This window comes from Lepidochelys olivacea (genome assembly GCF_965140295.1).
Source record: "Lepidochelys olivacea isolate rLepOli2 genome assembly, chromosome: 12".
NCBI lineage: Eukaryota > Metazoa > Chordata > Testudines > Cheloniidae > Lepidochelys > Lepidochelys olivacea.
Genome location: NC_140422.1, coordinates 38366310 through 38508559, shown reverse-complemented (window position 1 = coordinate 38508559; position 142250 = coordinate 38366310). Strand labels below are relative to the sequence as shown.

Here is a 142250-nt window from a genome sequence, read left to right as displayed (position 1 = left end):
GTTGACAAGAATGTCTGAGGAGTGGAGGGGGAATAAACTCTTCCTCAGTGCTTGCAGCAGGGGGAAAGGTTAGTGGAAGAAGAAGAAACAGCAGGAGGGAGAGAACTGATCACTAATTCAAACTGCAGATGGAGTTTACACAAGATTTCAGTGAGTTTTAACCTCAGGTGAAGCTTGGTGCGGACAGCACTGGGGCACAATATCTTGCAGCATCTTAAATCTCTTTAAAAGGTTCTTTAACTTTATTAATAGATTTACCTGCAAAACCTCATTCTGGACTGGGTATGCTAAGGGAAGATACACGGTATGGCTCATACAACAGCCTGAATCCCTGCATTACCTGGGAGACTTAACTCCTAGTTAACGATGGTAAGTCAGGAAAGGAACCCTACCAAAAGGCCAGCCTTGTATCCTACACTCATCCCCTTCAGCCTGGGACAGAGCTGACCCCTCACAAGCGAGCTAACACCTCAGACAACTTGTAGCAGACTTTTCACAGTCAAGCCCAGGAATAAAAAACAACCCAGTATATAGACTCTGGGAGGAAATCTGCTCATTAAAGTTTTTTTGTTTTTTTTTTAAAAAAACAGCTTTAAATTTGGCTGCTTTCCCTTCTTCTGTCTGCTCGTGAATCATCATTATTCACTCCATGATATTCATGCCTGATGCTGAGTGTCTGGATTCCAGGCATAACTGGCAATTCGCTCACTGAGCCAGGCCGAATGGAACCTTTCTAGCCCCTCTGTAGCGATGTTGGCAGGAGGAAGGGGAGCAAGGGGGGAATAAATTAGCATGTTACTCAGAGCAGCAGCAAATAGTTAAGGTGCTTGTGTGTCAGCTTCATAACTCCAGTCCCAAACCCACAAGGTGGTTCCAGGGGGCTAACAATGGAGCACTTGGGCCTGTTGTTGCATTTTAAACTCCACTGGCCAGACTCCCCGCTGTCTCCCTGGTGGATAGCCCAACAGCAGAAGGCTGGCTGGTGCTGGCAACCTGGCCCACGGTCTGTCTGAGGACACTTTCCAAGTGTGTGAGAGACGCACAGTAAATTGCTGCTTGATCGGAAAATACTTATGCAGTCTCCATCCTGTATCACATGGGCACCACCCTCTCCTGTCACATGCCTCCTGTTATAATTGTTTGCATTGGGTAGCATACAGGGGTTGCAACCAGGGCTCCATTACACTAGGTGCTGTACAGCCTTAGTCCTACCATCAGGCCTACAGCAGCAAATTCCTTCTACTTACAAAATATCAAGGGTGGGTTTTGTTTTTCAAACTCCTGCCCTTCGTCTCCTGCCGCTTCTCTGTTTGACTGTAAACTTGGGCGGGGGACTGAGTTTTCATAGGATTTGTCTAGCGTCAAGCGCCTTAGTTTCACCAGCCAATGCAGCGGCTCCTCCCCCATGAGTGGTTTTGTGATGTTATGGTACTCCTGGAGTACAGTGCTACACTGAGATATGTTGAAATCAACAGGAAGGGCTCCTTTTTAATGTCAGCCACAGCTGCGGGGGGGGGGGGGAAGAGATTTGTCCTAGCTACGCTCTCACCTGCTGAGCCTCTCCCCCCCGCCCTCCCCAGGGGCCTCAGTCAGGCCTGGCATTGGCCTGCTGCAACTGGAGAGAAGGGGCATGCTGATCTGGTTCTAATGCAGACGGCTCGGTTTCTCTGCAGGTGCATGGGAACAGATGCACGGCTGGACTGGTACAAGCCCAGAACCGGGGCCTTTTCCTCACACCCCTGCAAGTCAACACTTTGGCGGCACCACCTTGGGCTGAGAGGTTGGTGCGCACAACCAGACCCGTTGGGCCCTCTACAAATAATTGGCCAAGAGGGGGCACTTGAGACAGCCCTATATCTTCCTCCGCCAGAGTTGGAGGAGACGATCAATGCAATTGCTTCTGGCTGCCCATTGGCAATAAAGTTCACTCCGTCACTTGTTGGTGCTTAGCCGGTTAGTGATATAAATGCCCATCAATCAAGCTTTATCTAATCCTCTCTGCCTGCACCTGGTTAGTAGCACCCTGTCTGCAGCATCTGGGAGAGGATTTTATAACTAGCCTGGTCAAGCCCCTGGGAATAAATAAATTGCAGATCCTGACCCAGGCTAATCAAGGCCCAAAGCAGCGACCTGGCCTTCTGCCAAGACAGCCTGGGCCTGGTGCTTGTAATAGAATGAAAATGGAAATCAAACCCTGGGAGTTCAGGTTCAAAGCCGAGCCGAGGGGCGGAAGCCAGACAGAGACTGTGCAAGCTGCCCCTCAAGACAAACTGCAGGGAATGAAGCCCTATCAGTTCTGGCAGTTCAGACACCGGCGACTGATTGCCCCAGAACCCAACATCTCTGGGGCAATGAGCCAAGCCCAAGGCAGCTTTGCACCTGAGGATCTTGTTTCCTGTGTACTGCACCTTTCAATTGCTAAAACCCCTGCTGGCTGCAGACTAGAGGCAGCTGCAGCATGTAACCATTACAGAGCGGGACGGCTACCTGGGGGGACTTCACTTTTGCTCTTTCCTGCTGGGTGTTGCTGAGACTGAAAGGACCCGGCTGCTCCTTGTGAACACCGTGTTGCCAACGCCACGCATTTGGAAAATCATGAGTCAGGCCCCAAAAGCTTTAAAAAGAAAAAATAATTGTGGATTCTTTTCCTTTCCTTTCGGGCTTCTGAGCCTTCAGGGTGCCTGTGGATTATGTTTTGAAGCTTTTCTCTGCAACCAGCAGGGGTAGAAATCTTTTCTTAAATGAAAGCCAAGATTTTCAGATATAGTCACATGACTCCAGGAGCTGGGGATTTAGGAAAAACCCCAGCTGTCACAAAACACAGCTGGCACCACTATGTACCACCTATAAAATGCCAGGTGGGTACACCTTCTCCACTACATATAGAGCAGTATGGGTCCAGCATCACTCTTATGAAACAGGCCCTATACACCTTGATATGATTTAAACAGTGGGCTGCTCAATAACTAAATAAATAACCCCCTGCATCACTTCTATATTTATCGCAATCATTCTTAATACCAATATTAATAGTAGCATTTATTAGTGAATAGAATCCTAGAAACATTGGGCTGGAAGACCCTTGAGAAGTTATCTAGTCCAGCCCCCTAGGCTGAGGCAGGATCAAGTAACCCTAGATCACCCTTGACAGCGGTTTGTTGAACCTGTTCTTAAAAATCTCCAAGGACAGAGATTCCACAGCCTCCCTGGGAAGCTTATTCCAGAGTTTAACTCCCCTTAGTGTTAGCAAGTTTTCCCTAATATCCAACCTAAATTTCCTTTGCTGCAGATTAAGCCCCTCATGTCTTGCCCTACCTTCAGTGGACATGGAGAACAACTGATCTCTGTCCTCTTAAACAGGCCTTCACAGATTTGAAGACTTATCAGGTCCTTTCTTGGTCTTCTTTTTTCAAGACTAAACATAAAAGGTTTTGAAAAACTTTTTATTGTGTTCGTTCCGCTCCTCTGGACTCTGTCCACATATTTCTTAAAGCGTGGCAACCAGAACCAGACACAGGACTCCAGCTGAGGCCTCACCAGTGCCGAGCAGAGCAGGACTATTACGTCCTGTGTCTTACATACAACACTCCTGTTAATACACCCCAGAACATTAGCCGGTTTTGCAACCACATCACACTGATGACTCATATTTGATTTGTTATCCAGGCTAACCCGCAGATTCTTTTCAGCGGTACTACCGCCTGGGCAGTTATTCCCCATTCTGTAGGGGTGGATTTGATTTTAACTTCCTTAGTGCAGTACTTTGCACTTATCTTGATAATAATAAATAGAATATCCCTGCCGTAGTATTCTAAAGGCTGGTTTAAAAATTCAGTATCCCGTTGAGCATGCTGTATTAAGTTCTATAGGCTTTTTCTTATGGAAGTCACCCACCGCCTAAACAGGCCAGACCAGACCAGACACTCCTATCCGACCACGAAAAAAGGGAATCTGTGAACAAGGTTCCTCCCCTGACAGCTGAAAGGAGTTAGCCAGGAAGCATGGGATGAGAACAGCATAGTTTACGTAGTCAAAGCTCAGTGCAAACATTAACTAGTTAATCCTAATTAATCATCCCAGCAACCTGATGTGTTGCCCCAGTAAATCAATGAGCCACAATACAAGTGAAGGGCGCTGGCTTAATCTCTGGCCACCAGAACAACTGCTGATGGGCACAGAGCCGGTGGCAGGCGGGGATAACAGCAGAGCAGGCTGCCGGCTTAGGGAAACCCTTGTTCTCGCTGTAGAAGAGGCGTATCTAGAAATGACAGGCCAGCAGCCGCGGGCACACGTGCAGTGCAAATCTTTCACTGAGACAGACAGAAAGGGTGGCCTTTTGGCGAGGATTTGGACAGCTGCTGTGATCCTGCTCCCGGTTGATGATGTGCTACCTCCCCCACCCACCAAGGGAGCAGCATCCTTCTGCCGGTCTGTTTTTGCTGTGACGTGTGGGTTGGGGAGGCCACGTTGCACTCGATAAACAGAGAGCCCAGCTATTACAGTAGGCAACAATCATATCGGCTGCATGTTTTATGAAGCACCGAATTTCCTCTCCCACTTTGGGACGGGAAGAGATGCGTGGATTTGAATGGTTTCCCAGCCCTGGTCAAGCTGAGGCCAAAATGGGCAGGCTGCATTACTGCTCCCCATCTCTTCCTGCAAAGGACATGCGACTGGCCATACTGGGTCAGACCAGTGGTCTATCCAGCCCAGAATCCTTTCTTCTGACAGTGGCCAATGCCAGGTGCTTCAGAGGGAAAGAACAGAACAGGGCAATTATCGCGTGATCCGTCCCCTGTCGTCCAGTTCCAGCTTCTGGCAGTCAGAGGTTTAGGGACACCCAGAGCATGGGGCTCTGCTCAATCATTTCCCCTCTTCCACGTGCCATCATCCTCATCTTTAGGGAGTTGGACGCTTCTCCTCCTGGCCATGCAATCTCCCAAGAGGGGTTAGTTGTTGGAGAGCTAGACAGGGCTTTAGGTAAGATAGACATGCACGTATACTGTGGTTTTAAAATACTTTTTCTCTAACGGCTTTATTCTTATTGTTCAAACAAGTGACACTTTGCTTTAACAGCAGGCCGGCTGGCAGTGGTATTCCCCACTGGTCCCAGACCCGCAAAGGGGAGAACCCAGGCAGATGTCAAACCCAGTTGGAGCAGCTGGGTAAGGTTGACACACAGGGTGCTGTAGCCCAGGGCCCAGCCTATGAGTGGGAGAGTCATGGGATGTCCCCCCAAGCGGGGGGAAGACCTGAGCCCTGACACTCAAGGTCCGTCTACACTGCAATAAAAGGCCCGGGACATGGGCTGCCGAGTTGGGCTCACAGGTTCAGGCTGTGCCCTGTGGAGCTAAAAATTGCAGTGTAGACGTTCGGGCCCAGGTTGAGGGTGACCAGACAGCAGCTGTGAATAATCGGGATGGGGGGTGAGGGGTAATAGGCGCCTATATCAGAAAAAGGCCCCCAAAACGGGTCTGTTGCTTTAAAAACGGGACATCTGGTCACCTGACTCAGGCTGAGTTCCAGGCTGGGAGAGTGCGTGAGGAAGGAGGGTCTCAGAGCCCATGAGTCTGAGTCAACTGACCTGGGCTCTGTGACTCGGGGCCACAGGTTTGGTTTTGCTGTGTGGACGTACCCAGAAGGAGTGGAGGTGCCCTGTAACCGTGGCACCGGCTAGCCAGAAGATACAGCAGTTGGTTCTGGATGTCACAGACCAGTTTAACAGCCTCCCTCGGGCGACTACAGCTCTGTCTTCAGGCTCTTCCTCAACCCAGGAACTTCCCAAGAGTCCAGGAACAGGGTTTGCCTCTCCCCAGCACAGGATCCTGCTGCCCCTGCCTGGCTGCTCTTCAGACGCTCTGCCAATTAACCTACTGAGATTCGGCACCTGATGAGCAGGGAAGAGGCAGGCAAAGCAAGTTTGTCTTCATTAAGGGCTGGGGGGGGTGTCTGGTGCTGTACGGGCTGTTTGGGAGCAGGCCTTGACTGTCTCCAAATGATTATAGAAGGGTGCCTGTAATTTTTGCCACTTCTTTCTAACTGGCGCCAGAATCTGAGGAAGGTATTAAAGGAGCAATGGGAAATTAATGGAGGCCTGCACGACCCTGTTGGCACAGCCCCTGCTGCGCTCCACGGTGCCTCGAAGAGAGAGACCGATACATCGTTATAAGTAATCCAGACACTGGGCCAGCCTAGCAATCTGGCTGTAAGCACACAGCCCTGCCGTGGTGTCTTGCAGCCGCACCCGGAATAATGCAATAATTCCGGGCTTGGCTCCAGGCGTGCCAATGATAGAAACGATCGGGGGCTGATCTGGAAGTTTGGCTACACAGAGCTTGGCAGAGGCGCTGTCTATCCTGAGGTAATGCGTCACATTAGCAATGGGTTGCTTAGCTTGTTAGCCATCACTTAGCACCAAATGTAGACAAAGTCCCCTGGGGTTAACCGGGACCAGCTAACAGGTGTTTAAACGGGACTTCCGCTGTCAACAGTTGGTACAATGTCCCAGTGCGAGGCACAATCGTGTTGGTTAAAAGGCGTTGGCTAACAAGCTTTGAAACGCAGCTGATTTCCAAGGCTAGACATGGCCCAGGAGTGATCGCTGAGCAACACATCAAGAATTAGAGCCTGAAGAAATATGGCCTGGGGCAGGTCTACGCTGCGGAATTACTTTGGTATAACGAGGTCGCTCAGGGGTGTGAAAACCCCACGCCCCGAGTGACACCGATACAGCGACCCAACCCCCTCTGTGGACAGAGCTGTGACAGCTTCTCCTGCCGCTGCACCTACCTGCTCTGGCGGGGGCAGAGGAACTATCCCGACGGGAGCGCTCGCTCCTCTCGGCGCAGAGCTGCTTCACTGAAGTGCTACAGCAGTGCAGCCCTTTGCATCCGAAGGTTGGAAAGATCCACGTCCGCATTGCGGTCGGCCCCCTCTCTGTGAAGAGTCTTCCCAGGGGAAGTGAGAATAAAAGCAGGCCAATTTCAGCTGGGGCAGACGGGGACCTCCTTGGTCAGCGTGGGGCCTGTGATCCATCACACCGTGCCGAGAAGTGTCTGCAGCACGTAGCTACTTTAGGAGCTATCTGAAGCCAGTGTGCTTCCATGGGGCTAAAAGAGAACAGTTTAGCTGCTTCACATCTTTCACAATCTGCTTTTTATTTTATTGATGCTTCCCATGAGTATTTTGGGAGGGGCGTGTGGGTGGACAGCAAGTGAACGGTCTCTTCTGGGCAGACAGGGCTTGTCCGTATGAACGCTTAGGTCGCAGCAAGCTGGGGTGTAAGCCTGCCACTCACAAGCCTGCCGCATGCTAGTGGTCCGTGTGGACCCTGCTGTCGTACACTAAAAGTTCCCTACTGCACTTTGAGCTACCCCACTTTGAAACAGGAATTGCAACATCCTGGGATGTCATGAACAGGTGTCTTGGGGTCACAACCCCTCTTCTCCTGTATGGCTAACTGGGATGAGGATCTGAGTGAGTCCCCAGCCAAATGGGCCCGGTAAGGAGGAGGTGGAGAACCACTGCTTCAGTGGGATGAGGTGGCACCTGGAGATGCCCCTTGCAAAGGCATGACGCAGATGACACACTAAAAACATAAGAATGGCCAGACTGGGTCAGACCAAAGGTCCATCCAGCCCAGTGTCCTGTCTGCCAACAGTGACCAATGCCAAGTGCCCCAGAGGAAGTGAACCTAACAGGTAATGATCTAGTGATCTCTCTCCTTCCTCCACCTCCACCCTCTGACTCCACTACAGCTTAAATTGTGGCGAACTCTACTAACTTCCTTAAATCCAGGTTCTTATTTCTTCGGGAGCCACTATCAACCACGTGCAAACGGAGCCCAGAGAACTCTCAGGCAAAGAACTCGCCTTTTCCCTCACTTGCAGCAAAGAGACCGAATCGAATTAAAGCCCTGGAGAGCTGGCGTTGTCAGGAGCAATAGCTCCTCTAAGGTTAATAACGATGCCAACCTAGCCAAACAAATCAAGCAGAATTGCTTTTGCTTTCAACAGGTCTTTGATTAAAAGTGTACATGCCCTGGTACAAAAAGTCATTTGAAAATGCCATCAGCCTCCACCTTACTTGTTGGCGGGTTTAAAATCACAGCCGCAGTCATGCATGACACAAGGCGGCAGCTGTCGCTGGTGACGTTGACCTCTCCAGAGAAGACAAAAGCGAGCTACGTTTCAGTTCTGTCAAGGCCATCCAGCAGCACTGTGATTAAGCTAGCGTAGAGGGGGAGAGAGAAGTGGGTAAGTGAACGCGGAACTTTCTGGAGGTTTATCTGACGAAGCAATCGTGCCCTCAAGATGAGATTCTCCTCAAATTCTCCAGCTCCTGGAAACTGACAAGAGCTATTTCCGTAGCAGAACCGGGTGACAATTCCATCATCAAACCCATCTGCCACCCCCCAGTCTCGATTCATCACCAGCCGTACAACGATGGGGAACATTCCTAGGGTGGACTTTCCTCTTCCCAACTACAGCACATCCGTCCTCCTGTAAAGTGGCTTCCAAAGGCCTGGGAATGCTGTAATCAGCTGGTCTTGTTGGATGGATCAGAGGGGCTTGTTTGGTGATAGCCGCTGGGTAGAGGTTGCTTCTTGAACCTTAATGGGCCACTGACACTTTAAAGCCCCTGCAGTTTGGAGACTGCGCTGCTTCAACATTTGCCATTGTCCCGTCTTTCCCCAGTTAGCAAAGATCATTCGCTAAAACAAGATCTTTGTTTGGTGCAATAAACTCAGGTGAAGCAGCATGAACGGATGGCCTTTATATTATTTTTTTTAAAACATGGCCTCTATTTTTGCACACACGTATGTAAACATGCACACACACGCTTTTCTGCACAAACAGCCATTTGCCCCCAACGCACAGAACTGGCCCATGTAGCCAGATTTTGATAACTCTTTGCAGCTAAATACCTGCATATTTAAATGACGTGTGCAATCACAGTACTTGTGCATCCAAACAACCCGTAACACAGCTCACTGGCTAGTGGCGTATGCAAAAGAAGCACGCACACACACTTGAATTTTTGCATGCACAAATTTGCACCCGGCTATAAAAAAATCAAGATTACTCGCTTTATTTGCCAACCTCATGAAAATACCATTTGGGTGTGCCGTTTCCACCATGAGCTGGGAGTGCTCAGAACTGCACACATCTATGGATGGGCATGCAATTGCAATGTAAAATTAGAGACCGGGTTGGGGGCCTTTTGAAAATGTGCCCTGACGGATCTTTTATGCATTTATCCCTAATAATAAGAAGAACACGAATGAAAGCAGGAAAACAAAATGAGTTAACATGACAGTGAGGCTGAATTGTCTTTAAGTAGAATGCTTTTTAAGCTTTCCCATGAGGCATCAGTGGGTGTCAAAGATTTTGCATTTGGAGGCTGCACAGCAGAAACCATCAGTAAATGGAAAATTGAGCTAGTCGCTATGGCGTAAAGCTTCCCCACCGATCTGAATACCGGGGCGCGGATGTGTGGGAGGAAGGCCTGCAATGTGGAGTACGAGGAGAGAGAGAGAGGAGACGGGGCACGGCTGGGTTGGGAATCGAATGGATAAAAAAACATTCCAAATACAGACACAGAAGAAATGCAGGGCGAGGATTTCTTGGTGCTTGCAGTGCTACAGAAAAGTAATTATAATCAAGTTTGGAGTTGTGAAATAATCCCCTCTTCCCCTTAGTTACACTCCCTTTTTTAAGGGAAAGGTAACAAACCCTCCATATATGTCTCCATCTGTCTTCAGTGCACTAACCACCATCTGTGCCCCAAATCATTGAGCATTGCCCTACATTCTCTGTCCCACTCTCTCTCCGGGGGCTTGGCTTCCAGGGGCTGCCTCAGTGGGAGCGATCTATGGTGGGGAGAGGCTGCCTTTGCTGGTCGTGGCCTCAGCAAGCACATGCTTCTTGCAGCCTGATCTACAGGAGGGAAATAGATTTGATATATTTAGATTTCATAGAGTTTAGGGCGAGAAAGGACGAACTGGTGTGACCTCCTCTATAGAACAAGCCATCACATCTCGCCCAGTTACTGCTTTATTGAGTCCAATGACTTCAGCTAGGCTAAAGCATTTTGGTCCTCAGCAGACAAAACCGTTCTGTGCCACAGGCAAAGAACAGGAGAGACCCCTGGAAACCCCTGCCATTGATAGAGTAGGTCAGACATGCCTACATGATCCCAGGAGCTGATCCACACTTCATGCTGCGGAGAAAGGTAAACCCCCCCACCCACATGATCCCTGCTAATCTAACCTGGGGGAAAATTCTTTCCTGACCCCAAATCTGGTGATCAGTTAGCATGCCAGCAAGACATATCACTGGCTTGTTAGGAAGAAGATTTTCTGTTCCACCCCTGAGACTGGTTCGCCTCATTCAATGTCCTGTCTACAGCTGTGTAGAATCTCAGATGCATCAGAGGAAGGTGAAAACAAAAAGCGCCCTAGAATACATCAGGCCAATTGTGCCTTGGGGGTGCGACAGAACCTACCTGAGCATGAGATTTGATTACAGTCATTGTTTTAATGCAGAGTTGCAAGAGTTATGAAGCACACTGAGAGCATTGCAGGCAATTCTGCTCTCCCCATGGTTCAGGAAGGAAGGGAAATCCACTTGATCTCCTACAGCAGATGGATGCTCTAAGGAAGCTGTTGCCATACAAACGAAAATTCTCACTTAAAAGACATTTTTGCTCAGCCTCTGGCTCTGCAAAGTAAGAGCCAGGCAGCAGTTCAGAGATTGCTTTTTGCAAAAGGCAGACACTTGGAGTGGCTCAAACTTTGCTCTAAATCCAGAATTTGGGGGCACAGAGCTCTCCATGAGGATGAGCCCTCAGCTTTGGAATTCACTCCCCATGGACCTAATTGGCCCAGACATATTGGCTTCCAGGGCATGCTGAAAAAATCCATCTCTTTGAGCAGCCTCCAGGAGCCAGGGGGATTTTGACTGGCTTCATCTTGATTTGCTGCTTAGTGGTTGCACATGTTGGAGGTTCAGAGGGGAAAGTGCTGTTCTTTTATATTGGAACGGTTTTTAAGTGATGGCAAAGGTGCCTGGGCCCTGGGATCTTTTGTGGGTGTTTATATAAATCTAACTGATACAAATGCACGTGGAAATGAAGTCCAGTGAAATTAAATGCACTCCCTCCCTCTCCTACCGCTGGGCATTGACGTTAGGAGGGTCCGATGCTCAGAGCAGGACTTATCCGTTCAGCTCGCTGCTCAGCAGTCGGGCCTTGGGCATAAATACACAGGACCCTCCGTGTGCCCCTCTCCACCTTCTAATCACACAGGATGAGCCCTGGGGTCCGACAGTCACCCCAAGTGAGGACTCCAGCAGCGCGGGCTGCCTCTTCTGCCTTAGGCTCAGCATCACCACTTGAGGAGCAGCCACCCATTTCAAGCACGCCCAGGCTCTACCCACCCCCCACCCGCGCGTCGTTAGGTGAAGTACAGCAGGCAAGAGAGGGCACGGATAATAAGGCCAGCTAGCACAGCGTGGACCAGCTCTGCTGATGCATCTCAATCAGCCGGCAGCACCTCTTTTGCTATTACAGTCCCGCATTTCTTCCTACAACGCCCCTCAGTCCGCACTGGCTGTTCCCCCTGTCCCTTCTGCCACACGCTGCCGCTCACGTGGGTTTCGACGTGTGCCCGAAGTGCCGCATCTCCCGCCTTAACTAGCTGCCAAGCGACAGACTTAGGCCTGGGCCAGATCCTGATTTCACCTCTCACCTCCCCCTGCGTTCACAGTGTCTGGAGAAAGGGTTTGGGGTTGGGCCCATCTCTAGAGTCAGTATGCTTTCAACTGCTTAGGGTATCCAGGGGGGGTGGGCCAGGCTAGTGGTGAGGGCAGGGGACAGGGAGTCAGGACAGCTGGGTTCTGAAGTTCCAAGTCTACCACTGAGTGAGTCCCTGAGCCTCTCTGGGCCTCAGTTTCCCCATCCATATGTCAGGCAGGCACTCAGGCTCAGCTGGCAGATGCTGTGAGACCTCAATCAGATTATTTCTGGTGGAGGAGGTAGGTGTGTATGTGTGTGGGGTGTGTGTGTGTGTGTGATTTAAAGGAAGCTTTGGCTCCAGGAGCAAGAGTTCAAAATGACATTCACATCAGCAGCCCTGCAAGTTAGGTATTTAGGCAGGTCAGCATTAATATGACTGTTTTACAGATGGGAAACTGAGGCACGGAGAGGCTACACCCTCACAAGGAGACAGTGTCAGAGGTAGGACTAGCACCCAGGTCTCCCAACTCCCATTAGGCCATGCTGCCTCCCATAAAGAGGGCAGGGCAAGTGCTTAACAGGTCACGCCCTTTCCTCTCAAGGGTTTTATCACACTATGGGGTCAAGCCATTTTGCTCTCATCCAGTACATAGCAGCAGTGTTGAGCTTGCTTCCTGCAGTGTTCAGACAAAGCCAGGCAAACGGCCATGGGGCAGTGTGGGGCTGGGCTGGGCTGGAGTGGGGCGGGATACCACCACATGTTTTCTGTAACCCCGCCCGGCCCATCTTATAGACCAGTGAAGGGGAGAAGCACCATGTGAACGTCACTCGGACACCACAGGGCCAGGTCAGCATAAGACCCTAGTTTCATAATCCCTGTCTCCTCCTCCATTTTGGGGAGAGGGGCTTGAAACGGTAACAGCTCAGCTCCCCCAGCTTTTGATCTTTGGAAGAGGCTCCCCAGGACAGCAGGAAGCACGGACCCCACGTCACCCTGGACCCCACTTCAGATATGAACCAGCAACCTCCCCCGTCCACTCTGGGCCGTGCAGAGTAACTGACTTACCTCTCCTGGCCGCTTCCACGGAGCTTCTCTTCCTCTGGCTTTGGCACAGCATCCTCTCCACACCACTTCCAGGCCACTGTGTCCCTTGAGCAGAGCTCCAGCATTGGGAAGGAGCAATACCGCTTACACCTAAGAGCCAGACAGGCTGGTGCATTTGCCCCTTCAGCTTCCAGAGCCAGGAGGGGCAATGACAGGCTGTGACTTTCTTGTTCCCCGGGATTAAACTCTTTGTTGCCAGGCTGCCTAGGGGCCAGCAGAAGATACATTTCAGAAGCCCAAGGAGAATTCAGCTCTGTGCACTAAAGCAGCTTGCCCCGGTTGGCAGGCTTGTCGGGGATAACTGATTGCATGTGTGTAGCAGGGCAGCAATCAGGTGAACCAAGCCCCCGGGACAAGCCAGATTTGCTTAGATGCTGGCCAGCTGAGGGTATGTTGCTTTCCTTGTTTCGTAGCTGCCTGTTAAATAAGCTCTGCCCTTAGGGGGCGCTGTGAATCACGGTACCCGATCACCATTGCTCACAAGCCCCAGGGCTGCTACTCCCAACACCACGCTGTCAAGACCACTTCTGCTGGAACCATGACACCCACCCCGATCCTGCCCCAATGGGGCCCTAGCAACACTAGGAACAGCTGCTCAGCACGTCCAGGGGTAGCTCAGCACCACGCAGGATCAAGCGTATTTCTGGGATGGGCCCTTGCGGCAGGCCAGGAACCCAGGAGCATTTTAATAGCAGCTCTTCCAGACGAGGCCGAACCCGCTGGAGCTGCGCCAAGTGATCGCAGCTTCCGCTTGACCCTTGCTCCAGTGCTCGTCTGCTGCAATTCCCTGCCTCCCCCGGCCCTGTCATGAGTCACAATCCTCCAGGTGAATGCACCTGACCGGGAGGAAGGGAAGAGAAAAGCAGCCCTGTGCAGTAGAAAGGTGTCACGCCCTTGGGAGGCCAGCCCTGGGCTAGCTGGGGGTGCAGCCTCCTCCCAGGAATGAGATCGCTCTGGAGGGGCCCACGCACACTCTGTCAGCCAGACCTGATCAGCAATTCCCTGGTTTGGGGGCAGCCTAGGACCCCTTTGCTTGCACTGGGGAGCAGCTGCTCACTCCCATAGCTCCTGGCTAGTGTCACGGGCCAGGAACTGCTCCCCAGCCTGGGGAAGGGTTCCCCATCCAGCCCTCAGCCACTCAGCACGCTGCACCTTCCGTCGGCCAGCCTGGGCTCCTCGCGGCACGTAGCCGGCAAGGGCGCACCGCAACGAAAAGGGAGTGAAGGCCCAGCAATGTGGTCACCGAGTGCCCTCCCGCCATGGATGGGGCAAGGGGCTGCAGGGCAGCCGTATCTGGGCAGGTGCCTCTCATGGCAAGGCCTGGATTCAGGGCAGATCCTCTCCAACGTGTCGGTGGGTGGGAGGCCTTGGAGCTGGGGGGCCGAGTTTTGGCCCCAGTATTGAGCAGATGCTTGGCTGTGGGCACGCGATGAGATGGCGCCTGGCTTTGCCCTACCGCACAACACAAGGCTCAGGGAAGCAGGTGGAAGGGTTTGCGGAGTGTCAAGCCTCAGGGTGGCTCAGAGAAGGGTTTTAACCCCGTTCTTGTTCTGCTGGCGTACTCCTGCCTGCTCTGCTAGTCCAGGAAAGGGGACTGTGAAATTCCAATTGCCAGGCTTAATCAGAGCCCAGCTGCAAACCCCCTCGGGGAGCGGCAGCCTGTGGCCTGGCTACCGGCCCGGCGGCACTCAATGCAGCTCTCCTGAAACGGGAGTTATTCCAGAGCTGTTCATTAGCCAGGCAATTAATGTGCAATCAGAGCATCCCAGAGATGGCTGGTGCATCAGTCGCAACAATGTCACTGAAAATAATTGAGGTCAGCAGGGCTCCCGCGGCCTCCCCTTGTTCACTGGAAAGGAAGGGCCTGCGGGCTTTTCACCACCCAGGGTCTTGTTGGGGAGTGTCTGTGCGTGGACGCCCGCCTGGCTAAGGCCGGGTCTAGGAGGCCTGCCTGCCTGTAGCAGAACAGCTGGGGTCGCTCTGTGTAGTGCGTGGGCAGTGCTTTGCATGCTCCAAGAGGCTCCGTGCGCATGAACAAATGAAATAACAAACCGTGGACGTGCTGCTGTTTGGAAAAGAAACCGCCCTGCCAGATTCCAGAGCGAGAAGCAGAACGGGCTGAGGGGGTGTTTAGTTAAACAGCTCCCGGAAGTGACTCGAAAACGAGACCCCCCCACCATTATAGTTCTACAGGGTGGTCCAAACCCCACCGGAAGGATCCCCTTACTGCAAGGAGTGTCACCCTCTTTTCAGCTCACGCCCCCACCCTGGGCAGAACGTCCTCCTTCAGCCGACCCCTTCCCACAAGCCTTGGTGGGTGCAAAGGACAGTGGGCTTGGGTCACAGGACAAGGTTGTAGCCATTTTGTGGATTGTGAATCAAAAAAGATCAGGAGGGGTGAGAGGCTGGTGAAGTTTGCTGGAGCGGGGGGACTTGTGCTGCCGTGGTGTGGGTGGCTGTAGAGTGCTTTGAAAACTGGGGAGAATGCTCAATTGAGCTCAGTAGGTTTCAGAGTAATCACTATAGACCCCCTGCTGGGCTCATCTTTCTTGGCTTCAAAAGGCTCTGACAGGCGCATCCAGTCCCAGAGTGGCTGTCCCTGAATGTTGACCTGGCTGCATTTCCCCCTGGCCTGGTCCAATTCAGCCTCCAGCACCCCACCGTGCAGTACCAACCAGCCAGCCTGCTATGTCGCTCCATAAACAGAGAACAGCCCCAGAGCCCCACTCTGCCAGATTTGTAGCTTAAAGACAGCTTTAAGAAAGAACAAAGGTCAAGTCCCCATGAGAGCGCACGGTGTGGCTCTCCCCTCTGTCACAGGCCGAGAACTCAGTGGCCACGACCTCTGCCCACAGGCCGCTCCAGAGGCTCACGTTTCCCGCTCTGGCCGGCCCAGATTCAATCCCCGCTGGTGGCTAAGAGGGCGGCCATCACATGGCAAGGAGCACGCGTTGTCCTGGGACGCGCCTTGGATCTGCTGTTTCCTCCAGTGGCTCCCACGTCTGAGCTGCTCACGAAGGGACAGCCTGGAACCCCGGCAGGGGGCAGCCAGAGCCAGAGGTGGCCCAGGGGTCGCGGTGGGAGGTGCACCACGGGCTGTGCCGGCCGAGCACAAGCCGAGCCGTGTGAAGTCTCTGGCGTGCCAGGCTGTTCCCGTGAGCTGCCGGTGCCCAGCTGGCAGAGAAGCTGCGGAGCTGACGGTGTTTTGTCAGCCTGCCAAAGTTCTCTCCTCTCCTTCAGCTGCTGCCAGCTGGTTGGTGGTTCATTGGTCGTGCGAGCGAGCGGATTTAGCACAAAACCGGCTCCCAGCCGATCTGCTGCCAGCACCACGGCTATTTTGAAACAGTAGGTTACGGATGAGTCTTGCGCACCTTCCCCCGTGTCTGATGGGGAGGCCGAGGCGGGCAGGACGCACGTACCCGTGCGAGAGCATTCCCGCCTCTCTTCTATTCCGGTGCTTATACTGTGCCCATCACCATGGTATCTGAGCACCTTCCAGGCAGTGCAAACCCCTCGAGGTAACCTGTCTGCAGCTCAGGGCCTCCCTGAGGCGGTGGCTGCAGGTTAAGTGGAGGATTAGGCATTGCCATGAATGAACGGAGCGTCTGGAGTGACACGGGCTGGGATCAGCTGACCCGGGCGACCCGCTGCTCCTCCAGCTCAGGGCATGGGCAGCTCAACACCCAAGTGACGTGGGCACTGGATTCCCACGGAAAGTCAAAGCGCTGAACTCCCTTTTGAAAGGGTCCCCCCCGTGCCCGGGTTCTAGCTCTTCGGTACCAGCAGGAGGGAGGGGTGGAGGAATCGACACTTTCCAAGCCCCACAGAGCTCTGCCATGGTTTCTTGTTGCGCCACCCCTTGCCCTGTCCGCTCTGCCAGGGAAGCCAGCCTGGAGGCCCTGTGCTCTGCTTCCCATGCAACCCTCTCTGCACCTTTTCCCGCTTGAAGACTCATGAAAGTGAGGGACGTGCAGCATGCTCGAGGGTCTGTGCCTGCTGTCCACCATGAGGCTCTGCCCAGCACCCCCCGCTACTCCCATCCTGCCTCTCTCGCTGCTTCCCCCCCATCTCTGCCAATGCACCTCTGCACCATTGGCTGTCTGAGCCCTAGGCCAACCCATTCCCTGCTCCCTGACCCTGAGCCAAATCAAGGAGTCTGCACTCTTCTGTGCTCCCAGGGTTTGCTGGCTCTAACTGGGAGCACCCCAGCTCGTGGGAGCTGTGACTGCCAAGCAAAGAGGGGCTAGTCGGGAGGAAAGGGGATGCCAGGATCTCCCCGGGATTCCCGACTCATCGCAGCTGGGTTACGATAATCAAACAACAGCAATCAGCCGAAGGCCAGACCCGGCCGCGTTGGCGGGAGGGAACCCAGAGCAGGGCAAAGGGAAAGTCACTGTGCCCAGGACAGCAGTCCCCGTGTAGCGGAAGCGGGAGGCGGGGAGGAGGCAAGTGCAGGCTCAGAACACGACTAGCTCTTGGGGGAATTCACGGCCGATGTTTCCCTGCCATGTTTCCCTGCCGAGGCGCTGAGCTCCCGGAGGGAGGAACGTGGGAGGAATGAGAATGAAGCTCAGCAGGGGCCAGGAAGCAGGCGGGGAGCACCGAGGGCAGTGGTGGGGCTGAAAGCGGCTGGATTTATTTGGCGAATTGATTTAAGGGAGCCCAAGTAACCGTGTCAGCCAGCGACTGTGTCAGCCCCACCTTGGCTCACCTGCCTCTGCTCCACCAGAGCTTTCCTCCTCCTCCAGGCAGCCTTCTTCCCCCGGCCAGCCCTCCTGAGCGCCCACCTTTCCCATCACGGCGCGGCTTCTCCACCTGGCTGGGCTCCACCCCAGCCCTCGCTCCCTCTTGGCGCGGCCCCCCCTGGGCCTCCCCCAGTCCCGCTCCGTCTTCACAATGACGTCTTGCACCGCCTTCTCCACCTGGCTGCACAGCGCCTCGGCCAGCTCGACCCGATCGGCTGCTGCCACCGCCCGTACAGCCTTTGCTAGGATACGCCGCAGAGCCACTTCCACCTGGCCATGCACAGCCCTTGCCAGCTGGCTTAGTATGGGGAGCCTCTGGGCCTGCTTCGCCCTCTCCAGACCCTGCAGGGCCAGCACCAGGATACGGTGAACAGCCGCAGCCACTTGCTCATACACCTGCTTCAGGAAGGGCCCGGACACCACCTGGGCTTGGGCCGGCTTGCGGGCATCCTTCGGCTGGTCCTCTCCCTGGACCTGCAAAGCCTTCAGCTGGGCTTCTGCAGCGCTGGCTTGGATCTGTGCAGACCGGGCCTGGAGCCAGGCCACGTGCATGAGGATCTGCGGAAGATGGAAGAGGGTCTGCGTGGTGTTGGCTGGGACCTGCAGAAACCTGGCGGGGGCCCACGCCGTGGCCTTCACCTGGGTGTCAGTCACCACCTCTTCCCACGCTGCCTGCACCTCGTCCCAGCCAGCCCTCACCTCGTCCCAAGCAGCCTTCAGCTCGGATTGTCGCTGCACCTCGGCCTGAATATGATCCAGGCGATCTCCGATGCTCTGGTCCCCAGGGGCTCTGATCTGGCCTAAGGGAACCTTTCTCCACCCCTAGCAGAGAGAATAGAATGAAAATGGAGGGGGTGAGGCTCCTTAACTTCCTTCCTCTGGCTTAGCAGCGTCTGTTCGAGTCTGGGGGCAACCCCCACCCCCGCCTTTCCGGGAGAAGGAGGAGAATGAACCAGGCGGGGTTTTATTGCCCGTGCCTGGGAATTACACAGAGGGGGTTGGTCTGCATCGGGAGGGTCACTGTGTTACGCACAATCGGAGGGGTGCAGTTAGCCGACAGCGCAGACAAGAGCCACTGTGGGGTCGGCTCTGCTGGCAGGAAGGTGGACACGCCGACAATCCTGAGCGCTAGTCCTTGGCCACGCTGACAGGTGAGCCACTGCCAGCAAACTCGGCCCAATGCTCCCTTGGAATGCAATTGAGACTTGCATGGCAGTAAACCCGTAAGGTGGGGGGGGGGGGGTCTGTCCATCCCGCGTCTGAGAGCCAGGCAGTGAGGAGACCCCAGGGCTCTTCAGAAATTCCAGTCTCAGTGCATCTGGTTCTAAAAAGCAACTAAACTGGCATTAAAAACAGACAGCCTCGGCTCAGCCCCAGCCCCCGCCCCCGGCGGTAGCCATGGTGGCGGAAGGTGCCCCAGAGTGGGGCAAGGGGAAAGCTGCTGCACCCAGGACAACAGTCCCCCTACAGCAAAGTGAGGGCCAGGAGATGCTGCAGAGCAGGGGAGGCATCGAGAGCTGGATTTTTACAAACAGTGGCTTGTGAAGCTTGAAATAAGAGTTGCTTCTTGAGCTCAGCTAGTGAGGTGCTGAGCACAGAAGAAAGGAGGAGAGAGAGTCAATTAACAAGCACTAGACTCGAAAGAAAATGGAAGGGAGCCAGCCTGGACAGTCGGTGGCGATGCCTATCTGAACAGCTTGTTTATTTGTAAGGAGTCCAACCGGCAGGTCATATTATCTCCTGGTCCCTGGTAGCCCTTCCTGTGCACCTGGCTGCTCCTTCTCTAATAGTGTCTAGCATTACAATGCTCCCACTGCCCCTTCTTTTCCTTCCTGGGCAACTAGCTGGTCTTCCAGCCCAGCTTCCTGGTCTTCCAGCCAATCTTCTTGGTCCTCGGGGCCCAGGGAAGCTTTGCCTCCCCACAGCCATGCCCCAAACCTCCAGCTGCTCCTGTGGGGCCTGCAGCTGGTCCCACAGGGGACGTTTCACAGGCGTGGTCTGGTCCTGCTGTGGCTCGCCTGCGCCATCGTGTAGCGGCCTCACCCCCTTGCCCTGGAGCTTGTCTGTGGATTTGGCCACTTGGCTGGGCCCAAAGCCACCCCGGTTTTGCTTCTCCCTCGCCACATCCCGTGTGGCCTTCATCCCCAGGTCCTGTGAGGGACTCACCTCATTCAGGACAGCCACCAGCTCGGCCTGCGCGGCTGCCAGCTCAACTTGAGCCTGCTCGTGGCTGGCTTTCAGCCTGGCCCTGGCCACGTGGATCTGGCCCTGAACGCAGCCCAGCCTCGCCGTGATGCTCTGCTCCATGGGGGCGCTGTTTCACCCCTAGGAAACAGAACAGAGACTGAGCGGGATCATCCACTCTGCCCTACGGGTACATGGCCCATCTCCCCTTGCCTGCTCCTGAACGCCGAAGGATCGGTCAAACCCACCAGCTCTCTAAGGGCCTAAGAGCCCTAGGGTGAATGTTCATGGGCTGATGAGATGGAGCTGCCTTCAGCCCTAACTGAAAACCATTCATTGGCTGTTGGGTTGGACTCCAGCCAGGCAGGTCCCCGCTGGCAGTGGGAGATTCCCTGCCACGGACAGGGTGGGGACAGGGGAACCCAGTGCCGGCGGCAGGGTGTTCCAAGTCTCTACACACCCTCATGGACAGAGATTAGCACCCGGTGGGAGTGCGCACGGGGACCTAGCGCCGTGGGAAGCGCCTGGGTTGGGCTGCTCCCATCTCTGCGACGGGAGGCCTGGGCAGTGGAGCGGGGGCGGTTCTGCTGCAGAGCGAGGGTTTGGGGAGGGTGGTGTGGCCAGCCTGCAAGAAGCTGGCGGGCTGGGGTCAGAGAACCTGCCGTACACAAGCCTTCCTCCTCCACAGAGGGATCCCAGTCGGCCCCGAGGACACCCCCATTGCTTTGCAGCCATTCCTGGCTCCGGGTGCAGGTGCTGGCAGTGTGGTTGCCTCTCGGTGACCGGATGATGCGTTTTAGGTGGGTTCTGGGGCAGACGCTCCCGGGGCAGGAAGATTGGCGCCTGGTTGCATTTCGCCAGCCTCTGCCCTTCGAGCCAGCGGGGCTTTGCGCTCCTGCCTCGCCATCTCCCGGGGGCAATGAGGACGGGACTGACTAGCCCCAAACCAGCCACCCCCAGCTCTAGCCAGGCGCGACCAGCCAGAGCCACGTCTTCCTTGGGGGCTCCTTCTCCCCTCTGCTTCGCTCCCCTCCCGCTTCCAGGCTGGAGGGGAGTTTGTGGCTTGGGATATGGGAGCAGCTGGGTCTTACCAGCACATGCCCCCCCCGCCGGGGGGGCAGTGACAGCAGCTAGTCGTGGGGCAATCCAGTCCCTATAACATCTGCCCTTTCCCAGTCTTTGGGAGCGGCTTCCTTCCCCTCCCAGTCCAGCCAGTGTCTCCCAATGGCCCGCTCTTCTAGAACCAGATCCCTGTGACATCAGCGCCAGGCTGCCTAGGGGCCTTGTCACCTGGGCCAGCAGGGGCCAAGGGTCCCGCCGGAACAGCGATGGGCAGTAACTGCCCTCCGCCCAGTGCTCTCCTAGTGGTTAGCGTGGGGGACCGGCTCAGGAAGCCTGGGGTCTACTCCAGCTCCGTCAATGACCTGCATGGGCATATTCCCCCCCCGGCCTCTGGCCTCAGCTCATCCCCCTGCTAACTGGAGCCAGCGAGGCACCGCAATGGGATGTGGGGGGCAGCCCGTGTGTTTGGCGTCGGGAAAGTGGTGCTATTCAGGCCTTGCCTTCTGTCCCCGTTAGGCGGCAGTGGATGCCATGACCCCCGCGCTTCCCCGCGGGCCACGGGCACAGACCACGGGTGCCACCTAGGCCGCTGAGCGCTCAGAGTGCACGCAGGTCGATTCAGCAGCGACGCTGCCTCCGATTCACTGCTGCCACGGCTCCGTAATCCAGTACGTCAGGGCCCTTCCGCCATTCGGCAAACTCCCCTTTCGCTGCCCGGGGCCGATCAGCAGCTTGCTCCAGCCCCCTCCCTCCATCCCAGCGTCTCTCCTCTGAACCTCGCCCTCGTCCCTTCCCGGTCCCCGCGCCCTTCACTTTCCTCGCCATTTCGCCAGCCCCTCCCACCGAAACCCACCCCCCAAAGCTCACGGGGGGACCACGCGCTTGGCTGCCATCCCATGGTTCACGCTGCTGGTGTGCACGCCCCCTTTCCCCACCCTGGGGGCTGGGATCGGCCGCTCTTGAAGGCAGGGGCTGTCTAATGCATGGCACAAACACAGTGTCTCACACAGCGGGGTGTGTGTGTGTGTGTGTGTGTGTCCGTAGGCACCATTGTAATAAAGAGGTGTAATATTTTCTTAAATCCATGCAACAAGATGGCCGGTGCGCTCACCAGCTCTTGGCCACTTACCTTGGCTGCCAAGCCGGCCCCGTCCCTGTTCCACCCTCGGCTGCTCTGCCTGCGAGCGGATGCGTGGTGCTGTCCGGTCGAGTCGCAGCCTGGGGGATTTTGCTCCCCTGCCCTGTCGTGCGACCCTTGTGGTGCACTGGCAGCTCCACGGGGATGGGAGACGCGTACGCTGCCCTGCTAGCGTACCTGAGCCCTCACCACGGGCAGGCGGGCCGGCCCTGCCACCCGGGGCCTGGACCTGGGCTGCTGGCCCACCCAGCCACGGACAGGACACGCACGGGTGGTGTCCGGCCATGCCTTGCTACTTCATATTGCCATTAAATCAAATTACTTGTCCCCCACCCCACCCCCGGCAAAGACCCAACCGCCCCCCCATGGACGTTATCACAGCATAAGGGAGAGGGTTTTAGCACCACGCCTGTCCCTCGGCTGTTGTACCCACACCACGGAGTGGAACAATATGGTGGCAGGTTTTGCTTTTGGCCCTGTGGTGGGGAACGGCCTGGTCTGGCTTTGGGCCCATCTGCTGCCTCAGTTTCCCCCCAGTCAATTCACTGGCTCCCCTCCCACCGCGGCCCTCCAGCTCTCAGCATCGTTAGGACAAGGAGCCCTTTGGCAAAGGCCTTGGCGTTGGTAGAGTCCGAAAGGCCAGTCTTCTTCTCCCTGGGTCTCACCGGGCACAGCCCTCCCCGCAATGGTTGTCCTTATTTCATGGCCTCTTCACCCCTTCTCCTGGGTTTGGCTTCCAGCCCTTCTGGACCCCAACCAGGCCCTTCCCTGGTGACAGGGTGACTGCCCCACCTCACAAGGGTGCAGCCGTGAGGGGAACCTGCACCCATCATCTCCTACCTGCGTCCAGCCCTGGGACCAGCTGGCCTGTGACTCAACCAGCCCTGACTTCCCTTCCTAGGGGCTCATCCTATGGCCTGTCCTGTCCTGGCCAGGCCATGCCGCTGGCTGTTTCCTGGCTGGTCCCCTACTTTTTAACAGACCCCCCCCCCCATGCCCACATCTAGTCTCCCTCCCCCTGGCTGCCCCCGTCTCCACCAACAGGCCTGGATCCTGATCTCCTGTGCCCTCAGCCATGACCCTGGTACTCATTCCTTCCACCTGGGGCTGGGGCTAAAATCCCAGTGAGAGCCCCTAACCAGCAGCACCTCTTGGGAGCAGTTACCGCTTCGCGGGCAGCACCTCCTGGGGCAGGCGGTGGTGGGCAAAAGCGAGTCCACGCAGAGGTGGGCTGCCCCAGAGCAGGGCAGTGGACCTTTGCACCTCCCTCTGGGGCTGAGCCCCTCTTATCTCCCCTGCCTCTTCCCCGCTCCTTGATTAGTGCTCCATTACCATCCAAATGCAAACCCCTCTCTGGCGGCCGTGCGGGCGGATGGGCACAAACCCAGAGCACCTGCACAAGTTGCCCTGCAGGGGCTCAGAATTCCTCTCCCTCCCCCCTGCCTTTGCCACTCAGCCCTCCCTGCGCCTGTGTGTGTGAAGGGGAAGTGTATTGTGGTGCCCTGCTCTTTACCACAAAAGCCTATTCACGGGGGGAGCGAGTGCTGGCTAATCAGCCCTGGGGTGATTCCCCGTGTGGAACAGCTGCTCTCCAGAGGCCTGTTGCAATGGCCCTTGTGAGCAGGCCCATGCAGTGGGCTGAGGACTCGGCTGGATCCTTTGGGTTAGATGGTCAAGAGCACGCAGCTCCCAGTTCAGCACCTGCTAGCTGGAAAACCAGCTCTTCCTGCTCTCCAAGATCCCAGCCCACGGCTCCCTCTAGCAGTCCCAGGTCTGCAGCACCCTGGGTCTAATCCAGTGGTTTTCCAACTTTTTGTATTGGTGACCCCTTTCACACAGCAAGGCCCTGAGCGCGACCTCCCATGTAACAGCTCACGACCCCTGAGGGGGGCAATCCCGTTTGAGAACCCCGCTAATCCGTCAGGACCGCTGCTGGGCAAGCGTCACCTCTTTGCAGCCCTGCCAGAGAGCTGCACTCATGCAGTGGCCCCAGCAAGATTCAAACCTGCGACCCCTGAATTCTGAGACCACTGCTCTAACCCCTGTGCTATGGCGCCAGGCCCCCCTCAGCCCAGGGAGGAGGTTGGTTACGGCTGAGGCACCAATATAGTCCTCCCTGCTTTGGCGCTGAGCTGCACTCTGAGCAGGTGTGCTAGGTTTGCACGACCCCAGTCTCCAGCCATTGTCTCTGTTCAGCTCCCTTGCACCAGCCGATTCTCTGTCCCTCCCCAGCAGCCTGCTTCCCCGCAGCCTCACCAGCTAGAAGAGCCACCTGTTTCTCTCTCAGCCACCTCTCCTCCAGCCGTCTGAGCTGCGCCCTGAGCAGCATTTGCCCTCTCCTGTCGCTCGCCCTTCGTGGGAAGCTGTGCCCAAAAGACTCCCTTTGGTCAGCGAGCAAGGCGGGAGCACGTATGTGCAGGTCACCCCTGCCCCATTCCTTGCAGGGCCTTGCATCTGCCCTGGCACCCGGGCTTGCAGCACAGACTCCAAGACAGCCCAGGGCCGAGCCCGCCTCCTGGCAGGGGACAGTATCTCAAGAGGCAATGGGCTGCGAGGGTGGCCAGCCGCCCCTTCCCCTGGCTGCTGCAGCAGAGCGCCGAGGTCTAGCTAAGGCCACTTATGCTGCCCTACCTATGCACGCGAGCCATAGTGGGCCTGACCCCCACCTGAGGCACCATCCTGCAGGCCCTGCGCCCGCTGGATGGGGGGATAAGGAAACGCGCCCCAGCTACGACCACGCCAGCATGCCCCCAGCCCTCCTGCGGGCATGACTTAACTGCCACCCTGTGGCCAGAAGTGTGAACTGCTACTGGGCACAATGGCTTGAGCGGGCACAGCCCTGGCCATGGTCATAGCAGAGCGAGCTTGTGGAAGGGACGTTCCAGCAAGGGCAGCTTCTGGCCCAGTCCTGGCAGGCTGTGCAGGGGCATGAGCTGGTTTGGAAGGGGCGGCGTCCAGCCCAGCAATCCCTCACCCCATAAAACAGGCCCTGAAGGCGGACAGTGCTGCACAAACAAATCAGGCTGTAGCTGCAAAAATGAAAAAAGCGCATTCTCGCTGGCAATGCAGCTAACCCCTAGAGTCAGCTGGAGGAGGAAGGGAGATCCCATCTGGACTCAGAGGAGGATGCTTTGCCTGCCCGGCTTTGGGGTTCTGCTGGCACATTTTGAGGATTCTAAGGTCCTCCCCATTTAGCATCTGGGCCAGCCACCCTACCCTAGTCAGTTTCATCCTGCCTGTTTCACATCAGTATCGCTGTCTGGTTCCCCCAACCCCGCCTCATCCAGTGCCTTGGCGTTCCAGCACTGGAGGGGAGTGCGTACAATTGCCCCTGCCAGCAGCTCTACCCGTTACTGCTAAGCCGGCAGAAGGATCCCAGCAATGGTGATCAAATGCCTTTCAAAGGGATCTAAACCATCGGGCCTCCTCCTTTAACTGCTGGAAGGCTGGGGATGTAGGTGCTTTCTGTCCTCCCATCCCTGCTGATGTTGCAGCCCCTTCCCTCCCCAGTGGCAGCCACTCACCGGGGCTCTGAAGCTCCCCCTCCTCCATCCTGGTTCGAGAGCTGTGGGGTAACCAGCACCGCTCACATGGTGAAGAGTTAGTGTCACGTGATCAATGCTCCCCACCTATATATGTGCAAAGAGCAGGCATGTTAGACAGCCCCCGTCTGGGTTTGAGGGCAGCCTTGCTCCAGGTATGGACACCACCCGGGGCACTTCTACAGGCAGGTGTGACAGCTGCCTGCTTGGCCAACACACTGGGGACCGAACCAGGGGCTACTCCAGCTAAAAACACAAGAGCCAAGCCCTGCTTTGACCTCTGTCGCTCTGGCTCAGACACCAAACGATTCGGGCAACGCACATGGCCCAGGAGGTGATCCATGAGCACGCTGTCCGAGCCCCTCTGGACACACACAGGTGGACACGGGTTCATTAGACATATTTATTTATGTACACGCTTATACACACAAGTTCCCATGTGTAGGCTTCATTCTCAACTTCAGTGCTGTCTTGTTTCTTGTTCCAGTCCCCGTCGGTTTGACATACGCCCCCCGGGGCCCAGGCTCGATGGGGGATGAGAGAGGGGCGCACACATGATGCAGGGAGCTCTGGAGAAAAGACCCAGAGGGTGGATCCAAAGAGGAATTGTGCCTGGCCGGAGGGGTCTGTGAGCCACCATCCTTGGATGGCCTTGTCCGGGCTCCCGGAAAGGAGAATCCAGGCACCACTGCTTGGGCCGTGCTGTGCAGGTGGCATTGGCCAGGGCAGCCCCTTACAGAAGGGAGGGAGTTTGCAGGCAGGTGGGGAGGGGGATATTTGCCCAGACTCCTGTTCTCTCCTGCTAGCTCTGAGAGACCGGCCTAGCGCTCTCACCAGCCTGCCCTCACCCCAGCAGGCGCTAAGAGCCGTCAATACCTCCAGCCCCATCCTAGGCCTCAGTTCTGCCCGGGCAAAACTTCCACCAACTCCACTGGGGCCCCAAGGGCAGCTGGGGCAGGATTCCACTGCCAACGGGGACGTGCCCTAGGACTGCCCCCATGCCCAGGGGCACAGCCCGGGGACCAAGGCTGCACACAGAGTGGGTGAGCAACTGGGCACCGGTAGAGGCATTCAGGTGGATGTGGAAGAAGTTGGCACCTGGGGATGCCCAGTGCTGTTCTAAAGGTGCCAGGCAGCCTCCCTGAGCTGCCCATGCTGGCGCAAGGCTCTCAGCCAGCGGCCAAGGGATTGGCAAAGGGGAGAATGAGGCTGGTGCTCCCCATAAGGATTTCTGGGCCCGAGGGACACAAGCTGGCATAGGGTTTTCTGCTCAAACCCCCTTGCCCTGTGCTGCCAACACCCCCTGCTATTCCAACAGGCTATTTACGAGCCGGACTGGCCAGGAGGTCTCAGCACAGGGCTGGGAGTCAGGGGAGCTGGGCTGCCTCCCGGCTGTAACACCAGCTCCCTGCGTGACCTTGGGAGAGGATCTGTGCCTCAGTTTCCCCATCTCCAAACCGAAGTGCCAAACCGCCTGTTGGATGCTGATTGTGAGAGGCTGGAGCAAAGCCTGGGACCGGGGGAGGGGAGGGGAGAGGAGAGAATTGAATTTCTGCAAATTTGCCCCCAAACCTAGAAAATCGCATCGGCCAGGGCTGGGGAGCAGGGAGGCAGCCCATGCTGCAGAACCAGCACCGAGCCAGAACGAGACCCCTGCTGTGGGCGGGTGTGTGGGGGAGAAGGTGGGCGAGGGGGGGCTGCCTTTAGACATATACAACCCAGAGCACAAAAATACGGTAGCAGGGAACACTCCCTCCCTCCAGCTTCTGTAACATACGGGGGGCAGTGGGTAGCCATGGGCAAGGGTCCAGCGCAGGCCGGGTGTGTCCCTCTCTCAGCCTCAGGGGACACTTTCAGAAGAGCCGTTTGACTTGTACCCATTGTGCAATCACCCCCCCCTCCCCATTCCAGCCTCCTGCAGGGCCCTGGCTTGGGGCGAGTCCTGCTTTCGAACCCATCGCTGGGCCGCAGCCAGCGGCCGCGGGGCGTGAGCGGCGGGTGACGGCCGCGGGGCGTCCTGCCAGGCTGCCGAGCTGGGCTGGGGCAGGGCTCACTTGACGTGCTCGGCAGCGTGGGAGGAGCAGTAATACTTCTTGTGGGCGATGAAGGTGGACAGGCTGCTGAACTTGATGTTGCAAAGGCGACAGTATCTGTGGTTGCCGTTGGGGCTGGGGCTGGGCAGGGTCTTGCTGGGCGCGGTCTGCACGCTCTTGTCCGTGGAGCCGGGCGGGGCGGCGGGCGTGGGCCCAGGCTCTCTCAGAGCCGCGGGCGCCGGTGACATGGTCAAAGGGGCGGCGGGCGAGAGGGGCAGGCTGGGCCGGGGGGAGCCGGTGGGCCGGGGGCTGCCGTTGGAGGCTGAGGAAGCGGTGGGCTCCTTGCCGTTTAAGCTGTCCTTGCGGAGCCTGGTGAGGGGCTGGGGCGGGGAGGCCGTGGGCAGAGGCGGCAGGCTGCTCTCTGGAGCGCAGCCGGCCTGTGTCCTGGCGGCAGCTTGGGCCACGGCCTCTGGCAGTCCGGGGCCTGCCCCTGGCTTGGCTCCAAAGAGCCCGTGGGCATTACGGAAGTGCTCGATCAGGTCTCCCTTGACGGCCCCATTGAGTGGGCAGTAGGGGCAGACGGCCAACGGGACCTTGGCCCCCGAGAGGTGGAGGGCTTTGGCGGTGCCGTAGCGCTGCACGGAGTCCACGCCGGAGGCACAGGGGTACGTGGCCGGCAGGGCCAGCGGTTTGGCCACCAGGACCCCGGGGCTCACCGACGACACCGCCTTCTCCACCTTGACCCGCACCCCATCGGGCTCCTCGCCCGGCATGTCCGGATTCTCAGGGGCTCCACTGCCCCGGCCTTTCAAGGGGGGTGGCACGGCCCCCTTGATCTTGTGCAGCTGCTCCAGGGTGCCGGCCTGGAGGGGCACGGCGGGGCAGTAGTATTTCTTGTGGGCCAGGTAGCTGTCCAGGCTGTTGAAGCTGATGCGGCAGGCTGTGCACTCGTGGTAGTCCGCCAGGGGCAGGAGCGAGGCGGGCAGCACCTCGCCGTGCAGCCGTGGCTTCTTGCTCAAGTCAATGGGGCCGTCGGCATCGGGGCTGGAGCTGGGGGAGGGGGCAGCGCCCTGGACCTTAGCCACAGAGATGAGAGCTGACAGCATGGGCGGGACCTCGGGCCGGGTGCCCCCCGCCAGCTGCTCAGCCAGGGGGTGGGCCGGTCCCAGGGCAGGGCTGGCAGCGCCGTGGATTTCGTAGAGCTTGCGGCGCTTGCGGGTGCGGACGGGCTGGTGCAGGAAGGGCACCTTGGGGGCGCTGGGCCGGCGCAGGGGGGGGTCGTGGCGCGAGGCGCAGTAGAAGCGTTTGTGCACCGTGTAGGTCTCGTGGCGGCTGAAGCGGATGTTGCACGCCTCGCACACCGTCTTGCTGGGGTCGTCGTCCGCGTCGTCCACCGAGCTGCTGGGGCTCTGGCTGTCCTCGCTGGCCCGGCCCGCCCCATCCGCCTCGGGGGAGCCCTCCTCCACCTTGATCTCCGGCTTGGCCTCCGCGGCAGGGGCAGGCGGGCTGGCGTCCCTCTCGGCTTCCCCTTCCTGCGGGGCCAGCCCCGGGCCTTCAACGGCAGCGGGGGGCTGGGCTGAGAGCAGAGCCCCGGGCGTGGCCGGGCCCTGGGGCGTGGCGGGCGTGGCTTTGGCCTTGCGGGCGCCGGGCGGGCTGCCCTCGGCCACACGGCGGCTGGAACAGTAGAGCCGCTTATGCACGTAGTAGTTGTTGATGTTGTTGAAGGTGATCTCGCACTCGAAGCAGGTGGCGCCCTTGGGCAGCGGGGTGCTGGGGTACAGGGCCGGGGGCGCCGTGCCGTGGCCCTGCTTGAGCCGGCTGTGCACCAGTTCCGACATCTTGGCCAGGATCTCGGAGGCCTGGGGCACGACGGCGGCCTCGGGGCCGAACATGTACTGGGGCAGGAAGACGTTGCCGCCGGCTGCGCCCACCCCTGGCTCGCTGGGCACCGGGCTAGACCCTGGCGTGGGGCTGGCGATCTCCGACTTCACCTTCACCGAGGGCAGGCTGTGCGGGGACGAGGCCCTAGAGGAGGCTTCTGGCTCCGACCTGGGACTGGCAGCCGGCTCCGCCAGGGGGTTGCCTTTGGCCGCCTCCACCTCCCCTCCGGGGCCGTCCGTGGGCTCCTCCTTGATCCTGAGGGGTGGTGCCGCCTCGCCCGAGGAAGACGAGGCTGAGGGGCAGCCTTCTGTGTGCAGGGGCCTGGCCTCGCCGTTCTCCAGCTCGTCCGCCGGGCACGGCTTTGCCGCCGGGGCGTTGGCAGGGGACTCCGGCTGTGCCAGGGCCGGTGTGGGCTCTGCCCCTCCCAGGACAGCGGGCAGGGGGCCATGCAGGACCATGTGCTGCCGGAGGCTGGCCAGGCTGTCGGCCACGGAGCCGCAGAGGCTGCACTTCAGGATGGGGGTCCCGCTCGGCTGGCTTGGACCTGTCGGCGGGGAGGGAATGGGGGGCATCAGTGTGGTCACAGGGCCTGGCCAGGCAGAACAGGCCCCATGCCCTGCCCAAGCCCCCTCAGAGGGCAGGAACCACAGGCCCAGCCCACACAGCAGCATTTCTTAGGGCCAGGAGAGTCTCCTCCCTCACCCCTTTCCCTCCCACCCTGCCGGATCCCATCTGGAGCGAGTGCCCGGTGCTCAGTGACCCAGCCCTACGTGCTGGGGGCCTGGAGCGGACAGCTCTGCCTGGCAAGGGGCACAAGCAGGGGGCCTGTGGGACGCGCCTGTCTGGATGGCAAACGTCTGCCCTGCCCCAGGGCCAACTCTGCCTCAGGGCGCCAGAGTTCCCATGGACCTGGGGGGGTGGGGCAGGGGCAAATGACCCCCTGTGCCAGCAGTAGGTGACTCGAGCCCTGTGAGTCTGTGTCAGCCCTGCGGTTAAATGCGCCTGGCAGCTGAGACACCAGTCCCAGATCTCCTGTCCCCTGGAAGCCTCTGTAGGGAATCACAAGGGCAGGGCAGGGGCCATTTCCCAGGGCCACCTGTGTGGATCGTTTGCTTCGCTAGTCAGTTTCAATTTCAGAGAGGTTCTGCACAAACAACCCCCACCATCTGGGGTGATCACAGATGCACTTTCGATCCAGTTTGGGGCCAGCCCTTTGTCCCCACTGGCATGGAGCAAACGAGGCAATTCCAGCCTGGGAACCCCAGCCCAAGCCAGAAGCTCCAGCGGCCCTGGGTACAACTGACACAACCAGACAGCAGCCTTACTCCCAGAGAGTTGGGGAAGAGCTGGAGAAGAGGCTGGCTAGGGACCAGGCAGTTTAACAGCAGCACTGATGCCCATCAATGCCTCTGGGCTCCCCATCCCTGGCAGACCAAGGCCAGCTCTGCCACCCTTGGGCATGCCAGGGCCCGGCACAAGAGGGGCGACACAGCCCGGGGGGACTCACCTGGTGTCAGCGGCTTGGCAGCTGGGAGCCCGGGCCCAGGGGAGTACACCTCGCCCTTGGAGCCTGGCTGGCAGATCATGTGGTTGGTTACCAAGTGGCTGTACAGGATGTCCCGGGTGGTGGAGATAAAGCCGCAGCTGTGGCAGATGCCTGCAGTCACCGGAATGACAGCGAGAGGAAGAGCTGTGAAGGCCATCGCTGCCAGCGAGCTTCACAGCAGCCGCGAGCGTGCCCGGGGGTCTGGCCGTGCTGCAGCTAGGGGGCGTGATGGCAGCGCGCCTTGGGGCGAGCTCGCTCCGAAGGCACAGCCTAAGCGAGCCGCTCGAGCACGTACCCGGGCTCCCTGCTAGCTGGGGTCTGTCTGCAGGGTCGACATTCCCACTGGCACTCAGCATGGCTCGAGCCCCGGGGCAGGGGAACCGTACTGTCCGTCTTTCCAGCTGGGGAGAGTCCCGGTCTGAACGGGAGACACCCTGCTCCCACCAAGCTGGGCTCCCTCCCCAGCCCGTCGGTAAGCAGAGCCTCAGCGTGCCGCTCCCTGCTGCATGGTGACGGAGCCGCGGCGAGCCGGCCACTGGGGACACCGCGCCCTGGAGCCCGGCCGAGGGACCCACCGTTCAGAGTGTCCGTGTGCACCTTCAGGTGACGCTCGCAGTTGGCTTTCGTGGTGAAGGCGGAGAGGCAGATCAGGCACACGAACGGCCTCTCCCCTGAAAGGCAGAGGGACGGGCGTGAGACCAGGCGCTGCCCCCCTGCCCCCATCGGAGCCGGAGCCTGAGCACGGAGAACCCAGCCCAGCGGGGAGCTGCAATGCAGTGCAGCCTGCTCAGCCAGGGAGAGAATGGGAGCAGGGGGACTGCGGGCGTGCGGGTCTCAGGGCTTTGAGGGGGACGACTGGGAGGTCCCAGTCTTAAAGATGGACACACAGCCGTGCAGTGGTGGGGCATCTCCAGAGAGCTGACTGACAGCTCCCCAGTGGGGCCGCCCCACCCTGCCCCTGGAGGATGTGATGGGTTCGCTGCTTATTTGGCTGCATGTGGGAGCCAAGCCCTGGAAGCTGTCACTGGGGGCGCAGAGGGGTCACGGGCTGGCTGCCCTCACCCCTGGCCAGAGGCTGCCGTCACACAGCCGGGGGATGGGAAAGGACAATTCTGGCTTGCAGAGAATTTCCAAATCTCAGCATAATCCTCTGAGAACGGGGATGACGGGGCTCCACCCAGCTCCACGGGGCTTCGGCACGCTTGGCATGCGACGCTAGCATGGCACCTCTTCCCCCCAGAGGGAGGGCTCTGCCCACCCCTCACGCCCAGCCAGGGCTGGGAACGGCTAGAGCCACCGCCAGCCGACGGCTGGGAGGATGAGTGACAGCACGGGCTGCGATGGGTTGACATGGGTCTCTCTCTCTCCCTGCTAGGGAGCAAAGCAGGAGGCGGAACAGGAGAATTCACGGCCCGCAGACCTGCGCTTTGATCCTGCCCGCAACGATCCGGAGGCTAAAGGCTTTCCATAGCCTCACAGGCCCCCGGCCTGGATTGAAGCTCCCATCTCCCTTGCCAGGGGGTGCCCTTACCGCTGTGACTACGCATGTGGATCTCCAGGGAGCTGGCGCTGGGGCAGCTCTTCTTGCACTGCGGGAAGGGGCAGACGCGCTCGTTGGGGTACGCCTCCTTGGGCTTCTCGTCCACCGAGGGCGAGCTGGAGTTCTGGCGGCTGGCGCAGTAGTACATGAGGTGGGCCTGCAGGTTCCGCTCACTCCGGTACCAGATGCCGCAGTCCTTGCAGGGGAAGACGTCCTCTGCCAGGGGAAACTGCGTTACCACAAACCAGGGGAGCAGGGCAGGGGTGATCACTAGGCCCCTTCCCCGAGCCCAGGGCAGATCCTGGCCATGGTGGGCCCAGCAGGGTCATGGAGCAGCCTGCCTAGGGAACAGCCCAGCGTCAGGGCTGGCTGTGCGTCTCCCTGGGACACGCTCCTTCCGACGGGAGTTAGTGGAAAGGGTTAAATAAATGCTACTTCACACGAGCAGGTACTTCTCTAGCCTCCCCCAGCCTCAGAGCCCTGCCCAGACCCTATTCAACCCCCGACCCTGGGAGGTAGGTGCCACCCAGTTTTAGAGATAGGGAAACTGAGGCCCAGTTAGAGTCATAGACTTTAAGGTCAGAAGAGACCATTATGATCGTCCAGTCTGACCTGCACAACGCAGGCCACAGAATCTCACCCACCGACTCCTGTAACAAACCCCTGACCTAGGTCTGAGCTATCAAAGTCCTCAAATCGTGGTTTAAAGACTTCAAGATGCAGAGAATCCTCCAGCAAGTGACCCGTGCCCCATGCTGCAGAGGAAGGCGAAAACCCCCCAGGGCCTCTGCCAATCTGCCCCGGAGGAAAATTCCTTCCGGACCCCAAATATGGCAATCAGCTAAACCCTGAGCATGTGTTAGGGGAAGCATTGCCCAGGGCAGAGCTAGGAACAGCACCCAGAGCAGACCCTGCTCATGGCATGAAGCTGGGGGATGATCTGTTTCCCCATATTGCTGGCCTTCTCCCTCCACAACCCCTTTCCAGGGGTGGTGAATTCTGTGATGCAGACAGGCGTCTGCTGGGAGCCAGGCCGAGGACCGATCGTTTCCCGCAGGGTTGCCTGGTGGCAGCTGCTGACTTACTGTTAACAACAGCTGTGGCCAAGATGGCTGCCATGCCTGCCTGCTGGGGCAGAAGCTGTATGTCCGAATGCAGCGTGGCTGGGTAGGTGGAGTCCCCGGGTTCTGATTTCACTGTGTGGTTCGGCAGGCCCTGCGGCTCGGCCATAACGAAGGTGCTCAGCAGCTCCTTCTCCTCAATGGCCTGGGTGGTTTTGCACCAGATCAATTCACCTAGAAGGCAAAGCTTTGGTTACAGGGGCACCGAGCATCATCGCCCCGCCCCAGTGCCCTCTGCCTCAGTGCCGGGAAGGGATGTGCGCTCTTGAGACGAGCACAGAGAAAACCTCTCCACCTAGGGGCAGATCAATGGTGCAATGACTGTGAGAGCCTGGCCAATGTAGCACACAATGCATGCCCCAGAGGAAAGGGTAAATCCAGCACATATAGCACCTTACTGTGTAGCACTGTGCAAGGAGAGGACACTTCTTCCTGACTCCACCTGATGATCTACTTATGCCCTGAAGCATGAGGATGGATGCCCCCAACAAGCTTCTTTTGGCGAGTGTGACTGCAGGGGCTGCCTGACCCCAACAGGGTGGGCACCCCCAAAGCTGCTCCAGCTCTGTGTGCTCGGAGCTCCAATGCCAGCGAGCCCATGAAGCAGGAGCCGGGGGCTGCAAAGCCCTCTGGATAACGACGTGCAAATGAGGGACGCCAGATTGTTTTAAAGGCGCAAAACAGCTGCCTCCCCAGCACAAGGCACGGGCTCTGGGAAAACAGTTCTACCCTCTGATCCCGTCCGCACAAGACAAATTGCCGAGCGCTGAGAGGTGAGTTCACCGACGCCAAGGGTTTTGGCGGCCTTTGTACAGTAGCTCGTAATACCCACAATTGCCTGGAGGTGGCAATGTCAGCACGTGCTGAGGCTGAGCTGATGTCAGTGGCCTATTCACACTTCAGGCGGAACTTCTCCCTGCCCAGCCTCTAATGGCCTGACGGCCGGGCTAGAGCCTGCAGACCAAGGGGTGGCATTAATGCAAGGGAGCCATCAGGAAGGGCTCTCTCCAGGGGAACAGTTGCCCGGACGCCAGGACTTCTAGCCGTGGAGTGGAGAATACAGACAGTGGGGGAGACTGATGTAGGGCATGGGGGAGAGATGGGACGGTGACTAGATGGGAGCTAATAGCTCTGTCCCCTCCCTAACTTGTACAGACGAGCCGCCTCTCATCCCAGGAGCCTTCCGTCCCAGCTGCGCTCAGGCCGCGCGTCAGCGAGCTCCTTGGCTCTGTAAAAGAGGACGGTGGCCATGTGGCTGGCACCACACACAGCCGCCCTGGGCACAGCTGAGCCGTGCTCCCTGCCCACGCTGGACGCTGCGTTGGGGCCGCTCAGAGCCCGGGCTGGGCTACCGGTGGCACAGCCTAGTGAGCAGGGCTGCGATAGCACGGATCAGTAGTTCCACTCTCAGCCAGCTTTCTGCCGCTGACGCCCTCCTGCACAGAGCCCGAACCTGCGCAGGCAGAGAGTGGACTGGAGCAGGGAACCAGCCAGTGACCAGAACCAGAGCGTGAAACTGACGGGGGCTCATTTGCCTGCCTGAGCCAAGCCATGGGCAGGACGTGATTAGCAGTAGCCCCAATTACTTTCTGCAGCCTGGCCTGAAGGACTGTGTTTGTGGGGGGGAATAAATCTGATTTTCAGGGTGATGTTGGCCCTTTAAACGCAAAAGGTCCGCAGTGGACAGGATGTGGTAGGTGCAAGAAGAGGCCAGGTGGCTTGCTACCCAGTGAATATAATACCAACCCTTCCTGTAGATCACCGAGTTGGCGTCGGCTTCTCCGGACACCAGGGGCAGCCTGGACAGCCAGCAGCGCTCGTCTTCCAGCATCAGTGTCACGAGTGGACTCTGTCAACAGTGGAAACACAGGAGAGAAGATGCGAATGAATGCAGGGCTGTCGCTGATCCATCCCAGCATGGAGCAAAACAAGCCCTGACCCAGCTACCTCTGTGGGGTACCCACTCGCCTGGGCCCCAGTGGTAAGAGCCAAGCCACGGGGGTCTTGGGAGTGGGGGACACAAGGAAGGAGGGAAGGGCCCCAGGAGCGGAGCATAGGTCTCGCGTTGAGATTGGCAGGATCTGGGCACTGCAAGGCTGTACGTGGGAACTGCTGTCACAAGTCCTCCTGGGGTGCCTAGGTGTGGGAAGAGGCACTCAGGGGCTCTGTGGAGATCGATGTGGGGGAGAAAGAGCTACTGGCCAGGCCAGCATAGGGAGCTGGAGAGCTCTGCATGCAGAGACCTGCCAGCATCACTGTAACACTGCCAGGGAAGCTCAGCCCCAGGCAGCTGGGGGTGCGGAGCAGCAGGACAAGGCCACGCCTTGGGGGTGGGTAAAGAGGAGACAGGCTGGGGGAGGAGACGGTCGGGAGGGGGCACTGACTTGCCCAGATGACCCACTCAAAATTGGACTTGTTTGCGTCAAACATTTCAGCGTCTACAAGAGTATTTACGGTAGGGTATGGGCGTGCTTGGATACACGCACGCATGTACATGCAAGACACCCCCGCGTGCCCCGTGTACGCACCACTTGCCGCAGAACTCAGCCCTAGGATGAGCTGTCGCATGCACGCTGCCCCCCACCGAGCTCCTCTTGTCTGGGGGCCGAATGGCACCGATCCCCGAGAGTCACTCCTGACCCAGGCCCCTCCGTTCTCCAGACCTTTGGGATCCCCACCCCGCCCTGCCCCGAGTAGCTGGGTCTGAAGCCATTCTGGGCACGAAGATGCAGCCAGGCACCAGCCCAGGTCACCACTCAGCAACGGCGCAGCATTTGCATCGGCCAGTCGCTGCCGCAGCATCACACAGGGACAGATGTGCGGGGCCTGAGAGCCCTTGGGGTCCTCTCGTGTTGCAGGAGCCTCAGAGCATTGGATCAGGACAGCCCCAGCACTGAAGGGTGGAGCCCCCGCCCCGAGTCCCCCACCTGCGCCCTCGTTCCACTCGGTCAGCAGGCTCCTCTCGGCCCCGCTCTCCTGGCTCAGCTCCCAGCAGCGCCCTCCCCACAGAGCGGCAGGGGAACCCCTCCCCTTTGATCGACCTCAGCTCCGTTCCCCAGAGCCAGCCCTGCTGATTGTCCCACGAGGCGAGCCCGGGGCCTCAAAGCTCTTCACGTATGTCCGTGCATGACCCAGCTGTGCTGCACATGGATACACATCAACCCCTCCCCCTGGCCCATTGCCATTACGGCATCAGCAATACGGCGGTGTGCCGGCCAGGCCGCTGGCCAGCCGCCCCTCGGGCCCCACATGCTGCTGGCGGGCTCTGCATTCGCACTGACAAGCATGTTATTTCCTCTCCTGCTTAACTCGGGGTCTAACAATCCCGCATGCCCCCTGCGCAGGAAACACTCGCATCACCCCTGGCCTCGGCGGAGCGCCAGTGACGGGGGCAGGGAGGAAGGGGAATGGAGAAGGGAGGGATTGTCTTCGCTTGTCCTGGTGTTAGCAGGATGCTAGCAGGGGTGGGCAGCACAGAGAACTCCGCATCCCTGTGGAGACAGCGACGGGCACCGGGTTCACATGCCACGCAGTGCCGTGGCCTTGTAAATCTGATGGGGGAGAGATAACGTTTGCACAGACCACGTGGTGGCAACAGCAGACCATGAAGCACCGGGGCCGATGCCTCCCCTCTGCTGTGACAGGGGGGCAGCCATCTGCCTTGTAGAACCCGCCCCCTGCCATCATGGGCATGGGGGAGACGTGGTTGGGTCACGCTGACCCCTCGCTGATTAAACATGCCCAAGACACCACCTCTGTGCACAGAAACAAGGCCCAGCAGGACATGTGGGACCCCCTACCCCCAGAGCTAGTTGGCAGTGTTCCAAGGAGCGCCCTCCCACCCATGACAGTGGGGTTAAAGCAGGGTCAGGCATGGGCAGAGGGACACAGGGATGCCCCATCTCCAGTGACCCACAAGTTTCCAGTCCAGCTTTATTCACCCCACCAGTTACACACCAGCTTCTCCCAGGTGACCGGTTCGTGGCATCGTCCCGGACCCGGTTGGCTGGCTCCCACGCTGGGCCACCGGCGGCGTGAGCACCAGGACAGTGCAGGAGGGGAAGAGCACAAACACACACCGCAAGAGTCGTGTCCCTTGGGGAAGGGCGGGGGGCTCACAAAGAGAAGGGGAGCTCCTCTGGAAGGGGAAAGAAAGAGGCCCGAGCACCTGGGGTGCACCCCCTCTGGAGAAGCGTCAGGGCTTCAGCAGTATCCGCCTCCCACTCCCCGCTCGGGACTGGCCTCAGACCAGCTCTGCCTTCATGCGTCTCTAATGAATATTAATAAGCAGAGGAGGGGGAAAAAAATAAATCTGCCTGATCCTTCGATGGCTGCTGCGGTAACGATATGAAATCTAATTATTCGTCCCAATATTTCTAAACCCTTACACTCCGACTGACAGGCTGGGTCGGTTTGGGCCTTATCACCGCAAGGAGCAGAGTGCTCCCAGCGTGATAAAAACACACACACACAGACACGCACACACGGTTTTTGCTGATGGTGCAGAAAGGATCCTAATTTTTTGCATATATTTTTCCAAAAAAAAAAAAAGAAGTAATGCCTGGAGCAATCCAAGGTCAGAGAGGCGGGTCGGGGTATGGAAATGGGGGGGGGGTCACCGCCAGTATTGGGCAACGCATTCATAGAATCTGAGGGTTAGAAAGGACCTCAGGAGGTCACTAGTCCAACCCCCTGCTCAAAGCAGGACTAATCCCCAATTTTTGCCCCAGATCCCTACACGGCCCCCTCAAGGATTGAACTCACAACCCTGGGTTTAGCGGGCCAATGCTCAAACCACTGAGCTATCCCTCTGACCCCACTTAGGCCCCCACAGCCTGGCTCAGCGACCCTCCGATCCCAAACCGGCCCCCACGGCCCAGCCCAGGAACCCTCTGACCCAAACCAGCACCCTCGGCCTGGCCCAGCGACCATCCAACCCCAAACCAGCCCCTGTGGCCTGGCCCAGCAACCCTTCAACCGCAAACTGATCCCTGAAGCCCAGCCCAGCAACCCCAAATTGGCCCCCAGGACCCAGCCCAGCCCCCCTCTGGTCCCCGTGACCTGGGCCACCCTCCTCCCCAAACTGGCTCCGTGACCCTCTGACCCCAAACCGTCCCCTACAGCCCGGCCCAGTGACCCCAAACCAACCCCTGTGGCCCAGCCCAGTAAGCCTCCGACCCCGGCTCCCAAGTAACCCTACAATAACGAACTACTCCCCATACTCCCACACAAAGTGACCCCCGCTGCCGAGGGACCAAGCACCAGCCATGCACATACAGAACCGAGGGGAACGGGCTAGTTCAAGGAGCAGCCCCTGCCTGTGAGAAGTCCGCCCCCATATTTACACTGGTTTGGTCGAACTGCAGCCAAATTCAATGGCTCATCCCCTTCCTGCACCCCCATCCCCACAAATTCAGCAGGGCTCAGCCCAGGCCCGGTCTCCCTTTATGTCCTGGCACAATGCTGGGGAGGGATCGGGGAGGAGCGAGGCCCCAAGTCCCCTCTGACAGATAAGTGCTGGCCACCTGGCATGGCTCCCCCTTCACATGCCCCCGTCTAGGGTGACCAGATAGCAAGGGTGAATAATTGGGACAGGGGGTGGGGGTAATAGGCACCTAGATAAGAAAAAGCCCCAAATATTGGGACTGTCCCTATAAAATCAGGACATCTGGTCACCCTACCCCCGTCACAGCGCCATGCTGTGTCTCGGTCCCCCCCCCAGCTGCCCAGTGGCTCTCACAACCCTCCTTGTTTTTCTCTTAACAATGAGATCAGTGTCTAGATTCTGAACCGGCCCCGATAACCATCAGAAACCCTATCTGCGCTGCATCCGCTCGCAGAGCTTTATCTGGGGCAGCACCGACCCCTTGCTCCGCCACTCAGACACCAGAAGGCACCCCGGGGGCAGGGACCGGCCCCGCCAGTTAGCCATTAACTTTGGGTGGAGGCTGCCCAGGGCTTTGGGGCACGGAGGCAGCTGGGTGGGGGAGGAAGAGGAGAATAAAGATGCAGGCGAGGCCGGCCCAGGCCCTGTTACAGCAAGCAGCCCGGTGAGCCCTCAAAGCTGGGCTGGGCAGCTCTGTGGTTCACGGGCACTGGTCCAGGCAATAGTCACGACACCCCTGTGCCCAACAGGGCCAGCAACATTCTCGGGGGTCCCTGGGAGTCCGTGCCCCCATTGCCTGGTGGGGGAGCAGAGTCCAGGCTTAGATCCAACCCCCTGCTAGACTCAGACGGCTGGGTGGCACCGTGATGCAGACCTCTTGCCTGAATAGAGGTGGCCCATGAGCTGGCCCTGCAGGGCTGCTGCACAGGGGTCATAAGCAGTGTGGGACACCTGGATTCCTTGTGCCTCCAGGCAGAGGAATAACTCGAGCAGTGGAGACATGCCAGGGCTTTTATCTATGGGGGTAGCGGGCCACCCCTCCCTAGCTGGGTTCCTCTCCAGGGGGGCTGTGAGCCAGGCTGGTTACTTGGCAGTGACAAGGCACAGGACTTCACTTTGCCCTGCTAAGGGAGAGCCCCGTCCCGTTAGCGCCGGAGGTGAGGCAGTCTCACCTAGTGGATTGAGCACTGGCCTGGGACTCCGGGGAACTGGGTTCTAGTCCCAGCACTGCCACTGGCCGATTCTGGAGAAGTCACTGCCCTGTTCTGTGCCTCAGTTTCCCCATTTTACAGCTGTCGCTGACCTCCTTTGTACAGCGGCTGGAGATCGACAGGCAAAAAGCCCCGTGTCCGTAGCACAGCTCGGTGTTCGTATTATTAGGTGGAAAGTTGGGCTGGCCCGGGCTGCACTTTGCACAGCTTGAGCGGACGGCCCTGGCCAGCGACGGTGCCGGTGGAGACGGCTTGTGGTGCACCTCCAGCAGCAAGGAGAGGGGATCAGGGAGTCCTTCTTAAGAGCGCTTGCTGTTTGGATGTCAGTTCAAGGATCAGCACAGGCTGCCCCAGAAACGTGGCTGGCCTGGAGTTCCCAAGGCCCATCGGTCAAAGAAACCTGTGGAAGTGCACTCCAGCAAAGGCGCCCCTTGGTGATGTCATCCCAGCAGCCTTCCCGCAGGTCGGGCACCACAATCAGAGCCCGACGGACAAGCCAGGCCCCGCGGCTTGTCCCTGGGCAGGATGGCAGCCTGTAACCAGATGCTCCGGGGAGGCCATGCCTTGTTCTTCCTCCCCCCTCCTCAAAAACAACAAAGGAAAAGTGACTGAAGGGCGATAGTTGCTATCAGGGATGGAGCTGCGATTCCTTCCTCAGTTCTCTGGGCAGAGATAGGAAGGGAGGCGAGCGGCAGAGAAAAGCAGGGCTGGAAATCATCAACACGGCTCGATAAGGGAGCTGCTGAAATGGGAGCAAAAATATTTAGACAATAAATGAAGTATCCGAAAAGCCGTGCATATCTTTAAGGAATCAATCATCCTGTACCGGGTGTCTGGACATACGGCGCCAAAGGAGAGATAGCCGCTGAAATGGAGAGATAAGGGTTAATCAAGGATTTAATTCAGCAAAGATAAACAGGGCCTGAGCTAAAAAAGAGAGAGAGAGAGAGAGAAAGACACAGCCAAGACGCTTTGTCCCAATATTTCTTGCAAGAACCTTAAAGTTCTGGACGATCCCGCTGCCCCCTCCCAGCTTCTGAAGATATAGTCGGGCTACAAGTTCAGCTGGGGCCTGGCCAAGCCCCCGCAGCGTCGGGCCAGGGCTGGGAGGGAAATCCATCGAAGGCACAGCTGTCGCCTCAGCCCATCCTGCTGGAGATGGCGCTGTCTCTGTAAGCTGGGAATCCGCCTCCCCGCGGAGGAGTGGCTGAGCTGCCAGTGAGCCAGGCTGGGCACAGACGGCACTGCCAGGCAGCTCGCTGGGCAGGTTTCACCCGGGCTTGGGAGCAGGCTCCCAATCCCGCAGCAAGGGCATCTCGTCACAGCAGCTTGTCTGGATCAGAGGAGGCTGGGGTGGGGGAAAGCCAAGCCATCCCTGCTAGCTTATCCACTACTGTGCACCCCACTTCCAAGCTGGCTTGTCCCCTGGTCCTCCCAGTCCATGGAGAAAGGCTGATACTTCTTAGGCTGCCAGCCCCCAGAGCCTGTAAGCTCCTGGCAGATGGTGGGCACCATGCAGGCAAAATAATGAGTGGCTGAATGGAGCACACTCGGGACAGGGGCCTGGAGGCACTGGCTTTATGCCAGGTCTGCCAATCTGCTCCCATTTGTGTCTCCCAACCACCAGCCTTCCCCGGCCTAATGGTCAAAGCTGCAGATCCATCTTCCAGAGAGGAGAGGGGAACACGGCCCCCCTGGAGTCACCAGTGCTGCCCCCGACTGGTTGATGCAGCCGCCTGTGACTCACTGGGATGTTCCTACCCGCCCCCCATCGGCGGTTCTGTGCTGCTCCTCGCCATGCGCCCAGTGCAGGGCTCGGCTCTCCCGGGGCGACCAGAATCAACCCCCCACAGCAGAAAGGCACCTCTAGTACTGCGCGAGCTGGGCAGGTGGCTCTGCCAGTCCACTAAAGTGGGCAGAGTCTGGCCGGGCACACGGGTACCACGGGGACCGCGACAGCCACAGGCTCCCCAGCTCAGCCTCGTAACTAACAGCCAGGGAGCCTGGCTTGGTTAATTAAAGCACGTAACTGCTACAGAGACTCTCTCGCCCTCCCCCGCATCTCACACACCATGTGTATTTATGATACCTTACACACTCGTTGCACCGTCCATCCATGGAGCTATACATAAAGCTTCAGACATTGCACCCTGATGTGGGCAGGTCAAGGGCATCATCTCAATATTAGTCCTGGGGAAACTGAGGCAGAGAAGTGACATAACCGAGGTCACCCTCTGAGTCAGTGGCAGGGTCAGGATTAGAATTTGCAGCCCACACCCACAGAGTGCGTGAAGCTGCTCTGCATCCCTGCACTCTATCAAGTAGGACACCAAGCCCGAGCCCAAAGGCCCGTGTCCCTTCAGCCCCCTGGGAACTGAGACACCACGACTGCCCTCCTGAAAGGCATCACTGTCGGGAGTCTGGCTCCTTTATTTTCCAGTGGCAACTGGGTTCCAAACTCTGTGTTTGTACTAGTTCTGTGCAGAAACACTGTTTGGAGTTTAGACTGATCTTTGTGTAGCGCCCGCGGTCTTTATTAGGATCATCCCTCTCCCCAGTAACCTTTCAACGCTGGCTCTCTTGGCTCCATCAGATGGGAAGAGAAGCCCTGCGCTGTCAGAGATGTGCACCACGACAATGCACACACAATAATAGACGGTGGATGTGCAACTTCAACCGGCAGCTATGCATGCATTTGCTTGAAAATATGGACCACGAGATTCCATATACGAGACAAGAAGAGTATGTTACCAAAGCATCCCAGGTTCTCCTACAGTCATCCCTGCTGCTCCCAGCCTCCCCTGGGCCAGAATGGGGCAATCTCTTTGTTGACTTTGGCCCTCCATTTTTTGTGTGAATTGCCTGGCTCAGCTCCCATGAGCTTCACTGGCAGCTACTGGACACATGTCCAATGGAAAAACCACATCGTCTCACAAACTTCACTGCGAGGCTCCAGCAGTCGCTATTTGAAATGGGAACAGTTCCGCCCGGCCGTAGGTCACACGGCACTGTTTCAGTTTCCTGATTGGATGAACGGAACTTCGAGTACCTCGCAATTGCGTATTTGCAGGGCTGGGGTGGCCGATGCGCCCAAGTGTGCAGAGAGGCCCGACACGGTGAATGGGCCGTGTGCTGCTGAGAGCCCTGCTGCGGGGACGCACCGTGGCACCCTCACTGGGAGCTGTGTGCCGATCACCGAGCCCTTTGGGAATTCTGGGTGGGTGCCCTGTTGTGCAGCTTTGCCCGGGGCATTTTAAAAGAGCAGGAGGGGAAAAGCTGCAGAGGAAGCTCCCACCCACCGGTCCCCTGGCTCCCTCCGGGCACACACCAATGCCAGATACGTTTCCCGGTGTGTCCCTCCGGCTGGTCCCCCCTCTCCCTGCATCTGTGGCAGCCTGGTGTGAGAAGGCAGCACACACGCCTACCAGTGGTGACTCTCGGAGAGCGAGAGCACCAGGGGCCGAGACAGCCACAGCCCTTGAAAAGGCGAATGAGCGCTGGGGAGCCACTTCTGCAACATTCCCCCAGGTCTAGACAGGCGTAGGTTCCTGGGGGCAGGGATCTGTAGGTTTACCAGCCTACGAAGCGCCAAGGGCACCTGCAGAATCTGGACCTGTGCTGAAGAATGGGAGGCAACAACGGATAGTGGTCATCTGCAGGAGCCGGCGAATCCCAGGGCGCTGCTCTGATCCTGGGGCCTTTCCTTCCCCGATGTCCCCAAGACCCTAAAGGAAGCCTTTGGCATATTCTGCAAGTGCGGACAGAGCTTCCAAGCAGACTACTAAAAGTTTGTGCCGTGGCTGGAAGATCTACCATCCTATGGAATTGGCCAGGATGATCACAACGTCACTCGTCCGACCAAGAGTACTGCAGAGCAAAGGGCAGAGAGAAGAAATGCTCCCTCACAGTACGTCTGTGATGAGGGTTAGTACAATGGGTGGAGGGGACGGGCGGGGATGACGCACAGTGAGAGACAACAGGGCGGAGCAAGCTTGGCTTGGGTCTCTGTACAACTGACAGTGGTGGATTCAGAAATTAAGCCCAGTAGGTAGGAAGCTCCAGCGGGGATTTCAAAAGAGATCACAGGTCTGTTAATCAACGCACTTCTAAAGCCTGGTGCTGCTGTGATATAGCCCTGCATTAATGAGATGAACAGAACAGGAGAGATGGCAGCTCACGTCCCACACATGGACGGCCACATTTCGGCACCAGGGAACTGGGGCCTCGGCTTTGTGTTATAATTACACCAAGGTGTTTGGAAGGGACTGGGGAAAAAGGGATTCAGGCAGGCACAAGCCTCGGAGACAGCCGGTGCGGTGGGAAAAGCAAACTTTAGGCCTTGTGCCAAACTGCAGCTTGGGGTCGGAACCAGGAGGGCTTTGTGGTAACGGTTTATCAGCAAGAACAAACGCACCCCATCCATCATCTTGACCGGACCTGTGCACTGGGCCAGGCCTTTTCTCAAGGGGTGTGCGTGCATGAGAAGTTAACCCCTTTAGGTCACTCACAGAGGGACAGAGCAATTCTCAAGAGCCTGCCAAAGTGAGTGACAAGTAATCTCATTGCCACGGCCACATTGCTGGCCAGCCCCAGCTAGCACTAAACCTTGCAAGAAAGGCTTCCAAAGAGGCGACCGATGCCCCACAAGAAGACATCTTCCAGGCACTGTCCATCACCACAGAAGACTGAAGCGCAAATCAGCCACGTTGCTTCTCCAAGGGATGGGTGTGCGCGTGTGAGCGGAGGGAGATACCAGCGGAGTCAGTCACTGAGGAACATCACATCCCCAGTGCATAAATTGTGGTAGGGAGGGAAATTCCTGCCAGAGTCTAGATCTGGAGCCAACTAACTCCTCCTGCCTGTAACTCTCACTCTTTTCCCTTCCGACCCCTCCTCTTTGGAAGAGATTTACGTCCCAATTACATCCCATTTCCACCACCATTTTAAATAAGCAAACAGGAGAGAATTCGCTGGCACCCCTTAGCTGACGGCGTATTGACAGTTACAATGGCCTCTCCCTAGAGAGGGTCTAGCGGACTGCATGCAGAATGGGGAGCTGCCAGGAGCTCTTGGGCAGAGCTGGCTTTTCCTAGATTTCTTGGTGGGGAAAAGTGTTTGATTAAAAAAAAAAAAAATTAAAACAATGATTGAAAGTTCCCATTGGCTGAAACCCGGAATTACAGCATGTGAGATTGACGACAGCCATGCAGAGACTGTTCATGGGTAAGACAATGTTTCATGGGATTTTTTGTTTAGGGAAGGGGGGAAAAGGAAACCCCTGGAGTGCTGTAGGGCCGCGAGGGGTGGTTCTTCCATGGAGGGGACAGAGCTAGTCCTTCTTGGTAGGGACAGAGGCCCTGGAAGACCTTGCCCAAACTGGCTGCATGGGACCCAAACAATGGGAGCACAGAGTGGTTCTTACCGTCTCGCTCTGCCCCAGAGAAGCCGGCTCGCTGTGGATATTCCCTGCGTACGGCCCCCAGGACAATCCCTCTGGCAGGCTCCGCCTAGCACGCACTCTGCTCTCCCCCTCCAGCACGACCAGCTCCAGCTCATCTAGGGAGAGAGAGGACAAGAGGAGGGTGAACGAGGGGCCTGGATTCACCCTGCTGCCCCACGACAGCCGGCAGCATTCAAAGGGCATGGCAGTAACCCGTCAAAGCCAAGCCCAACCTAAGAGCGCTGCACGCCTTCCAGACTACAAATGGTCCCAGTTAAACAGGAACAAAGTCAGACCTTTGCTCGCCGATTTAAAAACACACAAGTAACTGACTTCTCATGGGATCTGCAGCCCATCAGGAAGCAGGTGAGCGTCAGAGCCTGTTTGCAGGAGATTTCCAGGTCAGTTTGGTGGAGTCAAGAGATTCTCTGCTGGTTCAGAGAAGGATCAACTTTTGGGTGCTTTGCTGCACGGACCCAGCCGCACTTCCTGTTTACCAGGCACTGCGTACTCTTTCAATCTGAGCGACATATCAATTCCCTCGGGAAAGGTCTAGGGACTAACTAGGTGTGGCTGAGGGAGGCAACGAGTGTCACGTGGATACGCAGCTGCTACAAATAGAAATGCACAAAACCCAACAGTGCTTGCGTTCTGCACAGCTGGGGGCAGACGGGGACAGAAATATCCTCTGGGTCCAAGGCAAACTGCCCTTTGCAATTCAGCAGCTGGAGCGGAGGGGACTGGGTTGGTCACAGGGACCAGGATGACTTTGAAAGAGGGAGAGATCGCACACACATGGGGAGGGTGGAGCTGAAATCAAGGGATTCAAGCGAAGGCTGAACGCACACAGGAAAGCACGACGAGATGAGCAGGGGTGGACGCAGATAAGTGGCAGCACTGGAGGATAGGAGCTGGGGGTGTAGTGGTGGGCAACAGCGGAAGGTGCGTCGATGCAGAAGTCAAAACTCTTTAAGTAGTTTCGTTGTCTCGTCAGCAGCCGCACCAGGTGTGCACAGCTCAGCCCGGTGCTGCTGCCAGGGCACAAAGCATCAGGCAAGGTCAGGTCCGAAAGGCCTGGTCGACAGTGCGACTTTTGAGCCAGTTGGCGCTAGCCAGGGTGGCCCCTAGTGCAGACGGGCGATTGGCATTTTTAACCACTGTGGTGTGCAGACGTGAGCAGGACGACGTCACCCGGCGGTAAGGACACCTGAGGCCAGTCTACGGCAGTGCCCCCGTCTTTGCTAGCACAATAATGGCAGAGCTGTAATAATTCTCGGTCTAGTACCAGCCCAAGGCAAACAGTGCTATGTAGCCAGGCCTCTTCCCGAGTGCTTCCACGGCTGCTCCAGCCAGTGATGGGCAGGAAGAAGAGAACCAGAAACATCTTTCCACTCAGGGCGACAGCAGGGAACTGCTTTAAATTCAGGAGGCAGCCCAGGTTCTAGGGAGGGATTATATGTGTAAATGCAGGGACTCATGCTTACATGCAGCGGATCAGACTGATCAGTACATATTTGGGGTTGGGGTCCTGCAGGGGTCAGTCCTGGATGTGGTACTATTCAGTATTTTCATTCATGACTTCGATAACAGAGTGGAGAATACAACTTATAAAATCTGCAGCTGACACCAAGGTGGGAGGGGTTGCTAGCACTTTGGAGGACAGGATTAGAGTTCAAAATGACCTGGACAAATAAGAAAATTGGTCCAAAATCAACCGGATGAAACGTACTACAGAAAAGTGCAAAGTACTTCACTTAGGAAGGAAAAAATCAAACGCACACCAACAAAATGGGGGCTAACTGGCCAGGCAGGAATACTGCTGGAAAGGATCTGGGGGTTACAGTGAATTACAAATTGAATACCAGTCAACAAGGTGATGCCGTTGTGAAAAAAGGCTACTATCATTCTGGGGTGTATTACCAGGCATGTTGTATGTAAGTCATGGGAGGTGATGGTCCTACTCTACTTGGCACTGGGGAGGCCTCAGCTGGAGTCCTGTGTCCAGTTCTGGGTGCCTGACTTGAGCAAAGATGTGGACAAATTGGAGAGTCCAGAGGAGAGCAACAAAAATAATAAAAGATTTGGAAACCCTGAGCACCTCTGAAGAAAGGTTTAAAAAACTGGGCAAGTTTAGTCTCGGGAAAAGAAGACGGAGTGGGGACCTGAGAACAGTCTCCAAATACCGTAAGGGCTGTTATGCAGTGGACAGGGACCAGTTGTTCCCCGGGTCCACGGAAGGCAGGGCAAGAAGTAATGGGCTTAATTTGCAGTAAGGGAGATTTAGGTTACATATCAGGAAAACCTTTCTAACTCTAAGGGGAGTTAAGCTCTGGAACAGGCTTCCAAGGGAGGCTGGGGAATCCCCATCATTGGAGGTTTTTAAGAACTGGTTGGACAGACACCTGCCAGGGATGGTCTAAGTTTACTTGGTCCTGCCTCAACGCAGGGGGCTGGACTTGATGACCTCTCTAGGCCCCTTCCAGCCTGACATTTTTTCTGTCTCTATGAAATCATTTCCACCTGGGGCACGGTTCTTGGTGGGACTCGGTCTCTCCTATCGGCCTGTTTTTTGACAGCATCCTTCAAATCTAACTCCACAGAGCACATTGATTTGCACTAAGTCGATGCCTCTCACCATGAAAGAGGCTGTGCCCAGGTGCTCATGTCTCTGCATCCATGGCAGAGCATGGAGTGAAAAGCCTCTTCCATCACGCACCGGCATTCCATCACAAGGAAGGCTGTAGCAGCCACTTCACTTCCGGGAACCCTAAGTCGAGGCAGCTTCAGGGCTTAATGGCCTTGATGATCTGATAAGCTTCTAGGTTTAATGCGTTAGATAACATTTAAATACACTATGAAGGCTGCTCTAAAATGTTTTAACTGCGCTTTTGTCTTTCCAAGTGCAGATAAGATGGCAGCGAACCAACACTCAAATGTGTGCTAAATGGCGGCCCCATCACCCCACTCAGCAGGGTTAAAGCGAAGACGCCAGTGGAAAGGAGACAGCTATTGCATCCCCAGAAAACCTGCAGAGAGAACCAGAGAGAGATTCATAGAGTCCAAGGCCAGACGGGACCATTGTGATCATCTAGTCTGACTTCCTGCCAAGCACAGGCCACAGAACCTTCCCAAAATAATTCCCAGAGCCGAGCTTTTAGAAAAACAGCCGATCTGGTTTTAAAAATGGCCAGCGATGGAGAATCCACCACGACTCTTGGTAAGTTGTTCCAAAGACTTTACTGTTACTTTCACTGTTAAAAATGTACACCTTATTTCCAGTCTAAATTTGTCTGGCTTCAACTTCCAACAGTTGGAGCCTGTTAGACCTTTCTCTGCTAGACTGAAGAGCCTATTATCATATATTTGTTCCCTACGTAGGTACTTACAGACGGTCATCAAGTCACCCCTTCACCTTCTCTTTGTTAAGCTAACTCCTGTAATCATTCTTGTGGCTCTTCTCTGAACCCTCTCCAATTTAACAATGTCCTTCTTGAACGGTGAGCACCAGAACTGGACAGAGTGTTCCAGCAGCCGTTGCACCAGCGCCCAATAGAACGGTAACATAACCTCTCTGCTCCTTCTCGAGATTCCCCTGTTTATACCTTCAAGGATCGCATTCGCTCTTTTGGCCACAGCACCACACATTCAGCAGATTATTCACTATGACTTCCAACTCTTTTTCGGAGTCACTGCTTCCCAGGATAAAGTCCCCAACCCCGTAAGTATGGCCAACACCCTTTGTTCCTAGATGTGGACATTGACATTTACCTGTATTAAAACACCTATTGTTTGCCTGAGCCCAGCTTAGCAAGCGATCCAAATCGCTCTTCATCAGTGGCCTGTCCTCTTCGTTATTTACCACTGCAAACTTTATCAGTGATGATTTTTTGTTTTCTTCCAGGTCACTGATAAAAATGTTAAGTAGCCAAGCACCAATCCCTGCAGGACTCCACTAGCAACACACCCATTCTCGATATTTCCTTGTTTATAATTACACTTCGCAGTTTTTAGTCTATTTAATCTATGCCATGTTAATTTCAGATCGTTCCTGTTTTTTCAAAATGTCCTGGGTACCAAGTCGAATGCCTTACAGAACTCTAAGTACATTACATCACCACTATGTCTTTATCAATCATACTTGTAATCTCTTCAAAAAAAAGATATCCAGTTGGACAGGATCTATTTTCCCCAAACCCATGTTGATTGGCATTCCTTCCTTTAATTCTTTATGGGAATTGAGTCCCATATCAGCTGCTCCATTATCTTGCACGGATCAATGTCAGGCTGACAGGCCTATAATTATCCGGGGCATCCTGTTTACTCTTTTTAAACATTGGCACAACTTTTGCTTTCTTCAGAAACGTCCCCGGTGTCCCAAGGCTTATTGAAAAGACTGCTGTACATGCAGGCTGCCCTCTCGTGAAGCTGACCTGGCTGCAGCCCAGCCTGGCCTGTCCGTGACATGGGCTGGTGACTGTCAGTGAAATCAAATCGCTCATTTCACTCTGAACACCCATGCACATTATCCAGGAGGTGGTGGGAGGAAAGGCAGTGATTCCGGCCTCTGAACACTTACTATGTCAGGAGAGGTACAGAACAGCTCTGCTATATTGTCCGTGGGATCAGGACGGCCTGAAGAAGATACCCAAAGTTGAGTGCCCACCAAAGAGAATAGAACAATAAGGTCATCTTCCTGGGAGGGTAGCATCACGGTGTGCACAATGCAGAGAAACTCGTATTCCTCGCTGCTACCAGGAATCTTCCCACGATTTATCATTTATTTAGACTGATCCCAGCCCCCTCTTCATGGCTGGGCCCTCAGCTGGGTTTGAAACCTCTGATCTTCAGAGATGAAAATCTAAGCCTGTATTGTTTGAGCTAAGGGAGAAACTCCAGTCACTGCTGGCAGCAATGTACTCTTCACCTCCTGCTTTCCTAAAACGGGCTTTACACTCAGTAAAGAGGGACTTTCCAATTGCAATAAACCCGAGGGGGGGGGAGGGGGGGAATCACAGAGACTCCATAGACCACGTTGGCCGGATTTTCAAAGTTAGGGACTCGCAATTATACATACATTTAGGCATACCTAATTTGCATATGCAAATACAGCACTAACACACACTCAGAGCCACTTGTAAACCCACGTCAGGTGTTTGTATGCCCAACTCCCACAACCTGGCCTTGGTGTTCTGGCCCTGGATCGGCCTAATGCAGAGTTGAACGTTGAAACATTCTGGACCGAGATTTGTCTGTGCTCCCTCTCAGCTATTAAAAGACACTCAGTGTTGGGGAGGTCTCCGTTACCTTCCAGCTCCTCTTCCTGCCTGGCTCTGCCTCTCCCTCTCCAATCTATCATGTCTTTTGATGGCATCATCCGCCCCACTGGAAATTCAGCCCAGCCATGGGATCTGGCAGGCCAAGGGGAGGAGGCAGTGCTTGTCTGAAGGCAAGTTGCTTTAGAATTAGAAACACCATGAGGTAAAAATAATATGCCGGCTGGACAGCTCAGAGCCTGATGAGGGGTTTATTACCCAGCGGGCCTCTCTGCACTCAGGGTGTTGGCAGCTCAATGTCTGTATCCTCAGTGCTGGGGTTATTTCAGGAGAATTATGGCAGCACGGGGCATCACCCATGAGGGAATGCCTGGCTAGGAGGGGCTGATTAACCTCAGCTGGTCCTCGGTCCACACCAGACTCAGCTGCCTCCTTCTAGGTTTCATCTCTGTGATCTACAAACCTTGCAAAAGAGCAGAGGTGCTGTTTCCGCCTGGGGCCTACCCGGGCTCTAACCATTGTGGTGTCCGAGAACCTCGCACACAGTGCTGCTGGGAGGGCGGTATCGCCATCCCCACTGTATGGGAAGGTGGTTCAGCACCTCCCATGGTGCAGGGTCTTTGGGCTCCCACTCCTCCAGGCCTCAAGGGCAGCAGCAGCCACCAGGCAGCTCCCATGCCGTCACCACTGGTGTGTCCTTTCAATGTGATTGCTCGGTGAGGTCCCTGGTGCCTAGGCTGGCCCTTTGGCTTGTGCTCCCATGGATCAAATCAGTCCAAAGCTGCCTTCCTGGCCAGCCACTGGAGCCTGTGACAAGAAAACCACCCCCAGTTCTATTTCGCAGCCCCCAGTCCATGTGGGGCTACCTCCCTAAATCACCCCACCCCTGCTCCCTTCTGCTCTGACCGCTGACTAGGAGTGAGCTTTAGCAGAAGGAAGCCCCTCTTCAGATGCTTTATGGCTGGGTGTGACTTTGCTTTCTGGGGGTGGGGTTAAATATAGCCTCCAGCATGGGGGTGACTGGCTGATTGGCTCCTCTTTTGGGGTGGGGCTGGGGGGTCAGAAGCATCTTTCCTGTAGTTGTCAGAGAATCTTCTAGGTCTGCTCTCTCCACTTTTCTCCCCGAGGGTGGCTCTGATCCGAGAGATCTCTCTCCCTCTGAAGCATGGGATCAGCCCAGAAGGCGCGAGCCGAACACCCTCTACCCGCAAGCCGTTGGCAGAAGAGGTGATGTCAGCAGAGATGCCAGACAGGTCCTAAGCCAGACCCTCGCTTGTTTCCTCCATAGTTCAGTGCAGGACGGTCCATTGCTTCAGCTCACACAACGTGGCTGGCAGTGGTGGGTATAGGACCCAGGAGTCCTGACTCTGTTCTGTGCACGACTAGCTAATGCTTCTTTCAAACATTATCCTCCTAGAAACCAAAGGGACACAGGCTACATTTGTATCTTAGGCTTTATCCTGACTTTGGAAATTAACACAGTGATGGTGCTGCCCGTCCCATGTCCCTGCACACTGGGCCTCCTTAGGTACCATTACAAACCAGCCTCACTCTGGGACAAGAGGATTGGGGGGGACAGAACAAGGCCACATCTCTCTGGTAAGAAGAGGCAGAAGGACAAGGGGGGAGAGCAGAGGAAGCAGATTTCCTGGCCTCTCCTCCCCCGGGAGCCACCGGCCACAGGGGACCCCTTGCTTTTAATGAGCCTTTGAAAAGCTCAATTGGATTTGCTGCTTTGACACAAACCCTGCTTTATTTCCCTGCTCTTGAAGGTGAGAAGGGCGGAGGCGGCAGCTACCCGCCCATCTAATCCCTGGCTCCCAGAGGAGCATGAAGGACTCTGAAGGGCAGATGCTATGTACAGTGGGAGCTACTCCTCCCACATACCCTTCTCCCCCTCTACAGTACTGGGATACTGAGAAAAGGGAACAAAACCCAGCAGGAACAAGGAGGGAAAAGCAACCGAATCCACTGTCCCTTCCAATCAGAGATGGGCCAAGGAGCGGGGCGAGGGAGGAGGGGGGGGGCGGGGGAGACTCTGAACCCATTTGGATCAGGCTAAGGGCTGGGGCTTGGGTTCCAGCCAGAATCATACCTAGGGGTTGGCAGGACTGAAACCCCTGTGCTGCAGACCCCAAATGGTGGAAATCTTGGGGGTGGAGGGGAATCGGATGGTCTCACAAGATTTCTGCCATCTGGAAACACAGCAAACCCGGTCTGGCAGAGCCAGGACCCTTCCCTTCGCTGATCCAATCCCGGCCAGAAAGCAGGGGCAGGGTTCGCATCCAGAGAAGCAAACGTGAACGTGCTCCCCCTTGAAGAAAAGACTTGGAGCGTGTGGGGGGCGTGTGGGGGGAGGGGGAGGGACACAGCACTGGCTCCGGCCCATCAGGGCAGATCTTCTACAAGTTTCCCAGCAGAGGAAAATGCACAGGGTGAAAGGTGCAGTATACCTGCCTATGACGCTGTCCTAAAGGCAGAGCTTCTGCTCCTCACACCGTACCCTTGATTCACTGGAGATGAACCACCAGCCGCGCACTGGTCCCCTCATGCTCTGGGCAGGCCAGAAAGAGCCCCTCTTACATCAATGGAGTGAGCTTGGGTGCCAAGGTCAGATTAAGCAAAGAAATTCTGCACCTGTCGAACCAGCTCAGAGGTATGCAGCAGAGAAACACCCCAGGGCTGGCAATGGAAGAGCCCCACCGACAGGCTGGCAGTTAGGGCATTTGCAGGGGATGTGGGAGAGACCCAGCTCCAATCCCTGCTCTGCCTGATTCAGCAGCACTCTCAGTTTCAAGCTGTTCTGCTTTGTATAAATAATTAAACTTTCCTTGGGCCAGAGAGCACAAGACTATGCCGCGGTTCTGGGGTCTCTCTTGTTTTGACCTGGACGTGAGAAAGCTTCCCACCAAAAGTTTGGTCTCAACAGAGACATTCCTGGGAAACGTTTCAGTTTTGATGGCTCAGTATTTTCAGCCCCGGGGGTGGATGGGGAAGGGTTGTCGACTAATTCCTGACCAGTTTGACTTTTGGGTACCACTGTGGAGAGGGCAAAATGCAGCCAGCAGCGGGGGGGAGAAGAGGTCATGCTGAGATAACTGAAAAGCCACGGGTGAGGAATAAAGGGGTGGTTGGGGGGGTTAGACACCCTATCAGCTCCCAAACGAAACCCGCTGCCAGGACACTGCCTATAAAACTGGACAGAACAGGGCCTGATTGGGGATTACTCAATGGCCACCTTCCCTAGGGTCTCCTCCATTAAACCTTATGGACTCTGATGAGAAAACAGCAGCCAAGCATATGTCTCTTTCCTCCGATCAGTCCCATCCCCTTTCTCCCTCACGTCCTCTCTGAGAGCGTCCAAGCCCACCCTGCCGGCCTCCCTGCCCCCAGCCCCACTTCCCTTTGGTGGCAAGATTTGCATTTCTCAGGGGCATGTGGGCACAGAGTGATGCTGCACCAGCAGCTTCTGTTACTGCCCTGGAGCAACAGAGCTGGGCTCAGAGTTCCCATTTCCCAGCGTACAAAGTGAACCTCCCCCGCCCCCCCAGGAAGGGCCTGCCCCAGTGCATGCAGGGGACTTGCCCGCTCTGCCCCGGCACGAGACCTGCCGCTACGCAGGGAATTCTCTGAGCCAGCCGCAAGCCCCGAGTTAAGAGGATCATTGCAGAGACGTGCAGCGTTTGAGCTACGGGGCAGGGTGCTGAACGGAGGCACCAGCCCAAGAGGGCCCAGGCCCTGCTGTGGGGCTCCAGAAGGGCTGGCTGTGCTCCAGAGAGCACCCCTAGCTCTGGGAAAGGGACAGCGTCACTCTCGTGTGACTATTCCCGGGGCAACAAGAGCGCAACCTTGCCTGGCTCTGGAGGGGCAGAGGCCCTGTTCCAAGGGTGAGGTCTGCAGCTCAGAGAGCAGGTGGCTGACCTGGCGGTCCCTCCAAACTAGGCACTGCCTGAGACGGCAGCTGGAAAGCACGGCACTGAAGGCGATGGAGAACATACACTGAGCCTCCCGGCAGATTTCGCTCGGCTCTTCCACTGAAGGCATCACCAAGGGCTGAGCCCAGTGCCGGGTATCTGGACTTTCCGCCTACTTCAGCCCTTGGACTTTGTTACCCAAAGAACGACTCACATTTGTATGGCATCTTCCCCCTGAAATGATTCCCAACACGTTACAGAAGCTGGCCCACAGCTCGTACACAGCACCTGGCACTGCCGTGAATCCCTACTCGTACAGAAAGGGCTGGCATGCCCACTGAGCCCTGTGTTTCCCAGGCTTGTAGGAATTTGTCCAAAAGACAAGGGTTAATAGCCTGATACTGCCAAAATCCAAACCCCAGGGCCAGGCCTGAAGCTGTTAAAAATCCCAACAAGTGGAGCTGCTGTATACAGGGTCAGGACACCCGACAGGACCGTGAGCCCATTTCTCCAGTCAACCTCCCAGGGGCCAGCCAGAGAGCAGCTACCCTGCTCATTAGAGATACCCCCGGGTTTAAACCCTGGAGTCTTTAACTCAGGCCATGCTCCTGCCATGCCCTCCGCCCCTGAGCTCCGGAGAGAGTCCTTGGGCTTCCAGCAGGAGCGAAGGAACAACACGCTGTGGAGGGAGGCTGGGACGGGGCCTCCTGTGGGAGGGACCCCTGCTGAGGAGCTCTGGGGTGCAGGGATCTGGCTGCCAGTACGGCCCCGATGGTTTGCCCAAGGAGCTTGCCTTTTGCTGGCCCAGCTGCAGACAGGAATCCCTGCAGCGATAAGGTGGCGCTGTATTTTTCAGGCCGGGATGGGGGGAGTTGGTTCCTTGCGTACTTTTCTCATTCGAGCAGCTTCCTCCTGTAGGAAACTTCAGGGGAAATCGGTGACACCTAGACAGCTTGGACGGGCCCGGGGGTTATGCAGCATTCCTGGCCAGTTTGGAAAAGGAGCTGATTTGGTGCCCAACAGCCACCTCCCTTCCTTGGCCCCCACCCCCACCAGCCTCTCTCCTTCTTTTCCCCCAGCCTGTCCCCACGTCTCACGGGCTAATCAGTGGTGTTTGGGTCAGGAGACCATGTCTCTGAGATAAGAGCGCCGGCCTGACACTTTCCATGTCAGAGCACTCCATCTTCTGTGTATCAATCCCCAGCAGAGAAAACACACAGCCACTGATAAAAGGCAACCGTTCCAGACACAAGGGACGAAAATAGTGCAGCCTGCACCAGCCGGCCGCGCACCGTCTGCCCTTGCCAATGGCAACTGGGGGTGCAGGGGCGCGAGCGGATGACCCTGCACGCAGCTCGCCAATTAGCGGGCAAGCAGGCAGGCCAGACGTGCTGACGGCCGCAGCAAAGTGGTGTGAGATGCACGCAGGAACGCTGGAGTTCATGCCACAGCCAGGTCAATATTTCCCTCTACCAGGGACCATTATCCCCAACTGCCCATGGCCTGTGGGTCCCATGTGTCCTGCTCCTTCCCTGCAGGGTGGTGGTTGGTTGCCACAGAGCGATGGCCACGCGGGCATATGGCCGAGACCAGCGATGTGCTCTGGGCCACTGACCGCCAATGCAGAGCTGCGCATTAGGAGCTCTGCCTGCCCCTCCGTTTGCACAGGCAAGGCGCATTCCCGGCTTGGGCAGCGGGGCGGGGGGGCGTTAACGACACTGCTAACTCATGCGCCAGGTTCACGCACCCAGGACGAAGGGTGCCTGAAATTCACAGCAAATCCCAGAAGCAAAACCGAGACGACGACGACGACCACTGAGGAATGAAGACTCGCCACCCAAGTGTCTCAGCGGGCTTCTCTTCACGGCACTGTTAGCTCGAGCGAGAACTCAAGGGCTGTCCCTCACCTAGCTCAGGTCAAGCCATACTGTAAGCTTGCCCACAGCGAGCCGGGGTGGAGACTAGAAATCCAGGCCCGCTCACTCCCGGCTGACAGAGCCGAAAGGCCGGGCGCGATGGGCCGGCATCGGAAGTGCCAGGGCAAGGCACAGCTGTCCAGATCCCGCAGCAGCTCACTGGAGCGTCGTGGAAATGCAGGAGGCGCGAGAAAGGTGGGAGGCAGCATGAAGAGAGGAGAAAGGAAGGAAGGAAGGAGAGACGACGACAGACTTGGGAGCAGCCTGAAACAAAGTTCGCCTGCCCTCTCCCCGGAGTCCGAAACCAAGCAGTTCCCAGCCTCCGCCTCCAAGCCACGTGTCAAGCAGGCCTCCTTAACGGTACCTGCAAAGATGCTCAGCCCCCATGCTCTCACGTGACGCAGCCACGGAGGCCTGCAGAAGACCTGGCTTGGGAAAGTTAATTGTGGATTAAAAGTCACCTTTAAGATTTTTGGCTGGAGGCAGCTACAGAGAAGAACCATGTAAATCAGAGATGGAACGAGCTGCTTGAATCTCCACCATGCCCCCGCCAGGCCAGGCCTACTTCTGAGCACGCATTCCCTGAGTGGTTGGCCCTCTCTGTTTATTTGTATTATGGTAGTGCCCTAAGAGAGAGCAGGGCCCCTGAATGCTGGGGGTTGTAGGAGACATGGTAGGAGACAGTCCCTGCCCCAAAGAGCTGCCAGTACAAACAGACAGGAGGTGGGAAGGGAAACAGAGGCAAAACGATTTGCCCAAGGTCACTGCCAGAGCCAGGATGAGAACCCAACTCTCCTGATCCCCAGCTCAGCTCTGCTCCACTTGGTAGCAGTGCCTAGTTTACGAGTGGTCTAAGGAATGGGGCTTCCATCACTTCCCTTGGGTAAAATCTAAGCAGAGACAAGGCGTGGAAGGCTGGTCCAGTGGTTACCTGGAAAACCCATCTTCAAGTCTTTGCTCTCCCATGTGACTCTAGGGCAGGGTCACTTCATCCCTCAGTTCCCCATCTGTACAAGGGGGATAACTGCCCTGACTCCCCTTGGCTGCGGTGAGAATAAATCCACGAAATATAGTGAGGCTCAGATCCCACGGTGATGGGCGCCGGATGAGTACAAAAGATAGCAGCCAGGCCTTTTCTTGGCAGTGAAGACAAAGCCTCAGACTCACCCCCGATCCCCTAGCCCCACCCCAATCCACCACTCAATAATTCCTCCCCACCCTGCTAATATTTGAAGAATGGTCTTAGCCTCTCCCCCATTTTAGCCATCTTGGAGCCAGGCTGTACAGATTTCACTGCAGTCCCTCCCTCCAGCTGCAGGGTCATTTTATCGCACTTCTCTGAGCTCTGGCCAGTTTGTCAGAATCCTCATGGCAGCGCAGCAGCTGGAAACATATGAAATATTCCAGGTGCAGTCGTGCCGGAGCAGCACCCGAGGGATTAGCGCCTCCGAAGTCATTAGCAGCTCTGATCACTTTGTTCTAGTCTGTAGTTATTGCAAATTCAGGGTTGGATCAGTGGGAGGAATCTCAGGCTGCAGCCACAAAGTTCCGGGGATTTGAAGCAGAACTGTGCCACAACTTGTCCCTCGCCAACAAAAGCCCTGGCAGTGCCAGGAACCCAGCACAACAGTGCCCAGCATGCCCCAGCTTCTCCCACCGTGGCCTGCTGGTACGAGTCAGCCATCACCGGGGGGGATCCATTCTAGGTGCAAGTATAGGAAGGAGAGTGGGTGTCTATAGGACTATTCTAGGGTGCTTGCCCGGTGCTGAGCTGGATTCAGATGCATTTGGCTTTGTCTTCAGTCACTTAGGTGCGTGGGTTTGAGAAGTGACGCGGCGGGTAATTGCTCTGCGGTCACTTAGCAACCTGGGCTTGGTTTAGTGACAAAGGGTTTTTGGCTGGTAACGTTTCACTTTCCAAACACTAGCTCACTTCTCCTCCCAGCCTCCTGTGAGGCAGAGCAGTACCAACCCCCATGTCAGAGATGGGGAAACTGAGGCACAGAAAAGCAGTAGCTCTCCTCCCAAGATCACACAGTGAATGGCAGGGAACTCCCAGGCCGGCGCTCAGACCGCACCCCCCTCTAGTGTTTCGGAATGGCTGGGATCCCCACTCCTTCTTGGCCATGTCAGACTCACAGGCATATGTCTGGCCTCTGCGAAGAACCATTTCCCCACGGTTCTCGTTCACACCACACGGCTTTGCAGCTGCCTGAGCTCTGCTATGCAAACAGCACCAGAGGAAGTATCCATAAAACGCAGGCAAACAATGCTGTATTACGTTACTTCCAGAACACGCTGCATCTGGGATTCCATTTCTTCCCCTCCAGCACGGCAGAGGAAAAAACAAGACCTTTCAGATTCTGCGTATTTATATTCTTAGGCCTCAAAAAGAAATCTGCTAATGAATTCCCTCCTGGAATCCGGAGATAGAGGGAACTTTACACTGTATCCCTTCTGGGGCTGGGACACGCTTCTCCTCTCAGGCAAGCGGCTCCCCTAATCCGACCCCGATCCAACCAACTAGCAGAAGTGAAACCAAGAGGGGCATTATGCCACTTGTTCTTTAATGACAGGCACCAGTCAAGGCTGGGAAATGGAAAGTTAGGTCCCTCATGGAGAGGACATTTTGTTTGCTGGCCTGGTAAGGCACGAGGGGATGGAAAGGAGCAAGAGTTCTGCTCAGCTCTGCCACATCACAATACCACAAGCTGCACTTGCAGTGGGACTGGAAAGCCAGGTTCTGCTCAGGTTCTTCCCAGAGGAGGGGGAGGTGGCTGCATGGGGCTGCCGTCAGCCTAACGCTAGAGAGCCTTCAAAAAAAAAGAGGAAAGTGGGTTTGTATCTACATACACTTCAGGTGTGTAAAAGAAGGAAACCATGACCAAGGTGTAACCCCCCCCCCCCCCTCCCTCCCTCCCGTGCTCGGAGGGCATCACAGCCGCTTCGGCGACATCTCCAAATAACCAGGCATGCCATTCTGGGGGTGCAAAGTCCATTAGCCAATCTGAGTGCCGGCCATGCAGCGAAGGCCCTGTGGGAAGATCGCCCTGCATTGTATGCACGGCTCAGCAAACCCAGGCCGCTTGGGGTTGAGCTGGCAAACAGCTGATCAGGCGTTAGGAACTCCTGAGCACTAAACCCCAGCCCTGGCACCAGCTTGACCTACCTGCTCATCTGTGAAATGGGGACAACAGCCCACCGCCGAGGCGCTGGGAGAACTAACCAGCCTGGCTGTAGAAAGGTCAAGGTGCTATTCCAGAGTAGGGTGCGGCATGTGTCCATGGGTAGCCAAATCTAGGGGAGAAGTAGCTTTCCTACCAGATCAGAATACAGGTTCCATAGCTTCTGACATCCAGCCCTCAGGTTTCAGGACAGTATCCTCTCATCTCACTCCTCTTGAGCATTCACAGGGACTACGCACGTGAGCAACCGTTCACCAGCGTGGACAAGGATGCACAACCTGGCCACGTGCATGCAGCCTTAGAGCTCTCCTGCACAGAATCTCCCCCGGCCCCTCAGTGATGCACAGGGAGTGCACGTTGCCCTCTGATTAACGCTGCGAGTCTGCCACAGAGGTCACAGAAATCATGGAGTCCATGACTTTCCGCGACCTCTGTGAAACTCCGCAGCTGCAGCAGGTGGCCACAGGGCCAGCCACGGCCATGGAGCCAGCCGCATCAACCCACTGCTTATTGGCCCCGGGGGCGGCTGGAGCAGCGGCTGGTGCGGCTGGCTCCCGGGACCGCCTGAGGAGCAGCCAGTAGGGCTGGCCCCGGGGACCCCCAGAGCAGCGGCACCCCAGGGCAGCAAAGATTTAGTCAGGGGTGTTTATAGTAAACATCATGGACAGGTCACAGGCTGTGAATTTTTGTGTATTGCCCGTGACCTGTCCATGCCTTTTACTAACAATACCCGCAACTAAATCTTAGCCTTACGTATGATGATTTATGCAATATCCTGACTTCTTGGCACTATAGGGGGTGGCTGCATATAGAGTAGGGGTTTGCAATTGGGGAGACCAGCGGGCTGCTAACAGGTGTCAGGGGATCCCAGACAGATCCCGGGTAGCTGGGAAGGAGACCATCACCGTGGAGGGCTTTACTGCTCAGAGACACCTGCAGAATCGCCAGCAAGAGAACAAAGCCACGAGGTTTCAGGAAATCTGCAAAGTGCAGAGAACAGAGAGTGGAAGGGATTTCACATGGCGAGCACCATGCCATCCCTCAGGTTAATATGGGCTCTGGCACATCTGTCCCCCGGCCGAACGCACAAGCGCCCCGGCAGCTGAAAACAAATCAAGTCAGGGACAATCGTGCATGTCATTAAGAGCCGGACCTTGCTAGCTAATAGCCAAAACAATCTCTCTGATTATCGCAAGGGACAAAGTCCATTCTCTCTCCCTGTGTGTGTGTGTCTCTCTCTCTCTGCCCGTAATCTCAGGATCTGAGGCGCTGGCTCTCAGTTTCACCACCCTGCAGGTTAATACAATTCCCACTTATCTTATCTCCATCAGTTTCCTGGCAAAGCCGGTATCCGATTGGCTCCCACCAGCCAGCTGGTCTGGAAATTATCGGAATAATTCCTATCTCCAGGATCATAAACCAAATCGGGCTGTTTGCTTTGGATAAAAAATAAAATACAAAAGGCTGCTGGGGGAGGGGCGGGGGGAGAAAGAAAAAAACGGACAGTCAGCAAGGTTTGGCCTCGTTGAATTTCACCTGCCAAAGCAGCCCCCTGGAGGAGTGGGAGGGGGAGCAGGAAATCCCATGTGCCCTCACTCCTTCAACAAAACAGTCTCTCTGTGGCTCACAACCCTTCTGGGAGGCCAGGGAGGCCCCGGGAGGAACAGGGAAATTGCAGTAGGCCAGTTACAGGTGGGGACCCTGAAAGCACAACTGACTCCGGCGGGGATGAGCTCAGCCTGGCACGTGTCAAGCAAGGAGCGGGGAAGACTGCACAGAGACAGCCCCGTGGGCCAGGTGTGTTCAGGCTCTCCTGTGGAGGGTCTGCATCATTTGCAAGAAGGGCTAGTGCAACGTGCCCTGGCTCACTCACCATGAGCCAAAAGGGAAACGGGACCCTGGCTTAGGCAATGTACAGGGGCACGACACCGGCGAAGCATCTCCCTGGAAGCAGCACCAGCCTACGCTGTTATCTCACTGGAGAGCATCCCATTCCTCCCAAGGGACATTACATCCTCCCTCCCTTGGAAGGGTCAGCTATTAGCAGCTGCAGAGGTACAATACCAGGCTTCAGGAGGTGACCGGGCCAGCGCAGCCAGCGAACGGCAGGGGACACTTCCCCGGCTTCTGTATCATAGCCGGCTCCCCAGTGGGGTGCTACAACCACACCAACCCACAGCGCCTTTCCTTCCAGAGCGCTCCGCACCGGGGACAGGCCAGATTAGCAGACTGCACCCGCTGACTCCGCGCCGCGTGCCCATGACCCCCCGGGCTCTCTCTGCGTCCGGCTCGCTCCAGCTAGACAACAGACCACGCCGGCTCCAGCCGCAGCCCACCTCGGATGAGATAACGGAGCCAAGTGTCGCCGTGCACTCAGCCGGGGGAGGCGATTACGGCCTTTGGCACTCAATGCTGCCTGCGTTTCCTTTAGCGCAAGGCAGGAAGCGAGGATGTGCCATTTCACAGCCACTTACACATTCAGCGCCGGCTATAAACATCTGGCAGGGGCTTCCCGGCTCTTCCAGCCAGCATACCAAACAGCACACGCGGACCTCAGCCAGCCAGCGACACGGGCGTTAAACATTAACCTGGCAAAAGGGCAGCAGCGCAAAACAGGAAACTCGTTCTGCTGACTGGCACCAGCAAGGGCACCAGAGAGCTCTGGCCCTGAGGGACCCATGCTCCCGGCACGGACCGACAGCAGCTGCTTCCCGGACGGGCTTCTTGATAAAACGCCTTTTGCTGCAGCAATGGGGATCTTTGTTAGCCGTGCCCCCTCCCGCGCGCACAGACCCCTACCTGCCGCAGCAGGGACGCGAGAGGAAGCACAGAGGCCCCAGAGCGGGCGCCCCGTGGACTACGGAAACACACAGGCTACAGCACTGCCGCAGGACACCACCGCCTGGGCGCACACTTGAGATTCTGGTTCCAGCCCCAGGCTGGAGAAACTGTTAACGCCGAGACACCTGCAGCTCTCAACTCTGCTGTAATGCGGCCCCACGAGGCCTAGGGACCTCCCCCACTGGTACGGCCTCAGGGCCCCCCCCACCGCCTCTCCCCAAGGGCGAGGGTTTGGGAGATTGTTCCTTAACATCTGGGGCTAGCGGGAGCCCCTCCGAGCGCTGATCCCGCCAGGGCAACAACAGAAAAAGGCTTCTGAAAAGCAGGCCCATGGCCAGGCCCTCCCTCCTTTGCCTTCGCCCTCGCTGCAGACACCTATGACTCAGGAAGGGCTCTCGCCCCTCCCAGCCTGCCTGCTCCAGCGGGGGAAGTCTGTCACCCTGCCCTCCGACATAACAGCCCATCGACTTCGCGGCACCGGAGATGGGTGGGGAGGATCAGAACCCTGCTGGCACTGCCATGCCCCATCACGGTCTCAGCCACCTCCCCCCCCCCCCCCGGGAGCCACGCTGCTGCCCAGGGGCCCATCGCCGTGGGCGAACCGTGGGAAAGGGGAAATATCGGCGGGCAGCAAGGAGGAGGGTTGGCACATCCAGCACCTTTCCATCGGTTACGCCTGCCCTGCTTCGACGAGGCAGCAGCGCGAGTTCCTGGGGGAAGGGGGTGGGAGTGGGGATTTATGGAGTCAAACTAAGCTTAAAATCAACATTGTCAAGGCTTCCAATGCCTCATCCAACCCCCCACCCACAGAACACAGGGCAGCCGGTTGGATCCGTCCCGTGTACCTCCTGCCACTGCAGGCCTTGCTGCCCTGTTCACCCCCTAAACCAGGCCGGAGGGTGCAGGAGAATGGGCAGGCCCGACCCGGGGACAGCAGAAAGCAAAATGCCGAAGAGGGAGCAGACACTGGGGCGTTGGGATTGCAGGGCCTCTGGGATCTCCAGGGCTTTTGCTGTAACTTGCAGCATCACCTTGCTAGCGAAGCCAGTAAACAGCCTCCACGGGGACTACATGGTGCATCAGCCAGGACAGAGGCCAATACTCCTTCCATGAAAATTCAAGTCAACGGCTCTGCTGAGTCTTCTGCAGCGAGAAGCCACCTGCTAATGCCACCGTGGGGCCTTGCTTTGTTACAGTCTCGAAGGGCAGAGCTCCCCCTACAATCTCAACACCGCCACGCTTTGCAGCACCCAGGCTTCTATCCGGGGGGCCTCCCATGACAACACGGCTTCTTAGCTGGTGCGATCGCACCAGGCCATAGCCCACGCAGCACGGCTGCAGTCAGAGCATACACGCATTGCGGAAAGGGGCCGAACCCAGGTTTCCTCTGGCCGTGCGTGTTGTGTGGATGGTGTGTATTTGGGTGGGCAGGGGTTGGGAGGAGCGTGAGTGCATACGTGTGTGTGGGGGGGGGGCGGCAGCGGAGATTCAATTAAAAAGTGACCTGAATGAAGCCAAACCCAGAGATTTTGGATCTCTGAAAAACCCAGCATGTGTCAGTGACAGACACACACACTAGTTCAAGGGCAATCCTCCCAGGGTTTTTAGCACTGATTAATCGGCAGCTTGAAAATCTTTATCGCTTTTCTCCATTGTGTACCAGGGGTGTGTGCTTCCCCCCCCATATTTCTTTGACAGGGGTAAAGATGAGGCCATTTCAGGCTCCTGGCTGACAGTCGGAGGCAGAGGGGGTTTTAAAATGTAACCATGTCCCTGGTTGGAACTTACCTTTTTTATTCTTAGGGGTACACAAACCTCTTGTCTCACCCCAAGCAGGCTGCAATGTTAAAGTCTCAGAGAGTTTGGGGCTGGAGGTGGAGAACGTACGAAGGACAGCTTGCCCGAAATGGAGTGGGGATTACAGCACACGATGAGCCACTGAAGCACATGGCATCTAACGGCAACTCTGCCATTGACACATCGGTACAATCATTTCCATGTCTCCCTGCCTCAGTTTCCCCACAGGGAGCACTATATTTACCCACCTACGTGACATGCTTGGCACTGATCTTTTCAGCCAAAGGTTTCAAAGGATTAGCCTGTGTGGGAGATGGAGAGCAAAACCGAATCTCATTGTCACAACGCTGTAATTTTTCGGCGGATAAATTCATTTTAAAGAATGCAGTTGCCACCCAAAGCCATACAAATAAAACCAGTGCCCTAGTGGGATTGAGCCAGGATCAGATAAGGAAAGATACAAAACATACAAAACTGTGTAAGCCCCCGCGTAAGAATTCAGAGCCAGACTGCTCACCTGAAAGCTTTCAGAGCTCCAGCACTGCTCCAGACACACCCACTGTTAATTACAAAGACAATTACAACTTAACGGAGCAAGATTTCACCTGCCTTCAAATAACTAGTCCCCAATCTTCCAGCTTGCAAATATCCATACTACATTGTTTATGTAGGACCTAGACAAATGTTACACGTAGGTAGCTCCTTTCATCAGAAGATTTCAAAAATCTTTTCAAGCATTCATCCATTAAGCTGCGCTATTCCCCTGTGGACAGGGGAAGGATATAACGTCTTCTATATAAGGGGAAACTGAGGCACAACACACCTACTGGCCCATGGGCTGTGTCTACACAGAGCATCTCCTGCTATCGCTGTAGCCGTGGTGCAGTTTCATCAGAGGACTTTGAAGAGTAAACTCAGTGCAGGCAATACCAAAGTGACGCAACTGCTGAGTCTGGAATTGAACCAGAGCTCTGCCTTCCAGTCAAATCCAGGGCTCTCACCCTTAAAACATACACCTTGCCATACTCCAGTGCTCCTTCTTGTATGTCCAATACCCAAAAACCACTATCCCAGTGCTATCCACACTGCTGCGCACAAAGAAGCGAATCAAAGGGGCTGCATAGGTTCAAACTTCATAAGGAACACAGGGGCAGGGCTGTGGGAAATACCAATAGTTACCCAAATGGAAAACTTACCGGTGAAAGGGCATTTTCAGTTTCCAGCTTTCGAAAAAGGATCTTACAACCACAGGGAGAGGGAAAAACTAAAACCAAGTGTAAATCTTGGTTCCTGTGCCAAGTACTTGCAGTTAATAGTCTCTAGTGTGGGAATCTGTAGGGCTGTAAAAAGCAGGAAGCAGAAGTGAGAATGTTTGAGGATTATTTATACTGTGGTTGCGCATAGGAATGCCTCTCGGGGACCTACTGTCCTGGGTGTTGTACAAACCTCGAAAGAAGACCGTGCTTGCCCCAAACAGGTTTTACAAGATTGGATTTGCACAAAAAGTACGAATGGAAATGCTTTCATGGCTTAAAAAAAACCCCAAACACAATCAAAGAAACCTGCTAACTTTCCCCTGCAGCGTCAGAGAGGGCTGGGGGGAGGCAGAAACATGAGAAAGTGAAATTGACCGAACAAAAAAGAGTAACTGTCCAGCCTAGATTCACAGGGCCAAGCACCAACAGGGGAAACACAAACGAGATTTGAAAATTCTTTCCGGTTCAAGTGGTAGCAACACGGGAGGGGGGGGTGGATATCTGACATATCCGCATTGATCCCGGCAGCGGTGGCCGGAGCCGGAGCCAGCCTGTTTATTTCCCCACTCCGAACAGCACTGTGAATAGGGGAGCATTTCTGGACGTTCACACACACAGTCGAAGTCCAAAGGCAGGAGAAGGGGGGGGGGGCACCCCAGACCCAAAAGGCTGCAGGGAGGCGACAGACTATAACCCCCATGGAGAAGATCACTGCTCTTAGCACGAGCAGCACCTCTTCATCTGCAGTTTCCCCCTTCCCCAACCTTTCAATGCCCCGTCTGTGCAAGAGCAGAAGGCTGGGAAATCCCACCTTGCTGGGGTGGAAGAGGAGAGAGATTTTTCCTCCACATGACCCCACTTTACCTCACCCTTTAATAAAACATGGCATAGTGAAAAAAATCTGCCCGTATGCAGTAGGTTTTATTTGAAGACTTTAGCATGTTTGGAGCTTCTCAGAAGCATCTGGATAAATACTGCTATCAGGGGCACCCCAGCCTCTGTGCTTCCTGCCCTAATCCACTGAGGTTGGCAGGATGAGGCAGTTAAATGCTTATAAGTCACTCTGAGGATTTAATGCATTGTACACATGCTGGTTATTAACAACCCTCCGCTGTTCAAAAGACCGAGTTCTCCTTTTGGCAGGAAATGCCAACATTTCACAATTATTTTTTTTGGGGGGGGGGGTGTGAGGGGACAATATCGGAACGAAAAGTCGAACTCTGAAAAGCTTCCCAGGGGTGAGCACTCGCTTTGAAAGTTCTGAATGGACATTTCAGCACAAAACGCTCCATTCCGAGTCTCCCGCCGAGATGATTCCAGGCCGTCCGCGGAAGTGACGTTTTCACGGGGGAACATTTCAAATGGCGACAAAGCCGCATTTGCCGATGGGGACGTTTTTTGGAGTCAGGAAATGTCAACCTGCTCTACTGAGAGCCTGGGAGCTGGGCACAGGGTTTGGTGCCTTGCCCCGTGGTTACAAACGGAGTTGCTAACATGGCCAGAAAGAGTGTCCAGGGCTTCTGCTCCCTGGCCCCATGCTTAACCATTAAGCCATACTCCCCTACCCAATGTCTGGGAAGTTCTTTCCTTCTCTGAGAGAGTCCAAGTCGGAGAGAACTCTTGCATTTGCAGCGTGTGCACCTTGCCCACTCACCAGAGGGCTAATCCTCATCACAGCCAGATTTCCAAGGGCACCACAGCTGGGACTCAATTTTCCAGACAACTCAGTTCCCTTGTAGACACCTAGGTCCTTTTGAAATCCTCGCCCCACATGACTTAGCAGCACTTGTCCCAGTGGCTTTCAATGGGACTTGGGCCCCGTAGATCTCAGTGGGAGCTGCCGGGCCCTTGGGAAAATCTAGGGCCCAGGGTCTCCAAGCAGTCGGTGCCTTTGTCACTAATGATGTCACAGGCTAGTAACAAGAAAACACAAGCCACAGCCAGCTGGTCCCTTAGTTACTGTCCGTTCCCAGCTGCAACTGAGGAGCCGTTTGAACCCTGGCCGCCCGGCATGTTCCTGCCCCTCGAGATGCGGCACCCGCACGCATCAAAGAATCCCTACAATTCTTGCAGCTCCGTCCGCCACCACAGCCCAGGCTCGGAGGCTGAACACCCAACGTGGGGAACCCTCCTTTTCCCCACGGCTACCCCCACGCCCTTCATTCCAGCCCGTATCGCCCCACTCCGTACCCCCCTGCAAGTAGCTGCCCCGGGGGTGGGCCCTGCAGTCCAGCACAGCTGCACTTGTGACGGCAGCTGTCCGGAGGTGCCCAGTTCTCCAGGCCGAGCTCCCCGGCTTCGTGCAGGTCTCTGGGCGAGACCCACGCCAGAGCCTGGGGCTTCGAGCAGCTGCTCCCGGCAGACGGAAAGAGTAAATCCTGACAACTCTACTAGCGAGGCGATGGTGCCGGGCCGATAAGATGGAGGCGGGCGATTGGGAGAGTCTTAAGCTACATACAAGCAGCATCTTCGCTCTTCACCTTCTCTCACAAAAGGAAATCACTCCAAAGGGGCTAAGGAGATTATCCCAGCTTTGCCGTCCTGGGTGCTCAAGTAATCAGGGCGCCTTGGGAACACAAAGGAGTGAGCAGGCCTTCAATTAGAGTGGGCGACAGGGGTGGGGGGCGTTCGAGGCAGGGGCAGGCTGCTGTTCTGCCACATTTACAGGGGACCCCAAAATCCCTCTGCTGCCCCCCCCCCCACTATGGCACATTGTTATGCTGGATGGGTGTGCCTCGGGTAGTACAAAGAGGAAGTTTTAGTAGGAATCTGCAGTGGAAAAGGGGGGTATGGTGGCAAAGATCTTTGGCACATCTCAGATCCACAGGCCCATGCCAGCATTGGCTGCTGCTCCATCTCCTGAAACACTTTGGAATGCACCCCCCAGCATCCACCCTCCACCCCCAGGAAAGGAAGGAGGGCTGGGGGGTGCCAGAGAGAAGGAAGAATGCGCGCGCTCCCAGCAGCAGCCAGCAGAGGGCCCTGCAGCCTCCCAGTTTGCTCCCCGTGGGTTCTCCAAGCCCACTCCCACAGGTGGCCCCCAGCCATGCCAGCTGGTTAGATTGGGGCTGGGGTAGATCCAGGTTCAGGCAGGCACAGGGGCAGCAGAGGACGGAGTGCAGCAAAGGGGAGCTAGGCAGCTGGGCTGTTGCACTGAGAAGGGAGGGCGAATGGAGAGGATGAGGGCGGGGGGCTGACCCTGGCAGGACACAGGGTGGCTCTCGGAAAGGTGCCCCCCAGACCCCGTCTCAGCCCCCAGGCCCCGTTGGAGCACAGCGTTCTACCACTGGATAGCGGGCAGGGCCAGACTGGCACTCCCGTCAAGGGGTCTTGACACACACGACTGTGGGGTCTGTCTCTGAGCTCCCTGACCCGCCCCCTGCCACTGAGACTTGCCCAGTCCCTCCCCAGCACTGCTCCCCTCTTCAGGCTCTGTGCCTCTCTGCCCCCCTCACAGACCACATACCCTGGCAGGAAAATATCCCTTTAATGCTGGATATGGGGACTGCGGTATCCTCTACAGGGGAAGAGAAAACGTCCCCTCCCCTCTGCTCCCCCCCACCCACTCCCATCTTCCCAGACCCCCTTTTCAAGATGAGCCCTCCTTTCCCCTCCGGCCAGGAGCCAATCTAGACACAGCCCCTCCCCCACGAGCCGGGTTTGGGGGATTTCTCCTCGCTATCACTTCCCAGCATCACTTGGGAGTTATTGATTTTTTGACACAGTACAACAGCAAATCTTTATCGTACTGAACCCTGACCCCGCTTAATGGAGGAACTCTTACCTACCCTGAATAGCAATATGGGCCAATCTGCCCGGCCTGCCTCCCAGCCCCTCGCCGGCGTTGATCCTGCACTGAGCCAGCCCAGGCGGGAAGAGATGAGGGGAGAGAGGCAGCGGGTGTGATTTTACGGAGGTGTAGTCTGCATATCCCCACTGCCAGATCAGAGGGCCTGTCAGTTACTCCACGGCTACAGATCGGGGCTGAGCACCCCCTACCACTGTTCCCTCTAAGCCGTGCGCGTGTGCACACAGATCCTAAACCCCACGCACACGGCGAAACACCGCACGCATAAAACTTTGCACAGAAGCACAACAATTTGCACAGAAAAATTTTTTTTGTGCACACGGCCTGTCAAAAATTAGAGGGAACATTGCTCCCTACCCCTCATACAGCATGGGGGAAGTCCGCACTAGGCAAGCTGGGGCGCCCCATATTTTATAGCAGGGGCAGGGTAACATTTCAGTGCCCAGGGTCATAGGATCCAGCTCTGCAGAGATCCATAGCTCCAACCAGACCGGTAGCCTGCCTGCGTCCCGCCACGGATGCTCCGTGAGTACTGCACTGCATTGATACAGCTCCAGCCCTGATGCACCAGGGCTTGGTCATTGTATCTCTGGTTTTATCACCCCCAAGGATGCAGCCGCTGACGTGGCTGAACTGGTGCGGCGCCTTCGGGATGCTAGGAAAAACTGTCCTCACAGAGGGAACATGTTGCCGCTTGGAACCAGGCTAGGCTGCCCTAGACATCAAGTGTGGCTTAGAAAAGTTTCCCCATCTATGCAACGGGTATGCTCATGGCTAGGACCAGTGTAACCAACCCATGCACACAAGGGCCTAGCTGGGGTCACTGAAGATGCTGCTCCTATCCAGAGTCCACGCCCATCCTCAGGGCTTTACAAAGCCATAGGCTTCACGCGCCTGGCCTCTGGAACTCCCCACCACCGGGTGTTCTGTGTCAGCAGAGATCCCCAACACAGAGCGTGGCAGAATGGATCCAGTCTCTCTTCCCTTTGCTTATTAAAGGGTTTGACTCCATCTTGGCCTCCCGCCCCAGGCACCCCAGCAGGTGCGTGGGGATGAAACAGCCGCAGAGCGCCCCAGAGCAGGTGTGGGGAGCTCAGCACAACACCTGCTCCAGGGACCCAGCGCGGAGATTGCCCTGTCAACACGTGACACTGACGGCTGGCAGACCCCGGAAGAAGATCCTGGAGAACTCCCGGAGGCTCAAAGGAGAGGAACCATCCTGATGGCTGCCTTCAGGTCCCACTGGGGTTTGCAAGGCTCTACGCCTGTCCCAGAGGGTCGGGGTGAGCATTCAGCCCTGCGCTTGGCTGCTTGTGGATGGGAATGGGGGTGGGGGAAGGAAGGAAGGACTCCAAGTTCCAGCAGGATTTCTCCATCTCTGCTCCCACTACCTCCAGTGCAGGCTCCCCTCACCCCCATCCTGCAGAACACGACCTCGGCTGGCTACACCGTCTTGGCACCCACTGCCCTGGCTGGCACTCAGCTGACAGGTGTGCTCCTTAGCACCCCTGCCAGGGCTTCCCTGCCCACACAGGATGTGCACAGATAAGCACCCAGCCGACCCCGACTCCTCCGAGGGAGATTTGCACAGAAGGTGTCTCTGATGCTGTGGCAGTGGTGGCTGCTGGCTGTTGGAGAAGTGTCCACCGTACACACCGGCACCTCGGTTTCTTAGGCCCGGCAAAGTTCAGTCGGTGTAACTCCGCCGCTCAGGGCTGTGAAAAACGCCACGCTCTGGGTGATGCCATTAAGCCAGCCAAAGCCCCAGTGTAGACGGTACTAGGTCGCTGGAAGAATTCTTCCGCCCAGCTAGCTACGGCCTCTCGGAGAGGTGGATTTTCCACATCATCAGAAGAACCCCTCCCGTCGCTGTCGTCAGCATCCACACTCTTACGTGCCGCTGCAGCGTTCCCAATGTAGATGGACCCCAGTTGAAGAGCTGGAGCTGCCATCACCTAGACCTTGCTCTCCCCTCCGGTCCCACAGCCCTCCCCGTCCCCGGCGGGGAAATGAACGCTGGCGGAAAGCGCGGGGCTGGCGTCGGAGAAGATAAAAGGGTAGCTCCAAAGAGAAGAAAAGAGCCCACCCTTTTATTGCAGACAATAACCATAACCCTGGCGGGAGATACCATCGCAGTTCATTTCAGGCCTGAATGTATGCCCTTCCAGCCAGGATATGATCAGACCCTTCCCTTTGTCCCACCTCCCGCGCTGTGATGGTATCGGGGCCGGCCGGCCAGGGCCAGCTGAATGGGAAATGCTTTAAGAAAAAAAAAAATTAGAAATAAATTAGAAAAATCCTTCCCCGGAAAGAAGGAAACTTTAAGGCTCCCAGAAGCTGCCGGCCTCCCCTGCCCAGCTGGCTGCATTGGAGGGACGGAACTGTAGACGGAGCAGGAGATCTAGCCACGAAAAGGGGTCTGTCTCAGCCGTTCTGGGGAGTGGGTAGGGAGAGGGTGACCCCCGCAGCCCATCCCCAACTTCTACACAGACTGACGCCATCAGAAGAAGCCTTGAACAGTAGTGTGACAGCTCCCACGGGCCATGCTGTCCTGCTCTGCTGAAGCACCTGCCCCTGTTCTCCCACCACGCCTCCGTATTTGGGTTAAAGTAATGAGCTGTAGCTCACAAAAGCTTATGCTCTAATAAATTGGTTAGTCTCTAAGGTGCCACAAGTATTCCTATTCTTTTTACAGATACAGACTAACATGGCTGCTACTCTGAAACCAGTAAAAAAATGCGACCTACTCCATTCTAGGCAGAGCTGAGCTGATGCGGGGAAGGGGGGAAAGGGAAGCCCAGGGCTGGAATAGCCGGTGAGGCTGGGGGTCAGGGCTGATGGGCACTGGCAGAGCTGCAGGGGGGGATCTCCCTGTTGCAGCCCAGCAGCCGGGCCAGGGAGCCAGGGCCCATTCTCAGGAAGCGAGGGGAGGAGGAGGAAGCGGAGTTGAGAGCCACGAGCTGCCGCTGGGCATGACAGAGATCCTGCCTGTGGGGCACTCACAGCCCCGAGCTGGCTGGGAACTGGGAGCCAGGCCCAAAGCCTGGGCTCTCATGGCTGGAAACGGCCAAGGTGGAGAAACCAGCTAAAGGGCAAGGAGGGTCTGGAGGGTGGGTCTCACCCTCATGCTCGGGGTCTAACTGATCGCCGTATCTGGGTCAGATTGGCAGAGACCCTCGGGGGGGTTTCTCCTTCCTCTGCAGCATGGGGCATGGGTCACTTGATGGTTTGAACTAGTGTAAATAGTGGATTCTCTGTCACTTGAAGTCTTGAAACCATGATTTGAGGCCTTCAGCCAGGGGGCTATTAGAGGAGTGGGCAGGGGAGGTTCTGTGCAAGGTGCAGGTCAGACTAGATCATCACAATGGTCCCTGCTGGCCTTCGAGTCTCTGAGTCTGACTCCCTGGGCAGCAGAGCCCACTCAGCCCCCAGGGCCTGGGGGCAGCGGAGGACAGACAAGGGGTGGTGGAGGTGCCTGCGGGGTCAGGACAGTCACAAAGGACTGCGGCAGCCTATGTTGAGGAGGAGACAGGGGCCTCCAGCTCAGACCACCCGGGGCGCCCCACAACCCTCCCTCCCTGCCGGCTTCATCCTGCACCCACTGCACGACTCCAGGCCTTTGCTGCAGTGCCCTCGCCCCACCCCAGCTCCAGGAGCTCGGAGCAGGGCTCAGGCCAGGCCAGAGCGTCCGCCCCCTCCCTCACCTTGTAGTCTCAGCAGCAGCCCCAGAAGCACCTGGGCCACCAGATCCAGACCGATCTCCCCTGGGCCACCAAGGCAGCTCCTGCCGGGCAGGGGCCAGGCCCATGGGCAGGCCTTGGGGCACGTGGGCAGGGAGGAGGGCTGGTGCAGCTCTCCAGGGGCTCCATAGAGCCCTGCAGCCAACCTCCTACCTCCCCCCAGCACAACACTACAGAGAGCTGCTGTGATGCTCCGATCGCCAGACCCTGCACACTGGCACCGAATCCCCCCAGCCCCTTGCACCCGCGTGCAATTGTGTCTTGGCATCGCAAGGACTGCAGACCCGGGAGCGGGGGAAGCAACCCGAACAGGCCACGTTTGGGGCCAGCCGCTCCTCCGTCATGCCAGCAGGGAAGGGGGCTCGGCCGTTTTGCCACCCAGCTCCGGGTGGGGCCAAGGGGGGCTGCCCCCTCAGCGCTGCCAAGTTCAGAGTTTCAAAAGGGCGGGGGGCATGGCCTCCCCTTTTAAAAAGTGTGTGCGCGGAGGGAGGGCAACAGCCCTTTGGACTCCCCTGGTCTCCCGCACCTGGGATCTTGGCAGCGGCTTGAATGACATCCCTGCTGGTACATGGTGAAAACCTGATCTGGGCCCTCCCAGCTGGCCCCACAGAGGGCACCACAATGCCACTACATACCTTCATGGGGGCAGGGAAGGTCATTCCAGCTGTGCCGGGGCACTCCCCCACCCCCGACAGGGAGGTGCTGGGGCAGTGACCTGCTATGCAGGGTAAAATGGGAGACGAGAGCTTCCCTGTTTGGTATAGACGGGCAGGGAATTGGCAAAGGAAGCTCCGTAGCCGCCCTCCCCATCCCAGGCTACTCCAGGAGAGGGGTAGCAGACAGATATCCAGCGGCAAGCATTATCAAAGAGGCAGTGCAGTCCAGTAGGTAACACACCACACCTGGGAGCCAGGACACCTGGGCTCTATTCCTGGCTCTACCACTGACCCGTTGGGTGACATTTGGCAAGACAAATGATTGCTTTGTGCCTCAGTTTCCCTTCCCTCCATCTATCAGTCTTGTCTATTTAGACTGGAAGCACTCTGGGATTGGTACTCCCTCTCCCACTGTTTGTCTGTGCAGCACCAGGCACCATGGGGACTTGACCTCGGTCTGCTACCAGAACACACAAGCAGCCAGGGGAATCTCAGGAGGGGAAGCCCCTAGCCAGTCCTCTCAGCACCCTGCCCCATCTCACGTCTCTCCCCCTTTGCCCCCAGGATCTGCCCGCGCTGTCCCTGGGTTTCACATGGGAATGCGAGCCGGAGGTCTATTGGTTCACCCCCCACAGTCAGACACATATAGTGACTCCTGCCCCAGTTCTAACCACTAAGAGCTCCCGAGTCACCTCTGCCATTCCCCCATAGCACCTCCAAAGTGCCCCACAAACCCAGACAGCAGGGAAGAACCATCTCACCCACCATCACTTTGCAGCCACCTCTGGATTGGAACGTGGCAGCTGCTTCACAGAGCACGGCCAGACTACACAACGACTCGGGGCTGGATGCTGCCAAGAGGGAAGTTTAGCAGCTCTGGCTCAGATCATGGAAGGTGAATGTAATAACCAGGGCTGGGATTGAGTCAGGTTAATAGGGCCAAATACCGATGCGCCTTGGGAGTTACGGTTCTTATGAGTCTTTCATGAGCCCCCAAGGGCTGGGAACTCAGACGAAGGAGCACACTTCCAGCTGCACAGCCCCCCCAATGCCCCCTAGTGCACAGCGCCCCCTAGACACAAGAGTGCCCCCTACTGAGTCACCAGCACAGAGCCAGAGCAGCAAGCAGAGTTATCAAGGGTGCGGGGGACTCAGCAGGGCAGCACCAGAGGCCACGGGTGGAGGGATGCACGTGGCCCATGTGCTTGTTGGATCCAGGCGAGTTCCAGATGATCAGGTGCTGCCTCCCGCCACCCCCAAAGCCAGTTAATCTAAAACAAATAGAACGAGTTGGTGTTAAACTCAGCTGAAAGCGATAAAGAAAAATCGCTGGAATAATTTTTCCCACCCACACATACCAAAGGGAAGGGAAAACACACAAACACACACACGGCACACTAATCATTAGGATCTCTCCCGGCCCTGTCCGTCAGCACAGGCCGTCCCGCCTCCCCGGGCCCTGCTCGGCCCGATAATAAACCTTGAGGTTTGCACACAGACTCCAGGCTGAGAGAGATTATACAGACAGGAGTCACAGTGCAGATAAACACAACTGAACAAGAGAGTGGAGAAAAAGGGGAGGGGGGCGAAAAAGAGTTTGCAGTTTTAATTAGAGACAAGTGACCCCACCTTCCACGCACAGCGAGGGACCAGGGGGCTATGGGAAACCGGAAAGCTTCATTGGGGGAGGGAGGGGTCAGAGCTTCCCATGTTTAGGGGTTCTGTAAATGGGAACATGGCTATTCCACCCCCTACACACACGCTTCCTCTGCTCTGTGCTGAAGGCAGTGGGATTCAGGGGTTAGAGCAGGGGGCTAGGAGTCAGGCAGGACTCCTGGGTTCCATTTCTAACAAGGTTTCCCGCCTGCTCCCTGATGCTGACCAAGTCAGCACCTGTTGATTCATTTTATTTACCGTCCCTGCAATGGGAGGATATTATGCCCTGGCAGGTGGGGTGAGGCTCAGAAGCATCTGGCAAGGGCTTGGCGATCCTGTGATAAAGAGGTGACGTAGCTGGGCTGAGGGATTGGTATTGCATGGGGCTGGGCTCAGGGCAGCAGGAATGAATCCAGCGGGGGTGGGGAGGTGGTGGCGGGCAGCTGAGAGCCATCGCTGTAAACACAGCCAGCAGCAATAGGAAAGGGAAGGCCGCAGGAGAGGTCGGGACACTACAGGGGCAGGGGGCTTTACGTAAAGTGCTCCAGCGAGACTGCTCAGGATCACTGGCTCTAGGCCGACCACCACCCACAGCAACTACCAGCCAGCGAAGGGCTGCCCTTTGCAGAGCGAGCTGGGCAACTCCCCAGCTTGTGCCCCTCCCTCAGCCCCATGGCGTGAGCCTTGTCCCAGCCCCAGATGGGATGTCGACACAGCACAAGCTGGGCCCGGGCTAGCCGACCCGCGCCAGACCCGATGCAGCGAGCGTGGATAACGAAGGGCACCGAAGACAGGGGAATGTGGGCGAGGGAACTTAGTGCCTATGCAGGGAATGTGCCGAGAACTAACTGGGGTGGGCTGGCCTGGGCACAGCTTCTGGGGTGTAGAGCCCCTCAGACGCCAAGGAGCATACAGGCCTGGGATTCTAAACTCTTTCGGGGCAGGCTGAAGGGGTGGACAAAGCCGTCCAAACCCAGCGGGTTCCGTGGGCACCATTCGCTCTCCAGGGCGGACAGCCCTGCTCCTCCCACGGGCATGAAAGTCAGAGAGACACAGATGGACACATGTTCTCAGGTGCTCCTCGAAGCATGGGCCGCCCTGGGCTAGCAGCTGCCATTCAGACCTGTGCTTTGAGAGCCCCTGGGCGATGCAGAGTCAAACCCCCTTCCTCTGGGAGCAGCCGGCAACCCCTGCCACTGGACCCCCCCTCAGCTTTGGGGCTGCTCGGAGATGTTAGAACATCCCAGCCCAGAAGGGATTTTTTTTACCCCCTCCGGGCAGAGGCAGACACTGCCATGCTCCGTACCACCTGAGTCTGTGGGCAGATGGCAAGAGACACAGGCTTCCGGCAGGCACAGAAATGGGATGGCTCTGGGGACTAGCTCCCCACCTAGCCAAGAAGCTGGCACTGCGAAGGACAGACCCTCCTCTAATCGTGAGGATGGGATCGGCCTGAGAACAGAAGCTAACTGAGGTTGGGCTGGGTCCCTGGGAGCCTTTCAAAGAGATGAAGGAAACTGCTCTGATTCCCAGAGTGGGTTGTGGGGGGGAAAGGAACACGCAACTCGCTCTGTGTCCATGCTGATCTAAAGGCCCTAGCTTGGCAAGAGGAGTACCACAGCAGGGTAGGGGCTTGCTTCCAAGTGAGATGTAAAACTGAGCCACAAATAACTACTTACCATTGTGGCAGTTTTCACAGACCCTGCTTTTCCACCCCAATCCCACTCTGTCTGCTTGCACGTTCAGTCTGATACGATCTTCTCCTTCACTTCCCGTCCTGCACTGTTCCACGGTGTCGCTGTGCGCTTTCAAATTGCTCCCGCGTTCCACCCCAGAAGTGGCTGCATTTCCAACCTTCTGCCTGAAAGTTCTCAGACACACAGACCTGCTAATTCCAGGTCAACCTTTGGGAGGCAGAAATAAATTCTGGCACCTGGAAACGAGCTGCCCCGGCTGGCCCCTAGCTGACCAACTCCCAAGGAGCTGCACTGGGGAATGTGCCACCCCAACTCTCCATAACTAAGAGTGAATAATCTTTACTGCGCACCCCCGGACAGAGGCAAATAAAACCAAATAAATGAGCCAGCGTTAAAAGGCCCAAAGGCTGCAGATATACTTAAATCTTTGATGGGGAACAAACTGAAAGACAAGAGCCCATAAAGTGGAAGCGGGACAATAAAGAATAGGGAGAGTTACAGCTCGGGGCGGGGGGGGGGAAGGGGAGGTTGAGATTTTCAATTACTTCTCCCTTTTTACAGGGCTGATTGGTATTTGTGTGGTTCGAGCGGCTGCCATGATGAAGGGGCCAGAGGCTGCACGCATGTGAATGGGGCAGGTAGCTTGATCTATCTGCAGAGCGCACCCATTATTCTGCGGAAGGATAGAGTATCGATCGGCCCTGCATCGGAGACATTCCCGTAATAGCCTCAAATGAATTGCTCCTGTGCAGCAGCTGGCAGCCACGAGGACACCCCAGGCAGTGCAGGGAAAGGGGGCGTGCCATGGCTTTCCTGGGAGAGGCCTCAAGCTTATGGCAACCTGCTCCCCCTCCCTCTTCTCCCAGCCCCCTGCCTGCTCCACGTGTGCCCCGACCCGATGCCGGTCTCCACCCTCTTCCCACCCTCCAGCCACCTCTCAAGCCTGAAGACGCTCTGCTGGGGGCTGAGCCAGGAAGATTCCTTCCTAGCTGCTGCCTGGCCCCTCTGCAGCGGAGAGGGCAGTAGGAGCCCCCCGGCCTCTCCTCCCATCCACACCTGGGGAAGGAGCAAAGGAGACAGGGAAGAGTGCTTAACACTCAGGAAGCCAGTGAAGATGGCAGAGCATTAGGCCATAGGGTTCCACTTCCCAGAGGCCTCTCCCTGTCCAGCTGTTGGAGAGACTTCGAGCTAGAGTCTGGGCTACGGGACCACCCCACTCAACACCTGGGAGACAGCAGCCTGGGACATTGGCACACTTAAATCTCCCTCCCCTATTTCTCATCTGCACTGCTGGACACACTTCCCCTGTGCCCCCCTCCGCAGAGGGGCCAGCTTGCCTTCCAGATTACTCACCACCCAGCCAAGAGAACTTGCCGGGGGTGGTGGTGGATGCCAAGTCCCTTAAAGAGACACTACCGAACTATTTAAGACTCAGATTTAGAGCACTTTAAAAAAAGGGTGGGGGGAGGGAAAAGGTTTGTTAACCTCCCTCCCCAAATAAATAGTGCATTTGAGATTTTAAAAGTGGAACTAAAAATAACGTGGGGCGAGTGGAGGGGAGATAGTGTGGGGGGCAGGGAAAGTCGTCCCCATCACACCCACGATGAACTAGGGCACAAGCAGCAAGGAGTTTAATTCCACTGCCCAAGCTGGGCGCCCTGCAAAAAATTTTAAAAAGAAAAAGTTTGCACGCACAAGTTAAACGTGGAAGGATTTCGAGAGATGAAGGGGCGGGGTTTCAAAAGTGAATTCATTTGCATGTGCAAACAGGAACTACCAGGACTGGGTCGACAGAGTGTGTACTCGAGGTGTGCAAAGGGCCAATTAGGTAGCTCCCCTGCCATTTTGGACATGCAACTACCCAGGTTGCATGTGCGTCTCTGGTAATTCCACGCACACGCTTCCATTGCACGGCTGTGTGCAACTGTGTGTCTGGGCAGTTTAATCAGTATGGTCGAAAGCCATTTCAGAAACTCCAGTATGAATTTGGGGGTCTCCCAGTATGACTTGTCATGGCAACAGCGTCCTTTTAGCCAAGCGCCAGTGAAGCAAGGGATCGTACGTGGCCATCTCTCGGCTGTTCAGGCTAATTATAGAGCACGGAGCCCTTCCCATCACCGAGACACTCACCATCCCTAAATTACTATTATGTCTTCGCAGTCTTTAGTGCAGTCGATACAGACCAGACCTGAATGGGGCAGCAGAGCCATTGTTACAGTAAATCTACCATACTTGGACACCGAGCTAGCCTGCGTTGCACAAGACTGCCAGTAAAGAGCTTAGCCTGGTGATGAATGAGGGGGAAGAACTCATTACTTCTCCGCAACCTTGATGCCTGAACCAGTTCCATAAACAACCTTAACTCTCACCCACTTCCCCTGAGAAAGGTACCTGGAGGTTTGGTTCTAGAAGCCACCTCACAGTGCAGTTTCTGAATCCTTGCAGGAAGGGAATGGGGTAGTTAGTCTCGTGTGGTACCCAGTGTGCATCAAAAGATGAAGGGGAAGGTCATCTGGGGCTATTAAAACGGCTATACACAGGGTGGAAGAGGCAGATGGCGTTACAGAGTCAGAGTAAGGCTGTTTGTGGCAACTTAAAAACCATGAATGCCCTGCAATTACTAGCAATTTGCCAGTGAGGCTTTTGGGTGTAATCAAGGATGTGAATTTACACTGATCTTGAAAGGTTTGGCGTCTAGGAATTGCCTTCGTTTTTCACACTAAAGTCCCGGTATCATTGGTTCCAATGAGGTACAGCTACCCGCACTCTGTGGCAGAACAATGCCATTTCTGACAAGTATCCAATTCAGATGAGATCACAACCCAGATTAACCAGACACTGGGGGGAGGGACGAGACTCAGTGACCCCCCCCCCCATCGTAAGGGGCAGCTCCAGCCCCAAAGAGAGAAGAGTCCGGAAGATAAAAGACGACAGGTGGAGATGAAAAGACTAGAAGCCGGGAGAGAACTGGGCGACAGAAGCAGGGTGTGCTAGCGATGAGTACCAGTGTGCACTATTCTTAGCCAACCACAAACAGTCAAAGATTTAAGGAAGCTGGGTGCAGTGAGAATGGAGGTCTCAAGCTAGCTACACCGCTGATTATGGGGTCATTAATGGTGCTCCATTATGTGACAGTACATGCTCATGGACCAAGGAAAGGGATGAGATGCTTACGGGCCAGCCTGCTCTGGGGTCTGATCATTACTGCACCGGATCTCCCAGAACCAGAAGGGTTTCAAGTTCTGGTCAACTGGATGCAGTGCCTGGATCAGCATCTAGCTACAGCTATGGATGCACGAGGACTGCATCTCCATCCTTGAACCGCTAGGCGAGCCCCAGTGGAACTCCAACCTGATGCGTTCATGCTGAAATATACACATACAACTTAGATAAAGCCTGAGAGATGGGGGTTGTCTCTCCAGCACCTCAAATCTCTGAATGGTGCCTCCTTCTGGGGTATTAAGAAATTAAAAAAACAGCCTCTGCAAGGGGGCAGTCTTGGGCACGGTGCCTCAGAGGACTAGGGTAGGAAGGAAGGGAAGGGAAGGGTGAGAGCATCTGATCCTTTGGAAGGGGGCTACTGAATCTGAAAATCAGCATAAAACAGACCCGTGCACCTTATTCTCTCCCAGGATTGGCTAGAAGCTATTTTTAACAAGGAGCGAAGTCAGTCTAGAGATTAAGCCTTAGCGACTGAAGGCAGCAATTTGTGAAGTCACTTGCCCATCCCAGGTAGGAACTACTTTCCTGCCCCACTCCTCTTAGCAGAATCCTCCCACCGTGAAGGAGGAGGGTCTCCTTTTGAAATGGGCAACAAACTGGCTGGCCAGTCAGGACTTGAGTAGGGAGCACTACGGGTCAGCACAAGAGCCAGCCTATAAAATAGGAGGAAAATGAAATGGCACAGTACCTCTGTAAACGCTCCCCAGTTGAGGATTATAGATTATAGCTATCAGCTATTTGCATATCAGAATTTTAAGCAGCCAGCCACCTCCAGTGAACAAGGTCATTTCAAAGATAAAAATATTCCTTCTCCCCTGCCTTTCACGTTCAGTCAGCATGTCACACAGCCCGTGCGAGAGATTACCAAGGAGACATGGGAAGGGGTCCCCCCAGTGCACAGGGAACTCTACAACCCAGTGCGAGGCATTCCATCAGCCCAGGGGAAGTGGATGGGAGGGGGGTATCCAACCTGCTACCGGGTTAGAGAAATTAAACGGGGGAGGGTGTGTGTGTGGGGGGGAACATCAGAAAGAAGACGGGAGGAGCAGAACGGGAGAAATCCAAATGGGGGCATGGGAGAGGGGCACTGCCTAGACACAGAGGAATGAAGAACAGGGAAGATCTAGGCTCATGGATGAGCCGCAGGTCCCTAGAGCCATAGGAAACTGACCATATGGAGCATGGCCACCTGAGTCCGAGGAATGGGCCCTGGATCAGCTTTCCAGGAAGGAAAAGTCTACATCCCCGCCAGCCAATGCTGAGTGTGTGTGCGAGCTGTGGGAGGGAAGGGGACCCCTTCTCCCTAGCAGGAGGGAGGCCTGCAAGAAACGAACCTGTTGGGTCACCTGAGGAAGGGGATATATGGGACTGATCCTGTGAGGCCTCAATGGAGAACTTCTATGGACTTCAGAGGCAGCTGCACCAGGTCAGATGCCAGGCTTCCCCTCTGCTGGCAGCTGCACTGCTTCATAAACAAAAATGGACCCACATGAGCAGCTGGCAGAGGGGGAAGGGGAAAAAGCTAAAAGGGACAGTAGCAAGCTTAACCCCCGCAGAGCTGGAAACAGTTATGCCTAGTGCACCAGAACCAGGAAGTGAAACTGACCAGTCTCGCTCCAGGTGTGGAGCAAAGAGATACAGGCGAGGTGAACAAACAGCGTAAACACCAACGGGGGAAAGCATGCTGGGTGTTTCAAACACTTTCAAACTGAGTGATCCAATGAATTGACACGGCCCCTTCAAATGGGATCTCCAGGACACTTGAACAGCTGTGGGGCAAAATCCACCCTTATGAAGCTGGGAGAACAGAGTCGCCCACTCTCGCGATTCTATCACGATATTTGTGATATTTAGGGTTTTACATCTCTCCGAGCGCCAAGGCTTTAAATCCATCCCTCATGTGGAAAATGGGTACTAATCCGGCCAGCCATGTTCAGGAAAGAGGGAACACAAACTGGAGCAGGTGCAGAGAAGGGCTGCTATGGTGACCAGGGGAATGGAGAGCCGATCGTATGGGAGGAGACTTTGGGGACGTCGACACTGCAAAAACACCCCACAGCAGCGAGTCTCAGGGCCCAGGTCTACAGACTCGGGCTTGTGGGACTCGTGCTACAATGCTAAAAATAGCTTGCTAGATCTTCCTGCTTGGGCTCGGAAACCCACCCCTCTCGCCGGGCTTCAGAGATGAAGCAGGAATACAGAAACCACCATTTTTTGTGCTCTAGTGCGAGCCTGAGTCTGTGGACCTGGGCTTGGAGACTCATTTGCTGCAGGTGTTTTCATGTGGCCTAGACATACGCTAAGAGAGCTTGGCTTGTTTAGCCTAGCTAGACACAGTTTGAAAGGGGATCGGATTGTGCTCTATAAATACAGCAGGGGGTAAACACTAGGGAGGAACAACAACCCTGGAAGCTAAAGGACAATGTTGGCACAAGAACAAATGGGGATAAACTGGCCATGAATGAATTTAGGCAGGAAATTAGAAGGCTTCTAACCCTCAGAGGAGTGAGGTTCTGGAACAGTTTCCCAGACAACCCCGGCCTGGCTTGATGATGGAGTTTGATAAGTTTATGAACAGGATTATCTGAGATAGCAGGGACTGGACTTCATGGCCCAGGAGGTCCCTTCCACCCCTATGTCTCTGGCAAGCCCAGCTTTCATTTAAAAGAGAGGACAAGTTTCCAGGTCTCATGGTTTCATAGAGAAGCTTAAAAATGTCCCTCAAGCGCACCCCAAAGGACCAAAATCAGAAGGGAGATCAAAGGAACCCCCTTTAAAAAACTGATCTTGATTTTAAAGCCCATCTCATGATTTTAAGGGGATCGCTTTTAAATGCTACTGGATGGCGATACTGATTATGTCTTCACAAGTCTGTGTATCGCCTCGGGCAACTTGGGTGCTACCACAGTGGCAATTGTGAATTCCTAACGAGGGGCAAACTTTACATAGAAATGGGGGGGAAGGGGGAAGAAGGGGGTGAAGGGCATGCAGATAAGTGTCCATGCTTGCTCTCTTTAGGTGAAAGATCTGATCTGCCCTGCATGCTGGGAGTTCAGATCCCAACTCTGCAGCCAAAGTTTTACACTCACACTCACTCCCAAATTTGAGTTGAGCTGGACCATGCCCCCCTTTGGCATGTGCCAGTCAAGTAAGTGGGGGTCCAAAACCTTTGCATCTCCAGCAAGACTGGCCCCCGCAGAATGGGGGTGTGACCAGTTTCACAGGTGACATTAGCTGCCCAGGCAGATGGGGGCGGAGGGGTCCAGCTACAAAGTATAGCCCTTATATGTAGGCTCGCAGCCCACCTTTGCTCAAAAAGCCCTTGTTGCATGTTAGAGGGGAGAGGAGGGGGCTGTCACCTGGTGGCCATCTATGCAAGAGGCCCAGGTCTGGAAGCCAACAGGGGTGGGAGGAGAAACCCTCCCAGGCAGACGGGGAGTTCTGCCAGTGTATGGAGGCCGCAAGATCTAGCCAGCCTAGGGGGTGGAGCTGAGACACTCCCAACAAGGTTGCGGCAGGGCAAAGCCGTCTCTTCTCCGCAATCAGTGACCAATAGCCACGCAGAAGGAGCCCTTTCCCTCACCCAGGGGCCCATCCCAGCAGGATTCCATGACCCTACGCAAGGGGGCCACTGGTTAAAACGTGGACGCTTCATTAGCCAGCTGTTTGTGCCCAGAGCAAAGTGGAAGCCATTTCTGTAGGCCCTACAAAAACATGTTGCTTTCCCCCTCTCAAGCGACACAAGCCATGAACCGGTATGTTTAAAACAATCCTGGAAATAGGTCCTTCAGGGGGCTTCCCGAGCGAAGCTCAGTCGCATTCAGCAATTTGGAGTCACCCGCCAGCATCTCCTTTAAAGGAGTCATTCCGTTATGCGGCCTCCTTCAAAATAACTTCATCCTCCGGCCGTCCCCCAGGACTTAGCATCGCAGGCAACCTCTCCTCTGTCACGGAGAGGCGGCCGAGGGGTCAGCAAGCGGGGCATGACGGCGAGCTACCTCGCCCCTTTGCCGCTCTCCTTCGTGACAATCCCAGAGAGGAAAGTGATGCTGCTACGGCAAGTGCCCGGGCGCAGCTCAGCCTGGTGCAAGAGGCAATCCCGGGAGACACCTCTCCCCTCCCCCGCCAAGCCCCACAAGTCCCAGAGGAAGCGCACGCGGAGCAGATGAGAAGTGAGATCCAGAGAGGCACAAAGAAAGGCGGCTGGGAGCAGAGCCGCTCCCCCGCTCCCCCTTCACACTGCATCTTCACAGCTGCCATTGCTGACATGTGGCGGATCCTGCCAGATAAAAAGAAAATTCAGGCTGCTCAAAGTTTCCCTTTTTGCCAGTTCTATTCCTGATAAGGGCAGTGCCTGCACGGAGGCTGATAGACGGCCTATCGCGGCGGTTAGCTCGAAAGGAACACCCTATCGCTCCAGCATCGCCGGACTGCCATCAACTCCCAGCCACACAGAAATTAATATCGCTCCAATTACCAGAATAGAGATGGGCTGGGAGAAGGTGATAATAAAATCTCTTTTACATAAAGAATGCAAATAACTCACTCTGGCGAGGGCGGGGGAGGGAGACGAGAAACCGGTGCCACTTTCCACGCACACCTTCAGCCGACTGAAAGACGACATGCAGGGCGGCTCCGAGCCTCTCCTATTTCACTGCTGCTTCGGCCTCTCGGGCAGCTGGAGAGGGATGCTGGGGCCAAGCGTGGAACTCTCTCCCCCACTCCTTTTAGATCCGTTTGTATGCAGTGTCATTAGGGACATAGGACCAGAAGGGATTTCCCGTGCCAGAACAGGCAGCCCCATCACACTGTGGATCATTCTCCTCCCAGCTTAAAAGTGACAAGCGCTCTAGCCCCTAACGCCAAGCGTGTGTGTGGACACACGCTGCTGAGCCCCAAACTCTGCTCAGGACTCAGAAGCAACCCTACAAAAACAAACCCAAGGTGAGTGGCTCAGCACCAGCCAGCAACCTCGTCGCAAAACAGCGTTCCCAGGATGGCACTCGCGGGGAACCTGACCAGCTTGCCCAGGGCATGTTGTGGAGGAAAATTACACGGGAGATTTGACCTCCCAGCTTCCTAAGAGGTGCTGAGCAGTGAGACAAAGCTGCTGAAGGTATTGTGGAAAATACGATGACAATAACCCAATTAAGTATCCAACCCCTTAATTATCTCCCCTGGCATTGCCAACTGCTGGGATGTGGGTGGAGTAGGAATACCTTGCTTTTTATTCCCTGGCTTGGAGGGGTCCTGATCATGCTGCTTCCCCCGCCCCACAACCCCTTGACCTCCCCCGTCCAATTCATTCCACCAGGTGACCAGTCAGCCAGAGGAGAGCGGATCTGAATATGGGGGATAGGAAGCAGGGAAGCTGCTTGGCTGGAAAGCAGTGCTGTAAAAGGAAGAGGCAGAACAGCCTGGGCTGAGGCTGCTTATTAGCAATTAGGCTAATGAGGATGAGAGATCGGAGAAAAAGAACACATCACGTCACCTCTCCTCCGCCTCCCTCCGTGGTCACTAGGGCAAAGGGCCGGGGTGGGAGGGAGCCGATAAAGAGGAGATTGGTGAGGTGGAAGCCGCACAGATACTTCCTGCCAACGCATCCAGGAAGGGCCAGGGATATCAACTGGAGCACATTTCCCTTCCTTGATGAGTTTAAACGGGGGAAGGGGGGGAGGGAGGGGACCACTGACAGTATCAGCAGCAAACAGCAGAGAGATTCATGGGGGGGGGGGAGGCTGGTTAACTCTCCTGCCCCAGCCAAGGGACGGGCTCAGCGCTTTGCCAGGCCCTTCCTATCCCCAATGGGCATGGCCCCATAGGGAAGGTGGCAGGACTGATCCCCAGACTTGCCACAGCGCCACCCCACCACTCACACTCCTGGTCGCTTTGCACCAAGAGAAACGTCTGCCCCCTAGGAGGATAGGCAGGGCTAGCCATGGCATGGGGCCTGCTCAGTGCCACGGAGCTTGTCGCCAGTGGGTATTTCACCAGATGAGGCAAAGCCGCTGGAGACGGGGTCATGGGAGCTGCACGTGTGCCCTGGCACTCGACGTTTCCCAGCTGCTTCAATAGCAGAGCCGGGACAATCTCCAATGTGACCGACAGGCCCCGCCTTAGCCAGGCAGCCCTAAGCAGGGGCCAGAGGCCAGTCTTTCGTCAGGTGGTCTTTGCCATGGGTGGCACCTAGGGAAGGGAGGAAGGGCCTGATCGATAAGGCACACGCAGGCAAAGCCACAGAGCCGAGAGCTTCACGGGCCCTTCTCCCCAGAGGTCCAAAGTCAAACCGATAGCAATCGAGCCCCAAGGTCACCCCTTCCCAGCATGCAACGAGGGCTCGGGCAGAGAGGGGAGGGAAACCCAGTTCTTCTTTTTTTAAAAACCCAACCTAACATCTCTCTTTCCGCAGCTCTCCCCCCAGCCCTTCCCTCGCCCTACCCCCATCCCATCCCATGCAGCTCTCCCCCCAGCCCTTCCCTCGCCCTACCCCCATCCCATCCCATGCAGCTCCACTAGATAGGAGTGTGACACACTGGGGAGTATAAGGGAGACCTAAACGGACGTTTGGAGCATCTTCACCTACGAAGAGGACAGCCCAATGGTCCTCTGAGTCGCAAGGAGGATATCCACACACACTGCACATCTGTTAAAGTGCCAGGTCTACAGCGATCCTCGCCCAGATTTGGGGGAGGGGACCTTCCACCTGGGCACCATGGCCAAACGTTACCAAGCCAAGACCGTAAGCTCCTTGGGAAGAGACTGCGTCTTCCGCTTGGTTTCTAGATACCACAGCGATAGGCCCACCAAGGGCCCAGATAGCGTGCACAGCACTGTACTGTCTGGCAGGCATCACGCAAAGACATTCAGACTCAAAAAACAGAGATGACAAGACAGGAAGACGGCGATATACGGCTATAGACACTTCTTGGGGTTTTGATAACATCACTAACCACTCTAGCTCTCTTCTTGTGGTTGCCATGATGCTATCAAAGCCCCACTGTGACTGTGTAGGAACGTAGACCAATGGCCAGAGCTGGCATCGCAAATCCAGTCATGTAGCGGTCAGCGCTGGGTGATTTTTTCCAGAGGAAGGGAAAAAAACATCATCCCTGGATCACCTTGCCTCACGTGCAACGTTGTCTATCGACAACTCCTCCTTCCTGACACCACATGCTACCTAGCTCTCACCCTGAAGCATCTTCAGCGTGATATCAGCATGCAGTTATAACCCAGGCACAACATTAATACAAATAAACAATTAATAGCTATTCAAGTCCTTTCAAAAGAAATCCAGCTGCAGTATTGGCTCCTGCAACAGTATCTGACTCTGCTCTCCTGCAACAGTGAGTTCCACAGGTTGGCTGCAAGTTTACATCTAGTCCTATTAGTGGTAAATATACTGTCCTTCACCATGTCATCAAATGACCCCATACTCTTCTGTTAAGGGACAGGACCTGTGTCCCCTCTGGCTCTTTCCTTTCTCCTGGCTAAATCCTGAGGTTTGTAATATTCAATCATGCACAAGTCCTACCAGACCCCGATCTCCTTTGTTACCCTGCTCTGAGCCTCTTTTAGGATCAAAGACACCTGTTTTGAGGCTGGAGGCAACAAAGCCTGCAAGCCACACCACAAATGAGTTGAAGGTACAGAACAGGGGAGCGAATGCAGCTCCTGCTTCAATCCCAGGTTTAGGCCACCAGCTGTGCTTCCTTTGTTCTCTGGCCTGCGTTCTGCAGGAGATCAGACTTTCTGATCACAGTGGTCCCTTCTGGCCTTGGAATTTAGGAATATTAGGGGGTGGGGGGACATGACAAATGTGGCATTCGGATTTGGAATTCAGATTCCAACCCTCTCCCCTCCTTCAGATGCAGGAAGTCTGGGGGTGCTCGGATCCTGAGTCTCTGCTGCCTACAATGGCTAAATACACCATTGACGGTGTATTTCTCTCAACGCCCCCATTTCTTGGGCCACACATTCAAGTAGTTTGTAACTTGCCCCGCTCATTGCTAAATCCGTGTGTATCGGAGGAGGCTGGAGGGGTTGGGTTTCCTCCCCATGGAGCATTATTCAGGTTTCCTTGTTGACATCAGGAGACTGCTCACCCGCTTCCCCACGCCCTCCAGCTGTCACCCCAGCGTCACTGTGTGACCAGACCTCCGGAGACATTGGCGCCCATTCTTCTCAAAAGGTCACTCGCCGGCCGAGCTACTCCCAGCCGCCTCCACGGAGCCCTTTGAAAGGCAAGCGGCCCGGGAAGACACTGACATTCAAGACGTTCGTATCTGCCTGGTCATACATGACTGGCCAACCAAGGAAGAGCCCAGAGACAATGAGCAGCATGAGAGAAAAGTCAAAGCCATGAAACCCGGCAGCCAGGCTGGCCGCTGCCTCCATCCGAGGTCGAGCCACAGCACTGTTCAGCTGGAAGACGGCGGAGGACATGCTCCTCACAGGGAGAGCACAGGGGCCGAAACGTGGCACTACGCGCTGCTGAGCCCTCCCTCCTCGAGGGTGCAGGGTGTCCCAGCAGGGTTCAGGATGGGGCAGAGGACATGTTTTGGGGATCGGGGGGGGGATTTACCTGGCCCGTTCCATGGATTCAGCTCCTGCAGATTTTCTCCAGGCTCCTGCTTTTTTGACTCCTTGGGACTTTCCGAGGCTTCTCTGGACTCTGCTTCTGGAACGGAAGAAACGGCCGGTTACCGTGTCGCACAAGCTCAAGAGGAACGTCAGCTACAACTTCCCACCATGCTGGGGACTCCTCACCCAGCCCAAAAGCCCAGCGGAAAAGGGCCATCACAAACGGGACACAATAGCAAGTGATGCCCGAGGATGTTCTTCACCGAGTAGAACTCCACGGCCTTTCCCCACCTTTCTCATCTCTCGTTCACTTCCCAAACCTCCAAGCTCAATCCCGATCAGCCCATGATGCCAGCCTCCATCGCCCAGTTGCTACCTTTTCAAACAAACCCCTCCGTCCTTTCTCCCAGGCTGCCCTCTGCGCCTGGGGAGGGCGTCCTGTAAACACCTGCAAAGCCATCTCATCCTCTCCCTTCAAATCTCTCCTCAAGCCTCTGCTCTCTGCAGTGAAGCCTACAAGAAACCTCAACAATGGTTAGGCAGCTGGGGCGCTGAGATCACAGCCTGTCATTCTGGCTTCCTTGTGCTCCCCCATTGGTCCGTCCCCATCGGTCGCCTCTTGCCTTGTACTTGGATTGGAAGCTGCTTGGGCATGAACTGTCTTTCTTCTGCATTTGTAAAGCACCTAGCGTCTGATCCATGGAGATCTCCTAGGCATTAAGATACCGCCAATACTAATAAAATGCCCAGTCCTTCCTGTCTACTCTGCAGGTGTTCCCAGTGCAAGCGAGCAGGAGGGAGCCTTTCCATCCAGGACTCCTGGGTTCCTAACCGTGAACAAGGGAATAGCAGCCATCTTGAAACCCTTCTTAAGCGGGTATTAGTCCATATGCAACCCCACTGCTGTGCAAATCGACGTGGCTGGTAGTTCCGGCTGCGGGCACAGCCAACCACTTGAACAGCGGACGTGCCCCAGGTCAACACTTAGGGGTTCCGGGAAAGTCCTGCAAGGGCAGCATCCACTGACGTAGCAGCATGCTCGTGTATGGGGCAAGTGAAATGGGGCCTTGTGACTAGAACACAACGGAGGGCTGGACCCAGGTCAGAGGAGTACTGGCAAAGCGGGGTGGTGAGCAGCAGCCTGGGAGATAGGATTAGAGTAACAAGTGGGGGTTGTGCACCAGCAGGGGGCGGGGTCAGGACTGATGTGCGCTGGCCGATCGAATGGGAAAGGACCTGGTATGGACTCGTATTATCCACGCACGGAAGGGAACTTCCCTGTCGATCCAGAGAAAAGCATTGCCAACACGGGAGAAAGCGAGACGGGATGGGTGTGGGGGGCAGTGGGGCGTAGCAGGGCGGGAAGAATTGGCATTTGTGGATTTAAGAGCAACTCGGGCAGATTTTTAGAATTGCATTAGCAAAACATGCTCCAGGAATGGTGATCAGTTGCACACATGCAACCAGCGAGCTACTGCCCACTAACGCAACTGTGTAACGGCATGGGGCCAACACCTGACCCTCGGTCTCCTGCCAGCTGCCCCGGGCAGAGGGATATCGCACAACACTAACCAGGTGGGAGCAAGACCTTCAGCTAAAGGAGAGGGATTGTCTGACGTGCCGGTGTTTGTAAATTTCATGTCCACCCTGATCACGCCAGAGAAGCATTCAAGCACGTGACACATGCAAAGAGAGCAGAGACTGACACTATACGCCCGAGAGCAAACCAAGAGTGGGTGAGCATCTGGATGGATGGCTGTGCAGATTTCAGCACCTTCCCCCCCGAGTTCCCAGAGCAGGAGTTGCCAGTTCAGAACCAGGCAGAGACCCCTCTCTCCTTCTCTATGGACTTGGAAGTTCTCATTAACATTCAAAAGCCTGAGGGAACCTGTGGAAAGGAACCTCCTTGCCTTTCCTCCCACCAAGGGCCCCATGTCAGGGAGCCTGTTGAAATACAGCTCCCGGCATGGCTCTCTTTGTGGTATCTACATAGCAACTTGATAACAATTATTTTCTCCATTAACTGCTGTTAAAGATGGTGCCGATAAGCCTATCTGCATATGACAGTGCGACAGATTAGCGCCCAAAGTGCATGTTTGTCTTCACGTCCAGGGCGGATAACCACTGCAAAGCCCAGATCGATCGGCGCCATAAAGAACGCCCCTGGGTGACGTCACCAGCATTGGCAATATTAATACAGGTGATAAGCGGGATGATTAACATCAAATAAATCAATCCCTGGGCATAAAAGCCCTATTATTTTTGGCTATAAATCAAAGTGCCTGGCATATTGATTTTTATCCATCTCGCTGAAAGCTCTCGCGGCCGTTAGTGCCGCTCGGCGGTATCTGCATTATCACCTTTTTATCAAAGCAGCCTAGTGCCAGGTGCAGCTCTCCGGCTGCATTTCCACCTCCCTAACCCCCCAACCTCGGAACTACACCGAGCTCCCCAATCAGATAAAGAGCCACTCGCTTCCTCTGTCAGCCCAGCCCAGCGGGGAGCAAAGTCTGCCAGCAACAAACCACTTCGCCTCAAAAGGAGCCTCCTTCAACAACCCCACCCCCCAAGACCACCTCAACCACCATCGCGCTTGGTGGATGACTCAGGGCCACATTCAGCGGGGACGGGGTCGAGGGGAAGAGATACAGAGGGTCACGGACAAGACTCTGGCTTGGAGGAGCTCATGCTCTCCTACCATGCTAGCTGTCCCTTATCTGGGAAGATTATCAGGAGATTTAACATTCTGCTCCCTTTGCTCAAGGCCTCCTCCCCGGGGAGCTTTCCTTCCCTTTATCTATGGGGCAAGTGCTCGGGTTTATTGACTGCCAAGTCAGAGGCCAGAATCTTCTGGTGGCATCGATCTCTGGAAAACTTTGCTATCATGGCAGGTCTCGGACTTTGACGGAGGGTGGGTGCCTGCAAGGAAATAACACCAGCACATGGCGATTGTGGAATCTGACTGCAAGAGCCACCTGGTGGGGTCCGGCCCAGGAAGGGGTGTGTCTATGATCCGCACCGCGCATGGGATAAGAGGGTGTTTCAGCTCCAGGCAGGGGAAAGAAACTAACCCTCTCCAAAATGTGCATCAGATCTAAGACTCTGGTACCCCTCACACTTGGGCACGACTGGGTTTATTAAGATCACCTGGCTTTGTTTTGGCACCACTGATCTCAAAGGGCACTGCAAACATTAACTGATTACACTTCGCACCCCCTCCCCAATATAGCTAGGATCGCTTTGCGCCGGCATGAAATGCAGTCACCTCCCAGGATGGGGTGCAGTGTGGCTGCGGATTATTGCTGCGTGCCAGCCAGGGATGCTGCATGATTGTTTGGACAGGAAGCAAATGACCAGGTAGCAAGCATCACGCCACTGGATCCATGCCTAACCGGGGCAACTTCCTCCAGTGACATCACCATGACACCCATGCAACATCATGTGCACGTTTCCACTGGGGAGAGAGACAGCTATCCACGACCCTGTTCCACGATCCTTAGCGGCTGCAGGATGGCTCCACTTTATGGGTCACTTTGTACCTGCTAGCCAATGTCACCAGACTGCACTGGCCCATTTAAAGAGGTGCAATGCAGCCCTGTACCTACCGGATCACCCACCTAGCCGGATCACCCACTCCTGCATCCCCCGCACTCCCTTGGAGATGTATGCCTACTCTGGGCTCGTGCGCTCGAGGGGAGGGCTGTCCTCAGATCACTACACAGGGAGGGTTAGAGGAGCTGAAACGGACATGCAGCCATGAGGCCAATTAGCAGTCAGCTCGGTGTCCGTATCACACCTCAAGTTTCCACGCTCCTGCTTCTGGCTCCCAGTACCCTCCCCCCATACAAGCTCAGGTTGCCTCCACCAGACTGTCAAGCAAAGGGGCTGCCAGAGAGAGACGGGTCAAGAAACGGCCCTCCAGTGAACACAGGAAGAGCCCATCTCCTCCTTCCACTGGCTGCACTAGTGAAAGTTGAGGCAAAGGGGCACCGGCTGGACCAAAGTCAGAATTACTGTGCCAGGGCACCTTCCGATGGGAGGGTCAGGTTAGGAAGCATTTCGAGGTGGAGGCCTGGGTACCTTTTGCCAGATCTCAGGCCCCATGGAAGTTGCTCCTCCCAGGCTGATCGCCAAACAGAGAGCCGAACACCCGCCACATTTGCGTGGAGTTGTGAACCCTGCGGGGCAGAGGCCTGGAGGGAGAAAGTGGTCAATGAGCCACGAGAGATGTCCCCTGGCCCAGCCAGCAGCTCCCCCGACATCAGGGAGGAATCTCCTTATGCAGAGCCAGAGGGGAGCGGGTCAGGGATGGGCTGAGCATGGCGCTCGCAGATCTGCAGATGACAGTTTTGATGGCATCATTCTGCCAGTCTTGTAACACCAGATACAGCCCCAGCGAGAGGCCAGACTGGTCGCTCCTCAGCCACAGGGTGTCCAGGAGCAGCACATGTCGAGACCACAATGCTCTTCTTTTCCCACACCATTTCTGTGGCCTGGTAAAGGCCGGGGGAGCCAGCCCTCCAACAAAGGCAGCGATCCAACCACTAGAGAGCCAAGAGGAACTCCAGCTCCTCGAAGACAGAGCTGCCTGTGAGTGACTCCACCTCGTTTGCCTAACACCCTGCCCTGGAAAGCCACCGCTCAGATGCCTACTGGATAATCACAATCAACACTCACTAGCTTCCTCGAAGGGGGTCTTAGAGGCCAAGCAGTGGACAGGCCTTGGAGAATAAGCAATCCGGGTATTGTCTCCGGAACAGAGTTGAAGCACACTGGCCAGGGGGCGACCTGGTGGGCTTGCACTTCTGCTGCTTACCTTACCGCTCCCTGCTCCCCCATTAAGTGGAAGGCTACTGACGCCCTTGGGCGGGAAGCTTCTCTCACCATATGCGGCTTTACACGAGAGCCCATGCAAGCAGAGCAGTAACTCCACAGCCACGAGCCACCAGAGCGGGACTTACCTTCACTGCCAGGAGGGCTTGAGGCATCACACTCTGCAGATCCGTTTTGGGCTGATGCAGCACCCTCTGTCTCAGCTTGGCTGTTCTCCTCCGCCGTGGCGTCATCACCTTCCTCCATCTCTCCAAAGGAACCTTCAAAACACAAGAGGAGTCCGACAGGTAAGTGATGAGAAGGCAGAGCCGTTGGGCCACATGTCCAGGCAGGCGCCCGGCACAGTGAAAGGCCCGGTTATCAGTTCCAATCAGGCAGATTCTCATCCTTCCTTTGCTGGGGAGGGAAGATGGGAAGCTACCTGTTGCAAACTCTGAAGCATCCATAGTCAAGAAGCCCTCTCCACAGGGGGCATTTCATGACACAAGGCTGATAAAGTGCCTTGTTCTCATCAGGGCTTGGAGAGCCACCCCCCAAAAAGTGTTCCCCCCAAGGTTTCCCACCTCTTCCACTTCCAGGGAAAGAAGCAGACAGACACATGCTAATTTTTTAGAGATATGTTCCTCTGTCCTCTCCTTCCTGCTAGGAGCATAATAAGGAAGATGCTCCAGTGACACGCTGCGCTCCAGATGTTAGATACTCCCAGCCCCAACACACTCACTGTTCTGGGCAGATGGAATGGGTTCTTCCATAAACCCTACTGCAAGAACACGGATTTCAAAGCCACACACATGCCAATCGCAGAGTACACTGAGGGCGTCCTGATAGACTAGCCATGTTTCCTCCCCATGAACTGGTCCATTACTATGGCTGGGGGAGAGACACTGAGTGCCAGGGTGGATTTTTTCTGGGGGAGGAGGAGCAGGGTTTATACCAGTTAGGATTCACTCAGCTCTATGTGCAAAAGGAATTCAACAGCTGAGAAGCGCTTCCCAGGGCAGACTCCAGCGTTTTCCATGCTCACCACCCCCAGCACTGATCAGACCACTGGCAGCGTTGACCCGCAGGCAGAGTCCGCAAGCAGCCGCCCAGAAAGGGACCAATATGAAACGAACGATGCCCAGGGTCAGGTCTCCAGGGCACTCCATCGCAGCACTCAACACATTTAGCTGCCGGGGTGAAGGCCGTTTCCTTCACTGAGGGACCCGGATACAGCTCAGCCCCAGCCCCTCCAGAGCTCTCTGCCCCATCCTGGCTAGCAGGCTCACCTTGCGCCAGCCAACACAAAGCCAGGCTAGTTTTACTGTCACTTTTATAAGCTCTGCTGGCTGCTGCAGTCACACGGTATTGAAGGAAATATATTAACGCTATAAATGTCTCTCCGCCTTGTAAATGGTGCTCTCCAAACATGCGTCCACCAGTAAGGCAGGAAAGGAAGAGGGGCCGAGGCCACGGCTAGATAGGAGCTGCTTTTAGTTCCTTCTAGGTTCTACTCACAATCACACGGCTTGTTTGAACCGATCCGCTCCTGGAGGCGGGGAGCTCAGTTATCTCGGGCAGGGGGGTATTCTACTTCCTACCTGGTGGGACAGAAAGGAGAGGGGTCCCTTCCCCACCCCCCAGCCCTGCCCATCCAGAGTTAGAAGTCCAAGGGGCACCGTGGCTTCACCTGTGTGGGGTTTGCCTCCTACACATCTGGCAAGTGCTTTGGTCTCACACTGCTGACACGGGGCCCAGGGGTGAGGATGTCTCTTGCCATGTTAAAGGAGTGCAGGGAACTGGGCTGAAACCCTCTCCACGTGTTTCGCAGACATCCCAACGAGCCACCCATGAGACGGCACGATCTCCCACAGCTGGGCACCAGGCGGACCGTGACAACGGAACGGGCCTCTCCTGGTACTCACAAAGCCTTTGTTTCACAATGTCCGTAGGGATAGGAGCAGCCAGACTGATTCCCGCGCTGGCATCTGGGGCCCATTGGGAGGGGGACGGGGGGCAGAGGAGAGAAAGGATCATTTTGACACGCCCCTTGGGAAGTGGATGGTGCAGGGGTTGAAGGAAGCTTTCCCCACTCATGTTACTCTGGGGTGAGGCTGCCTTCATCTCACCAACAAGGCCGCAGGCTGCATGGGGCACTACTGAAATGTTCGCAAATACATAAGAACGGCTAGACTGGGTCAGACCAAAGGTCCATCCAGCCCAGTGTCCTGTCTTCTGACAGTGGCCAGTGCCCAGTGCCCCAGAGGGAATGAACAGAACAGGGAATCATCAAGAGATCCATCCCCTGTCGCCCATTCCTAGCTTCTGGAAGCCACTACTAAACATTATGTTTTTCCATGGCATCTTCCGGAGGACCTTAAAGCCCTTTACAGACATCAGTGAATTCAGGTTTGAAACATTCCTCTGGATTTTCATCATTCCATTTGACTGACAGCTAAGCCATGGCATGGCAAATCAAGGGAGAACAATGCTGGCTCCTTAAGGGACTGGGCTCCTCAAAGTGTGACGGATATCCTCTGCCCTCATTTTCTGTGCAATCATAAACGAAGACAGGCTGAATTCCTTGGAGCAGAGAGTCTAACACGGCTGGGCCATGCGTCTATGCAATGATGCCACAGATTGGGGCTTGAAGCAGGGGCCTCCAGAGCTAGGAGCCAGAGGCCTTTCTAGCTAGGGTGGTAAACTCCCATCCTCTGCTGATCGGGCACCAAGAGGGGACGCAGAACGCACACACCTCAGTGGGTCACGTGTACGCCAAGCTCACCCCAGAGCTGGAGAAGGCTTTGCCCTTGCAGCCTCCAGACCGGAGCGTGGGTGGCGTCGTGTTTCTAACCTCAGCCAACCTCAGGCTGTGCCACGTAGACTAGCTCCAGCAGGACCAACCCCTCAGGGATTAGTCGGCCTCCTCTCGAAAAGCACCCGGTTCACAGCAGACAGGCCCACGTCGAGCGGTTGCGACAGGCACGGCTAACTCAGGGCAAATCCAGTGCTGCTAGCACTGGAGACAGAAATTCCAGACCAGGACTCTTGGCCAACTCGTGTGCGTGCTGTTACCCAGAATGCTCAGGGCACAGCTGGCATGGGAGCCTGGAGACCACACGGGGAGGTTTGGACATGCTAGTGCAGTGGCTTTCAGCCTGGGGTCCACAGGCAAGGTCTAAGATTTCCAAAAGGGTCGGCACCCCTTTCCCTTTCCCTTTCCCATGCCCGCTGGGGCACCTGGCACTGGCCACTGTCAGAAGACAGGATCCTGAGCGGGATGGACCTTTGGTCTGACCCAGTGTGGCCGTTCTGTCCTGCACCTCCATTTGAAAATTTTTAAGGGGGTTCACAAATGAAAAAAGGTTGAAAACCACTGTCCTATTGAAACCCCTCCCCACACCATGCAGCTGAGAGGGGGACTTCCATTGTACTCAGGAGTAGCAGGATGAGTCCCACCATACCAAGGAGGCGCTGCCTGGCAGGTCACCCGCCCGTTACACTACTTGCAGACTGCAGATTTGATCAGCCAGGTTCAGAAATAAAACCGTAGTCACTTAAAAAAAGAGAACCCTGCTTCTAATGATGGAGCCGCCGAAGGGAATGCTGCTGTGATAATGAGCTCTCCAGCACAGAGAAAGATCAAACAGAAAAACACGATCAAACCGATTCCCTGGGAACAGACCATCACATCCTCCAAGCCCAACCGGGCCTGGAATCTCCAGCCTCCAAATATGGCAAGCAGCTCCCGCCAAAAAGGGGAAGGGGGATAAAACCGCACAGCGCATTTCTCCAGACCTCAGCCACTCTCTGTGACTCCAGGCATGTATATTTACACCGGGAGAACAAAGGGCCCATAATCTATACAAAGCAGACAACAATAAGCGTGAATAAAGAGGCTGCTGGAGAAGGGAAGGCAATTTATTCTAATTCTGCTAATTTCAGTTCCAGCACAATTAAAAAGACTCTGATAATATTCAGAAACAATTGCCGGCTAACAAATCGTTTCTCTCGCGGTAAATGAAACATTGTTAGGCTAATTTTTTCTTTCACGCCTTCACGGCTCTTGGGCGTCTGATAAAGTTAACCCGATTCTCTCCTTCTTCCCCTCTCCTCCATCCCCGCTCTGTGGGCAGGAAAGGCCAGTCCTTACCAGAGGAGAGCAGATGCAGGGGGGGACGGGACACAAGCGACGTACACACTACAAGCTAGGATTGTGGTTCCCCTGCTCACAAACACATACTCCTGCTAGCTCTCTTCGAGCTACCACGAGTACCTGCAGTAACACAGGTAGGGGGGGCAGAAACACGGCTGAGCTGGTTTCCAGTGGGTGCATACTCTGCATGGGTCAGCCGCTCTGTGCTACTGAGGCTATGCAGCTGTTTCTACCCATTGAGCTAGCACGAGCAGGGACATCACACCCCTAGCTCATAGCGTAGACGTAGACACTCGCTCACTTGGCCTCTATCTATTCAGCTGTTACTGTCATGCCCAAGGTAGGCCAGGGCTGCTTGTACTCAGCACTGACCACCCAACCTCGCCCTCAGATGTCACACGGCTGAAATTCTGGGCTCCAGCAAAAGGCAGGAATCCTGTTCGGAGAATCCTTGCCCTCCTAGATGGACTGTCACTTGGGGTTTTGACAGCTCCTTTTGCAACACGGCCCCGATCTTGACCTGGGCCTCTGGGTGTTACCATAATACAAAATCATATTAATCTAGCCTGACAGAACAGGAATCTATTCAGACAGGGGCTTCCTTGAACCCCTCTTGCCAGATGGAATATACTGGGGCCTTCCACTCCTTATTCTGAATCAGGCTCATTAATCCTGATGAGAGGCAAAAACAAGATAGCTCGGTAGATTGAAAAAGGGACCAGGCCCCTTCCACCGCCAGGCCCCAGATCAGGATTAGGCATCCAGCCACATCACCAGGAGATGGACACCAACATTGTAAGGTGCATCCTCACCCCCACAGCTAGGCCCCGGTTAAAGAGAGACCCCAAAGACCGAATGAGCCATGGAACATCTCCATCTAACTCCAGAGTGGCCATCTCTAGGGCTCATCAGTGGGGCAGTGTGGAGGTAGGTTGTAGTGTTGTTGCATGTACTGTGTTTGTTCTGAGAACAAATGGATGCCGGTCTCCAGGGAAGTCAATCTGCGACCTATTAGCACCAAATTCACTCTTACAAAGGAAGGGGGGTAGGGTGGAGGGCCCCCCGCATGTGTTGGTCTTGTTGAACTTTAGGTCCATCTCTCTCCTTCATGAGATCCTCTTCCAGTGGAAAAGGTGCTTCTCAAACACCAATGCACCAAGCTTTTTTGGATTGGTGCCAAGCATTAAATAGTTCAGATCTGGCACAACGGGACTCAGGATCACAGCAGAGGTTTTGGGAAGCCCGGCACTTTAACAACAGAAGTCCCTGCTGTGTCTAGCGTCACGGAACGCAACGGGTGTCTCGGCAGTGCTTCCCTGTGCCGGGCCAAGACACGGCCGCATTTCAGGGACAGTAAAGTCATCCACTCAGTAGCTAGCGCTCAGGATCCCGGGGTTCAATCCAGGGGCCTGTGCACCCAAAAAATGCACGTGCAGGTGTTCAAGGAAAACTGTGACTCCCAATCTCTGCTGTGCCCAGGCGGCGCTGGGGCAGAAGCTAAAATATTTTTGTATCTCCATCAATGATGCTTTAAGGTGCCACAACCATAGCCCCCCATTCTTGGCACACAAGGTCAAGCTATCGTGCCCCATCTGGCTCGCAGATACGCTCTCCAACACCTCCCACATCCTCTGGCAACTTTGCACCCCTCGCTCTGCCTGCAATGTGCCAGGAGCAACAATGTTCCCAGCTGCGTGGGTTAAATGAGCTACTGGATATTTTAAAAGACGAAAGCAGCAAGTGGAGCGTCATTTCTCTGGGATTGCTGGAAGCCTTGCACGGTTATCACCTCACGCAGACTCCCTCAGCTTGCCTGATCTGTCTATTCTTCATTAAGCAAATACGCTGAAATGGAAATGAAAACATAATAGCTATTTGATTTTCGGCGAGATATTTTGCATATTGGTTCAGTGCTGATAGTGGAATTTCATCAACTCCCTTTTTTCATGCTTTAAAACTGAATTACTGAGGCTGGCTTTACAGAGAGGTGATGAGCCAAAAAATACTCCATTCCAAGATACTCCGCTTAGACGATTAACTATTCTCCATCCCCCTCCCTCCTCCTCTCTCTCTCTCTTTTTTTTTTTTTTTTGATAACAAGGAAGTATTTCTTTTTTAAATTACAGCGATTGTAAAAACTTGCATTAATCTGAGATGATGTGACAAAGTTAACTATGTGAAGGCCGGCCCCGGATGAGATCAGGGCCATTAATATACGGTTTGGCTGGTGGTGGGAAGAAAGGGTAGAAAATTTTTGCTTGGCAGGATGGGAAGGGGTAGTTAAAAGTTCCAGAAAACCAAATATCCTACAGAACAAGCCCATCGTATCTCAGGGTGCAAGGGGCAGCATACTAGGACTGGTCATAGACAAGACTTGGGAAAAACCTATTAGCCCAATTACCTGTGTTCCCCCCATCCTGAAGCTATACCCCCCATCCTGTAATTTAAAGGAATGTAACAATTGTGTGTTGTTCACTGTAGCCATCTACCATCAGCCTTGTACTCGATAAATTGTAGGCAGTGTAGCTTAGTACATCTCCTCTCTTGTCATTTTACCGTCTTTCCATTCCTGGCTTGCCCCACTTTTTCATACCTTTCTTTCCTGTCACAAATCATGGTGTGTTTTTTTTCCCCTCCATGACTGTGTGTGTGAGTGAGAGAGAGACACACCCACCCACCCCCTTCTTCCTGATCATTTTTGTCTTTGCCCTTTTCCCAAAACCTATTTACACTTATCCCCCTCGCCCCCCTCCCCACACACACCGCTTCCATTGCTTTAACTTATCCCAATATTGTTCCTTTGCCTGCTGCCCCCTCCTCCCATAGGGTCTGAAATGACCAGAAACCTTATAGCCACAATATTAAACTAGGACAAGAAGCTCCTCAATCCAGGGGCAATGGCCAAGTGAGAAGCCACCTGCCTCCACGTAGTTATTGGAGAAGCAGGAGGGCAAAAGGGTGCTGGGATACCCATCAGGTACCTCAATCCTGCTTAGGGATGCCACCTCTGTCCCTCTATCAGTTTCTCAGCTGCTGCTGGGGTGCAGAGGTCTCGCCTGCTTCGCTCTCTTTTGGGTCCCCGTTCCCCAGAGGGCAGCTCTGGATCACCCTTGTTCTCAGCTCTTTCCAAGGCTGCAAGCGAGAAAATGACCTGGGCTGTCAGTTTCACATGGCTGGGCTCCCTAGGAAGCAGCAATGAAAACTGCCTAGTCAGGTTTTGTTCTTTGGCAGCTTAGATCTCTGATCAGCCGCGGCAGCCTTGCCGTGCAGTGGTGCACTCAGTTCAGGTCTGGAAGACTTACATCAAACCACAAGGACTAGAAACCAATACGTTTAACAAAAGCTCAGGGCTTGTCTACACTGGGGAAGTTACACCGGTATAAGCCAATGTGTGAATTCATACTGGTATAATTATTAGTTCAGGTCTTCATGTGGACACTTTGTCTGGTATAAAAGACATAGTTTTGCGGGGGTGGGGCGGGGCAGGGAGGGGTTAGTTTATGTCTATTTGGAAGGGGCTATACCAGTATAATTAGATCAATTTACTGGTATAATTGGCAAGAAACTTTCCCAGGTAAACAGCTCTGCAGGATCGAGGGGCTTGAACAGCCCTCTTTCATGTACTAAGTTGCCACCAATTCCCACCTTGCAGCGAAAGCTACTCGCATGTCAAGAGAGGCATTGGCAGGAGAATTTGAGAGTTTTATTTTTGAGGGCAACGTTTCTCCACCACCAGCAACCCTCCAACAAATGCTTATTTCCCCACCCATCCAAAGCAACCCCCCAACCTTTGGGAAGAACTTAGCAGAGTGAGGTCTCCCCCACCTCTTCCCAGGCACCATCCCCCTGGCCTTCAGGAGTTGATCATTAAGATGGGCTACCCCACTCTTCACCCTTCTACACATAAGGGCTTCTGAGCCGATGTTCCCAAGAGTGCTGCACAATCGGTGGCCTAAGGTTTGAAGCTCCAGCTCGTTTCCTCACTGAATTCCAGGGGCTCCACTCTCCCATCGGATTAGGAGGCGTGGGGCCTTCACAAACTCTGGGTCGGATGCAGGCTCTCACTCTTGTCCTACAAATGGGACATGGGAAAGTTGCTAAGCGACAGCTCTCTCTTTCCCAGACGCGATCATAGAAAGCGTGTATCTGCCACACGTGGATCAGCACCCACCAACTCCAACCTCTGCTGGTACACTGTGGCCTCAGTCAAGTCTCTTCTCTTTGAGCCTCAGGTTCCCAGGCTGTGAGACTGGGACAATAACCCCTGCTTCCCAGGGGATGTGTGAGGGGCTAACTGCCAAGCCTGCTGGAGATGAGAAGCGGCGTGGATTAGAATTTGAGTTCAGACACAAGACTCTTACATGTCAGGGGATTGGGCAGAAGCACCGTGTTAACCAGACCAGGGATTCATGGATACATTTACACACCCAGCAACTCCAGAAGTGACTGGCGATTTGGGGCGTCACTTATTGGGCGGAGGGCTGTCCCAATCTGACACACACCAAAGGAGCCAGTTTTCTAGACAGTATGTAGCACCCACCTTCTGAAAAAAATATCAGACCCCTTTTAGGTGTCAAGTTGGGCACCCCAATAATGGAGGTGCCCAAAGTCACCGGCGGCTTCTGAAAATCTTGGCCTGTGCGTCAACCCTCCTGCAACAAGCTGCTCACTGGTCTCCATGTGAGCTGCTGCAGGGAGAGTTCCACCTCTACTCCCCCTTTCTTAGATGCACCCAACCCCATTGGCTCAGCAAGGCTCCTGCTAGCGGCTGGAAATGCCGTGACTCCAGGCCGGAGCCAGGCTCTGGCCCTCTCCCTTCTCCAGCAACAACGGCAGTGGGCTGGAGCGGCCGTATTTTGGGTTTACTTCATTTTATTTGGAGACACACCGCGAGAGAAAGCGTGAGTGACAAACCAAGCTGTCTGGGCTGTCAATCATCCCTTTCAGGATCAGGACAGCCAAGATAATCTCCTGACGAGTCCTTAAAATGCCCACTTTGAGGAGGACGACAGGTTCATATTTAGCCCATCAGTCTCCCCACAGAGCCTAATTACTACCTACGAAGGCCACTCGTTCATTACCGGAGGATTACAGCAGGGGGTGGATAAGGACAGTTAGCAGCTACCAGCGCAGGAACAGAAACGGCCAAGCTGAGCTTTGAAAGGGAAAATGGCACATCCAGTGGCAGCACCAGGCATCAGCTCACCAGCAGGTTCAAGATGCTGCCTCCTGCCTCCCCAGGAATACAAAGAAGCAGGACCACTTCCACCCCACTTACCCCGCCCAGCCCTCCTGCTCCCTGGTTCCGGTTCACTTCAAAACTGCCCTCCCAGTTTCTTAACCCTTCTGCAGAATTGCCCCACGCTGCCTGACCCCATAGCTTTGTTTGCCACAGGCCAAGAGGATGCTCAAAAGAACACTTTGCAGAGCCGGGTAAGAAGCATAAGGGAGGACGATGGCCGCTTAAAGATTCTACCAGCTGCGCTGTGGCATCCCTCCTGTCTGTGGGATTCACTCCTCAGCTGTACTCCAGGTTCTGATGCTTCCATTAAAAACAAAATAAATATGTCTAGCCACCGTCCCCAATCACAAAGAAAAATCTTTAACACATAAACCAAGCGCAATACACGTAGCAACATCTGCCTGAGTCGGCAGACAGCAGAGCCGCTTAGAAAACGTGAACAACAACAAGTTATTTGCAAACAGGTTTTTATTTTCCAGCCCTAGCAAGCAGCCTGAAAAATTAATATATGGGGAGGAAGGGTGGTCTAAGAGCAAAGGTCCTGGATTGAAGAGGCCCAGGTTCAATCCCTGGCCCGGTGACAGATTTCCTGTGCTGATTGCAGGCAAGTTGCTTCATTTCATCTGCAGAGTTGGGATATTAAGCACATCCATCTCCCCACAAGTCTAACTACTACCTAAGAAGGCCACTCGTTCATTACCAGAAGATCAGAGCGGGGTGGGGGGCTAGATAAGGGCGCGCTTCTCCACAGCTCACGTGGCCCTGGAAGGTAAATCCATTTAGTAAGTATAATGTTGTGTAGCAATAGTTTGGCCACTCCTCCTCCCTGCTTGCCATACTAAGTTCCTAGATACCAGACTGTAGTTTGTGTACATGGTACTAGACAAAATGAAGTGCTTTCCTGTGATCAGTGCTAACACCAAGAGACTGACGCAGTTTTCACAGTCAGGAAGCAAAGAGGGTGCGGGTCAGCAAAACTGTCATTACACAGGTAATTATTTGATCATTTCACTCCAATTAAACTTCTTTCAGCATCTGAACAATAAACCTTTTCTTGATCCTTCTCATTTATCCAGCAAATTTAGAAAAAAAAAGTTTGTTTCCAGGCTGCCAAGAGAGAGACCCTGGACTATCCGAAAGCAGGCATGCAGACAAGAGCGAAGCGATAAGAGGCCTTGATAACAGATAGAAAATAGCAACAGATTCAGACTTTCCCACCGGCTTGGAAATCAGGGGAGGAGGCGATTCCACGGGGCAAATGACAATCTGTTCTCCGTCCATCGCCCTCCCAATGTGGGGGGGTGGGGGGAAGGGGAGACAACGACAAGACAAACAGGCTCATATCTTCAGCTAAAATATGTTTGATCCTCCAGGACAGTTCTGCACTGCCACAGGGTAGGGACCCCAGTGTTGCCAACCCCTAAGCCTTTAAAAATAACAAAATCCACAAATTTATTCTTCTCCCTGCAAAACCAGTTAGATTTTTATGAAACCAATCATGAGATTTTCAGTTTGGGGGTCTCCTTACCTGCCTTGGGGCCCATATTCCCAAGCTCCTCTGTGGAGCAGCCAGGGCTAGACACACACTTTATTATTATTTTTTTTTTTTTTATTAAATGAAAGGACAGGTTCTCACGCAGTCAAAGGACTCCAGGGGCTGAGGCACTGATAAAAAACCACCAACTCTCCAGGCTCAGGCGAGCTGGCGACGCCATCTCCATAGAGAGGTTTCGCTGGTTTACAGAGGTTCTGAACAGCTTAAATGCTACACGGGCAGATGCTGAATGCAAACTCATAGGGCAGGCACATGCGTGAGTCAGACAGCCCGACAGGCCTGCCATGGACTTAAGGGTGATCCAGAAGTGGCTCTAAGTCAGTAGAGAAATGGGGTGGAATCTTTCCTTCCGTACCAACAGTTTGGGCCTGCTGGGCAAGTTATTGTCCCCTCAACCTCCCTCTTTTGCCTGTCGCGTCTATTCAGACAATAAGCTCTTTGGGTTAGAGACTGTCCCTCTCCTTCTCTGTACAGCACCTAGCACAACAAGGCCCGGGATCGCATTGGGGGCCCCCAGGTGCTACCGTAAGACCAATACAAATTAAGCAGTGTATTGAGTTCTGCCTGTCAGCTCTGTCCAGGACCTTAACAGCCTCCTCTACCTCCAGCCGCACACCCTCCAGCCCTAGATCCACTGGAGCGCACAGCTGGTGTCGGGTGAGCTTGCTGCTTCCTCTCCCACCTAACAAGAGGAGCAAAAGGGGTTGGGATTCACAGGATGGAGACCGGATAACGTAGCTGGAGTCTTTCCCTGTCCTCCCACCCTTGGCAATCCCTGTTTGTGTAAGGAACACAGGGGGACAAAGATAGGAGGAGGAGATCGGCACCCACGGAAGAGCTAGATAAACCCCCATCGCTAGGGAGAATTCCTGCTCCTCTGAAGGCAGCTGAGGTCGTTCCCACCACAGATCACACACCTAGGCAGACCGGATGCTTAGGGCTCCCCATGCAAGCCCAGGGCACTCCCAGCCCTGCAGAAGGCACGGGAGGGAACAGAACCACCATACCAGCAGCTGGGCATAGACCAGGTCATCCAACAAGCCCTGGTTTTAGAGGGCTCCTAACGATGCCAGAGGAGTTTGAGGGTCCCCTGATTGTGCACCCTAAAAGCATGCATTTGCTTTGAGGTGGTGAGGGGCCCTCGCCCAGGGTCTGGGTCCCCGGTACCCCGGCAGAGGAGGCAGGGTCTGGAGAACAGAATGGGTCTGTTCAGACACTGGTTACTTCAATGGGGCCACATCGGGCTGGAATCCCGACCCCGCTCAGGTAGGCAATAAACTCCCAGTGACATCGATACAGGCATTCTGTGCCCGTGGCTATGTCTACATAGCAAAGCGCGTGCCCAGGCTAGCCTACTCACCTCTGAGGGAGACCAAATCCAGCGAGCGCAAGGGACCAGCAGCCGTGAAGACAACCCAGGGTCCGTGCCACCAGCACTGGGCCACCTTCACTGCCACTGTTACCCACAGCAGCTGGATTCAAGCTCGCTCAGGTAGGCCAGCCGGTGCACAGCTTTTGCTGTGTAGACAAACCCTTAGAGAGCTTCTGGACAGACACCGGTTTTAATAAATCCTCCCCACTCACAACAGCTACATCTGGGGACTAATCAAAGTTAACACCACCCCTCTCCCAAACTAAGGTCTCTGCCACCTATGTACTCCCAACAGGATGCACCGTCCCCCGGCCAGCAGGACAGAGGTAAATAGGATGCATCGCTCCAGACAGAGACCCCTAACAGCGGGAGCATTGCAAGGCTGATCAGCACAGCCTGGAGAGCACACACAGGAAACACAAGCCAAGCTGGGAAAGGCAAAGCACCGCGGCAAATAAAAAAAATTAGAGGGGAAGATGCCAAAAAACCATCTCCAGCTCCCACCATCATCTCCCAAACCCCTCCTGAATCAGGGGCTCTGCCACCCCAGAGATACCCACCCCACCCCGCCACACACAGCTCCCTCCCAACTTAGATCAGGTGTCCATTCCACCAGGCTCAGCTATTACTAGACGGAGGTGCTGATGCTTTGTTAGGAATTTGGAGGCATCTTTTGGGGCAAGCTCTGTGCTTTCAGCAATGGGAAGGTTCAAGCTGGCCTCTGTTCGTTCACATCACCACCCCCTGGGTGACCTCCAAAGCCGCCACACTGCATGTGGCTGGAGGCGCTGCAAGCAGCTGGGCAATTCAAGAATGCTTGGGGGGACGGGACGGGGGACAGGAGAGGTACACGGCAGGATGCGCAATTCTTCCCGATTATTTCTTCTCCCGTGGCCTTTACCTTCCCTCTGCAGGGGACAGCACAAAGTCTGGGGAGACCCTTGGCATGCCCACCCCTAGCAAAGCTTTCCCTCAACAGGAGAGAGGAGATGCTCCAAGCTAGCCAACTGGAGCCAGGAGTGCGCACACACAGAGAAAGGCCCTGCACACATAGCATCTGCCGGGAGCCAGCCCAGATGCCTTGAGCTGGCCATTCCTGGAAAGCGTTAACATGCAAGCAGTGCCAGGCTCTGAGAGAACTTGACCCTGAGGAGAGCAGGAGGAGTGACCGTGCTGGAATGAGAGGGCCATGCACAAGGAGCTGGGGGTGAATCCAGGTTCTCCTGCAAAGTCAGCGAGCTTGATAGAAAGCAGATAATGGTTCTTTGTCTCTGCAGCGTCCTTCAGGCTCTTATCCAGTCGCTGACCCTGAATTCATCTTCAAATTAAAAAGAAATATATAGAACGGAGACTGGAGTCGGCAGACGGATGCTTCCCACCAGGCCCCAGGGAGCTGAAAGAGACTCTGCCAGCTTGTAAAACACGGGCATGACGTCCACCAGTCACCTGGCAATTAGGAAGCAGGGAGACCAGTTATTACCTGGGCTTGAAAACACTCCCAACTCCCCTGTTGACTCGGCCCCAAGAGTGCCAAGGCAGGCGAAGGCCTCACTCTAGCTACCACGCTTCCCTGTACCAGTCTCTTCCTCCAGCCCAGAAGAGAGTCTTCCCCACCCTCCCCAGGGCTTTCCTGCTCTGGACCAATCCGACCAGCGATTCAGCTAAGGGAGCGGGGACAAGCAACTAACTTTGCTCAGTAAGCCAAGCCGGGAGCTGCCTTCCCTGAATGCGGGACAGCCTTTTGCCTCCTCACCATTTGTCTCCGAGCACCATACCCGGAGGGCAGGGACCAGGCGCACCTGAGATGGGAGCTTCCCCACCTGCACGTGACCGACAAGTCACTGGGTGTATAACAGATTTGGCCAATCATCCAGGCTCCTCCATTTCCCCCATCTCTTCACGAAGCTTTGTTAGGGTCTCTCCTTTAGGAGTTGCATGCACACACGGCAGGGGAAGAATAGCCCAGTGGCTAGGGCTCTAGCTTTGGAAACCTGAATTCAATTCCCTGCTCCGCCACAGAGTTCCTGTGTGACCATGGGTAGATCACTTAGCTTCTCTGGGCCTCAGTTCCCCCATCTGTACAATGGGGTTAATAGCACTGCCCTAGTGCACAGGAACTCCAGGGAGGTTCCTATTGTGATATGCCAGAGCCATTGACCGGACAGTCGTGCTTGCCATAGCCAGCATCAACAGATGACTTGTTACACCAGAGAGTGCCGCAGAGAGGAAGCCGTTGTTGGGAGCAAGCGGGTGGAAAGCCACAGCGCCGCAGACGGGGCAACCCATTGCTCTCCACCGCTACAGGCATTTTGAAGAAGGATTTGAGCTCTCTCTCTTTGTCCTTGTTTTTACTTCCCTCCCACCCCATTTTCTGAGGCCTGGTCTATACTTAAAACGGAGGTGGAGATAGCTAGAGGGGTCAGGGATATCCCTGGTGGAGACACAGGAAAGTAGGTTTCCACCAACGTAGCTCCCGACAGAAAGAGAGCCCCCTTCCATCACCATAGGCTGCTACAGTCCCAGTCGTGTAGACTCAGGGCCTTAGTGAAAGAGATGTAGAAGTCGTACAGCCATCGGGGAATGCTGCTCTTTGTATTCACAAGAGCAAAAAACCCCGAAGCAACTTCGCCCGCACTAACATCCGCCGAACCTTCAGGGTGAGGCATTAGGGTTCAGGAGTCAGGAGAGCCCACCGCCATCATCGAAGCACCTCAGCACCTCTTTGATCCGAGGCCCTGGCTCTGCTCTTCGGGAAAGGCAGAGAGCCCAGTGGGATATGCATAGCGTTCTCCAGCCACCCTGGCTGACTCACCGCCTGGTTCAGCCAGACGAGAAGCCAGCTCCTGAGTCAGACCTCGCCCACACGAACATCCTCACGGGATTGAAACAGCTGCCCGCATGAAGCATTTGCCACCGGCGTTTTCTTTGTTAGACTGAAGCTTGCTGTATTATCACCTGTGGTATGTGTAATGCCCACCCTTCGTCACCGCAGTCTCTTGGCGCCTCTGTCTCAAAAGCATTTACCCTCACACACCCTTGGGAGGCAGGGCAGTGCTATTACCCCATCGCACAGAAGGGAAACTGAGGCAGATATTAAAACGACTACCCACAGAGTCTGTGGCAGAGTGGTGACTTGAACACAGGTCTTGCAAGTATCAGGCAAGGGCCCTGACCACTCGGCTATTTTTCCTTTCTTATCCATGGGTAGTTAAATAGCTACCCAACCCCCATCCTGACACACACAGAGTTCTGGCCAAGCTAACACTGTATCAGAAGCCGTAAGTTTTGCATCTGTGCCTCACAGGCATGGTATTGCCAGTCTCAGCAGTCAGACACCCCTTTCACAGCTTTGGTGGCTGCTGCTCCCCAGTTTAAAGCTCCGAGTGGGGCACAAGAAAAAGCCACCGCCATCATCGAAGCACCTCAGCACCTCTTTGATCCGAGGCCCCGGCTCTGCTCTTCAGGAAAGGCAGAGAGCCCAGTGGGATATGCATAGCGTTCTCCAGCCACCCTGGCTGACTCACCGCCTGGTTCAGCCAGAGGAGAAGCCAGCTCCTGAGTCAGACCTCACCCACACGAACGTCCTCAGACCAAAGGGGTGGGGGAGAGAGTTTGCTCGCCCACCTCGCTCGAGGCCTGGGACATTACAAGAGTGGAACTGCGGCCGGGCACAAGCAAGCGCGCAATGCTGTCGGCTGTTTTCAGACGCCTATCTCCTCCAGAAAGGATGGGTGAATGTGCTGATAACTGCGGATACTGCAGGAGAAGATGCTGGGGAGATAATCTGCTATTATAAAAGAGGAGGGCAGCTCTTGGCCAGACGCACAGCACAGAGAGAAGGGGTCCCCGAGATCGCTCCATTCCCCTGCAGATCAGAAATCCTTTGGCGGGCGTCGGTTCCCCCTGCCCAGGATCTGGAGGGGCTGGGGGGGAAGGGGAAGTCAATGAAGCGGGAAAAGGAGCATCTCCTTCCCAATGCAGAGAGGCCCTTGTAACTTACTTCCCTGAGCTGTGATTTAAGATTGATGGAAAGCGAGTCTCTTCCCAGCAGTGGCTCTTAGGGGTGACAGCTGGATGTTTCTGCCGGCACATCCCTCTCCAGCGCTAACGCCCCCAAGCAACAGAGCACAGAGCCAGACCCAAACTTCAGAGGCTCTGGGGCCGGCTTGCGCTCACCACGTCCCTGGGAAGCGCTCCCCAAGTCAAAACAGAGGCACGGCGTCCTTCTGACCTTTGCCCGTGCCAACACCGACACCAGTTTGAAAAGAGACAAGCCAGCCACCGAGGGGGACGCATCTGAAGGGGCCGACTGGGTCTTTTCCTACCTGGGAAACCCTGCGAAGAGGGAGAAGGCAGCCCCCCTCAGCCCAGCGTCAGGTATAAAGGGCATCTCAGGGGCTGGGCTCCCCGCTCTTCCCAGATACGTTTTAATATCAGTCGGGTGCGGGTAGCGGATCACGTCCGGGCCTGGCCCAGCCCCGCGCTAGAGTGGTACCTATCGCCAATTAGGAGCCCTTCTCTATCACGCCGAGATAAACTCGGCCTGACCTTTCCCGATGGTCTCCATGGCAACGCGGGTGCCCTCTCCACATTATCCGCCCCTCCCCCAACGATTAAACCCATTAAGGCAGGGGCGGGGGGGTGGGGGGAGATAGTGGGGCGGGGACGGAGAGAGGAGATGCTGAGCGGCGATAAGTCAGGCAGCTCTGGCAGGCGGAGGACTGGAATCGAGCGTGATGCACAAAGCCGGCCCCACCGGCACTTGCTCGCCGAGTCCCGCTCGTGTCCTGACCAGCCCGTTCAGCCGACGTAGCGACGCAGCCCCCTCCTCGTCTGCTGGTTTCCACCCTCCCACCTCCAGACTCGGATGCGCCTCCCAACCCGCGCGCCCTGCCCTGCCCAGCGGCCCCTGCACCACTGGCCTTTTCCCAAAAGCGGGGCACCCACTCAGCCTGGCACCCCCGCCGGCTGCTGGAGCAGCTTCGTTCGCGGCGCTGGGCCGGGGCTTAGCGACTTTCTGTGCCAGGGCACAGCCGTGCATGGGGTAGGGGGCCGGCAGGGTTACCGGGGGGGGTGCGGGGGCTGCGACGTGATGCTGGCCAGAGCCAGTGCGGGGCGGCGCTCAGGAAGCGCTCCGTTTCGGCAAGAGAGCAGCGATAGCCAGGCAACTACAGGCGAGGTGTCCCCCCACCCGGGGCCTGGCCAGCAAGTCGCAACCCTGAGCTAAGGGCGGGGGATGGAAAAGGGAACCAAGTCCCCAAGACCCTGTCAAGTCAGAGAGTCTCTCTGGGGAGCCTGGTTTGCCCCCATGTGAACACTTGCTGGATGGGAGCTTCCCATCACTACAGGCCTGGATTTGAGCGAGCAGCCTAGAGGAAACAGGCCCCATAAATCACAGACTATCCCCGGGGCCCCCCCTCTGCAGGACTTCTCCCAGCCTGGCCACGGAGGGCCAGCACCATGCAAAGAGACCCTCAGAGCCGAGGTCTCCCATCCCAGTGCAAACAGCTAGCCCCAGCAAGGTGCCACCCCCGGCCTCGCCTCGCCCTGGGAAAGGAAATCCTCTGGGCAGGACACACCGAGGGTGGGGGAAGTGGGCCAGGCTAGCAGCAGAGGGCACAGGAGGTGTAGTGCCCCCCCCACACATCAGCCACACTCGGAGCAGCATGTGGGGGAAAGAGAGGGAACAAACCCTGCCCTCCCATTGTGAACAGCTGCTGCTCCCTGCTCATTTTACTAGCAGAAGGTCTTCTCCCCAGAACAGAAATGGGCCCCCCCGCTCGGCCTCAAAAGCTCTGGGGGAGGCTGGATCTGAACTTTGCGGCTCAGGCCCCAAAAAAGAGAGGGCGGGGGGGGGGGAGAGAGAGAGAGAGAGAGAGAGAGAGAGAGAGACAAGGAGAGCCAGAGCCTGAGAAAAAACAGCCCTGCTGATATCAGAGAGATTGGTTTCAGACGGAGCTGCTCCCTCTGCCAAGTCCATACCCTATCTAACCGGGGTGCAGTTACTTAACATTCATCACTGGCTGAACTCTGTAACTTTATCAGCTCCCAAGCATGGCGCCATCGGAGGGCCCGGCCGTTCTCAGCTCTCAGATAGGCCAGATAAACCACTGATAGATTACAGGAGATTGTTTCACTTCAGGGGACGGGATTACGAATAGGAATAGTAAGAGAGCCCACATCATATCGAACAGCCAACGAGGCAGGGGGGTGCTGGGGTGGGGGAGGGGGAAGAGGAAAATAATGAGAAAGAAGATACAGGAACAATGGCAATGAAGTGACTTTACGTTTCAGATAGGGCCGATAAAGCACTGATAGATTTTAAGGGAGGAAAGATTCTAATAGAGCCATCCCCAGCCCTCAGACACATCAGATGGATAGAAACAGATTGCTTCACAAAAGGGGATGCGACTTTTAATGCAATCCTGGCTTTTCATCTGATAGAGGAGGAGGAAGGAAGGAGGGAGGGGGAGAGGAACTGTAAATGGAAGGGAAAAGTGTTTAAAATTACACCCACACTGGGCCAGACATAAAGGGGCTTTGGCTTGAGTTTGGGCTTCTAGGGCACCTTCCATCCAGAGGCTCAGACAGTAACATGGATGCCACTTTTCAGATGGGAAAACTGAGGCAAAGGGGAAGCAATCAGCCGTGGCTAGAAATAAAACCCCACTCTCTCGATTCCATACTAATGTAAAGTCAGCTGCTTTCACCCCTTCCTGGTTTTTAGTCACCCCAAAAGCATGGGCTCATTAAGGGCCTGTTGCAATAGCCCATCCCTACCCAGCAAAGCACAGAAGCACGTGCTCAAAATTCAGCACGTGCTCAAAATTCAGCACGTACTTACGTTCTGTTGAAGTAACGGGCCAGAACCGTGTACTTCAAGTCGAGCACATGGTTAAGTGCTTTGCTGAAGAAGGATGAACGTAAGCAAGCTCTCAGAGGCTCTGCTGAACGGGAGACGAATAGCACAAGTCTAACCCAGTGGTAAGTTTTCCCTTTTAAATCCAAGGAGGAGATTTCAGTTCTTACAGCTCTCGGCACTCTGAAGAATCCCGGGGGCAAACAAGCTATGCCCGGCATGGGGACGTATATTTTGTCTCTTCAGCCAGCTTTGAGTTTAGCAGTGCACGCCGCCACTTGTTTAGGACAGGAAGTGAATAACCACCACCTCCAACTGACACGTTTTACGCAGAACGCACAGTAGTTATCCTGAGTGGGATGGACCAGGATATCGGTCCTATTGCAAAAAGGGATCTGCAATGAGTAAGAGCTCCCAGGGCCTCTGTTTGCAGCGGTGGGTAAAGAGGATGTTGGGGTATGCGTGCTGGGCTGGCATGCTGGCACAGTTGTCCGTCAACAGCAGGGAGTCGGGAGTCATGCTTCAAATGGTTTCACATGCCCAGGGAAGTCAGATGCTCCAGGTCATCTCCAAAGATGGAGCTTTCAAATACCCAGCGTGGCTGGCAGTAGAGAGAAGGGAGGAGGCAGTCTCTGCGCCAAGCCCCACGCAACTCAAGGCCCACCTCTGTTCCCCCTGAACCGACTCCTTTATCCAGTAGCAAAGTCCCACTCCTGCTGCCTTCCTATCGGGATCTCAGAGCCGCCCCACCCACTGGCTCACTGGGAGCTATGTAGAGCAGAGCAATTGGAAGGATCCGTTCCCTTCCTGCCCCCCAAAGTCCACGGTTTTATAGATACCTGAGCAGATTCAGATCCAAGCCTCTGCAAGGAAATGGGTGCAGCAGCTGTGCCTGCCCACTGACCATCAGCGGCTGCTTCTGCAGCCTGGGGGGAGGGGAGCAAATCACTCCAGTAAACGTTCATGCAATTGCACACACCAACATGGAGCAGAGAATGAGGCCTGGAGAGTATAGGTCTCAGGAAGGGTTCCCGTGGCACTCTAGACCACTCCATCATTAGAACGTTATTAACTCCCTCCATCAAGCACGCCATGACGGAGAGGGAGTCTAGACAGCTGGAGATCCAAGGGGGGAAACAAAGCAACAAATGGCTCAGGCAGCATCCAGTAAGACCTGGAGCCTTAGACCTTTGGACTCTTGAAAAGTTACTTTGCTGGCATCTCTGACACACCAGCTGCTGAGTGTCGCTGACAAAGGCAGAGGAGGATTCTGGGACCAGCAGGGGAGATGGGTGCCTGTGGAGTTGGGAATCTGCCAACTTAGTCCTATTTGTGGCTTAATGGGAAGTCACGTGATTTTGAGGTTGGAGCAAAAGGTAAAGGAGCCAGGACACCTGGGTCTTACTCCCACCTCGGTGTCCCACACGAGCGAGTCATTTCACATACCCGGTGCCTCCGCTTCTCTATCAGAGAGGAGGCTCATTCAGTCCTCAACCCTGCAAGGTGGGCGGTTTTCTCAGTGAGCGTAAACCGCTTTGAGATGCTCGGACACAAGGTGCAGTAATGCTGTCCCACGGCTCTATACGGCCCCAGCAGGGAAGCAGCTTCACCCCTAGCCAGTAACATCGGAATATTACCACCACGCATTAACTAGGAGAAAAAGAGCTTCAGGGATATGCACCCTCATGCTTCAGGACATGAGTCAGCTACTCACTGCCAGAGACTGGGAAGAAATTTTCCCTCTGAGTAAGTCAGGGCACAGTTGTCCATTGCAGGGGATTTACGCTTCTGTCTGAAGCCAGTGTTATTGCATCCTGGCTGAGAAGGGATAACAGACAAGATGGAGCATTGGCTGGCTGCGTATCGGGATTCCTACGTTTCTACTGCTAGAGAGACTTTACTTTTTTCTTCCAAGCTAGAATAAGCCGGCAAATATTTGCTCACCAGATGCAGCCCTTAGGAACAGCTCCCCCAGCTTCTGGCAGGGCAGGGAGGACCAGAGGGAGAGATCTGCGATGGGCAGGTTTGAGGAACACTACAGGACTTCCCTGCCAGGGCACAGCAACTGTGTTTGGCACAGGATTCCCCTGGGGTAGGGGTTTGCTCAGTTAGTGGAGTGTTGCTGGGGGTGCCTGCAGGGTGGACCCAGAACCGAGTGGGGGGTAAGGGTGGAAGTTGGAAGGGGATCCGGACAGGTCTTTATCCCCTTCCCTGTCCCCATGGATCCAGCCTCTCCATGTTCTCTCCCCCCCAGCCAGGGCAGGTTTGTCTGAGGCCACAGCTGCTGCGGGAGTGTAAAGAAGCCACTTTTGTTCACTTGTGGGCAAGAAAAATCCATCTGGGCAAGCAGCTGCCTCTCCTCCGGTCCTACTACACCCAGGCGGCCGGAGCCCGTAGTAGGTCCATCCCCTCCTTCCCCATCCTCAGTGGGGAAAAGGAAGCACAGGACTGGCAGAGACCAGCCCTGCCCAGCGTCCAGCAGCCTGCTCATCTCCCAGGGTTTTCTTTACACAGAGCAGGCATGGACCCAATGCAGCCGAGCCTCAGGTGTGCTGGAGATGGCACAGAGCCTCCTCTCCCACTAACAGCAGCCTCCAAGCCAGCCGTCTTGGGACAGGAGGGAGGACAGGGAGTTTCACTCCCACATGGCAGGGGAGCAGAGAGGGAAATGGAGACAGAAGCAGATTCTGCTCTGGATTCACATTCCATGTCCCCGGACTTTGATGGAGTTACTCTTGATTTACATGGAGAGGGGGGACGGAAGGCAGGAACAAGGTCAGATGATTGGGCCCCTCCATTGCCCGAGCTCAGAAAATCTCCCATACATTCAGTGGGAGTCCCCCCCCGCGGGGCTGCCTGCTCGCACCGTGTGGGGCAAGCACCATGGCTCCTGCCCGCAGAGTCTCCAGCGGAGAGGAAAGGGTCTGTTCCTTGGAAGACGGCTTCTGTGGTTTCCTCAGGTGGCAGTTCCGACCAAATGCAGGCATTTCCCCCGACACATGATGTAAGCGGCACCAGAGAGATTGTAAACACTTCCCTGCCATTACAGCAGCTGGGAAGAATTCCCCGCAAAAGCAGCTGACTGCTCATTAAAGAAGCTGTTTGGGCTTTAGGTTCTGATCACTGGGTTTTAGTCCCAGGGATGCTCAGCAAGTCTCTCTGCTTCCTGCCTGCAGGTTTGGCTCGAGGAGACACACAGAACTTACAGGCTTCTGCCCGGAAGGGAGGGGAAAGTTCTGTCCCTGCTGGAGTGACAGGATCTGTTCAATCATTTCTTCCAGCTGGTTGCCAGCCTCGCTACCCTGCAAAGAGCTGCAGGGGTCACCAGGACCTGGGACTTCAGCTGGCTGAAGGAGGGGCAGAGAGGCTGAAGGAGTCACTTTTAAAAGATGATCACAACTTTCAAGGTGGGGGTGAGGGGGGAAGAAAGCTCAATACAGCAGTAGTGACAGGACCTCAGACACTCTCCTTTCATCTTCCACCAGCCTTGTCATCTCTGCAAGTTCTCCTCTGCAGCTCCTCCGTCCCTGCTGCAGCTAGCAATCTGCTTGCAAAGCTTGCTTGGAACATGCCTTGGTTCTCTCTCCCCCTAACTTCTACAAGTTCTCCCCTCCTCCCCCGTCTGAGGTCCCACTGCAGCAGAGGGAGCCACTACGCAGGACTGTCCTTGCTATGGCTCAGTGAAGCAGAGAGGTGTTTCTTTATGATTACACAGCCAGATACAGACTGGTCCTGGAGTGGGGAAGGAAGTTATTTTGAAAAGGAACTTTCACACAAGGGGAGAAATTCCAGAAGATCAGAAGAGATTTATTGCACACGCGCGCACACGCTCTAAATCTGCCAGTTGCCAGGCTCAAAGGGACTCCCCATAACCCAAACTTGCTAACATCACAGCTCTTCCTGCAGCAACAGGGGATGATGTCAGTTACCATAAGGTGACATCACTGCAGGATTAAGCAGTCAGGAGATGCCATGCTGCAAGGGGCTGGAGATCTCATTCGAAAACCCTGAAGCTCCTACCTGGGGAGCCAGGATGAGTGCTGACAGCGATCTGCTGACACACACCCTCCCTCAGAATCAGAGAGAGGGCCACTTGGTTGAGCTTATTCTGGAATTTGAGCTGTTGCTTTTCAAAAGGGGAAGCTACTTCCGCTCGCCTCTCGCTGTCTCAGACTCTGGATGGCCCTACACATTCCCCGCCATTGCTACTAGGCTGAGGCCCAACTTATGGCCCCTTCAGCCCAAGACACATACCCAAGCTTTGGCAAGTCCCCACAAGGGGAGCCCTGTTCCAAAAATGCTTTTGCAAAGCCGCACCAGGCTGGAGCAAAGACGTCCAGGAGAAAGGTCTTGGCCAAGGAGCGCCTGCCCGTGGCCTGCGCCACTCATGGAGGAGTCGTCAGGATCCACCACCTGTATATTCCCAATGCTCCTGCATGTGAGACGGACACCGGCCCTGCCTAGGAAGCAAGGAGAGCCACCTAGGTAACTGGTTAGTCGGTTCGAGAGTCCTTTACCTGGACGCAGGTCATGCGTCCTCCTGGTCAAACTTTGGGGGACCAGACACTGGATGCTGATGAGTGAGGCACATCCCAGGTGTACTACTAACTATGCCTGCCACTTTCCCTTCAAAGGCAGCAGGGTCTTGCTCAGACAGAAGGAAAGGGGCAGGCTAGGGTGGGGTTGGAGGGGAGGACCCAGCTACACCGGCCCTTGGGGAATATATCACTAAGATTCTAAATAAAGAAAAAAAAAATCAAATCAGGCCTAGAAAGAAGAGTTCTGCCCAGAGTTTCCTTAGGGCACCTCATCACTGGAGAGAAATACTAGCCAGTCCATAAAGACATTAGATCCTTGTGCCAGCCTGTTACCCATAAGGAGATCATCAATACCAGGGGATATTGAGGTCTTAGGTCAAATTGGAGGACCGTCTGGCTAATCTACGACAAATTACTGCTCCAAAGATAGTTGCAGTGTCATGGTAGCTGCATTGGACCCAGGATATTAGAGGGGCAAGGTGGGCGAGGTGATACCTTTTACTGGACCAACTTCAGTTGGTGAGAAAGAGAAGCTTTTAAGCTTACACAGAGCTGTTTGTCAGGTCTGTGTTACAGAAATCTAAAGCTCAAGGCCTTCCAATATCTGGAGGAGCTACTTGAGTCTTTCTAGTCAGAATGGCCAAGCGATGCCCAATGGGTCCCAGCTTCGCAGAGTCTCCCAGGATACCCGAAACCTCGGGCCAAAGAGAGGCTGGGTTCTAGACGAATATTCGACAGCCAGAATGATTTCCAAGCAAAGCAAGGCAGGATCCTGCAATATACAGCAGGTATCCAAATACAGCGTTACATATTCATCTAGATACCACGGTGGGCAACAGCCTCGCTTGGAAGGCACCGCTGGAGCAACACACACGGCCCCGGGGTGAAGTAGTGGGAGTGCAAAATGATTCCCATCCCCCAGCCACTGGGGGGCACAGGAACCCATTTCTCCATCGCCTTCTCCCCCACCACAAGTCGCTGGGGAAGGGCAACACTTTACCACAAGGCCTGGTGGACAAGCAACCTGGCACCAGTTTAACCTGATCTAGTGTAGGTTTATGTCTAGCCACTTGGCTTTAGGACTGGCTTATTCAGTTTAGTTGCTTTGGTAAATACACAGGCACTAACTAGACATGTGTGTGTCCACATAGTGGCTAGCACCTGTGTCCGTTCGGTCGGTTTATAAAGAGGTTTTAGATAAGTCAGGACAGCTGTTGCATCTTGACGAAGCCTTGGCACAGAGCACGCCAAGAACGATACACACAGAATTACAATGGCGTTGCCAGCTGGGACTCCAGGGTCATGACCAGCGTTTCAGGGTTGTGACTGTACCATACCTAGCGCAATGAGGCCTTCAGCTCAGATGGGGACGTCTAGGCACTACTGGAATACAAATAAAATAACCACCCAGGAATCGAACACGCTTATAGGAAACCAAACATCTTGTCTGGTTTCCACTCCATGCATCACACTCCAAAGCCAGACACACACACCTCCCCACCTCCCCCCCATGGGAGTCTGGGTGCCTCTCCCACCCTGGACTCGGAGTGGGAAGCTAAGAAACAGGCCCCAGATCAGTCAGTCATTTCCAGAAAGAGCCTGGGAACAGATGCAGCAGCAGAAGTCAACTGGGCCAAGTCAAAGTTTGGGACACCCAGGATTCCCCAGCAACTTCATTTTGTAAAGAATTTAAAGCAACCAGTCACACTGATCAGGAAACCGATCCTGAGCAGGGAAGCAGGAGCCCCCCCTCTTCTTTCCCTCCAGCTCAGCCCCAAAGGCTGCCGGTGGCACATGCTGGGAGCAAAGCAAGAAAGGGAGAGAAACAGAGGAAACAGTTTTCTGTGGAGGTGGTGTTGTGATGTCACAGGTAACTCCGCCAATCAGCATGCAGCTGACAAGTTCATTTACATAATGCTGTCTTCTTGCTTACAACGTTGCAGAAACGCTCAGGGGGAAATTCCTAGGCTCTTTCAAAAGGTCTTATTTCCAGCGAAAGTGTCACAGGCGTTAACATAACAGTAAAACACTAGGCCCTGCTAGGCCAAAGGACCTCCGAGCATTTTACAAATGTCAGGGGAGCCTTAAAGGTGCTGTGACAGAGCTACGAACAGCAAAAATAATTGCTGAAATGCAGCCACCTCTGGGTTGGCATGTGGCAGCTGTTGAACAGGTGGGATGCTGACGTAAACACACCTTATCTCACCTCACAGAAAGTGCCACGGGGTAGCTGAACGTCATGGCCCCTGCTTTAACGCTCACCCTAAGGATCACACCTCCAGCCATACAGCCTGCCCTGCAAGCCCACACCGGGACAGGGCTCACCCAAAGGGAAGGTGCCCCCTCGTGAGTCACTGCCACCACTTCCTACAGCACCCGGGAGTTCTGGCCCAGTCTTGCTTTGCTCATGAGCTACGGAGCGCAGCACAAGGTACCACCCTTGCTCCAGGAGTTTTGTGCATGGGCAGAGTCCTAGGTACAAGCACGGAATGATCTTGCAAGTTGAAGTGGCAGCAGCTTTCACCTTCCACCGAAGCCAGTTAGTGCAGCCAGAAGCAGCAATCACTGCTTCAACCCCCGGGCAAAGAGAGCGAAGCACATAACAAGGCCTCTCTCTCTAGCCGCTCAGATCACCCCAGATTATGATGTGACGAAAGAAGGGGAGAATGGCAAGAGAGGTGAGCTCTGGGGAGTACAGCACCACTGCCTTGTTGCATTTTCACTTTGTTTGCAAAATGAAAATAAAACCTACCCTTAAATTAAAATTGTAACATTGTATCACCAGGTCCATGAATTATCGAGGCACTGGAGCTTGTGTGTGCCCGCTTTTTTTTTGGGTCTTGGCATTTTGGTGGAGCGAGATAAGAGTAAAAAACAACAGATCTGCTCAGAGAGTGAAAGAGGGAGATAGATAACGCAGATACCAACTCCTACACAAAACAGTCCCGGCTTTATCGCTGCTTTTTATCACAGTTCCTTTAAAAAAAAAAAAGAAGAAAAAAAGAAAACAGCCCAACCGGAATGGGGCAGCACATTAAAAATGAACTTTATACTGTTTGCTCTTTAGTTTTACATTTAGATGAAGCAAACTTAGATTTTCAGTCGATACCTTCCCAGCGCAAGAAGCTGAAAGTCTGGAAGCCAGAGGCTCCCCCTCCACATTCACACCAAAAAGCAGGTGGCCTAAATATAGATTTAAGAACCTAAGAGTGACTTGATTTTCAAACGGTACCGAGCATATGCCCTATTGGCTTTTTGAGGATTTGTACATTCTGCACTGGGGGATCGGGGGGAGACCCAATTCTAGGTGCCCAATTATGGGTTTAAGAACCTAACTTTAGGCAACCAAGTTCAAGAAAGTTTGGGTCTTTATTTTTATTATCGGTTGGCCAGTGATGACAGCATGTCTCATCACTACTCTAAAAATGTGGCATTGTAAGTGATGAGCAGCTCCAGTCCGGCAGACTGAAACAGTGCTTGCTATCGTGAAGTCAACGGAATTACTTGCAGTAGCTACCACGAAATTCAAGGAACAATCTACCAGGAAGTCCAGGTAACTAGCATTACAATCTGTAGTAAGTGCAGGCAGGGTGGGATCCCCAGAAATTTCAGGGGAAGCAGAGTGGAATACGAGTCAGATAAAAGAGGATCCAGATCCAAGCCATGTGTTTTTATGCACCACAGAATTTAGCAGACTATGTTCTGCAGAACCCAGCATCCCTTCAAGCTCACTCACCTACCTCTCAGCTCTGCATAAAAGCAGCTGTTCGCAGACTCTGTGCCCCACTTGCTGCCTTAACTTGCCCCAGACTCAGTTACAGGCCAAAGGAAGAAGCTGCTCTAGGACATTTTGGCAGTGTGAAGAAAGGATAATCCACAAGCCTAGGACTTTGCAGGCCCGGTTTCAATTCCCTGCTCTGCTACCCACGGTCCCAGGAGAAGTCTGTAAGTCACTTAGTCTCTCTGTGGCGTCAGTTCCCACATACGTACAATGGGGATCACAGCACTGCCCAGCCTCATAGGGGTGCAGTGAGGATAAATACAGTAAAGATTGTAAGCCGCTCAGACCCTACAGGGATTGGTGCCAGGCAAGTACCTAAGATAGATGGTGAGCTTGGCTCCTGACAGTGCAGTGAATGCAGCCAACAGTGGCGGTACAAATTAAAAACCAGGACCACCACTCAGAGGTGCGGAGGGAACATTAGCGAGGAAAATGAAGGTTACAATTTATAGATATCCAGCCCCACCTTTGGCTCAAAACAGAGTCCAGACCTTCACCTGGGTTACCACGGGCATCCGCTCTTGGCACTCGGCATTCCAAGCACACTGTTGTTCGTGACCTCCGTGTGAAAGCTGGAAACAGATTTCTTGGTTAGGCATCGCAGGGTTGCCAGCTTCAGGCAGGTTGCATAGAGCAGTGTGTTAGCGAAGGGTAGCTCTCCAGCGGCAAGCTATTGGGACTTCACTGTGAAAGTGAAGATGGAACAGTTTGATCAGAGATTTTTTACAGACAGGCATGAGCAGAAAAGGGAGGTAAATCTGGGGTTGACCTGCCACATCTATATATCTGTAAGCAGTGCTCCCTGCTGGGAAGCGGATAACTAGGGCCCTACCAAATTTAGTCGTGGAAAAAGCATCACGGATCGTGAAATCTGGATATTGTGGGTGGAAAATGACTATGCTGTCATGGACACAGCAAAGACACTTGGAAATAAATTCAGTTGCAAGATAAGGAAAGTTCATGATAAATTAAGCGCCGTGTATAAATTTTTTTAAGAGCCTCCATTTTAATTCTGGTCATTATTCAACAAATTTGTCTAAGAAAATGCCAAATAGGCAGGAATGAGTCATTAGGACTGCCACACTTACTTCTGCGCTGCTGCTGGCGGCCGTGCTGCCTTCGGAGCTGGGCAGCCGGAGAGCAGCGGCTTCCTGCGGCTGGCAGAGGTTCCTGGGGACGGGAGCACGGAGCTCGGTGAACAATGGGAGCCCTTGGCTGGGGTTCTCCCAACCCTGCCCTCTCCGGCTCCAAGCCCAACACTTGGGGGCTAAAGGAGCGTTGGGCTGGCTGTGTGTCTAGGGGGTGATCACAGTGCTCCCCGACTACAGCATCCTGGGTGATTGCTCACCCGTAAGGCTGGCCCTGTCCCCTTGCCCCGAAAGTGACAACCCACCCCAGACCAGGCCAGCCTCACGTCTGCGCTGCTGCGGGCGGCGGCTCTGCCTTCAGAGCTGGGCTCCCGTCCAGCAGCCGCTGCTCTCCGGCCACCCAGCTCTGAAGGCAGCGCTGCTGCCAGCAGCAGTGCAAAAGTAAGGATAGCAGTCCCGCAGCCCCCCCCATACAATAGCCTTGCGACCCCCCCTCCCCCACATGGGTCAGGACCCCCATGGTTTCAATATCATGAAACTTCAGATTTCAATATCCGAAACCATGAAATTTACAATTTTAAAAATCCTATGACCATGAAATTGACCAAAATGGACTGTGAATTTGGTCGGGCCCTGTTCAGAACATATACACTGCTGTGGCAGATGCCACTGTAGGGTGGTGTGATGCAAACAATACAAACCCTGACTGCATTAACAAATCAGTCAAGCTCCGAATACACTTGCTGAGATAATACTCCCTCAGGGGGAGGCAGAGTATTTTCCCAGCAGCGGCTTTTGTTGGGAGCAGACTGCATCGTCCTCAAGGCTGGAAAGGAAAACCTTTCCTTCAGTGGGACACAGAGCACTTGAAAGGAGGGGCGGCGGGGTCCAGTGCTTGGACTGGAGTGCGACTCAGGACAAATGCGTTCTAATCCCACCTCTGCCACAGATCCGCCATGTGATCCTGGGCAAATCACTTCATCTCGCTGTACCTGTTTCGTCTCCTACACTTGGCCTGTTCAGACTACGGCCTGGTCAATACTACATAGTTAAGTCAACACAAGGTAGCTTACGTCAACCTACCTATGGAAAAAAAGAGCCTACACTTAAATGTCAGTCGCACCAACGTCACCGTCCCGCTACACCGACTTAATAACGCCACCTCCATGAGTGGCGTAGAGTCACGGTCAACGTAGTTAGGTCGACGCAGCATCAGTAGAGATGCGGCATTGCTTACGTCAGCTGTTACTGGCTTTGAGGAGCCTTCCCACAATGCCCCACGCTAACACTACAATTGATACGAGCGCTCCTGGTGAGGACGCACACCACCGACACAAAGAGCCAAGTGTAGACGCGCTCGAGCAATGTAACCACGGCAGTGGCAGTGTGCTGATGTAAGTTAGGCCGACTCCATTTTGTAGCGTAGACACGGCCTAAGCCCTTTGAGGCAGGGATGGTCTCTCACAAGGCATCTCTCAGGGCCCTGATCTCAGCCAGGGTCTCTAGAACTACTCCACGACAAGTAAACAACAGGACAGCCAGTCACTTCATAACAAAGTGGGTAAGAGAGGCATTGATATCATATTAATACTTGGCATCTGTAAACCTACTTTCATTTGAAAGTCTCAGAGCCTTGGACAGCCACTAACAGACTAAGCCTCAACCCTTCCAGGAGGCCGGTATTAATTGTTATCTGCATTTACAAATCAGGAAACTGAGGCAGAGTAGCAAGCTGCCCAAGATCACACAGGGCGTCAGCGTCAAAAGCAGTACTAGGATCAAGACCTCCTGACCCTGTCTCTCGGCTCTAACCACTAGACCATGCTGTGACTTGGGAATAGGCAGCAAGTTAAAAAGCTATCAGTACAGGAATGGGGTTTTTAAACCTAAATTTGCCCATTCCAGTTCAGTTCTCCACCAAGCAGCTTTGCATCAGTGTTATGACCTGCAGCCACAGAACCATGAGCTGTGATTCCAACAGACCTTAGAAGCTAGGCAGGGTTGGCTTGATGCAGACCTACGTGGGAGACCCTGAAGGAAAGCCCAAGGTACAGCAGGAAGTACTGATGGAGTTTCAGAATGGGTCATTCTATCTCCTGAGTCCACGTGGGCGTTTTTTTATACTCACGTAATGCTTCATCTGCTGACTGCAACGTGCTTTGCAAGAGGTCTGTATGGCTTATCCCTATTCAGAGAGGCACCGAGGGGTTAAGGGATTTTCCCAAGGTCATAGTGAAACAACAGCTTCCACTCAGGTGTCCTGTCCCTGGGCCACCAACGCCTCTGCACGTGCAGTCCCCTTCTGCATCTACTGGTGGGTCTGATTTCGGAGGACACCTAAAACACAGGCTTTCCAACCAGTTATCACTGGCCATGACAATTCCTAACCCTCTGCCACCCCGTAGCAGTAGCTCCAGCGTTCTAGACAAATTCCAGTTCGGATGTGTCACTTGGATCCTGTGCTTTCCACTTCCTCTCCAGTAGCACTGCTGGGCACATCTTAAACATGGCACAGAGGAAGATCCTACTGGGAAGCCCCAGAGCCAGCCATAGACAAGGACTCCCTGTGAATCCTATGCTCGTTCCCTGCGGGGAAGTTCTCTTCCACCCTTGGAAGGAGAAGAGGATGGCACAGTTTAGCAGCAAGCTGGGGGAAGTGCTTTCTGCCACCAGATCCCAGGATGAAAGCTCAATGGCTACAGAAGTAGGTTTGATTGCCACTGGGTAAAGGGGCAGGGATTTAGCTGGCAAATCAACTTATTCTTCTCATGAGATTCTCCCTGCTTGACAGCTCCTCTTTCCGCTCCCCCCCCCCCCACACACACACACACCATGTGCACGAAAAAGAAAATCTCTTGACAAAGGCAAACCCCCCTGATGGGGAATCTTGATGGGTCAGAGACTACATTGAAATTGGGGCGGAGGAGAGAATCAGAAAGCTTTGAAATCTTCAAAGCTCTGGCTTGACAAATCCCTGCTGGAAATGGCCTAGATTCATCAGAGTCATGCACACCCCGCAGGGGCTGCGGAAGATCTATATTACACGCACATTGCGTAGTCACTATTCACGCAGCGTTGCTTACACAAGCAGGCCACCAGGGTCAGGTTACTGACCAACCGACAATGCCCTTACAGTATAAAAAAATACAGCAGCAACGGCCCAAAACATTACAGCTGACAATGTGATTAACGCTGCGGTTCGGATCTTGACCGTAGGCACCTCTTCCTGCGCCCATGTTCGTCCTAGCATGGGTCACTACTTGGGAGGCTTTGGAACGGGATTTGTGTTAGAGCAGAGGGAATTATTTGTGCTGTCTACCAGCATTTAGTGTGTTGCTTGGTTTTAAGTGGCTCCTGACCCCAGGTGCCATAGCTAAGGCATATTCAAGTTACAATTTAATATACACAGAGCGTCCTGCCTGGGCTGCGTGGCAAACAGAGCCTGGGGTATGAATGGATCCCTTGTACAGTTTGAGAACGATCAGCCCCTGGCTTCCCGTCTCACCCACGCGAAACTGGCATCTAGAGCTCGCCTTTCCCCTCAATAAAAGGTGCCAACTAGTATCCACTTTCCCCTCCCTTCACAGCACCAGTGTTTAAATGGCATCGGAATCTAAACACAAATGCAAATCTTTGATGGGCGGGATGCATTCTAGCAGGAAAAACCCCTATTCCGGAAGGGCTGGAGCTTTCCACAGCAGAAAGCGTGGGGCACAGTGAGAAAGAGAAAAAATAAAAATGGACTGAACGGTTCCCCCCCCCTCCCCTCGCACTCCCTTCCCTACCTTCTTTTTGAAAAACATAATTTATCTGTGTATTATCAAGAAATCCAGACACTTTAATCAGTGAGCTATGAAGTCAGTATTTCCATTCTTATCTAGTGGAGGAGTGGAAATGGAGAGCAGATAGGCAGCTCCCAGCCGATCCGTGGTGGGGAATGTTAATGGGAGAAGAGGGAGAGCTATTGGCTACTGAGCGTGGGCTATCTCCACCATTATCAAGCTGTTATCAATTCAACCATCTCAACGCAGTAATGGGGCCAGTTCAACTTTCCGCATTATCATAGGAGCTGAAACCTGCATGAGAGGCCTCAGCTGGGAGACAGAAAAGTGAGTAAGCGGCTGAACTCCACATTTTAAAAGCGCGGGGGGGGGGGGGGGGAGCTGGAGGGAGGGAAGAAAAAGCCAGATGAATCAATTCAAAAGCAGAATTAAAGAGGAGCAGGTTGAAAGGCTACAGGCAGAACAGACCACGTAAACTGGGCAAGGAAGCCAAGCCCGGGTGAGCAAGACACGATTGTGTGGGTTTGGTTTCTGGAAGGAGAGATCTGAAAGACTCCATCTAAAGTCCACCCTGGTCAGACAGCTAATAACTTATGTAAGCCAGCTTGAGCAGAGGTGCCTAACCAAGTGGCAGGCCCTCGGCATGTGGCAGGAGAGCAACGGGAAGCTTCTTTCTAACGGGGCTACAGTTTGAGAGCCCTCCTGAGCCCTGGCTGAAATCAGAACCCAAGATCTGTTGACCAGCCTTAGACCGCGGGGCAGGGACCACTTTGGTGTTGCATGTTTGCACAGCACCGAACAGGAAGGAGCAGGGCTGCCGTAAAGCGGAGCAGAGTTACAGTCTGAAGAGTAGAAGGGAACTGCAGCTGAAGGAGAAAAGAATAAGGGAGGGAAGGATGGGAGAGGTCACCAAATGCGCGGCTGTTCTCACTGGCCCTTGCAGGAAGGGAAGCAGTCAGGTTGGGAACCGGGGACAGAGAGAAGTGAGACTAGGGTAAGAGAAGGACAGGACAGGTGTAAGCACAGGCGGGCCTGACTTCCTCAGAGGTTCCTATGAAAACTGACTTCCACAAACATTTGTAAAGGGGTGGGACAGAAAGAAAGAGAGACGTGTGAATTCATTCGAGGTGCACACATCACCAGAGGCCTTCTTGGTGACTCAGAATTGCACCCTGCATGGGAAACATCCAAGCCATGAGCTGGAGATTTCGCTGGGAATCCCTGCATGCCATTTGTGATCGTACACTCACCAAAACAGCACCCACGAGCGACAACGCTGCGTGTGCGTGCCAGGCCACCACTTCACCCGGATGCTTGCACTGGCCCCCATCAGCACCTCTCCTCCCGAGTGAAAATTTAAGGTCTCTGTGTCGGTGAAAGATGCCAGATTTACAACCCTGCTCTGTTTACCCATTAGACAAATACAGCATGGGCAGGAGCTTCCTTCCTCCAGGCCCCAACGGCATGTCTCAACTTTGACCTCCTCTGGGATGAGGGGGGAGTTCAGCCCCGGAGACTCATCCAGTCCTACATCCCCCACTTGATGTTGAACTGGGCCCCTTGTTAGCAGCTTCAGCTGCGGTTGGCAGAATTATGAGAGGAACTTGCTCGCTGGGAACTGAACCAAGACCAAATCCATGGCACACAGGCCCACTGGCCAGACATCAGAACCGAATGTGCACCGCAAGAAGCTGGCTGGAGAGAGATTTGAAGATCCAAAAAAGTGCAGAAAAGCTGCCCTTATTTAGAATTAACCGCCCACCTCCCCACTAAAAGGTAGCACACATGCCACAAGGCATCAAGATGATCCAGGAAGCTACCTGCTGACAGGGTTTCTCTGTAGCCAGGTTCCCCGCAACTTGCGGTCTCAGCAAATCCATGGTTATAATAAATGAATAATAAATAATAATAATAATGTTAAATAAATCTTGGTGGCTGTTGCTACCCTCAACAACGTCACCGCTGTGGGGCAAGAGCTCTGAATTTTTTGCTCCAGTAACACATTCCCCTGCCGCACCAGGTGAAGGAAAACCTCTACTCGCAGTACGGGGTATATGACCCAGCTCTCATTCCAGCCAGTCATGGCCAGTGCTACACGTACACGTTAGCCAGTTTGTTACAGGAATTTTGATTCATAACTCAAAGCAATTCTCACTTTGGGGGGGGGGGGGGATGACCCATTTCTTTTTAATTTAAAAAAAAACAAAAAATCGATGGGCTGGCCATGCGAGATTTAAAAAATAACGTATCAGATTAACAAATGAGAGAAACATTTCCTTTATGCACTGGCGAATGGGAGATGCCACAGAAATATGTTGATGTGAGAGCGAGGAGATAACGAATTATTTTGGAGGAAAAAAAAGCAGGGGAAGGCTGTTATCTGAAGTGACTCACATATACACTCCTTAACCCTATTTCAGCCCAAGGTCAGCAGTTACATTCCTTTCAGCATTTCATCCCGTCCAAAAAAACATGTTGCTGCAGGAACAACGAGGAGTCTTTACTGCTGCAGTGAGCCAAAGGCGGAACTTCATTACCACGGAAACACTTGAACTCAAGAGAAATATAAATCAGGAGGTCTGTCTTGTCAGTCTCCAGTGTTCAAAAACCATAAGTACAGTAAAATGTTTTTAAAACAGTGATAAACGTGGGGGTCTTTTTTAATTGCCTCTTGATTTTGGAGTCTTCAGGTTACACCCAGGGCACATTTTCAAGCTTTCCTCCACCACCATAAGGGTGAGAAACTTATAAGCGAAAGCTACGAGGCTTGTATGATGACAGGATTCCAGGAGCTGGGGCTTCAAGATGACACACCAAATATCATGAGAGTTGGCAACACTGGTTTCGGAGTCAAGGTCTCCCACGCAGCCTGGTTAACTAAAAACACCTCAACACAGAGGAAAGCCCTTGGAAAACAGCTCCAAGAAACACAATAAATTTTACAGTTTTCTTTTTTTTTTTTTTTTTTAAAGGCGGTGGCGGGGGTGGGGGCAGGGGAAGGACAACAGTTTGATTTGGTTTTAAATCAGGCCAGTGAAGAGAACCAACAAAGTTTCCCTACTAATGTTTCCCCATTAAATTGCTGTTTTTCATTATCTATGCTGTTTGCTTCCTTTTTCAGTTCTCCTCTCATAGACAATTCAGACAGACTCGTCAGTTTCTAGTCAATTTCAGTTTCAAAGTCTGAGGCACTAGCCCCCAGGCTGTAATATTTGGCTCTCATACATGGTAGAAAAGCTTTAAACAAAGCTTCCCAAGGACCAAGGTTTTCAGAAGCGAGGAGTCACTTGGTGTACCCAATTCATGATGCTTAAAAGGGTCCTAAATTTTCAACAGGTAGATAATCTTTATATTTCATTTTGTAGCTTAAAAAAAGCCTACCTTTTAAGCCAAAATTGACCCAACAGTGCCTCATTCAACACGTAGAAAAAGGAGCAGTCTGATTCTTCCAGTGAGGTTTGTTAGCCAATTTAGTCCCATTTTTGAGGTTCTGGAAGTTTTATCTTTCCAGACTATCTGCGAGCCCCTCCCACTCCAGAAGGTTCACTGAATCAGAAAACAAAGTTGTGATTAAATGGTGTTCTTGTTTGCAATCAGCGATCACATACACAAGCTGCTGGGGCTCTACGAAACAGAGGCAGCCTGCCACCTGCACTGACGCAGTCTGAATTGGATCAGACTTCCCTCGTCCCTTGCTTATTTTAGTGCTTCGATTTTTGTCGAGCCTAGTTTCTGTGCACTCAGGCATCAGGCTGGGGAGCTCTGGTCTGTTCCCAGCTCTGCAAGTAACTGCCTTCATGGAACGGGGCAAGTCCCTATGTGCCAAATGGGGATTATAATTCCTGACCTCACAGGGGTGTTAGGAGAATTAATCCATTCATGCCCTCTTTGCAGAGAGCTGGAATAGCCTGTATCATCAAGTTACCTTCTCTGCATAATCAGGACTGCAACGTCCTGGGGGGAAATATCACCAAGGCCTCATCCAGCAATGCCAATGGGCTTTGGATCTGGGGCAACAGAACCTTTAATTTTGGCCCGCAGTGGCCCTCCAGTTCATCCCGAGGGCAGTCTGCCACGACTAAGGGATCTAACCGCCCAGAGCGCAAGCCGACTATTGCTCCTTGCCAATGGCTGGTGAACTCAATGACAAGGGATTTCTCTTGATCTCTCAAGGGAGAAAATGACAAGCAACTATTACGACTGTGGGCATTTGGTTTAAGAGGGAAAGCACCACTGGGTGTGTTTGTAGGTGCAAGTCCACTGCAACTCTTTGTCCCCCAGCAAGCTGCTAACAGTGTCGCACCACTTAGGCCCCCTGCTTTAGATGCAAGACAAGTAAGTGAGAAATTCTTTATGGGACGTGAAAGATATAGGGGGCAGGTGAGAGAATGAGAGGCCTCCTTCCGCCGGCCCTGGAGATGGAAGGCTGCACAGTGCAGTAGGGCAGAGCTAGAGTATAGTTTGAGAACCCCTCTGGTGATCATCAGGGGAGTTCAGACGTCCTCCCCATGGGCCCTGGAAGCCGCCAAATGCCAGATCTGCTGCTCTAACTCGCCAAATTATATGAAATGCCACCTCTCCTGTATCGTCCCTGCAGAGCTCCTGCCATGGAACCAAAAAAGGACACGTGCTTTGGCATTCCACAAAACAGATTCTGCCACCGGCACCGCATGGCCAAAGCCCTGCGTGAAGAAATGGGCTGTGCCCAATTGCAGTCACTTTCTTCCCGTTTCAGTGTAACTAAGTAAACACCGGATGGGCATAATAGAGGCACATCACCGATATAACTGTGAAGTTAAGAGAGGAGGAGAGTCCAACACCTGGTCTGCTATGCTCCCGAGTTGCTCTAGTGGTTTCTTAGGCCGAACTAAGCCATTGCCAATTTTATTAATGTGCTCAAGCGGAGGAGAATATTTCCTCTTCAGACAGAGACATCCCGGACAGGCCATGCCGAGCACCATGAGCGGGGCAGTGCGTAAAACCAAAAGGCCCAACACAGGCTGCTAACTTGCACTGGTGCCAATGGGAAAAAATTAGGGCTGTCGATTAATCGCAGTTAATCACTTGATTAACACATGAAAATTAACCATGATTAATGGCAGTTTCAATCGCACAGTTAAACAATAGAATACCAACTGAAATTTATTAAATATTTTTGGGTGTTTTTCTACATTTTCAAATATATGGATTTCAGTAACAACACAGAATACAAAGTGTACAGTGCTCACCTTATATTATTATTTTGATGATAAATATTTGCACTGTAAAAATGATAAAAGAAGAAGTATTTTTCAATTCACCTCATACAAATATTCTAGTGCCATCTCTTTATCATGAAAGTGTAACTTACAAATGTAGATTTTGGGTTACATAACTGCACTCAAAAACAAAATAATAAAACTTTAGAGCCCACAAGTCCACTCAGTCCTACTTCACGTTCAGCCGATTTACGGGAGAAAATGCTGCCCTCTTCTTATTTATGTCACCAGAAAGTGAGAACAGGCATTTGCATGGGACTTTTGTAGCCAGCATTACAAGGTATTTATTTACATGCCAGATATGCTGAATATTTATATGCACCTTCATGCTTTGGCCACCATTCCAGAGGACATGCTTCCATGCTGATGATGCTAGTTAAAAATTAATGTGTCAATTAAATTTGTGACTGAACTCCTTGGGGGAGAATTATATGTCCCCTGCTCTGTTTTACCCACATTCTGCCATGTATTTCATGTTATAGCAGTCTTGGATGATGACCCAGCACATTGTTCATTTTAAGAACACTTTCGCTGCAGATTTGACAAAACACAAAGAAGATACCAATGTGAGATTTCTAAAGATAGCTACAGCAGCCGACCCAAGGTTTAAGAATCTGAAACACCTTCCAAAATCTGAGAGGGACGAGGTGTGGAGCATGCTTTCAGAAGCCTAAAAGAGCAAAACTCCAATGCAGAAACTCCAGAACCCAAACCACCAAAAAAGAAAATCAACCTTCTGCTGGTGGCATTTGACTCAGATAATAAAAATGAACACGCGTCAGTCATCTCTGCTTCGGATTGTTATCGAGCAGAACCCGTCATCAGCATGGACACATGTACCCTGGAATGGTGGTTGAAGGGCCATATGAATCTTTAATGCAACTGGCATGTAAATATCTTGCGACATCAGCTACAACAGTGCCATGATAACACCTGTTCTCACTTTCAGGTGACCTTGTGAACAAGAAGCGGGCAGCATTATTTCCTGCAAATGTAAACAAACTTGTTTGTCTGAGCGATTGGCTGAACAAGAAGTAGGACTAAGTGGACTTGCAGGCTCTAAAGTTTTACATTGTTTTATTTTTGAATGCAGTTATTTTTTGTACAAAATTCTACATTTGTAAGTTCAACTTTAATGATAAAAAGATTGCACTACAGTACTTGTATTAGGTGAATTGAAAAATATAATTTCTTTTGTTTTTTACAGTGCAAAAATTTGTAATAAAAATAAATATAGAGTGAGCACTGTACACCTTGTATTCCATGTTGTAACTGAAATCCATATATTTGAAAATGTGGAAAACACAAAAAAATATTTAAACAAATGGTATTCTATTATTATTTAAAATTTTTTTAATCGCTTGAGAGCCCTAGAAAAAAATCCATTCATAAAACATGGCAGTGGAGCAACCCAGCAAGGACACTAGGGGGACATGTTCTGATGGATCAGTGTGATCTGCAGCACACCAGCTGTCGGAGATGGAAAGATACCACCTGGCTAGAGGAGTAGATAATCTGGGCAGATGAACATAAACACTCCAAGAAACTTGGAGGGAAATGCTCCCTGTCATTGGTGGGTTTGTTTTACAGCACCTAGAGGGTTCAAAGAGAAATCAAAGCCCCCTGATGCTGGACACTATGAGTATACATACGCACATACACAGGCCTTGCTCTGGAGAGTTTGCAATCGAAGGCTGGATTAGCATCCCCCCTATTATAGATGGAGAAGGGATGTGCAGGGAGACTAAAGATTTGCTCAACATCACACAAGGAATCTGTGGCAGAACAGGGAATTTCAATCCAGACCCCTCAAGTCCCAGTCCACTAGCTTAACCACAAGACAACCCTCCCTCATGCCTTTTAATATCACAAATGGGCAACTGCAGGTTACCAAGGGTGGCGAGTTCCTGCGGAAGACACGAGGGGGGAATTTGAGAGACGAGCATGTGCTGGCACTGGGTACTCTAGGGTGGAGGGGGCAGGCAGGCAGAGGGTACCGCCTGGAGACAGGGTGAGAAAAGCATGAGGTGGAATGGATTCATCGGCGGGAAACAGCCACCGACGGTTTTCACAAGGACGATTCTTTTCCGGGGCAGATGGGTCGTAGCGTTTAGGGGTCTGACAGGTGCCATCAACGGCACTGGGACCATCTTGCTGCCATAGAAATGGCAGGATAGTTGTGTAGTCAAGGACATGGCGATCCGGTCCAGGCCTTCCTCCCCTTTAAACCTCTTTTTACCACCCTCTTCCCCAGGCAGCAACAAGGCCCGGGGGGGGGGGGGGGAGAGACGGTGAAGGGATGATCTGCACTGAGATGCACCAAGTTGCGTGTGGAGAGAAGAGCGATTAGATGGGTGATTTTAAAGTGCCCATGAGGCCACATTACAGAGGCAGCCTCTGCTTTGTACACGAACAGCCCAAGTTCCAGGCACAGGGGGACGACTGGCGGGCAAGAGGAAGCAATGGGAGCTATGGAGTTCCCCGTTCAGACGCAGGCAAGACAAAGAGGTTCTGTCATGTGCGTTGTCTTTACTAGAAGCTAGCAGGGGTGGGATTTTCCAGGAGTGCGCATCGCCTCGTGCCGCTCCCACTGCGGCCAGCAGGGGTTTTACCCACACGAGGAGCCGAGCGAGGCCAGGGCTCAGCGCCTTTGGAAAATCCCTCCCCACCAGCTATTGGGTCACTTCCTGCAGGGGCACAAAAGGGACTGAAACACGGGGGGCGGGGCCGGCATGAAAGAAGGGAGAGACCCACCTGTGGGAGCAGTCCATGGGGCTGGCATCACCGGGAAGCAGAGGCAGCTCAGAGCGACGGAACAACAGAGGGGTTCAGATGGGTCTGAGGGAGGCGGGTGAAGAGTGAACTTCGACGCCGCAGAGAAAGGGAGGCAGCGATTGCGGGACTGCCAGGCTTAGGAGAACGTTTTCATGGCTGCATTTTGGACGGACTGGCAGGGACGGGTGTGCAATCTCAAGGGAAGGCACAGATTACAGGCACAGCATGGCATGGAGGTCTCGTGGCAACGGCAGGGCGCCTGGGTTCTGTTAGCAATGGTGCCTCTCACTTGCGGTGTTCCAGGTCACACATCACACCACGGCCTACTCACCTCCCCCGGCAGCCATGAAGCAAGTGGCACAAACAAAGCCTCAAGGTCCCTGCAGAAGAGGAGTTACAGGAGAGGGCAGAGTATTGCTGTTTCACAAGACAAGGGCCCTAGCACCTCCTTGTCTACCAACCTTGTCTTGGTATAATGCTGATTCACACCAACTGAAGTCCTGGCCCAGAGTTATTTGATGGGGAGACAAAGAAAACAAGATGGGAGGGGGGCTTCCATTACCTAACAGTAATCAAAGAATTCACGGCGGACAGTTTTCATTTACGCCAGTGGCCATTTTTAGCCTTTACACTCAGTTACACACTGTAAACGAAGTAATGCTACTTACATAATACCCAGCAGAGGGTCCCAGAATGCTTTGCAAGCATTCAGTAAGCCTCACAAAAGCCGCCAGGGCGATTGGGTTTGATTTGCCCCATTTGTAAACAGGGGAAAACGAGGCACAGAGGAAAAGCAATTTACCCAAGATCATACAGCAAACCAGGGGCAGAGTGGGGGAAAGAACCCAAGTGTCCCCTGCATTAGTCACACAATGCCTTGCTAATTGGGGCCACCAGAATGGCTTAGAAGTGTCAAAGCGTCAGAGAAGCACAAGAACTCGGGGCATTAGCCACTTGCATATTACTGAACACACTAGCTCAGTCAGAAAACAAACAGACAGAGTAAGAGAAGCGGGCGGGAGGATCAAAAGCCATGGGGTTAAAGCAGTAGAACTAAAATTAGACTCCAGTCTGGCTACTGTGACCGTTACAAGCAGTTCGCTTCCATTTTCCAGAACTAGCTATAGTACATGTGAATGTGTTTATTGGGGAAGGCCCAATCCTATAAAACCTTGCTCATAGGAGTAATATGAGAAATCTTTCCCCATGCAAGTGAAGGACTACTGTCAAGACTATTGTGTAGTAAGAACCCACTCCTGTTCCAGTAATCACACCCACTTCAGCAGGGTAACTTGTCTGGGGCCACAGGGACCCTTATGAGTAAAGAAGGCCCTTATTCTCCATTACACCAATGCTCCCCCATCAAATAAAAAAACCCCACCAGATCACACCACTTTCCACCACTAACAGAGTTCTGATTGGGGCCCAATTCCACAAGCTTTACTCACGGGTCGAGCACTTATTCGTATCCCACTGAAGTCAGTAGAGCTACTTGCATCGTTCCTTACTTGCGTAAGGGTCTGCAGAATCAGGCTCATGAATTATAAAGATATCTAGGCCAAACAAATGAAACACACACACAAAACACTCAGCCCAGAACAGGCTCAGTCTAAACAATGTAGAGCACACTTGCTATCTGGCACCATCTATTAGCAATTAAAGAATATCCACAAAAATATATATGATTGTGCTCTATTTTTTTCCTTTTAACATTTTTGCTACACATAGCAGCCTGGGAGATAGTGATCAAAAAGAAAAAGTAAGTCAGCCTTCTTCAAACTCATGCAACATCTGTAACTTATAAAAGACACCAAAGAGAAATCTTCTAAATTCAACTTATTTTATGGAGTGCTTGTGTGGAAAAAAATAAGTGTAAATGCAGGCCGCCCTCCCTCCCCCACTCCAATCAGATAATTAAAAGGCCTGCCTTAATCATATTTGCAATGGAACAAATTGTTGGAGCCCTTTCGCCTTCTCTTTTCAGTGTTTGTTATTGTAGCGAATCCTGCTCCAGTCTGGTTGGTAGAGATAAGAAGCCCTTATCTCACTTGGCAATCTTTATCAGTATGGAGATCAGGCCCCAGAACTTATCAGGAATTCAGATCTACCGTAGCTGAGAGCAAACCCAGAAAGGGAAAAAACAGGCAGGCCCATGTAACGACTGTGAGAATTTTCACTTCAAGTTAATGTAAAAAATTATATATATATAATAAAAAGACACACACAGCCACATCAGCAACATGAGATCAATCTCCTTGTTTATCAATTTCCCTCATCTAAAAAGCCAGAACTGTAACTACATGAACATGCAGCTGCCAAAAGGTTCACTCATTTTATATATGTGCCCACACTCCCATGTTTGAAGTTAATAAATGTAACAGGCTATCTAGGTTTGAGATCAGCTCCCTGCTTCTTATCAGCCATTCACATCTATCTAACAGCAGAACAAAAGACACACAGAAAAGAGCGAGCAGGCAGCTGCATCTGAGCTTGCTGTATTTTCATAGCCTTTGATAAATACTGATGGCGGGGGAGGGAGACAAATACAGCCTTCATCACTAATGGAATCAGATTAATTACCTGATCTGTTGCCACCCACCCCAAAATCGAGCAGTGACAGGCACAGAGGGCCAGCAACTCAAGCAGCACTCAACAGAAGGATTCTCTATCAAATTAAACATATAATGCACCGGGCATTGTCATCAACTATCTGAACTACCATCAGTGCCTAGTTACAATCAGATGACATGTGGAGTTCAGGCATTAAAAAAAGCTAAGCATAAGCCAGGCCAAAACTACCATGGGGAATAACGAAAGCAGACATTGCTAGCACCTTTTTCTGATGCCCCTTGTAGAGCAATTCTAACTGATGCTTCACAGGGTGCATGCCACTAGCTCGCTCTTCCCAAAACGTTCTGCTGCAAGCCAAGGGGTTGTAGTATTTTGGCCCTTCCTGTCAACTCTGGACTGGCAGGCCCAGGGCCCAGTTGTTTGCATTTTAGGATTTAAGGAGCTTGTTAAATTAAAAAGCATTCAGCATTAAAAATAAACAACAGTTGGTTAAATATAATCCAGCATCTGATCTTTGTCTTATCACTTTTGGCAATCACATGCGCTCCCCGAGATCTCCCTTCTGAGCTATCTGCATTTCACATCAAGCTGAAAAAAGCAGAACAGAGAAGCACAGAGGAAAAATAAAATAAGCAGATAAGAATCTGGGGAGGTTTTAATGCTTCAGCTGAGACGATGTAAGTATAGACTTTATGGAAACAGGTCCCGTTTGTACATTATAGGAGTATAGTTACCAGACCCCTGATTCATGCCCACTTTTCCCTTCTCAGGAGAGTGCAGTACAGACAGCAGAAAGCTGCTCTCACAGCACTATATATCTCTAATGACTGTTTTTATGTTGACACATACAGGAAGGGTTCCAAGCTTTCAGCTTTTAATCAGTTTTGGCCATCACCATCAGCCTGAGATCAGCCTCCCACTTTATCATTTCTTCATATCTCTGAAGAAAGCAGAAGAGGAAGGAGACAGAGCAGCCTTCAGTACAGCTAATGCATTCAGAATGCTGCCCATCCTGGCAAACATCACAATCCATCTCAAGATCACCTTTTACTCCTTTATTAAGCAGAGTACGTCTTGCAGAGGTGACAAGGAAGGAGCTGAGAACAAATGCACAACAGTGGTTCACCGAGACCTAGCAACTCATGCAGACAAACTGGATGGAAAGTTTAAAATAAAGTCTGGCAACAGATCTATGCTGGAGGACAAATTTGCGTGCTATTAATATGTACCCTCCTCAGTGGAGCCTTGGCAGACCTGAAGGGCACTTACTTCCTGTCACAAACGAGTGCGGATCCCACACACTGAAATACTTATCAAGAAAAAGATCAGCATTGTTATTTCAGCAGCTGAGTGTTCAATGCAGAGATGCTGCCACCAGCTTCTATAGTCACTTCAGCTAATTAAGATGGGACGGTTACACAGGAGCCCAGCCATTTGCTCAGGGCCACCAAGAAGGTGATATTTCTTGACCAGCAATGTTTGCCATGACACTGCAAAAAGAAAGCAGCAGAAGTTGGATGAAACTTTTTTGTAAAAGGCAGACAGAAGTTGAAAGTAACTATTTTTAACTTCCCAAGCTGTAAAGGTCTGGTTCAGCCTTATCAGCAGAATCACCCCAGGCAGGCAAACAGGTAGATGCAATGCAGTATTGCAATTATTTCAAAAGAAAGATAAAGCAATATTATCGCATGGTGGCCAATTTTATCCCCAACATCTCTGCTTTATCACCAGTTGAGATCAGGAGAAAAGAAAAACGTTGCTAAACCAGTCACTGGAAGAGTTCCAGCAGTCTATAGAACTTCCCAAGAATATGCAACAATAATCTCTTTCATCTTTGCCAGACCTGAAATCAGATTTTCCTTGGTTGATCAATTGGGATCACGGAAAGAATGATAATCCAGAGGCATTAGCATCAGCCAGGGGAAACTTGGACAGAGCCAGAAAAACAAAGTAATCCAATGGCAGTCTCTACCCGGCTTTTATCACAACACTTTATCAGTTCTCCCAAATCTGAGTGTGCTTGCAGAGTGAGGTGAGATGGACAGGAGCTCCCCACAATAAAAGGGACGGGGGGGGGGGAATAACCAGGGCACATTTTGGTTACAAGGTCTGCAAAGGAGTTTTTAAAAAGCAATATGCACAGCACAGTGAGCAGATCTGCGATAAGATGATCCCACTTAAAGATCTCCAAACACTTCGCATCACGTTTTTCAAAAGTCCCCCTGGATGAGGCTTTTTTAATGCCATGGATGGGAGTCAAACATAGATAAGATCACAATTTCAGACCGTCCCGACAGAGCGATCTTATCAGGATGGGGCTTGCTGAATGGAATATGTTAAAGCTTTATCTCAGCTCTGATCAGAGGAGGCTGTATCAGGCTGAAACATCTCTGTGGAAGGAGAGAGAGGGGAAGGAGAAGGGGGGGGAGGGGGAGCACTGAAAGAAAATAAATAGGCAAGCCGGACACAAACTTCTGCAACCGCATGCAGAAATCCTGAGCAGCCTAATTGGACCTTGCGGTACCAGCACGCGCGCGCACACAACAGCTCTGCCCGGTGTGGATATTAGATTACAGGTCCCTGTGCAAGCAGCCAGCCCCGCAGCTCCCCAACAGAGCCCAGGGAGGGGAGGCAAGAGGTGATGTGGAGAACGCAGGACGCCCAGAAAAAGGCACCAGGGGAGGGGAGGAAAGTGACAAACACAAGACCCGAGCAGCTGCCTGCGAGACGCACTAGGGACCCGCCACCCCGGAGCTGCCTCTCCTAAATTCGCCTCCTGACTGCCCGGGCTGAAGCCGCTCCGCTTGCTGGAGGCTTGGAAAGCTCGTGGTTTAACCACCCCAAACACAGCCCCCACCAGCTCCGCACGGGGCAGGAGGAGGACAGGCTCCCTTTGCCCAGGGAGGCGGATCAGGGGCACTGTCCGTGTAGGAGGGAGAGAGTCTGGACTGACTGTAGCTGGGAAACAGAGCAGCGGTGGGAAGAGAGATCCACGGGCAGGAACAGCTGGCGCTAGGAGTGGCGGCGGCTGGGGGGGTGGGGGGGAGGCTCTGGACTAGGATTCCCTTTGCCAGGGATTGGGAAGGATCCGGGTGTACTGACAGCTGGTGACTGGGGGGAGGGGCGGCCCAGGGACACTAACAGCTGGTGACTGGGCGGGAGGGGAAGGGGCGACCCAGGGGCACAAACCGGGCGGGCGGGCGGGGGGGGGGGGCAGGGCGCTGGGACTCAGGCTCCCTCTCCCTGCGGAGGGGAGGGCGCAAAGTTTGGCACTCACGTTTGATCTGCCTGGGGTTGCTCTGTTTCCTCCTGGACATTGCTCGGCAGTCAGCGTGCCCGGTCGCTGGCAACTCGGGAGGGCGGCAGGCACCCGGCTCTCATGCCCGCCAGGCGCTCCCAGGGCTGGGGAGGGAGGGTTCGGAGCCCCGGCGCGGGGAGACGGGCCCCGGGCTCCCAGCTGTGGCGCGGCTCCGTCCCGCGGGCTGGGAGGGGGGGACCCGGGCTCCCGCCGGCGGCCACTAGGGTCCGACTCGGATTTTTCTCAATGGAACCTGAAATGTAACAAACCCGCTGAACGTTCCATTCGGGGCGGGGCTTTCCCCGGCCGCTCGGAACGGCGGCCGCCCATAGGCCGCCGCCCTCCGGCTGGCCGCGCCCACCGGATGAGGCGGACACGCCGCGGCGGCGGCGGCGGCGGGCTCCGGGGCGGGGCAAAGGGGGAGTCCTGGGGCCGGAGCTGAGGGATGCTCCAGTGGAGCGGAGCCGGGAGAAACGGGCGGAGGGGTGGCGGAGCAGGGCAAGTCTGAGCCCTGCGAGAAAGCGGGTTGGGTTCCTAGGCTAGGAAGCCGTGGGTGCCCCCCGGCAGGGGAATGTTGGGGGGCCGGGGAGGGGAGTTTCGGGGTGTTCCCCCCCCCATCAATGACAGGGGAGTTTAACAGCAAGGGTGAGGTAGTCTGGGATGCCTGAAGTAATTGGCACCAGCTGAGTGAGTTTCCTTATTTCTGTACACAAAAGAATAAATAAATCCCCCCATCTTGTTATAACCCCTCAGCTCTCTCCCTGTCCCCTCTTCCGGGCTCATCCTCCTCTCTCATCTAATATTCGGATTGTCAGTTCTTTGCAGTAAGTCCTGTGGCCCAGATTCCATTTACATCAATGGGAGATAGGCCCAGAAGCTATTTACACCTATGTCTATCTTTGTCCTCTCTGACGCACCTAGCACTCCGGTGGGCTGCATAAAATAATTATTTGCTTAGCTTTTCACCTCTAGAGCACTTCACCACAAACCTAATAACCGTGCCATGAGGTAGGTCCGTATCGTTTTTCACCAGCGGCGAAACTGAGGCATAGAAAAGTGAAGTGGTTTGCCCAAGCCTATAGAGAAAGTCAGGGTCAACGCTGGGATAAGAACGCAGCAGTTCTTGGATCCCGGTCCATTGGACCCCACCTTTTCTGCGTATACTGTAAAGTGAGAACCAAAACAAGACTAAAGGGTGCTGCACTCAGGCATGGGCTGGTAACAGGTTATAGTGATGGAGAACTGCACTCGTTTTGCTTAGTCCAGCATTCCAACAGGACAGAATACAGAGGAAAAGGGAAGTCAAAAGGGGAGTATAAGAGAACCTGTGGTTCTGATATGGGAAGCCGGCAACACTTCTTGGACCTAATCCCTTGATTTCATCATTATGGCCTATGCACCACTCAATACTTTCTCTTTTGCTACCTCTCTGGTTACAACATACATACATCATCTATCTCCTCTACCCCTCCCAGGATGTAGCTTTGTCTCTTGTTTTCCTAGCACAGGTTGCTATAAATTCAGATGGGGTTTAGACCCACAGGCCTAGAGAAATGGCCAGTCAAAAGCACTTCAGAGCCATCCATTGAGGAAGGAGGAAGTCACCTCGTTGTAGCTAATGGGAGTCATCCTTTGCTCTTTGGCCTTTTACCCCTTTGGCTCCTGGAGTGAGGAACTGGACGGAGCATCCAACCAATGCTGGTCCTTGGGGCTAACTTTTCAGCCGTGGTTACAGTCATAAAAGTTGGGCAGTTGGGTGACTAGGAGCAGTTAATGTTCAAGGAGGGTAGAACATTTGTGGAATCAAAGGTGAACCACGCCAGCCAAATTCTGCTCTCAGTTATCCTTGTGCAATCTTACTGAAACCAGTGGGGTTCCACAGATGGGGAGGCTGGGCTTGGCCCACTGTTCCTAGACTGTTCAGCTTCAAACTCCTTAAATCCCTCAGATTT

General features: G+C 54.4%; 1 protein-coding gene across 4 annotated transcripts; it reads right to left on the bottom strand.

Annotated features, from left to right (window-relative positions):
• Positions 1–25901: 25901 nt before the first annotated feature.
• Positions 25902–140530, bottom strand: ZFPM1 (zinc finger protein, FOG family member 1). Of its 4 annotated transcripts, none has more exons than XM_084644848.1 (10): positions 140278–140530; positions 94173–94304; positions 89213–89308; positions 45653–45786; positions 35380–35482; positions 33598–33807; positions 32504–32728; positions 31548–31643; positions 30934–31083; positions 25902–29970 (listed from the first exon to the last, which is right to left on the bottom strand). In XM_084644848.1, the coding sequence occupies exons 1-10, from the start codon at positions 140315–140317 to the stop codon at positions 27563–27565; spliced, it is 3594 nt and encodes a 1197-aa protein (XP_084500974.1). In that variant the 5' UTR covers positions 140318–140530; the 3' UTR covers positions 25902–27562. The 4 variants fall into 4 exon arrangements, with proteins under 4 accessions (XP_084500974.1, XP_084500975.1, XP_084500976.1 ...); XM_084644849.1 differs by having other exon boundaries at positions 89213–89305; XM_084644850.1 differs by lacking the exon at positions 140278–140530 and adding an exon at positions 124743–124763.
• Between the last annotated feature and the right edge of the window lie 1720 nt (positions 140531–142250).

Excerpts from the sequence above, each read along its gene's own strand:
- ZFPM1 (XM_084644848.1), bottom strand. The coding sequence starts at position 140,317 with ATGTCCAGGAGGAAACAGAGCAACCCCAGGCAGATCAAAC. Across the intron at positions 94,305-140,277 it reads CAACCCCAGGCAGATCAAAC|GTTCCTTTGGAGAGATGGAG; the intron begins GTGAGTGCCAAA and ends TGTGTTTTGAAG. Across the intron at positions 29,971-30,933 it reads TGCCAAGCCGCTGACACCAG|GTCCAAGCCAGCCGAGCGGG; the intron begins GTGAGTCCCCCC and ends CCCCGCCGACAG.